This window comes from Loxodonta africana, chromosome 3 (assembly GCF_030014295.1).
Source record: "Loxodonta africana isolate mLoxAfr1 chromosome 3, mLoxAfr1.hap2, whole genome shotgun sequence".
Taxonomy (NCBI): Eukaryota; Metazoa; Chordata; class Mammalia; order Proboscidea; family Elephantidae; genus Loxodonta; species Loxodonta africana.
Window position 1 is genome coordinate 112787502 of NC_087344.1, and position 144179 is coordinate 112931680.

The 144179-nt window shown below is 37.2% G+C and overlaps 1 pseudogene; it reads right to left on the reverse strand.

Annotated features, from left to right (window-relative positions):
- Positions 1-20573: 20573 nt before the first annotated feature.
- Positions 20574-20860, reverse strand: LOC111750981 (large ribosomal subunit protein eL37-like; annotated as a pseudogene).
- Between the last annotated feature and the right edge of the window lie 123319 nt (positions 20861-144179).

A 144179-nucleotide genomic window follows, 5' to 3' on the forward strand; every position in this document is an offset into this window, starting at 1 on the left:
AAAATACCTTTAGTAGTAGTGGTGTCAACTCTTCTCTGAAAGTTTAGTAGAACATTGCAGTGAAGCCATCTGGGCCAGGACTCTTTTTGTTGGGAGTTTTTTGATTACACTTTTGACTTCTTCATTTGTTATGTGTCTATTTAGTTGTTCTACCTCTGTTTGTGTTAGTTTGGTAGGTAGTGTGTTTCTAGGAATTCATCCATTTCTTCTGGGTTTTCAAATTTGTTTCAGTACAATTTTTTGTAGTAATCTGATATGATTCTTTTAATTTCAGTTGGACCTGTTGTGATATTGCCCATCTCATTTCTTATTCAGATTATTTGCTTCCTCTCCTGTTTATCTTTTTTCAGTTTGGCCAATGGTTTATCAATTTTGTTAATTTTTTCAAAGAATGAGCTTTTGGTATTGTTAATTCTTTCAATTGTTTTTCTGTTTTCTATTTCATTTAATTTTGCTCCAATTTTTATTATTTGCTTTTTTTGAGTGCCTCAGGGTTTCTTTTGTTGCTCTCTTTCTATTTGTTCAAGTTGTAGGGATAATTCTTTGATTTTGGCCCTTTCTTCTTTTTGTATGTGTGCATTTGTTGATACAAATTGTCCTCTGAGCACTGCTTTCGCTGTGTCCCAAAAGTTCTGATAGGAAGTGTTTTCATTCTCATTGGTTTCTATGAATTTCTTTATTCCATCCTTAATGTCTTCTATAATCCAGTCTTTTTTGAGCAGTGTATTGTTCAGTTTCCAAGTGTTTGATTTCTTCTCCCTGCTTTTTCTGTTATCGATTTCCACTTTTATGGCCTTATGGTCAGAGAAGATGCTTTGTAATATTTCAATGTTTTGGATTCTGCTAAGGCTTGCTTTATGACCTAATATGTGGTCTATTCTAGAGAATGTTCTCTGTGCACTAGAAAAGAAACTATACTCAGTTGCTATTGGGTGGAGTGTTCTGTACATGTCTATGAGGTCCAGTTGATTGATTGTGGCATTTAGATCTTCCGTGTCTTTTTTGAGCTTCTTTCTGGATGTCTTGTCTTTCAGCGAAAGTGGTGTGTTGAAGTCTCCAACTGTTATTGTGGAGCTGTATATCTCACTTTTCAATGGCAATAGAGTTTCTTTTATGTATCTTGCAGCCCTGTCATTGGTTGCATAAATATTTAATATGGCTATATCCTCTTGGTGTATTATCCCTTTATTCTTTATGTAGTGTCCTTCCTTATCCTTTCTGATAGATTTAACTTTAAAGTTTATTTTGTCAGAAATTAATATTGCCACTCCGGCTCTTTTTTGACTGTTGTTTGCTTGATATATTTTTTCCATCCTTTGAGTTTTAGTTTGTTTGTTTCTCTAAGTCTAATGTGTGTCTCTTGAAGGCACCATATAGATGGATAGTGTTTTTTAATCCATTCTGCCATTGTGTGTCTCTTTATTGGTGCATTTAGTCCATTTACACTCAGTGTAATTATGGATAGGTATGATTTTTTTTTTTTTAATGAATTTAGTGCTACCCTTTTGATGTCTTTTTTTTGTGTGTTGTTGATGGTTTCTTTTTCAGACTTAATTTTTTGTGCTGAGTAGTTTATATAGTGTCTTTTGCTCATATTCATTGTTATTGATTTTGTTTCTGCTGAGTCTCTATTTTTTTCTTGAATTTTATTTTGATGTGTAGGATAGTTTGTCTCCTTTGTGGTTACTTTAATATTTACCTCTATTTTTCTAAATTTAAACCTAACTTTTATTTCTTTATATCACCTTGTCTTCCTCTCCATATGAAAGATCTGTGACTACGTTTCTTAGTCCCTCTTGATTGTATTAATGTTGTCTTCTTTTACACAATAATCGCTGTTTCCCTGTTGTGAACTTTTTTTTACCTTGATTTATTTTTGTGATTTCCTTGTCTGGGTTGACATCTGATAGTTCTGCCCAGTGTTCTTGTCTTGGATTGATACCTGATATTATTGATTTTCTAACTAAAGAACCCCTTTTAGTATTTCTTGTAGTTTTGGTTTGGTTTTTACAAATTCCCTGAATTTCTTTTTATCTGGAAATGTCCTAATTTCACCTTCATATTTGAGAGACAATTTTCCTTGATTTATGATTCTTGGCTGGCATTTTTTTTCCTTCAATACCTTATTTAAGTCATCCCATTGACTTCTTGTCTGCATGGTTTCTGCCAAATAGTCTGAGCTTATTCTTGTTGACTCTCTATCGTAGGTGACTTTTCATTTATCTCTAGTTGCTCTTAAAATTCTCTTTTTATCTTTGTTTTTGGCAAGTTTGATTATAATGTCTTGGTGACTTTCTTTTAAAATCTACCTTATGTGGGGTTTGATGAGCTTCTTGGATAGATACCTTCTCAACTTTCATGTTATCAGGGAAGTTTTCTGCCAACAAATCTTCAATGATTTTCCTTGTTATTCCTCCCTGTTCTAGTATTCCAATCACTTGTAGGTTATTTCTCTTGATAGAGTCCCACATGATTCTTAAGGTTTCTTCATTTTTAAAAATTCTTTTATCTGATTTTTCTTCAAATATATTAGTGCCAAGTGCTTTATCTCCAAGTTCACAAATTATGCCTTCCACTTGCTCAATTTCGCTCCTCTTTCTACCGAGCTAATTCTGTAATTTTATTGTTAATCTTCTGAATTTCTGTTTGCTCTCTGTCTATGGATTTTTCCAGCTTATTAAATTTTTCATTATGTTCCTGAATAATCTTTTTAATTTCTTCAACTGCTTTATCTGTGTGTTCCTTGGCTTGTTCTGCGTATTACCTGATTTCCTTCCTGATGTCTTAAAGGGTTCTGTATATTAATCTTTCGTATTCTGCATCTGGTAATTCCAGGAAAGCACTTTCATCTAGCAGATCCCTTGATTTTTTGTTTTGCGCGCTTGTTGAGGCGATCATGGTCTGTTTCTTCACATGACTTGATATTGACTATTGTCTTCGAGCCACCTCTAAGTTATTGTATTAGTTTGTTTTATGTTTGCTTACTGTATCATAGCTTCTTGCTTTGTTTTGTTTTGATATGCCCAAATGGGTTGCTTGAGTAAGCTAGCTTGATTAGTTTCCCCTTTGGATCTCTGTTTTCCTGTCCCCAGATGGCTAGAGCTTTTATCAGGTATATCAGTCTAGGAATCCATTCCCTTTTCTTGTATAAATTCAGCTCAGGTGCCCAGGTAGCTGATCATCAAGTGTGTGGTACAGGCTCTGCCCTACAGTCTTAGAGGGGCAGGGGTGTTTGGTGTAGGTACTGGTATCTGGTTGCAGCAAATGGTCACAATCTGAACAAGGTAGGGGCCTGAGAATCATCCCCTAAGTGTCTCTGAGGAAAGTGTGCCCCTCTTCCCTAAAGTGTGCAGGCAGACGGGTTCTGCAGATGGACCACGGGCACCCAATGTTTTTGTTGTAAGGACTGGGAGGTACCAGTTATCCTTGGACCCCTGTCGTGACTGGATGAGTGACCTGAGTGGATGCACTAGACCTTAGGCCCCTGATGTGGGTAGGTGAGGACCCTGTTTAATAGGCAAAGCAATGTCAAACATCAAACACCCACCTCTCCACCACACAGCTGAAACAGTTATAGTCTGCCAACAAGGGCCTAGTCTCCTGAAATAGTCCCACACAGGTCCATGCAGGAGGGGAAAGGTATTTGAAGTCCATGGACCATTTATGCCTGGACAGGAGCCACTTCTGTTCTGAGTTCCCCCAGTTAGTGGAGCTGGCGAATTATCTTTTCCCCCAATTGCAAATTTATCCTTTCCCCAAAGTTGGGAGGATGGCTCTAGGCGCTCAACGGGGCCTGTCTCGGGCCCAGGGAAATCAACAGCCACTGAGGCCAGCTTGGGGCCTGGGGGCATGGTAAAATATATGCAAGTACTTAGCTTTTGCGGATAGTGCCATTCTTCTCTGGTTCCGGAGGTATGAGTAGACTGTGTTGCTAGCTGCTTCTTCCTGAAGAATGTGTGGCTGAACACTAGTAGCAGCCTGCCGCAGCTGCTCAGGGAATGGTGCCTGAGGGTCCCCAGCAATTCAGGTCTGGTAACTCCTCTCTGCTTCTAAACCATCTCTTCCTCCTCCTGCTGCTCGGTTTGTTTTCTAACTTTGCCTTTGATGTTTAGGGCTCTGAGCTTGTCATAAATTTACTCATTTTTTTTGTTGTAAGAGGGCTCTCCAAAAGCTTTTTTCTATTCCACCATCTTAACCTCTCCTTGGAATAGAAAAATCTTATAAACACACATGTATATGTGTATAAACCTTAAACCAAAACAAATTTCCCGTAAACCTGTTCCCATCGAGTTGGTTTTGACACATTGAACTGTCCCCCATATCATTTCCAAGTCCGTAAATCTTTACAGAAGACTGCCATGTCTTTTTCCCATACAACAGCTAGTGGCTTCAAACCACTGACTTTTCTTTTAGCAGCCAAACACTTAACCACTGCACCACCAGGGCTCCTTTTCCCATAAAACAGAGTATAAATTATAAGACATCAATAACTAAACTACAATTTCCTTATTTTTTGCATCAAAGAATCTACATGCTGAAAGGCACAGATTTTGTCTTCCTTTATGTAAGAGTATATTTATTTTTTGCTGTTTCAAAGAAACAAAGAAAACAAGTTATACAGTCTTGAAAATTTTTATTTCCTCCTTTAGTGGCTATTTCTCAATTACCCAACCGCTGGCTTCCTCTTTTGTCCATTCATCAACCTAATTCATCTTCAAAGCAAAATATTCACAAGTTAAAAATATTGTTCAAACAATCAAAGCTATAGATAAACAAACCAAAAAATATAGCAACAAGTTTGTTATTTCTTCTAAGCACTCTGCTATAGGACCCTGCAGCTTACATTCTCTTGGGTGGGAAACAATGTGACATATTACTATATATATATATTTATGTATATATAGTAAGATACCTTGTGTAGAATTTAAAATAATTTTATGAATTTAGGGAAAAATTCTGTAAGATAGCTTTGTCGCTCCGTTAACATCAGATCCTTTTCTTTCCTTTTGTTGTGTTTCGTAGTCTGTTGCAATTCCACAAATACTTTTTGAAAGAAAAACCTACAATTAAAAATAATATCTGGAAAATATTTTTAAATACATTAAAACAAGACTATAAAGAAGCAACACAGTGTTTAAATGATATTTTACTGTAATTCCTTACCTTAAAATTAAATCTTTAGCAAAGGTCGTGATTAAAAAAACATCAGTGTGATTCCGAGGTGGGACATTTGTGTTTTGGTTTCAAATTTAGAATTCTTGTAGATTTGATCTATTAATAGCACTTAAAATATAAGCTTTCCTGTTTGAAGGTATTAATGCCATAGTAGAAACCTGGAGACCCTACTGAATCCTATTCTTTCTGCAACCTCGAATCCTGTAAGTGAAGTTCCTTGTTGCTCATGTTGTCTACAGATGCTGACCTAAAAAGTCACATATAATGAGAAGAAAAAGAAAAAAATTTTTTTGAGCATTGCTAAAGTAGTAACACTGTCATTTTTATAAAGTTTCAACCAATACTTTTGTGATATCAGCAATAGATACAAGAACAAGTGACTTTTCTGAAATCCTATGACCTCAATAGAGCGTGAAAGTAAATGAATGTACTCAGAACAGATGGTTTGGTAGAAGCAGCAGATATTACAATGCGTCTGGGAGCTCTCAATAAAGAGGAAGTTACTCTGATTTATACCTAAAGATAATTGTAGTCTATTTGTCAAATAGAGTAAATATAATGAGTTACGTGTTTGATACAGAGGATTCATACTCTGGTATACTGTGCTGAATCATATCAGTCACTCTAATGTCTTACCATTTTTAAGATTTCCAAATGTCATTCTAAAAAATAAAATACAGAAATGCAATATAACGTGGTGCTTAACAGAACTGACTCTGGAATCAGATTGCCTTGTCCTAAACCTAGCTCCACTCAGTACTCATAGCTCTGGATAGGTTGTTTTACCTTTCTGTGCCTCAGATTTCCCATTCGCAGAATGGGCATAATAATAGTCCTTATTTCAAAGGGTAAGTGTAAGTAATATATGATAAACAAACCAAACCCAGTGCTGTCGAGTCGATTCCGACTCATAGCGACCCTATAGGACAGAGTAGAACTGCCCCGTAGAGTTTCCAAGGAGGCCTGGAGGATGTGAACTGCCGACCCTTGGTTTAGCAGCTGTAGCACTTAATCACTACACCACCAGGGTTTCCGTAATATATGATACACGCTGTGAAATACATAATAAACAGCCTGCACTTGATAAGCATTCATAAAATGTTAGCTATTATTACTATATATAAGTTGACCTTATTGTAGATGTTTAATTTAGGAGGTAATATTCAACTTTATTCTCAAGAAAAAAGAAATCATAAGTTTTCATTTCAATTAAAAGGATTGAAAATCAAGAAAAAGTTGATTTTATGTCCTTGTTTTAAGCCAATATCAACTGTTGCCCTTAGAGTTTAAAGGAAAAAAATGAAAATAATATACTTTTGTTAATTGAGAGTCTTACCCCCAACACTAAAATAATCACCAATAAAATTTAAGATGCTGTACATTTTTATTAACCAGACATATGCCTTCTTGACTTGGAAAAATTCATTTAATCAAACTTTAACTTTCATGTTGAATTTAACTTTTGTTTTTAAAGAATAAAAATTAAAATATATGTTTGTCCACGTAAATTGACTTAGTAGTGTAGTCTGTATTTTCCTTCTGATTCCAGGCATAAATATTTTTTAACACCAAGAACTTCATGTAAGTAAAACATGAGATTCACTGAGGTTAGCTTGTAGTAGAAGTGTATGTCCTCTGCCAACTGGTCACATCGGAAGCCAAGTGTACCCCGGGTCTAGGAAGTCAGTGAAAGGAGATATCTGTAGGTAGGGATTAGACAGCCATATCTGAGCAAATTCAGCAGAATGTACTAGAAATTTTGTTCAGAAATGGGAGAAGATATCATTGTAGTAAGAATTGTTCTCAGATAGGGAGTGAATTGCTTGGATATCATCCTTGCATCCTATGCATCTCTTTCCATCTTTTTTATTACACTGTAAGTCTCACTTTCTCATCTATCATATTGATTCTTTTTTAATTAAAAAAAATTATTATCATAAAATATATGTAACAAAACATATATTGTCTTGGCAATTTCTACATGTACAGTTCAGTGACATTGATTACATTCTTCAAGTTGTACAACCATTCTCACTCTCTTAGTTATCTAGTGCTACTTTAATGGAAATACAAGAGGATGACTTTAACAAAGAGAAATTTATTCTGTCACAGTTTTTAGGAGGCTAGAAGACTGAATTTAGGGTGCCATTTCCAGGAGAAGGCTTTCTGTCTCTATTGGCTCTGGGGGAAGGTCCTTGTCATCCATCTTCCCCTGGTCTAGGAGCTTCTCAGTACAGGGACCCTGGGTCCAAAGGATGTGCTATGCTCCTGGCTTTGGTTTCTTGGTGGTATGAGGACCCTCTGTCTCTCTGCTGGATTCTCTCTTTTATATCTCAAAAGAGAAAGACTCAAGATACAACCTAATGTTGTAGATTGAGTCCTGCCTCTTTAACATAACTGCCTTGAATCCTGCCTCATTAACATCATAGAGGCAGGATTTACAGCACATAGCAAAATCACATCAGATGACAAAATGGTGGACAATAATACAATACTAAGAATTATGATCTAGTTAAATTGACACACATTTTTTGGGGGACAGAATTCAATCCATAACATTCACTATCCTTTTCTAAATCATTCCACTACGAATGCCCTGTAAGCAAAAACTCCCCTTTCCTGGTAACCACCAATAATCTTCCATTTCTATAGATTTGCTTATTTCCTATAAGTGAGATCATACAATATTTATCCTTTTCTGGCTGACTTATTTGACTCAGCATGATGTTTTTAAGGTTCTTTCACATTGTGGCACGCATCAGGTCTTCATTTCTCTTTATGGCAGAGTAGTATTCCATTGTGTGTATATAACAACATTTTGTTTATCCATTCATCCGTTGATGGAAATTTCTATTGTTTCTACCTTTGGCTATTGAAAAAGTGGTGCAGTGAACATCTGCATACAGGTTTCTGCCTTCACTTCTGGGTATATACCTAGGACTGGGATTGCAGGATCAGATGATAGTTCTAATGTTCAACTTTCTGAGGAACCACCACAATGTTTTCTACAGTAGCTATGCCATTTTACACTCCCACTAGCAATAAATAAGGGTTCCAGTTTCTCCACAACCTTGTCAACACCTGTTGTTTTCCTTTTTTTTTTTAATCATTGACATTCTAATAGGGGTGAGGTAGTATCTCATTCTAGTTTTGCTTTGCATCTTCCTAATGGCTGATGATGTTGAGTACCTTTTCATGTGCTTGTTGGCCATTTGAATATCCTCTTTGGTAAAATGTCTGTTGAAGCTGTCTGTCCATCTTTTGGCTGGGTTGCCTTTTTGTTATTAAATTGTAGAAGTTTTATATACATTTCGGATATTAGACCCTTATCAGCTATATGGTTCCTAAATATGTTCTCTCGATCTGTAGGTTGTCTTTTCATTTTGTTGCTAAAGTCCTTTGATGAGCAAAAAGTTTTTAATTTTTATGTTATTGTTGTTGTTGTTAGGTGCCTTTGAGTTGGTTCCAACTCATAGTGACCTATATACAACAGAACGAAACACTGCCTGATCTTGGGCCATCTTCATAATCCTTAATACGTATGAGCCCATTGTTGCAGCTACTGTGTTAATTCATCTCTTTGAGAGTTTTCCTCTTTTTCACTGACCTTCTATTTTACCAAGCCTGATGTCTTTCTCCAGGAACTGGTCCCTCCTGGTACCATGTCCAAAGTACGTGAGATGAAGTCACACCATCCTCACTTCTAAGGATCATTCTGGCTGTACTTCTTCCAAGACAGATTTGTTCATTCTTCTGGCAGTCCATGGTATATTCAATATCCTTCACCAACACCATAATTCAAAGGCATCAATTCTTCTCCAGTCTTCCTAATTCATTGTCCAGCTTTTGTATGCATAAGAGGCAGTTGAAAATACTGTGGCTTGGGGTCAGGTGCACCTTAGTCCTCAAAGTAACATCTTTGCTTTTTAATACTTTAAAGAGGTCTTTTGCAGCAGATTTTCCCAATGCAATACTTTATTTGATTTCTTCTTTAATTTTTCATTCAACTTTATTTTATTGTGCTTTAGGTGAAAGTTTACAGCTCAAGTTAATTTCTCATTCAAAAATTTATACACATATTGTTTTCTGACACTGGTTGCAAGATTGATTTTTCTTTTTTTGCTTAGTTTATATTTTTATCGCTCTTCTCATAATATGATGGTTCTATGAAGACAAATGTGATTAATCCTGTAGGACAAATTAGCAGACATAAAAGGAGAAAGCCATTAGACTAATGGAACGCAGTTTGTACAGGAAGCTCTGGTTTTAGCCCTTATGGTATATATGGCCTTGAATTCTGCTGAGCTCCTTAGCTCTTGGTCTCTATATAACAGGTAGCAACTGAATATGATGTTTATATGAAGAAACAAATATAAAAGAATGTTGGAGAGAAGGCGTGATAATAATTCTTTATCTTTTTTTTTTTTTTTTTTTTTTTTACCTTATTACCATTTTACAGAGTGTTACCAGTCTAAGTATCAGAGAGAAAGAAGAAATTATGGTGTTATCATGATACCTAATGGAGTAGCCTATGAGTTTCCAACATAGGTCGTAAGACCACGCATCATGTTTTTTATTAAAGCATGGTTATTCTTTCTTGTCTTCACGGAGTGCAAAATGCTGCCTTTATGTGCCATGATACGTCTTAACCTCTGAGCTGGAAGAAGAAAATATGTTCTTTGAGTTGTGTATCCTCTTGATGAAATTGTAGCTGCCAACCCAGTTTATATAGTCATTACTGGTTATTTTTAGTGACAAATTAAACTTTCTAATGGAAAATTCAACAGTGTTTTGGGTCTAACCAGCAAATGTGATTGCAAAATACTGAGACTGGAAGTACCATGTACATTATGTTGATTGTTGAAAAATCAGAGCTAGTTTAATTGCATAGTCTTAGGATGAAAATACTTTTGATGCAGAAGACTTCCCAAAAGATTTGTTTTCTGTTATGTACCTAGTACTACACTTTTAACTCATTTAAAATTTTTTTTCATGCCTAATTTTAATATCTGTCCACTGTGTCAAACTTCACCTTATCTGTAGTGATGTTTTCAGATATTAAATAGGGCTTTGCTTGACTTGTGTCAGAACATGTTCCAGAAATAATATTCTATCAATATAAAAAGAGAAGCCTGGCTCAATTTATGTTTCATGTCTCCTAGTTCTTCCAGATGCCACTTGAGTTCATTTCAGGCAAACCTAATTATCATCGGTTGTATGCAATTTTCTCAAGATGTAGATCCTCTCTTTAGCTACTTTGCTTCATTTACTCAGTTAGGCCTTCAAATATATAAGTAGCAAATATATAACAAATAACTCTTATGTTCAGTAACGTTAATTTCTTAACGTTAATGTATATATATTTTTATACATAATATTTGTTTTCATACTGTACTTTCAGCGTAAAGTTTGGTGTGTTGAATGGTTTTATTGGTTTTTTGTTTCGATACATTTTTGCCATAATCCTGTCCTATAGGGTCGCTATGAGTCGGAATTGACTCGATGGCAGTAGGTTAAGGGTGACATATAATTTATTGTCTACACCAGAACACATGAGAATGAAAGGGGCAGTATTAATGATTACGCCAGGTCAACCAATACAAACCGGGATTTTCCTGGGCAAACTGTAATGCACAGCAGATGTTGGCAAACTATATCATATGGACCACATACAGGCCATTATCTGTTTTTGTATAGCCCGCATGCTAAGAATAATTTTTACTTTTTTAAATCGTTGAAAAAATCAAAAGAATAAAACTTCATGAAATGTGAAAATTATACAAAAATCACCTTTCAGTGTCCATAAATAAAGTTTTATTGGAACACAGTCACATGCAATTACTTATCTATTCTTTATAGCAGTTTTCACACTGAGGTGCCAACATCGAGTTGTTGCCACACATGATATCACCTAAGATATTTATTGTCTACTTCTTTATGGAAAAGATTTACCAGTTCCTGATGTAGAATAATCCTAGCCATAGCCCATTTTAGACTATTAGGATCCTTTCTATCAAATCCTTTTCTTCTAATGTTATTGTTGTTGTTAATTGTTGTCCAGTCGATTCAGACTCATAAAGACCCCATGTACGCAGAGTAGAACTGCTCCATCAGGTGTTCAAGGTTGTGACCTTTAGGAAGGAGATTGCCAAGCCTATCTTCTAAGGCACCTCTGGGTGAGTTTGAACTGCCAGTCTTTCAGCTAAGAGTTGATTGCTTAACCATTTGCACCACACAGGGACTTCTTTTCTAAAAAAAAAAAATAAAAAATTGCCAATGAGTCGATTCCAACTCAGGACAGAATAGAACTACCCCATTGCGTTTCCAAGGCTGTAATATTTATGGAAGCAGACTGCCACATCTTTCTCCTGTGGAGGAGCTGAGGGGTTCAAACCACCAACCTTTTGATTAGTAGCCAAGTACTTAACCACTATGCCACCAGGGGAGATCTGTGAATAGTACTTATATGTTAGTGGCGATGGTTTTTGGTGATTATATTCATCCACTCTGTAGTCTCCTCTTGACTGGAAATTCTCCCAGGTCATGTTTTGAGTTCTGTCTTAAAGTCTGCTAGATCTTGTAGTTCTTTGACAATATTTTTTGCAAGTAATTATTCAAGTTCTTAATTCTGATTGAATTAAAAATAAGTTTTTCTGCAAGAATCATACTGTTCTAGAGTGTTTTCATTTTATCTGACAGGAAATTATTAGTAGACCTTGAAAGCAGTTTTGGATTTATTCTGAATGCTTTTAAAAGTGTGGGGTAGAGCAATGTTTTTAAGTAAACTCATTCTGTCTCTTCAGTATTGAATCAAAGGACTTATAGGAATCCTACCTCACTGTTTGTCCAGCAGGCCAGATGGATTTCTCCTTTAAAATGAATCATTTATTTGTTGGTTAATTAACAAGTCATGTGGTCTCTTAAAAATTCACACAATTGCTTTGAATCATTTACAACATTATTGTCTATTCAGTTTACCTGAACTATCCGGTTTTTGAGACCCTTCACCATCTCTCAGATTAGGTTGTATCTGTCAGCTAGCACATGTGGTAGATTTTTAAGAACTACACAGAATTGAAAAAAAAAATGTGCATATAGAAAGTAACTTAGTTGGAAGTTAAATTACCAGTAGAGTAAGAGAAATTCTATTGTTCTTGTGCCTCTTGTTTAGTGATTAGATGGCCAAAAGTTGACTTTCATTTGAAACATGTCACAGTTATCAAGTGGCAGCCATTGTGAGGTACAAGCCTGCTAGGAGTGAGGTCTGAATTAGTATTCTCCTGACACCGAAAATGTGCCATTCGCATCTTTTCATTTATAACACTAATTACATATAATAATTCTAGGTTTTAGTTTTTAAAAGAACCCTTCATTTACAGAGTAGTGTAGAACTATTCAGTTCATATGTCAACCCTAATTAAAACCTATCTCAGAATTCGTTAAATTCTGGCTCAACTTTTTAACATCTCTTAACAGCAACACACCTTTAGGTGAAAAACACGGCACTTACCATTTTTTCCCTTTTCAGTTTTTGTTGTCTAATTAATAGAAACCATTAATTTGGTGGGATGAATTAAAGATGGAATGAATAGTATAGGCTCTGTGTAATTCTCTAAGGATTTTCTATGCCATAATCAAGGGGAAGAAAAATGCTTATTGCAAATGTCCTGAACTGACAGAACTATATATTTAGAATTATTAAGTCTGAGGTAACTGGTGAAAATAAAATGTATAATGAGGATAAAATTAAATGGATAACAGAATCTGAGCCTGAATGACTCAAAAGAAAAAAAAAAAAAAAATCTGACTCCAGCATCTAAGTCCATACTAGCCAAAGGGAAATAGGACTCTTCATTGTTTTTTTTTTTTCATTTTTTTGCAAGGGAAATTACTGAATTCACATGCTTCAACATTTTATCCAATTTGTAGTATGGAGTTGGGACTTTATTGAAGTATTCTAGTAAACATTATAAATATATATGAATAAGAATACTTATTTGGTTATTCAGAGAAAATAGAAACTAAAAATTTTTGGGTGAAGAACTCATAAAATATATATATATATATATATATACTTTCCAAGAGGGCAGAAGTATGGGAAGTACTGTTTCCTCTCAATTATACTAAAATGATTTTCCTTGTATTCCAAAATAAACCTTTGAGAAGATATCCACTAACAAAAGCCTGATTACTGCCAGTGATAACCCTCAAGAAGATTTGCAATGAAGCTGTTGTCTTAGCTTAGCACAGGTCACCTATTAGAAGTTTATGTGATGGACTTCCAGCCAACATGGCACTATAGACAGAAGCACCACGCCGTCCCTGAACAGCAAAAAAAAAAAAAAAAAAAAAGACAAAGACCCAAAAAACTAAGCAAAACAGAGACAAACTTCATTTCTGGAACCTGAAGTGTCAAATGAAGAGATAAAGAACTCAGCCAAGCACTGCATGGAATAAGAAACTGGCAGGGCACAGAGAGCCAGGAGAGATACGTTCGGAAGGCCCCATCAGCTAACACAGCACAGATACGCCATCCTGGACTCCTGTTGGGGATCGGCAGACAGGGAGCATGGGAAAGCAGTTTCTCAGAACTCCCAGCAGGAGACAGAGCATCTGGTAACCAGCCATACACGCTTTCCCACCCCCCATTCTCTCCCTTCTGCTTGATCTCGGAGTTTCCTGGCTGGCTGTGGTGGCTCGGCAGGCCAGGAAGCACAGCCTCTGTGCAGCTTGGATTCACCCCACCCACGTCAGAGATCGGCAGACAAGGAGTATCGGAAAACAGCTTCACAAAGTTCCCAGCAGGAGACAGAGCACCTGGTAACAAACAATGTGGTTCCCTAACAACTCCTTCTTCTTCCTCCCCCCTTTTGGCCTCCTCTGCTTCCCACCGGCCACAGTCTCTTGGCTGGGAGGCAACTGCTTTGGCCTTAGGCTGCTTGGATTCACCCTGCCCAAACTGGCCGGGTCCCTGAGCCGGTATTGGTTCTTTCCATCTCTTTTGGTTTCTTTTGCGCCTCCTACTACCTCCCCCTCCTTTCTCTGAGCACCTGGCTCCACGTGCCATCTTTGCGTTTTCATCAAAGGTTGTGAAGCCATGCTCACCCGGGGAATCACTCCCCCGGCCCGTGACACTACAATGGTGGGATCTCTGGGGCTTTTTTTCCCCTTGTTTTGCTTTGTTCTGTTTTGTTTGTTTGTTTTCATTTTCTTTCCGCAGCTTGGGAGCCCCTTCTAGCAGGGCTGCACTGCCCAGCTTAGGAGCCACTCCCCCAATCTGTGCAGCTGCATAGGTGGGATCCCTAGGGGCATTTCTTTCTTTTCTTTTCTCTCTCTTTTCGGTGTCTTTCTTCATTTCTCAGTTCTCATCTCTCTACACTTATCATCTTTTCCTGTCTCCTGAATACCTGGTGCTGTATGATACCTATACCCCCTCTAGTCAGGCACAACCTGGGAGCCACTTCCCCAGTCTTAGCGGCCCCACCAGTGGGACTCCAGGACTCCTAAAGACTTTTCTTTTCCAAATTTTTATCTTGTTATTTTTTTCTTTATTTTTACCTTTTCTCTCTCTCTCTCTCTTTTTTTTTTTTTCCTTTTTGCTTCTCTCCATTTTCCAGTTTCTAATCACTCCAATGGCAAGCTCCTTTAGCACTCTTTTTTTTTTTCCCTTTGTTTGCTTGTTTGTTTTTGGCTCCTGTTTCTCTCTCCTCTCTTTCCTCTTTCCCATACCCCTATTAGCTCCAAACATCACAACCTCCCCCCTCTTTCCTGCTTATCTGCACCGTCCACTGAACATCACACCACCTGGTAGCACAGGCACAGCCTACTGGAACCTGCCCAGCACTGATTCCTGGCCTGCCCTGTTGGCCCTAATATGTGCCACAAACAACCCATCCCAGCCCCTCTTCTCCACCTGGACCTGCCCTGCAACACCATAGCTGATTGACTGGCCCTGCCCATTGGACAAGGAGGTGAAAAGTATCATGACTACAGACAAGCAAACAACAAAGAACTCACAACCTGTCTGCTCAGAAATAACCAAATAAAACAAAAAGCAGGATGAAACAAATTTACAATCAAGAAATGAAGAAAATAATGAATATCTCAAAGACAGCAGACAATATCAAAACATATAAAAAAACAGGGCAGGATGGTTCCAGCAGGAGTCCAAAATAAAACATGAAATGACTTTCCAGTAGAAGAAAAGGCATTAGAACTACCTGACAGGGAATTCAAATCTCTAATATTCAGTGCAATCCAAAAGTTGAAGCAAAAAGCAGACAAAAATGAGGAAAAGATAGACAAATTTGTGGAAAAGGCAGACAAATTCATGGAAAATACAGACAAAAAATAAAAAGGAACAACTCAGGAAAGTAATACAGGAACAAAAATGCCCAAATAAATTCACAACTAGAAATCATACGAAAACAGCAATTAGAAATTCAAAAGATAAACAAGATTTCAGAAATGGATGGTGTCATGGAAGGGCTGAAGAGTAGGTTTGGAATGATGGAAGACAGAATCAGTGAAATTGAAGACAAACACTGGGCTACAACTCTGAGGGAAAATTAGAAAAGAGACAAAGAAAAATGAAGAAACCCTGAGAATTATGTGGGATACAATCAAAAGCAAAAATTTGCTAGTGATTGGAGTTCCAGAACAGGGAGAGAAAATGGAAAACACAGAGATGATCATTGAAGAATTACTGACAGAAAACTTCCCTAATATCATGAATGATGAAAAGCTGACCATTAAAGAAGCTCAGTGAACCCCATATAGGGTAGACCCCAAAAGAAAAACACCAAGGCATATCATAATCACACTCACTAAAACCAAAGACAAAGAAAAAATCCTGTGAGCAGCTCGAAAAAAACAAAAAGTCACGTACAGAGGAGAAACTATATGACTGAATTCCGATTATTCAGCAGAAACCATGCAGGCAAGAAGACAATGGGATGACATATATAAAACCTTGAAAGAAAAAAATTGCCAACCACGAAGTTTGTGTGATGATCCAAATCGTTCCTTTAAAGAGCTAAGGAAACATGTTATTCATTGTTGATTTGTTCTGGAAAACCTCCATGAAGGCATTTTAGAAATATTTAGGATGGTAATATTTTAGTTCCTGGTCCTAGTTCTATATTTGACCATAAGGAATAAGCTCTTTGTATGTGGAGTCTCCCAAGAAGCTCACATTATTATTCCTATCTAAAAAAAAAAATTTTTTTTTTTTGAATCATCTTTTTTAGCCAAAATCTAAGAGCTAGAATCTGTAGGGCTTTAGTGGGAAAATCTATTTGAGAACTTGATGCACCAATACCCCATAGCCTCTGTCCTCATTCTAAGACTATTCCTGGAACTTCTGTGTCCAAAAAATTTCATACACTAGTCACTTATATACATAAATGAAAAGCGTAGTTTAACACAATGATTTTGTACTTTTCATCAAAGAAAAGCTCGAACTGTCACAGGAAACATGTTTCTTTTAATTCTTGAATATCTCATTACTGACACATAGTTGATGTCAGTGGTAGACACATAGTTGATGTACGTGATACAATGAATTATTAGCTAATTCTTTAAAATTTTTTTTCATGAGAATGTATTTATCCTCTATTCACATCATCTTCTACTTCCTTGAGGCTTGAACAATTACCAAGATGGATATCATGATAAAACAATGAAAACTGTCTTTCAAGAGCTTACAGTCCAGTGAGGAAGCAGACAAGAAGCACGTTCAAACTGCATAATTCTGAATGTATCCCAGAAAAGATAGAGCATAGTGAGTTGTTTATACTTCTAAATTATACTATTTATTTTCTTTGCCACTTTTGGAAGGTAAGCTATTAATACTAGAGTAAGAGTTCTCAGAAAAATTGGAATGCTGATTAGACACATTCCATATTTCAAAGAAGTTGTGAGACTTTCTTATCATCATCTTCTAATCTGTCATGAAACAAAATAAAACAAAAAAAAATCTATTCTCTACTTTCTATCAAACTCAATAGTTTTTGCAGAAACTGGCTGGTTGTTAATGAAATTTCTTTCCCTTTCTACTGGGTATACAGTAGTCTTCACTTCTAAGCCTTTCATGAAGCTGGGTGTAGCCACATGATTGAAATCTGCCCCACAGATTTTAGGTGAAAGTGATGAACACTACTTTCAGGCTTTGCCCAAGAAATCAAAGAGAATAAAGTAAGTACAGAAATTTGGGTCCTCAAAGGGTTGGAAAAAATTATTGCCTCTATACCCCTAACTGGAAACCCTGGTGGCGTAGTGGTTAAGTGCTACGGCTGCTAACCAAAAGCTTGGCAGTTCAAATCTGCCAGGCGCTCCTTCGAAACTCTATGGAGCAGTTCTACTCTGTCCTTTAGGGTTGCTATGAATCAGAATCGACTTGACGGCACTGGGTTTGGTTTTGGTTATACCCCTAACTGTAGGAAATAAAATTGAAATAGCTTTTAAGGGACCAATGTAGATGAAGACTCACCTCCATGACAAAGATCAGATTATGGGGCCGGTGATGCAGTGGTTAAGCTCTGGACTGCTAACCAGAAGGTTGGCAGTTCAAATCCACCAGCCACTCCCTGGAAACCCTATAGGGCAGTTCTATTCTGTCCTATAGGGTCACTATGAGTTGGAATCAACTCCATGGCAACAGGTTTTTTTTTTTTTAATTGAAGCCTGAATCAGGCTTTGAAAGAATCTACAGCCTTTAAGGAAGGCCTAATATCTGGAAGGAGCCCTGATGGTGCAGTAAGTAAGTCCTTTGGCAGTTCCAACCCACCAGCCACTCTGCAGGAGAAAGACGTGGCAGCCTGTTTCTGTAAAGACTTACAGCCTTGGAAATGCTATAGGGCATTTCTACTCTGTCTTACAGGGTCACTGTGAGTGGGAATCAACTTGATGGCAGTAAGTTTGGCTTTGGAAACTCCTTCACCAACCACAGGTGTGCCTACAAAAGATAATGATCAAGGAAGACTTTCCTATAGGGTGGGGGCAGGAATCTCAGGGAAGGATGGATAAGGGAGGAATTCCCAGAGCTTAGACCCAGGGTTGAATCAAGGAATTTCCTTCAGTTTTTTTTTTTTTTTTTTTTAATTTTCTGTCAGTTTGTCATACAGTGATGGCTTGCCTGTTACTGTGATGCTGGAAGCTATGCCACCAATATTTCAAATACCAGCAGGGTCACCCATATTGGATGAATTGCAGCAGAGCTTCCAGACTATTACAGACTAGAAAGAAAGACCTGGCAATCTACTTCGAAAAAAGTCAACCAGTGAAAACCTTATGGATAGCAGTAGAACATTGATATAGTTCTGGAAGATGGGACCTTCAGGTTGGAAGGCACCAAAAATACAACTGGGGAAGAGTTGTCACCTCAACGTAGAATCAACTTAATGATGTGGAGGGAGGTAAGCTTTTAGGACCTTCATTTGCTGATGTGGCATGACTCAAAATGAGAAGAATGAGCTGCAAACATCCATTAACAAATGAAACCTGGAATGTAGGAAGTATGAATCAAGAAAAATTATAAGTTGTCAAAAATGAAATGGAATGCTTGATCTGTATCCTACACATTGTTGTTGTTGTGTGCTGTTGAATCGATTTTAACTCATAGCAACCCTATAGGACAGAACAGAACTGCCCCATAGGGTTTCCAAGGAGCAGCTGGTGGGTTAGAACCTTTTGGTTAGGAGCCTGAGCAATTAACCACTTCACCGCCAGGGCATTAGTGAGCTGAAATGGGCTGGTATCGGCCATTTTGAATCAGACAATTACATGGTCTACTATGCTGGAAATGACAAACTGAAGAGGAACAAGGCCAGGGCCTGAATGCAGAACAGACCATCGATTGTTCATATGCAAGTTCAAGCTGAAGCTGAAGAGCCAAAGTATGCCCTTGAGCATACACACCTGAATTTAGAGACAATCTCAAGAATAGATTTGATGCATTGAACACTAATGACCAAAGACCAGACGAGTTGTGGGATGACATCAAGGATATCATACATGAAGTAAGCAAAAGGCCATTAAAAAGGCAGGAAGGAAAGAAAAGACCAAATGGATGTCAAAAAAGACTCTGAAACTTGGTCAGGGATGTAGAGTAGCTAAAGTGAATGGAAGAAATGATGAAGTAAAAGAGGTGAGCTGAAGATTTCAAAGGGCAACTCAAGAAGACAAAGTAAAGTATTATAATGAAAAGTGCAAAGACCTGGAGTTAGTAAACAAAAGGGGAAGAACATGCTTGGCATTCCTCAAGCTGTAAGAACTGAAAAAAAAAATCAAGCCTCGAGTTGCAATATTGAAGGATTCTATGGGCAAAATTTGAATGATGCAGGAAACATAAAAAGAAGATGGAAGGAATACACACAGTCACTGTACTAAAATGAATTGGTCAACAATCAACCATTTCAGGAGGTAACATATGATCGAGAACAGATGGTATTGTAGAAGAAGTCCAAGCTACACTGAAGGCGTTGGTGAAAAACAAGTCTCCAGGAATAGATGGAATACCAATGGAGATGTTTCAAAGAATGGAGGCAATGCTGGAAGTGCTCATTCATCTTTAACAAAAAATTCAGAAGACAGCTACCTGGCCAACTGACTGGAAGAAATCCATATACATTCCTATTCCAAAGAAAGGTGATCCAACAATATGAGGAAATTATTGAAGATTATCATTAATATCACATGCAAGTAAAATTTTGCTGAAAATAATTCAAAAATGGTTGCAGCAGTACATCAATAGGGAACTGGCAGAAATTCAAGCTGGAATCAGAAGAGGACATGGAAAAAGGGATATAATTTCTAATGTCAGATGGATCTTGGCTGAAAACATAGAATACCAGAAAGAGGTTTATCTTTGTTTTTGTTTTGCAGTTCTCTGTTTCTTTATATTATGATAGACATTTTGACATTTATTTCCTTTTAATCTTCCTTGTCCCCTTAGCAGTACAACTAAACTGGTCTTGTCTCATTTCAAAAAACTGTTTGGCAATAAGCCACCAGGACGGAAACCCTGGTGGTGTAGTGGTTAAGTGCTACTGCTGCTAACCAAAGAATCGGCAGTTTGAATCTGCCAGGCGCTTCTTGGAAACTCCATGGGGCGGTTCTACTCTGTCCTGTAGGGTCGCTATGAGTTGGAATCGACTCAACGGCACTAGGTTTGGTTTGTTTTTTACTGGGGAAGAGATGATAGAAAATTTCAGAACACTTCATTTAGAAAGAAGCCTTCCCTTAAGCACTGTCACAACTAAGTTCAAGTAAATTTGTTTTCTCATTCACCATGTTGATTGCAATTCGCTGATAATATAGCTTAGTTGATTAAAAATACCTTAATATGCCGGATATATTTTTAGTACAAGAACATATATTGCACAACTAAGTGTGGAACTTCTTAAGATGAGCTGGGTGCTGCCCTCTTGGATTTAGGTGTTGTCCCTTTACAGAATTCATGCTTGAATCTGTTGTAAACAATTTTTAAGTATCTCATTCTACCAGTATCGGTGGTATTTTGTCTTTTAGCCTTGGCACTTCAATTATACTTTCTCTTGCACTTGACAGGGTAGCCACATTTGCCACAGGTAGAATTTTGAAAGTGGTAGGCCTTAGAGCCAAATTATTAGCACAGTGCGTGCATCTTATTGCGTCACTTTCCAAATGATGACATTCCCTTTGTCATCTGGCTTCTGCAGCCCAGACCAAAGAGCTGTGTTTTATTGTCTATGCAAAGGCATTCAACTGCGTTGTAACAAATTATGGATAACAATACAAAGAATGGGAATTCCAGAACACTTCATTGTGTTCATTAGGAACCTGTTAAGGCTAAGAAGCAGTCGTTCGAACAGAACAAGGGGATACTGCATGGTTTGAAATCAGGAAAGGTGTGCTTTAGGGTTCTGTACTTTCACCACACTTATTGGATCTGTATGCTACACAAATAATCAGAGAATAAAAACATGGCATGAGAATTGGAGGAAGACTCAGTAGCAACCTGCAAGATGCAGATGATACAACCTTGCTTGGTGAAAGCAAAGAGGACTTGAAGCACTTATTGATGAAGATCAAAGACTTCAGCCTTCAGTATGGATTACACCTCAACATAAAGAAAGCAAAAATCTCCGTAACTGGACCAATAAGCAACATCATGATAAATGGGGAAAATATTGAAGTTGTCAAGGATTTCATTTTACTTGGATCCACAATCAATGCCCATGGAAGCAGTAGTCAAGAAATCAAAAGATGTATTGCATTGGGCAAATCTGCTGCAAAAGACCCCTTTAAAGTGTCAAAAAGCAAAGATGGCACCTTGAAGCTATGGTATTTCAATCACCTCATATGCATGTGAATGCTGAATAAGGAAGATGGAAGAAGAATTGATGCCTTTGAATCATGGTGTTGGAGAAGAACATTGAATATACCCGTGGACTGCCAGAAGAATGAACAAATCTGTCTTGGAGGAAGTACAGCCAGAATACTCCTTAGAAGCGAAGATGGCAAGACTTCCTTTCATGTATTTTGGACATGTTATTAGGAAGGACCAGTCCCTGAAGAAGGACATCATGCTTGGTAAAGTAGAAAAAAAAAAAGTAAAGTAGAAGATCAGCAAAAAAGAGGAAGACCCTCAATGAGATGGATTGATGCAGTGGCTGCAAAAATGGGCTGATACAGCAAAGATTGTGAGGATGGCGCAGGACTGGGCAGTGTTTTGTTGTATATAGGGTCACTATGAGTCCGAATTGACTCGATGGCACCTAACAAGAACAAATGCAGGAGGGATCCTTCAAAATGTCTTCACTGTAGGAGGATAGCATAAATTTCTACAGTTACTTTTTTTTTCTTTTCTGGATGGAATCTTTTATTGTAATTATTGTGTCCTTTCACTAACTTGGATATTTGTATGATTTGAGGGTAAAAGAAATATGTTGTCTGTATTCACAGAGGTTACCAATTCACGAGGAACCACATTTGGACTTCATGGAGATTTCCTGCATTACTACAAGACACTGGACTTTGAGGTGGATGCAGTGACTGAATGGGACCTTGGATGGTCTTTTTTTAATTCTGTTTGTGGGATGAAGAGCTCTGGTGGCACTTTGGTTAAGGGCTCAGCTGCTACTGAGGAGATGGACAGTTCAAATCCACCAGGTCTCTTCACAGAAGAAAGATGTGGCAGTCTGATTTCATAAAGATTACAGCCTTGGAAATTCTATGGGGTAGTTCTACTCTGTTCTTTAGGGTCACTATGAGTCAGAATTGACTCCATGGCAACAGATTTGGTTTATATATAAGATAAAAAGGGAAATGGATATTTAGTGAGCAAAAGGTTAGACTGTGGCAGAGCCTGGCTAAATTTAACAAAATTCATTTCTTCTTTCTTCTTGGCACACATTTTCCAGCCTCTCGTGATGTAGGTTGGGTCCATAAGTTCAAGTGCTGGCCAATATGATATAGACATAACATATCATGTACAGGCTTGGTTCTTACAATCGTCCCTTATGGTTTTCTACTCTTTCCCTTTGCCTTGCAGTTAAATGCTGGATATCAAAGTTGACCATAGAAGTCATGTTTTGAAGATGACAGAGGCTTTCTTCAGCTTGAGTCCTTGACTGCCTGCATGGAGGAGAGTACTCCTCACCTCAACCATACTGTTATTGACCTTTGCATAAGTAAGAAATAGATTTTAGTTGAGATAAGCCACTGAGATTTCAGCATTTATCTGTTGTATGTTAGGTGCCTGTTAGGATACACAAAAAAGTAAATTAGTCAAAACAGACAGTTGTTAAAGATCTAAATGAAAACTTTTTTTAGGATTAAGAAATCCAGCATAATTTGTTGGTTTAGTTGAGACTGTGTTTGAAATTGTAAAAATTTGGGTTGTATTATCATCTCAACAACTACCGTATTTTTTGCAAATAGTATGTCCACGTAAATAACTCATACACACACATAACAGATGGAAATAATGAAATTACGTAAAAAAATTCTGGCATAGTGCACCCACGCACACACTGCACATGTCCCCTGACATTTCCAGAAGTGAATTTCGGCCCCATTTAGCCTCGTTCCATAGTCTGAAAATGTTACTTTTGATCACATTTGTATAATAAATGTATAAGCCATGGTCAAGAAGTCATGGATCAAGTTTGGTAGTAACCCAGTAATTGAAAGATAAATAATTCAAACTGCATTTGCTCTGGGACAGTTTGAGGCCAGGGCTGAGAGTGGTGGAGTCCCTTGCAGCCCACCTGGGCCCAGGTACGGGTGCTGGAGATGGGCAGAGGGTCAGTGGAAGGCTGAGTGTGGGACTGCCACAGCTAGAGCCTGGGCTGGTCTCGGGGCTGTCCGTGGTATTGCCTTTGCCCTCCTGGGTCCCACGGTGCTGACCACTCATGAAGCCGGCTGGAAGGACCGTGCAGGTGCTGGCAGCACTGCCCTAGCCCCCAGCTGCCCCCCTGCCAGCCAGTCTGGCCAATCTTATGCCTGTCCCATGGCCAGAGTGCAGCGACCTCCAGCCTGACAGAGGGGCAGAATGTGCGTGGCTGTGGCGTCGCCCACCTGAGTGGCCTCTCTGGCCCAGGATGCACAGACCCACACACCTCCTGAGCTGGGGTTGGCTGCTCTGGGGAAGACTGTTTCTGGGGTGGAAAAAAGTGATTTCTTCCTGCTTTGGAGAAAGCAGTTTGCAGATCAGGGAAGGAATTCTGCCAGGAGAGAGGTTACTTTAGAAACTCCAGGGTAGGCTGGTGAGGGTCTGCTGCTGGGAACCAAACCTCCATGGCATCAACAGGGACCAAGATGAAGACAACATTAAATCCTTTGGGTAGAAAAAAAAAATTGAAGTCAACAACATGTAAAAAATATTGATATAGTGTGCTTATGAAAATAATGAGCAGTTTACCAAAACCTATAACGCATATGCTGTTTGCCTAAAAATGCAATATTCTGTTTTAAATAGCTTTGCTGTCATTGGCATGAAAAGCCAAAAAAGTTAATTTCTTATATTCTAATGGAAAATTTTATGTGAATTTCTGGAAGAAAATAGAACCTGAGGTTGAAGAAATCACAATATTACAACACAGGTCAATCTTTTGTATATAAGCAAGTTCTTCAATGAAGTGAATAATTGCAAGTAGAAACATAAAGACAAATAAAATGAATGTTTGAGCAGGCTTAAAACTGGGTGAGTTTTTAGGGAAAACAGAAGAGGAATTGGAAAACATTTTCCTTCATGGCAAGAATGCTGGCATCTGTTAAAGTTCAGCTTCAGAGCTGCTACCACCTCAGCTTTCCAGCTGGATTTCTGGCCTGGGCAGAAAGCATTGGCCATGTCTGGGCCAGGGATCCATGTCTTGATGTGCAATACCCTCTGCCACAGTTGAAAGGGACCTCTGATTTGGCGAAGGATATGCAGATTCACTCTATGTTTTTTAGTAAAGTCCTCAGAATCCAAATGAGTAAATACTCTTGTACTGATTTCTTTATGTTGTATAAAATTCTGAATCTTGAATCTTTATGGTATGTATTATTAATTTATTCAACAAATATTTGATGAGTGCCTATCAAGTGCCAGGCACTGTTGGAAACATAATATTGCACAAACCATAAAAGAAATCCCTGCCATTATAGAGCTTACTTTAATAGAAAAGGTAGAAAAAAAAAAAAAAAAAGATAAATAGGTAAAAATTATAGTGGTCAGTTATAAGTGCTAAAGAAAAAATAAAGCAAAGACAGGGATGCAAATTATTGGAATGGACATTGAAATTTTAGAAAGAGTAAGGTTTTATTGAAAATATGACTTTTGAGTAAAGACCTGGGGGAAGACATGAGCCTCTCCAAGTCGCCATGCACGAACCACCAGTTGCCACTGATTCCAACTCGTGGTGACCCCATGTGAGTCAGAGCAGAACTGTGCTCTGTAGCATTTTCGATGACTGATTTTCTGGAAATAGATTTCCAGACCTTCTTTCCAAGGCACCTGTGAGTAAACTCAAACCTCCACCCTTCTGTTAGCAACTGTGTTAGCAGTTTACAATACCCAGGAACTCAATATACATGGAAGTTCCTTCCAGGGGGCAGTAAAAAGCAAGTATGAATTCCTGAGGTGGGGCATGCCTGCTGTGTTTGAAGAACAGTAAGGAGGCTAGTCCAATAAACACCATCATGATAAACAGAGAAAAGATTGAAGTTGGACCAGTAAGCAACATCATGATAAAAGGAGAAAAGATATAAGTTGTCAAGGATTTCATTTTACTTGGATCCATAATCAACACCATGAAAGCAGCAGTCGAGAAATCAACTGACACATTGCATTGGGCAAATCTGCTGCAAAAGACATCTTGAAAGTGTTGAAAAGCAAAGATGTCACCTTGAAGACTGAGATGCACACGTAAGCTGGACAAAGAATAAGGAAGACTGAAGAAGAATTGACGCCTTTGAATTGTGGTATTGGTGAAGAATACTGAATATACTGTGAACTGCCAAAAGAACAAACAAATCTACCTTGGAAGAAGTACAGCAAGAATGCTTTTTAGAAGCAAGGATGGCAAGGATACTTCTCACATATTTTTGACATGTTATCAGGAGGGATCAGTCACTGGAGAAGGACATCATGCTTGGTAAAGTGAGGGTCAGTGAAAAAGAGGAAGACTCTCAACAAGGTGGATTGACACAGTGGCTGCAACAATGGGCTTAAGCATAACAATGATTGTGAGGATGGCGCAGGACTGGGCATTGTTTCATTTGGTTTGTTATGAGCTGGAACCGACCCCACAGCACCTAACGATAACAACAAGGAGCCTAGTGAGGCTGAAGTCAAATGAATACGGGGAAAAATGTTGCAGGAGATGATGACAGAAAGATAATGATATAGCTAATCACACTGAATTTTGTGGTTCATAGCAAAAATTTTGTCTTCCACTTACAGTAAACATGGGAACGTATTAGATGGTTTTTAACTAGGGGAAAAAAAAATTGGTCTGACATCCATAATAGGATTTCTATGGCTCTGATGTTGAGAATAAAGAAGACTAAGCCAGAATGAGGGTGCCCATTTAGGTTACTACATGAATCCAGGCAAGAAACGATGTTGGATCAGGCCTGGGCAGCAAAAGCAATAAGTCATCAAATTCTAAATGTATGTTGAAGCTACAGTTGACAGGATCTGCTGATGGACTGGATGTGGGATCTGAGAGAACGTCAGATGACTCCAAGTCTTTTGCCCTGAACAACTAAAAGAATGGAATTAGCAGGTGATGAGATGGGGAAAACAGCAAGCCAAGCAAGTTTAGAGGAAAATACCAGGAGCTTAGTGTTGACGTATTTAACTGTGTGATGCTTTTTATACATCCAAGTAGAGACACTGAATATGTGGTTGGGTCTTGAGTTTAGCACAGACTTTTGCACTGGTGATATAAATATGGAAAAAAAAATATAGATGCTATTTGAAGCTGCAAGATTGAATGCGATTACTTAGGAAATGAGTGTAGTTAGTAAAGAGGAGCAGTTTGAGGACTGGACTGCTGGGAACTCTAGCATCTAGAGGTTTGAAAGAAGTAATCACCCAAAGAATGATGAAAAGTTGTGAAAAGGTATGATGAGAAAGACTGAAAGAAAATTCAAGTTTTTTTTTTTTTTTTATGAATTAGGTGAAAGTTTACAGAACAAATTAGATTCCCATTCACTTGTTTGTACATAAAGTGTTTTATGGCCCTGGCTTCATTCCCTACAACGGGTCTGCACTTTTTCTACGTCTGCCCTGGGCCCCGCATTTCCTTTTGTTCCAATTTTCTACCCCGTCTTGCCTTCTCTGCTTTTGAGCAAATATTGCCTTTTTGAGCTCATATAACTGATTTTTCTAATGAGCACGTTCCTCTGGGGTGTTACTGTTTATTACATGGCTTTGTATATTGTTTGTCTGGAAGGTGGTCTCTGGGAATGGCTTCATTACAGGTCAGAAGAGTGTCTTTAGGGCCATAATCTCAGGGGTTCCTCCAGTCTCTGTCAGACCAGTAAGCCTGGTCTTTTTTGTGAATTTTATTTTTTGTTCTACATTTTTCTCCCACTCTGTTGTGATCCCAGTCAGAGCCGTGCATAGTGGTAGCTGGACACCATCTAGTTCTTCTGGTCTCAGGGTCCGGCAGGCTGTGATTCACATAGTCCTGTAGTCCTTTGGACTGATTGCTCCCTTGAGTCTTTGGGTTTTTTCATTCTCCTTTGCTCTGGACTGGAAGAGACCAATAGTTCTGTCTTAGAAGGCTGCTTGCAAGCTTTCAAGACCCCAGACGCTACTCATCAAAGTAGGATGTAGAACATTATCTTTATGAACTGTTTTGTGCCAAGCAATGTAGAAGTCCCCCAAGACTATGGTCCTTTGCTCTCGAGCCTAGGAACTTCATCCTGTGAGGTGTTTGGTCATGTCTAAGAGGTTTCCCTGACTGTGCTACTTGTGTAATCTTTTGTCTATATTAATATATGAGGAGCACCTGCAGTCTATTTATGTATTTAGAAATATCTACCACCAAACCTGTATATGCCAGTGAGTGTGCTCCCTTACATCCTCCCACACCCCTTGGCATATCTATCTGCGGTGGATTAATGACTTTTGTGTGTGGCCTTTCTAGCCATAGTCTTGTAACTTCTACCCAGGTGATTGTGTAATAGGGTAATTGTGGCCTATCAAGGGGATTGGTCAGTTTTGCCTTAAAAGAGAGCCCACCACCACCAAAGAAGGAGAGACCCTCAGGGGGCAGTGCAGTGGGCTTCCTGGCCCATGAAGCAAGAAAGCTGAGTGCCTTTGGGCAGAGACCGAGGGCCAGGGAGAAGTCTACACCTGACCCACAAATTTGGGACTTGCCAGCCTCCACAACCATATGAGCCATTTCTTTTGTGTGGTTTATGAGTTCTGTGAGACATTCCAGTAACTTAGGCAATGCAAAGACAGGAGGGAGAGTACTGAGGTAAGAGGGTGTAGTTAATGGTAGAGATGATGCAGTGGTACAGTGGCAGACACTTGGGACATCTTTAACCTCTGTCTCATACTAACCAGCTTTGTGCTGATCCTTATAAAAGAAATTATTTTTTTACTATCTATCTATGTATTCATTCATAAATTATTGTTTATTAATACTATTGTTGCAGGATGGTCTGTGCTGTAGTAGTTACAGTAGTTGCCTTTTATCCTTGCATTCCTCTTAGTGTCCTCTCTTGCCTTGGCCATGTTGTGATGACATCTCCCATATTATGTATTGCCTTTCTCCTCACCCATATCAACATGTGTGTACTATCTATTTGGTAATTTTACCTCCCTCCCTCTCCCATCCCTGGTAACCATCAAAGGTTTTTTTTTTTTTTTTCTATGTGTAAACCTTTTGTTGCTACTTTAGAATAGCAGTCTTATACAGTATTTGTCCTTTTGTGATTGACTTATTTCACTCAGCATGATGTTCTCCAAATTCATCCGTGTTGTGAGATGTTTTGCGGATTCGTCATTATTCTTTATCATTGGGTAGTGTTCCATTGTGTGTATATCCCACAGTATATTAGTCCATTCATCTGTTCATGGGCATGTAGGTTGTTTCCACGATTTTGCTATTGTGAATACTGCTGCAATGAACATGGGTGTGCATACATCCATTTGTGTCATGGCTCTTATTTCTTTAGAGTACATACCTAGGAGTGGGATTGCTGGAAGGACAAGTATAGTTTTATGAAAGCCAAGGAAAAAAAGTGTTTCAAGGAGGAGCAAGTGACTCCTCAACCATGTCAAATGCTGCTTATAGGTCAAGTAAGACAAAGACTGAGAAATTATACCTCTGGATTTAGCAATGTGAAGATCATTATGACACTGTTACTAATGTGATGGGAACAGACACCTGATTGGACTGGATTCAAGAGGGACTGGAGACAGAGAAATAGTTGGAGGCAGTATGTATCAACTTTGCATTCGATTGATAGAAGTGATAACTTTTTGGCCATAAATTAAAATTAATTTAGCTATCTTAACATACATTGCTCCAAATGAGGACTCAGGATCATTTTCTATTAAATATTTATTACAATTTACAATCAGCATGAAACTGTCATATCTTAAGATCAAGCTTCAGTGTCACTCCTCTGTGAAGTCTTTCTTGCCTTCTTTGTCCAGAGTTAATCACTATGTCTTCCGTTCTCCCCAAATACTTCATAAATGTATTTCAATACTACATTGTGTTGTAATCATTTTTATATGTGTCTGTCTCTTCCATTAAACTGTAAGCCCCTCACCCTTACAGAACAGTACAGTGCTTGGCAAAAGTGTGCATTCAGTAACTCAATAAATATTTGGTAAATGAATGAATGACTGAAATTCTAAATGAGTGAAAATCACATTTGGAGGCAGTGTAAATGATGCAGGGCAAAATGCAGAAAGGAAATTCAATGAGTTGGAATCAACTTGACAGCAACAGTTTTGGCTTTTTTTGTTTTTGTTTTTGAGGATAACAACACAAGTAAATGCAAAGTCTTTGTTCACTTTTCCCAAGATCTAAACCCTGGTAGTTAAGGGAAGCAATGGTGTTTGTTTCTCTGACTGTAGGAATTGCCCATCTTCTTAAGAAAAAAGGAACTACAGAATAAGGCATAAATGTGCCATTAGACTAATTATCATGCTTTTTTTTTTTTTTTGCCATTTTGTTTGTTTCAGATGACAAAATTTTTTTAGTTTCCATTTTTCTCACAATGATGTTATTCAGATTATTAATTTAGGACCCTCATAGATAATAACAGAGACTCTAGATCCTTTTTTTTTTTTTTTGCCTCTAATACAGAAATCTGGAATTTGGTTCACACAATTTTCAAAAATACCCATGTCCTCAGAGCTCATCAGTGCTCAAACCAACATCATTACAATTTCTATTTAAAAGAGAGACATTTATTTGATTTGGAACACCAGTCTGTTCTGTGAAGCTACTTTCTTAAGGGTGATTAGTTTTTATATTAATTTTTCATATGATTCTTTTACAGCTTGCTCATACATGTGGTTGTGTTTAAGGCACTGAATTAGAGTACAAGAAAAAGGCCTATTAAAACTAAAATATTAAATGTATATATAAAATTTTTATGATAGCCTACACTTTAAATAAATAGTTGTCATGGAAACCAAACTACTTCTAAGAAGCCTCTTATTGGAACTATGTACTAGAATAAGAGTTTAGGTTTAGATGATATGCTATGTATGATCTAAATAACATTAGGCAGTTTTTTGGCTGAGAATTGTTTGTTTTGACTGTTGTTTTTTAAAAAGGAAACTTTAAAGCGAAGAAATTGCTTTCATATTTTTCCTATACTAGGAAATGTCTCTCTTGGAGAAAGAAAAGTTATGTGTATATCATCTGTTTATTTAGTTATAAACCTACCTATTTTTTATCTGTATCTATCTATATCTGGAAACCCTGGTGGTGTAGTGGTTAAGAGCTACAGCTGCTAACCAAAAGGTCAGTGGTTCAAATCCACCAGGCCCTCCTTGGAAGCTCTATGAGGCAGTTCTACCCTGTCCTATAGGGTTGCCATGAGTCGGAATCGACTCAGTGGCAATAGGTTTGATTTTTGGTTTATTTATCATCTAGCAGCTATCTCACGAAATTGAAAATTTAATCTTTACAAAAGATAGAGTTTAGAATTGATATCAACTCCACTACACTTTTCCTGACTACATCAAATGAAATACTACATTCTGATAAATTGTTCAACATATTCATTTTAATGAGCAGTGAAAGAGCTTTAGTGTAAAAGAGTTTTAGTGTAGGAGATGATAAATATGCAGATGTAGTTAAATTTTCTTCTCAGATTATAGTTAAAATAGAAAATTCTTACTAAATTAACACTGCATCAAATGTGTAATGGCTTTCCATGTACATCTGTTGTACTCACCTGCCTACAAGCATATATGGAAGACAGTTGTCATATTTTGGCTAAATATTACTTTGACACCCCTACAATTTGTGAATATCTTCTATGAGTGGACCTTGGTAGAACAAAGGGGCCCATGTTCTACTTTTAAAACTCAAGTGGGGCAGATATTTCCTGCACCTAGCAGCATAGAGCTTGGGTATATAAACTTAAGTTTGGTCAGCTGCTCAGGACTTTGGATCTTAGGAAAGTGAAAGATGTGGGAGCAATTAAATATTACTCAGGGTAACAATAGTAGAGCTGAGGGTTCATCTGAGGTGTCAGGTTTCCATGGAAGTGTCATTACCTGCTCCTGTGGAGTGACCTCAGCTGTGTTTTTGCTTGTCTATTGGGTGTGTTTTTGGTCAGGCTTTCTATCATTTCAATAGCTACCCAATTTCCAGTCAAATTCTTTTCTGCTCAAATAGGCCAATTTGTTTCTGTCATTTGCAACCATGACTGATAGGGTATGACATATGAATATACAGATATCACAGGTTTATGAATCACCGTTGCTGTTGCTGTTGTAAGGTGCCATTGAGTCAGTTCTGACTCTTAGGGACCCTATGTACAACAGAATGAAACACTGCAAAACACAGCCCAATCCTGTACCATCCTCACAATCGTTGTTATGCTTGAGCCCATTGTTGTAGCCACTGCGTCAATCCGTCTCTTGAGGGACTTCCTCTTTTTCACTGACCCTATACTTTACCAAGCATAATGTCCTTCTCCAGGGACTGATCCCTCCTGATGACATGTCCAAAGTATGTGAGAGCCAGCCTTGCCATCCTTGCTTCTAAGGAGCACTTCTTCCAAGACAGATTGCTTCATTCTTTTGACAGTCCACGGTATATTCAATATTCTTTGCCAACACCATAAAGCAAAGGTGTCAATTCTTAAAGTCTTATTTTAATTTACCTTTGAAAAATATTTTTCATTTTTTTCCCCAGAAGCCTAAGGTTAATGGTATTAAATTCTCAAGGCTTTTTTCTTTTTTCCCCATGAGCTAAAAGCTTACACTTGACAATTACAGAAGATCTGATGCTTTATTATACTGTGTATATTTATAAAGTGGTGACCTATTTAAATTCAGATTTTTTTTTCTTATTAAGCAATTTCAGACATTGCCTAGAAGAATTTAATTGCTAACTATCAAAGTCACTGGGAAATGGAAATTTATCTTTTTTATTACATTATGTGATACACTGGAATACTCTGAGATTTACTTGAGAAAAGGGTATTATACGTCACTGTTAAAATCTAATTTTAATAATCAATAATTAAATTTTTAAAGTAAGTTTTTTTAAGAGAAATAACTTAGAAAATATAGAATGATAGCTTTTATTCACATCAATGTATTAACTAATTGTATATTAATTGTAAATGTGATAACTGAAGCCATATTGCAAAGAAAAGACATTGTTTTCATGATAGACCCAGGCAGCAGGAAGCATACACACACATACACACACACATACATACACACAAAAGAAGAGAATCCTCCTTCAGCAACATTTTTCCACTATTTTTTTCTAAGAAGAAAATATGTATCGGTAATCTTTCTCTCACAAGTAATGGCTTTTATTTAAATTCAGTTTTTTTTTAATTTCCAAAATCAACAGTTAAATTGATAAATTCTTCCTGAAATGATACTAGCCTGAGAATGAACTTAAACAAGAAAACGCAGACCATCACATTAGTTCTGCTGTCACTTGATAAGATATATATTTGTCGTATTTAGAACAATAAATGATTTATTAATATCTTGTGAAACATTGCATTATGGGGGAATAGGAGTTTCTGAACATCAATACTAGCTTGCCTATCTATGAACTGGAAATATCTATTTTCAGGAAAAAATATTTTTCCAAAAAATTTTTAAAATCTTTCTGTCAACATTTAAAGTTATTAGATAGTAAGATTTTCCAAAGCACAGACTATTTGTCTACCTATCAACAGGAAAGTTATATTTCCAGAAATAAATTTTATTCCGAATTTTTAAAACAGTCGGCTTTCCTCCATGTCAGCATTTGAAGCAAGTGTTGTCTTCTGATTAATTAAATCACAAGATGTTACTTACGCTAACATCTTAGCAAACAAAACTTAAATAGAAGCTGTTGGCTGCACTGTTGTCGTTTCTCCTTCTTTTTCTTTTTTTGTATTATCCAGAACACCACATGGTCAGCTTGCAAGCTTATTTTCCAGATCACTGATAGCAATGCCATTGTGTGTGTGTGTTTTGTTTTCAAAGACATCATCTTAAAGCAATTTCAAATCTGAAGCAGCAATTTCTCAAGGAGTGTTTAAAAATTGAACTCTTAACCACAGCTTTTCCCAGTCACTTGTCAAATGTGTGGTAGGGAGATGTCAAATTTTAGTGTGACCATAGTCCACATTTATGAAACCACTTAGAAAGAGTTCTGTAGATCCTATTAGGTGCTTTAGAACAATCAAGAAATCTTTGTTCTTTATTATTAACATAAGTCTACAAAGAATATTTTATATGTCTTTTTCTAAAATATGGTCCCCCGATTTTTTTTTCAGAACTTTCCACGTACTTGGAGTATTTCTTTAAGGACAATTCTGAACTACAGGAGGTAGAAGTCTGCTGTGGTTTAGTGTAAAGTTAACTTTTGAATGTAAAAAGGTCAAAATTAATGAAGAAACGAGCAAATTGAAAGTTTCACCAAGGAACATCCCAATGCTTTTAGCAATTCCCTTAAATGACAGAGGAAAACCACCCCCTTTCACACTTTAAAACTTTTTGAAAGCCTAATGTACCATGCTACCTCCCATGCTACCTCCTGTAAAAAAAAAAAAATACCAAATCCAAATTTCTGCAAGGACTGGGCTCATTAGCATTAAGCGGAAACAGGCCATTCAGCTCTTGCTACAGCTTCTTGCAATGTTTTCATGATTCTTATTGTGCTTGGTTGATGAAATACTGCTATCTCAATGGTTACTTCATTTTTCTTACCAATGTTAATGTAAAATTCCTGTTATGTAATGAATTAAATGCCCCTTATGGCAAAATGAGTATGTCTATTAATTCTCCTAACAAGTTTCCAAAATATATTAATTTTTCTACAAGGTAGATTCTTGGGGCAAGGTGATTCAGATGATCTGTTTTAATTATTTATTTATTTACTCTATATGTACCAAACTCTTGGGTAATGGTGCTTGGGATAAGGAAGAAAGTGAGTAATTAAGATATAAAGAATATAGACTATTAGATATATAAATAAAGTGGTCATTTTTAGTCATTAAAATAGAGATTATATTATCAAATCTCAGAATATTAGCAACTTATTTAATTCAGTTGCTATTATAATTTTCATACCTCATCATTTTGGGGAGAAATTTGTGCTGCAATAGAAAACTAGGAGTTGTTTAGAACACACCTTTCCAGGTTATCTGATTCAGATTCTATGGGGCTCTACGCCTTTCATTGCCTTCAAACTATTTTACAAGTTGTAGATAAGTGACATTAGGCAAAATACCTACTGTCTATAGACATGTAAATAAATTCTGTTAGTTATTCTATTAAATTCTCTTCCTCACAGTGGAAGAAGCAAGTTTTGCTTCCGTTAGCACATTGATTTCAGTACTCTTGGTCTATAAATGGAAACCCTAGTGGCGTAGTGGTTAAGTTCTACAGCTGCTAACCAAAGGGTCGGCAGTTCAAATCCGCCAGGCACTCCTTGGAAACTCTATGGGGGCAGTTCTACTCTGTCCTATAGGGTAGCTATGAGTTGGAATCGACTTGATGGCACTGGGTTTGGTTTTGGGTTTTTGGTCTATAAATGTGTGTGTTCTTTGGATTGTCCTTTTACCTGATTGTAACATCTTACTGAATCTCTCATTAATGAGTTAATGTGTTCATTTTATACATGAGTGAAGGTTATGTTTTTCATTTTCTCAATCTAAAGAGTAATGTCCACAAAATTTGCATTAGATTTATATTTTGACAACAAAATACAAATAGATTCCTCAGGTTGTATACAGTTTAATTTTGAGAATTAGAATCCCTCTCTCTTATTCTCCTACCTTAACACAAAGAGATGTGTATGTCATTAGTATTTTGATATATATTGGCTGAAACAACGTCACTCAAGATTAAAATAATTATTTTACTGTGAATTAAAAAAAATATGTTTGTGTGTGTTCTGATCTCCATTTCTCTAAGAATTCTGTTGATCATAGTTGCTTGAGGAAGGGTCTTAATGGATTCTCCAAAACATGACAAGTCTTTTGCAAAATACTTATTATTACTTTTGCAAAATAGATTCATGTGATTATGACAAAAGTATCCATTTGGTGTGATGGGTGAAATGCCATAGAGGTTCTGTGTCAGTAAGTGATTGCATTATATTTTTCACAGACAGAAAGTTTTAGATGGAATACACAATGTGATTTGCCTTTAAGCCCTATACCGTTTGGAGGCATTGGAAAATAAAGGGATGGCATAGGATAGTATTTTACAGTGGTGTAAGAGGAAGTAGATAACATATATACATACACATATACATGTATGTTTATACATGTTGCTTATATGTGTATAAACAAAGATATCTATGTATCTATATACCCACCCAGTGCTGTTGAATAGAGATAGAAATACATAGTGGTTTGTGATAGCTACTTTTCCTTTTCCTAGGAAGGAGAATGTAAATAGAATCAAACTGGGAGTCTTTTGCACTGCACATTTGGCTCAACTCTGCCACTTATTAGAAGTGTAATCTTCATCAAGTGACTTAACATTTCAGAACCTCATTTTCATCATCTATATGTGGCAATAATATATTTTCTGCCTTTAGTATTGTAAAGTTTTGCAAAAGTCAAAATAACAATACCTACCTGTTTGTCACTGTAAAATGCAATGTAGAGGTAGTTGTGGCCCTGTACTTGCTCCCCTGGAATAACTCTAGCTGTCACATCCATCTTTGAGGTGGAGCATGTTTCTTAGATCAAAGGCCTTGGGAGAGTTGTTCTAGCCTAAGGGTGACTGTGGGTGGTGTTTCTAGGGAGATGGATGCAAACTGCTTGTCTTTTCTTTCCAGGGAGACTAGATTTGATTTACTTGCCAATTTATTCTCCTTCCACTGAGATATCAATTCCTAAATACTTTCAACAAATTTGGAATTATTGGGGAAAAAAGTATATGTGAATGTGAAGGTGTATGCTTCTTGGGAAGTCCAGATGGGGTACAATGACTCTCAGGTGTATGGATCACATTTCACTATCTTGAATGAATTATTTTCAGAGACTTTTCTCTTAAAATTATTACTTATATATCTGCCTGTCAGGCAATTATTTTCTGAAACCCTGGATGTGGTTTTGAAGTATCTGTGTTTTAACCTATTCAGAGAAAAAACAGCTCTGCTTCACATGCTAGCTTTCAGGGTCTGAGACTTGACGCTTCTATTTCCATAACATGATTGAGAGTAGGACAGAAGTTGAAAAAGCAGGAAATACTGTATTGAGACAATGGGGTAGTCAGACATTTATTAGCATGTTTTCATTTTTGGGAAGGAAAAAGTTTGGTATATGTGGTCTTCCAGGATAGCAAAGTCACCCATATTTCAGAATAGTTTATGAAGTCAAGCATAGATCTTTTTCATAGTTTATTGCTTTGTTTTATTTACTACATTGTTTCCTTCTATTTGATTGACTATTATAGGGGCCTGATTTGAAGAAAAAGACCTAAATCATTCCTTGGGAGTGGTCCCATTTGTATATTGCAGTAGTTACAAACTAAGGACTCCCAGCCAAATCACGTATTTTGTTTGGAAAAGAAGGTGTATTTAAGGAAGTATATTTGAGTGCCTTGAGGTGGAATATATATTCCCTGTTGTTTTTATACCCAGCTGTCTTAGAAAATCATGCTATCCACCTAGCTTCTGCAGGCATTTGGGTTTTCAGTTGCTTAGGCTGTAAAACCATCAGGATTTTGTCATTAGTCTCAGATGCTAACTCTGCTGCATCCCAACAAATTAAAGTTCTAAGTAAATGATAAAAATCTCTCCAGAAAAGTCTTTTTTAGGGTAGATACAGTTCAGCATGTCAAACCTTTTGGGAGCCAGCCATACAGAGAAAGTTTACAATGTGGACCCCTGTGGAACTGTAGCATCTGAAGTTTTCTCCTTGTATTTCTTTGGAGTACCTGAAAGTTGTGATGTGGTACAGTGGGTAAGACATAAAATGAAGAGAAGAGCAGAAATATGTTTAAATTCTTATTTGTTCCCTTTTTCTCTTAAACTAATAGCATTTTAAAATGAGTCAAATACATATTTTAATTCATAAACTGACTTTATATTCACCTATTGGAAACAGTACAACATATTTTACATCAGATTATGAAATATGGATGTTTTACTAAAAGACAGGAAGATCTTTTTTTTTCCAGTCTTTAAAGTAAGTACATATTCAAAGGATCTTAAGGCATACCATTTATTCATATTCATATCTATTGAAATACTGTACATCCACATACTTCAATAAATAGTTAAAAACCTGACCTCTTTTTAAATCATTTTTGGATTTCAAAAAAAAAAAGCAATTTTTATTGAAAAAATTAAATAGGTAACTTTTGGCTGTGTCACAAAGCTAAGCACAACAGATAAATTAACAATTAGTAAATTTGATCAATATAGATTATTTGCTTTGATGATTCAGTTTCTCAGAGTTTCCTAGGTCCACACATAGGGATATTTATATATATATATTTTTGTCCTGAATTATCTGGGTTATTTTCTCAGTTCTCCAGTCTACTTTCTAGATATAGCTTAAATATTATGATGAAGCGTTAATTTTTTCAATTAAGTTATAACCCCCCAAAAGTCACTTTAAGTTTGAAATTATCTCAAATCTTTTAGTGTCACAAAAAAGTCCCTCCCCCCCCAAAATAAAGCTACAATTTGGGCAGTGCTTTTCATAATATAATTACTGCATAATAGTAGCTTAACGGTGTAACAGGACATATGTTTCCAATGGGAGAACGGGATCATTGTAAAACATAATTACATCATTTGCGGTTAAACCAAGAATGCAAATGAATAAGCTAATGGTCCTAATATTTTAGTCTTCCTTCCAACCTTCCTCCCTTCTCCTTCCCTCTCTCTGTCCTTCCTTTCCTTCTTTCCTTACTTTTTTACCTCTCTTTACCTTCTTTCTATCTCTCTCTCTCTTTTCTCTACATTGTCCTCTCAACTGCTCATTATTTTTTCTTCCTTTCTTTAAAAAAAAAAAATTGAGGGGCAACAAAAGGAGTCCTAGAAACGGAACTTGTGGAACATATAATGCTGAAATGAATGGCTAGAAAAAATAATTGTTATAGATCAAAAGATAAATCGATTTTATAAAACTGCTATTCTGAAATTGCAACCATCTTGTACAGTCAGGGCTGATAAATGGAGTAATCACACATTTCATATGTTCATAAATGTAAAATCATCTACTCGAACATTATATGCAATACATTCACACAAAAAAGCAAATACTGTAGCTTTAGTTGAACAATATTGAACTCATAAATACTCATGATTTCACTCTGTCCAGGGCCCTAAGGACTAGGAATGCTGCTGTGATACAGAAAAACATAGTGAATACCTCCTCTATTTAAAAATGTCACTCAAGAAAGTCTCTTCTAACAGAAAGGCAAATACATATAGCTACTGAGCTATGACTGTACTTCTGTCACATTCTATGGAAAAAACACCAGACTCCACAAATTCGGAATCATGACAACACTTTGAACTAATTATTTGGTTCATCCATAGTTATACCTCAATTTACCTCACATTTACCCTACAAACCTTACAAAGAGGAGGTATTTTTAACTCTAGGAAAGCGGTCACTGTATAATGTGCATTGTTGATCTGTTTCTTTCTCCCAAACAATGGTACTGATGGTGAACACTTTTGTGGTAGCACCACTATTTCTAGTAAGTAGATTGCTATGGAGTGTGCCACTTTAAAGCTGCAATACAAAAAGAATATTTTGTAGTTTACTCACCAATTCCACAAAAGTATTTTAAAAAAATCAATAAAAACCAAAGCGAAAATGTCATATTTGCTTAAAAAACCTGCTTTTAATATATCAGTCAAAATAATGTAATAAATTATTACAGTTAGTAAATTTAATAGCATTATGCCATATTATTGCCATTTTATGGAAAAAGTGTTTATTTATGCCCCTTTATTTAAGATTTATTTTTCTAATTCAAATAGATATATCGTGTACTTCAGAACTAAGTTTTACTTGAAAAAATCATAATTTTCAAGCCATCTCTTTCAGGGCAAAATATTAGATGTTTTAAATATGTACAAGCTTTGTGAAACTTCTTGTATCTAATTTTACTATTAGGGTTTTGTTGTTTTTGTTATGACTTGTAAAATGGGACTATTTGCAGAAATCTCCCCAGGAGTAATTGATAACTTTGTCAAATGTAAAATGGCTTTCAAGGCGATGGTCTTTCTTCTTACAGCAACCCTATATGACAGGACAGAACTGCCCCATAGGGTTTCCTAGGCTGTAATATTTACAGGAGCAGATCACCAGGTCTTTTCTCCCATGGAGCAGCTGGTAGATTTGAACCACTAACCTTTCAGGTAGCAGCTGAGTGCTTAACTGTTGAGCCACCAGGGTTCCTTGATCTTTTTTAGTAAAGAGTAAAACCACTGAATTATTCCTATAATGTAATACTTCTTAGAATAACAGTACTTCTCTTCAAAATGTAATTTTCATTCTTTATAACAGAAATCAATATGTCTAATGATTTAATAATATATTCTTAAGAAAGTCTTGCCACTGGCATCTTTTTTACATTTGATTGCATCTTACATATATCATGTAAGAAGAAATAAAGCACATTTTGTTTTTGTTTTTGCTTTGTTTGAGCTGAAATGGCTATAGAGAATCATTTTCTTGCAGAACTAGTTATTTCAGGGATTAATCTGCATAACAACATATAATATTTGTTGAAATATAATTTGGGACATGGTTTTGTACAACATATATCCCAGACTATCAACTGAGTGATGTTTTCAGATAGAATATATGCAAAGCCTCCTGTCCACAGGAGGACTGTCTCTGTCATACTAATATACCTGCCAGAGAGGCAAATAAATTGTGAGCACTTACCAACTCATGTGACATTAGATGATAGGATTTTGTGTCCTTTCTGACAAATCATCTTAAAGATTTTGGTTTGGACCAGAGAAAGGTAAAGGTGCTATATTGCTGGGCAATCCCTTGGATGGTCTGTGCTGTCATTTTACAGGGAATTATTTCCCAAAGTAGATGTAACATTGAGCTACAACTAAAGAAATCCTACAGTAAATTTTCATGTGCTATATTAAATTGGTTTTCATTACAAAAACTGAGTTATCCTGGGTCAAAATTCTCAAACCCCACTTGTAATGAGGGAAGAGATTTTTACAGTCCAATATCTCCTTCATTCTTTAGCGACAGGATATAGTTTCACTCTATCATTGTGGTTTATTTTTGCTTTCAAATTTTAGCACTTAGCAAACATTTTATATTCATTGGAGACGAAGAGAAAAATCTTATTTTATGAAGGCACACCCATGCTGAACTTACAGGAAAGGGAAGCAGAGCTGCACAGCCAGTTATATTACAAGGCTCATTCCTGAAACCTGAATATCATGCGAGCAGAAGAATCTAGATATGTGTTACATTTTGAAAAAAGTGATCTGAAGGCAATATCATTTGCTTTTTTTATCAAAAAAAAAAAAAACTCATCTTGGTAATGTGGATTGACTCTTATTGAAACAGGGAACTGAATGCTTGAATTGCAGCCTTAAAGAATCACATATTCACTGCAATATTCGTTTTTGTAAACTACAGCCTGCGACCTAGCAGACCATGACTGAATGCTTTTGAAAAGTTGTAGATTACAAACATGAAATCACAATTAATATCCTCTAAAAGTAATTTCAAAGCTTTCACGTCTTAAAAAAAGGACAATGTGTACTGCTTCACAAGGTAATGTAGCTAATCAAAAAAAGAGTAGAATTAAAGTATTTACATAATGAGCAATTCTACAGAAGGCGATCATCCCCATGTAAGCACTGCTGATTATATCCCACGCTGCTTTTAACAAACTGTACCAGATTGGATCCAGCCATCAGCACTTTCAGAGAATCCTTAAAAGCCTTTTATGGGTCTTTAAATTTATTGTAGAATGGCATTCTTCAGGTAGAATAGGCTGGTGAAAGAGGACAGTGTCAACACAAGGGACCAGCAGGAGAAAAGAACGTCAGCGCTTCCGGTAATTCCATACTGGGCTGTACTTGGAGCTGGAAAGAAATGGAAAAGATTAAATCAAAATCTAATTTGTGTCTTTCAGCATTTTGACAATTATCAAAAGGCAGCTGGGTATATTGGGAAGAGCACTGGCTTTAGAGTCAGGCAGACTTAGGTTCACATCTGGTTCTGCCATGTGACAATGTGTAGCCTGGTTGACTAACCTCTCTGAGGTTCAGTTTTCTCAAGGGCAAAATGGAAATAATATAATCCACCTGGCACGGCTGTGGTGAGAGGCGGAGATAAAGACTATGCAGCACGTTTCACTGGGCCAGACACATGCTAAAGACTCAATAAACAGCAGCTAACAGTATTCTCCTTTTATATGCATTACACTTATTTGTATTAGTTGATGATATTCACTCATGCATGTATGTGTAGATACTTTTTACAAATACATTTAGCCAGATACTGTATTAAATTCCTAGAAAAGGATAGAAGAAGTTCCCTCCTCCAAGATTTTTTTTTTTTGGTAACTCCTCTGCCATCAAGTCGATTCCTACTCATATCGACCCTATAGGACAGAGTAGAACTGCCCCATATAATTTCCAAGGAGTACCTGGTGGATTCAAACTGCTGACCTTTTGGTTAGCAGCCATAGCACTTAACCATTATGCCACCAGGGTTTCCTTTTTTGGGGAAACCCACTGCCATCAAGTCAATTCCGACTCAGGAAGATATTCAAGTATACTATAATCTTAGGAATATTAGAGTTGCATGTGCAAACTGCAGTGACACAGCAAATTGTGTATTTAAATCTGCCTGGGTAAGGAAGGAGTGATTTAACAGAGTTTTATCGAAGGGCATGTCATTTTGGTAAAGCAAACAACATATTTAAAGGCGTGAGAAAAGGAGAGAGCTGAGTCTTGCTGGACCATGACGTTTGAGGCCCAGTGGGGAGAGAATTGAAACTGGAACTCCAGCCAGGCAGAGTGACCTCAATTGTAAAAAAAAAAAAAAAAAAAAGTTTAGCTTTCTATATTGAAGGTGATTTTGAAGAATTTGGATGAGTGAAATTATATGATTACATTTATACATTAAAAAGAACACAGTTTTATACATGGAGAAGCTCATGTAGTACGTGGCTAACTGTCATGTTGAATTTTCACTGAATATCTACAGAGTCACCAAAATCAGAATATTGTTGGAGTTTGCTGAATGGGTAACACTTCCTTTCACCAGGAGGTAGTGAGTGGCTTCATTGAATGTGAATTATACTGTGAATTATACTGTGTTCCATTAATTGTATATCACAGGCGTGCTTGGCCTTGCTCAAGACTGATTCTTTTTTATAACAACAACAACAAAAAAGAAGAAAAACCCACTGACATGTTTTTAACTATCTTTTCTTAATAAAATATTGATTTCAAGAACTGTTTCCTAGTAGAAAAAGGAATAAAGTGATAAAGAAATGTACTGTTTCCCCCTCAAATCCATAACCAAATCCAGGAGCAGTTTTAGTTACACGGAGCTTGGATTACCAGCAGTTCGTTTTTAATGGAACTTTCACAAATGACTGTATATCCATGTAACAAGCAGAATACATTTTGTTGTTTACACCTCTAGTAAATTAAAGGGATGAAAGATGCATTGGCCCTGCCAGTGGGAAGTTTCCTTGACATTACAAGTTCAATTGTTGATTGTGGGATTCAAGTGCTGGGCTGCTAATCTTTAGTAAACAGAGAGCAAAATCAACTATTTAATCTTTCTTTTTGCATCACAAATGAGTTTTAAAAAATGGTGAAGAAAACAAGTCTGATATAAACGAATTCTAACTTAAGATCATGAAACTCTTTTAATTATTTTGTCTTGTTCGAGACCTAGAAATATATTTTATTTTTAGAAATATAAATCAATCTTCAATTGGTGTATGAGGTTCTCAGTGACTGGTGTTCCAGAATTGCTGTTGTTGTTTCTTAAGAATCCTAAGTGTAATATAACCAATGTAACATTTAAGAACCAATAATAAGAAAAGCAGATAAAATTATTTTATGGATAAAAAAATAGATTTTAAAAGCTAAGCATACAATGGAAAGGTAAATTATTTTGATTATTCTGACAAATTAAATAGTGCATTGAGTGCTGAGGACTCTGAAAACTCCTTATTTAACCTTTAAAACCCATTTTCTTGGAGTTTCTTTCCTAAATCCCCTTCCCTTTGCCACAAACTGCTTTAATTACCCCTTTTGTGTCATTAGGTGCCATATACACTTCCTCTATTAAACAATTATCAAACTGCAGTGCAAATATTTGTTTAGGTATCTATTTCCCCCACCAGTAAGCTCTCCTAGACCATACCTCATTTATCTTTGTGTTTCCAGAATCTGGCAAAGTCTCGTACATAGCAGATACTCAATGAATAATTCTATTAAATAAATAAATAGTTCAGAATTAAAATGAGTGTTTCTATCCTACGAAATAGAGTCTCTTCTGAACCAAGCCACTTGTCTGTAGGCTAGAAAATCTACTAATATTCCTTCATTCATTCAGCAAATATTTATTGAACTAGGTGACAAACACTGGGAATATATATACTGGGAATACAGTTGCTAATAAGATAGGTATGGTCCTTTTGTTACTTAATTCCCTATGTTACTGGATATACTCCTTCATGTCATCTACCTTCAGTGCCATCTTTTTCCCCAATGTGCCTGTCCCTTCTTCCACTCAGCTTTCTGTAATCTTAAATATGAACAAGGTATATCTATATCATCTATATCTATCTATATATACACACATTACAATTAAACAGCACACTTTTTTACTGATGTCTCAAATTGCTGCGCTTTTTAATTTTCATTAGTGTTATACTTCTATATTGGTTATACTTCTATTAGTCCTAAAATAAATCAGGCACTGGCTGCCTCATTGTCAGCCTTCAATTATTATAGGCAATGGACTGCGGAAGAACTACTGTCAATCAATAGACCAGAAACAAAGGGTAAAACTAGTCAAGGAAATGTGGGGTCAGATACCTAATGTCAGGTTATAGTACATCAAACTCCATATGGAGAGCCTTTTATCAGCCAGGGACTGAACTAAGCATCACATAGGCAAAGACGAATAAAACCCAACCCTCTCTCTTAGGAAGGTTTCCTTCTAGTTGGGGGTACAAATAAACAGTCAAATACAGAACATTAGGACGTATGCAGCAATAAGCATAAATGTTCCATGCATAAACATTGGAGGGCTTCCTAAGGATTCATAGGCCGGAGTTTATGCAGAAGACTGAGTGTGAAGCAAGGCAGGTAAACAATCCAGGAAACAGATAGAAATAAATTATTATTATTATTTTACCAAAAAATAGACACGTCAGTACATTTATGTCTCTTTTTTAAAAATGGCTGCAAAGTAGTCCATTGTTGGGTATGCCATTATTATATAAACTTATTCCCATTGATTGACATTTATTATGTGTTGTGTGTGTGTGTGTGACTGGTTAACTAAGTTGATTTAGAGAATAGGGCTTATGGTTGTAAAGTTAGGGGTCTCAGTACTATTTGTGTACGTCAGATTGTCTGGCAAATGAAATCCCAACCAGCTATTTGATGTTAAGAAATTATAAAAAATAATTTATAGCTATTATCATTAATTAGCTTCATGATTCAGCTCAAGTATCATCTCTGTTAAAAAGAAAAAAGCTTTATTAAATTCTCCATGCCAAAATAGCCATTCCTCATATTACTCAGTAACTGATAACATCAGGTTTGTATACTTATCTGACTAGAAGAAGGTTTCAAAGCAAAGGTTTATTGTATGTATCTTTTATAATTGACACTAAATACAGAGCCTGGTACTTAGTGGATGTTCAATAAACGGTTGCTGAATGATTAAATGATCACATCCATTTCCCACATTGTCACTGCAAGCACATAAGGAAACACAATACCTTATTTTCCCAGAAGAATATTGTCTTTCCTCACCCATATTTTGCTGAGTCTTTCTTCTTTCCTTAATTTTAGACTCATTATTACCATTTTATGACAGAATTGGACTACCTCCCTTCAACATTTTAAGAAGAGAGATGATTAGGTAGATTATATAGGGGAAAAACAAGAGGGAACTTTGTGATATCATTCTCTCACTGCAAAAGACAGTGAGCATAGATGAATATAGCCCCAAAGTATAGTCCTGAATTTCTTAGCAGTCACCCAGCTGTGCCTCTGGGATGATTGGATCTGTTGTAGCTTTTCTGTCATGTTTGTAGTTGTCTATGAATATCATACTGCTATTTTTCCTAAGTAAATTTAGGAAGATGAGATTTGTATCAGAGGGGAAGTTGGACTCTAGTGCAGTCTTTGAGTTTATTTTGAGTAATAAGTGACATCATTAAAAAAAAAAAAAAAACCCACTGCTATCGAGTCAATTCTGACTCATAGTAAACCTAGAGGACAGAGTAGAACTGCCCTGTAGGGTTTCCAAGGAGCGGCTGGTGGATTCAAACTGCTGACCTTTTTGTTAGCAGCTGTAGCTCTTAATCACTACGCCACCAGGGTTTCCAAGAGACACCATAGGAGTGTTGTTTTTAGCAGAGGAGGGCTAGCCAACACTTTAAAAAGATCACTTGGTTGTGATATGGACTGTAGATTGTGGGAGAGGCAAGAGTAGAAGCATATGTTAACTAAAAACCATCAGGGGTTCCCAATTTACTATTGAGTAAAGGCAAAAGTCTTTAGCTCAGCATTCAGAGTCCTTCATTCTAGTCAACTTACCTACACTCATACATAATCTTAGCCACAGTCACACAAATTGTTTTCTGAACATATGAGATGCTTTCATTACTCCATGCCATTTACACATGCTATATTCTTAAGCTTTTTTGGCTTTTCTTCTTAGTCCCTTCTCCAGCTATCTAAGTCCTACTTATTCTTGAAGATCTAAAATACCACCTGTTCCATGAAACCCTCCACAATCTTTCTAATAAGAATCATCCATCTTCTGCTTATACCTGATTTCATAAACAGTACCTTTTAAACTTATGATCAATTTCATCCAAATCTTTCTTCTCCCCTGGACCATAAGCATCTTGAAGTTACGGAGCTTTCTGCCTACAATGTGTGCATCTGTATCTCATATTACAGGCGTTCAGTAGATGCTTGTTGAATGGCATGTGCGAAAATATTCCTAAATATGTGTGTGTCTAATTCAAATCCTTGTCTTGAATAAGACATACTATTTCAATGATTGTTCCTGTGATTTCTCGCCCTTAAGGCAGAATGTGTGAGGGGGGAAACTGCTTTGTTTCTTCCCTACTACCTATCCAGTTTTTTTTTTTTTTGAGAAAAATGAAAAAAGGAGAAGAAAAATTTAAACTGAGGACAAAAGAAAGAAAAGGGAAGAGAAAGGAAGAAGAGGACAAAAGGGTGAAGATTTCAAAAAAGAGAAAATATCTAGCTCTTGATCACTGTATTAGATGCTTTGATTGTTGTCATTTTATTTAAGAAAGAGAAGGAAGGAATGAAATAGGGTGTTGTCAGGGAAACGGCTTTGGTGTGCTTTGCAGATCAGAATTTAAAGCGAACAATAGAATAGGCTGTTTGTTATTCTTCTTAGTTTCTTAGTAAAGCTAAAGGCAGTCCAGTTTTTTAATATAATGTTGTATGTAATATATGAACTGTGGAGCCAGATGTCGTTAGTTCAAATTCCAGCTCTATCCCTTTTAAATTGGGTCAACCTGGATAAGTTTCTTAACTTCACTATAGTTCACTATCTTCATCTACCAACAAGGATTAGTAGTATCTCAAAAGTTTTCATGAAGATTAAACGTATCACTCCATGTAAAGCAGCCAGTACTGTGTCTAAGGCAGGATAAGCACTCTCTCAACTCTTATCTTAGCACTCCTCATCCACTCATTCATTTAACTAATTCAGTGTGTACATTATGCCAGGCACTCTCTGAGTTACCGAACAAGACAGAAATATTCCTGTCCCCAAACAACTTGCTGTTTATCTGAGACATTCTCCAGGGAATACACATATTTCACTTCATCCTTAATCTACGCTTGGTTAAATCAATGTTGCTCTGGTCTTAAAAATGCATCCTACATTTTATTTTACAAAAATATTAACCCTTTGCATCTTCCTGGCTCTTATGGGGGATTCATATTTAATGTCATTTACTGCTGCGTATTTTTTTTTTTTAATTGGTCAATCTCTACTGCTTTGTGGGCTCTTTGAAGGCAAGGACTATGACTTCTTCCTTTTCTTCTTTTTCTCACACTTTTCCCAAGAAAAACCGGCATGATCCATAACATTTAGAGAGAGGTTTTAGCTGACCTAAAAAAAAAAAAAATTTTTTTTTTTTTTTAATGCCAAGTTTGGTTTCGGATGGGCTCTCAGGCACAGAGCAGGAATACGGAGGCTAGGTGTGGAATCCAGGCCTTTGGGATGGCTCCCAGTTGTCAACAGGAAGATCCAATCTGGGCTCTAACACATATTTTACATCTTGTCTAATTATGATTATCACTCCCAATTACTTACAGCTGTTGCATATTATTTTCAGTCTTGGCAGTTTTCCCTTGTATTGCTCCAGTTATTATTTTTAGGCAAGAGCAAATGTAACTGTGAAACATTTAGTTTTGGTATAATACCAATTACTTGCCTAGGCAATTTTCTTAAGTTACTTAAGATTAACTAAATTTTTAAAATTCCTGTTGCAATCTTAGGTAGAGTTACTTCAGCTACGTTAACTCTGCTCCCATGAAAGAAAGATGGTCCTGACTTAGATTTTCCCAAGGAAGCTTATAGTTGAATAGGAAGTGAATAATTTACACCCAAATTAGGTTTCGTGTAAAAGAGAGTGATTAAAGTGGATTCAAAATAGAGAGTGCATTAGTTGACTGAAATCACACACCATTGATTAGATCCAATTGACAGTGCAACCCTGTTTCATTATATACTGTGGGAGGGGTTTGTTTGAAAGATAATTTAATCCTCCCATTTGCAATATCCACACTCTAACTCCTCCAGCAGGTACAGGGGATGTCCTGAGGCTAGTATCACACCTAGCTTTTTAAATCTCACTCAGTTCTACCTAGACACTGGGTGGAAATTAGGGAAGGAGAAGAGTACTGGGATGGGATATACTTTGTATTTAGATGTACAACTTTTGATTGTAGTGACTGGAGTCAGCCCTCAGCACATGTGACATAATCTTATTATACTGTTCTGTGTTACTTCTGGTGCGATCAATGGTCCAGGTCTTAAAAGGGGATGCACAGAGCAACCATGTCTTCTCATACACTGTGAGACAGGGGATACAATGCTTTCTAGGGGGGTTTTGTTTGTATGGATATTGCATGTCCTTGTGTTGAAAAGTCTCCAGGATAGGCTTTGGGGTTGAGGAATGCCTGAGTAGCATTGTTGTTATGTGGTGGGGCTACCAATGCATAGTTTTTCATTTCCTTTTGCTCAACACACTTTTTTTTTTTTTTTTGTACCATTCACTGTCTCCTGGGAATACAGAGAGAGACACATGTGGTGGTCCAGTTCTCAAGCAGCTCTCAGTCTGCTTAAGTCTGCTTAAGGTATGAGCCTGTATCACAGCCAGCTCCACTCACATTCAGGGAAAAAAAGTAAGAATTGAATGAATGGCTTCAAATTCCTGCTAGTCTGCTTCCCTGTTTGTCTTTTTAAAAAGGAATCAGGCTAACAAGTGCACAGGGGTACAATTTTATCAAATTAGAGGAACTCTGTATTTAGATAGTTACCCTAATATCACAAAAATATTTCTATCTTTTTTGTTTGCTCAAAACCTGAATACCTATCTTCAGGAAGTTCCAACATCTTTTACAGACCGAGCATTTGAAAGTATAAAAATGTAAACTAATTATTTTCACAGAAAGTCTCTGTATTTTGCATTATGAACAACCAGGAGAATGACTAGAAAAAAACATGTCATTCTTTCTATTTCCACGCCGGCTTGTTCTTAGCAACTACTAAGCTTTTTCTTTGTCAGATCACCATCCTGGATCCCTTTGTGCTTACTGAATAGCCATTTGGCAAAGTTCATGATGTACCATCTTATTTACTCAGCATCTACTACCTTAGGGACTTTAAACATATGTTTGCCTCTGTTATTACCCATATTCAGAAATCTGCCTATTTGTAGATAAATACTTTTTACTTCTATCTGCAAATAGCTAAGATGAAACTCTTCAAGACTATTACCTCTAATATGAACTAAAGAAAATAAGTAGTAATCACCCAAATGGAAACAAATTCTGCTCTCTTTCAGCCATTCATACTCACTGAAATAAACTCTCTAAGCCTGAATTAGATCAAGAAGCAGTTGTTTGGACAGAACAAGGGGATACTGATTGGCTTAAAGTCAGGAAAGGTGTGCATCAGGGTTGTATTCTTTTACCATACCTATTCAATCTGTATGCTGAGCAAATAATATGAGAAGCTGGACTGTATGAAGAAGAGCAGGGCATCAGGATTGGAGGAAGACTCATTAACAATCTGTGTTATGCAGATGACACAACCTTGCTTGCTGAAAGCGAAGAGGACTTGAAGCACTTACTAATGAAGATCAAAGACCACAGCCTTCAGTATGGATCGCACCTCAACATAAACAAAACAAAAATCCTCATAACTGGACCAATGAGCAACATCATGATAAATAGAGAAAAGATTGAGGTTGTCAAGGATTTCATTTTACTTGGATCCACAATCAACAGCCATGGAAGCAGCAGTCAAGAAATCAAAAGATGCATTGCATTGGGTAAGTCTGCTGCAAAGGACCTCTTTAAAGTGTTGAAGAGCAAAGATGTCACCTTGAAGACTAAGGTGCACCTAATCCGAGCCATGGTATTTCCAGTCTCATCATATGCATGTGAAAGCTGGACAATGAATAAGGAAGACTGAAGAAGAATTGATGCCTTTGAATTGTGGTGTTGGTGAAGAATATTGACTATACCATGGACTGCCAGAAGAATGAACAAATCTGTCTTGGAAAAAGTACAACCAGAATGCTCCTTAGAAGCAAGGTTGGGGAGACTGAGTCTTACATATTTTGGACATGTTGTCAGGAGGGATCAGTCCCTGGAGAAGAACATCATGCTTGGCAGAGTGCAGGGTCAGCAGAAAAGAGGAAGACTCTCAATGAGGTGGATTGACACAGTGGTTGTGACAATGAGCTCAAGCATAACAACGATTGTAAGGATGGCTCAGGACAGGGCAGTGTTTCATTCTGTTGTGCATAGGTTCGCTATGAGTCGGAACCAACTCTACGGCACCTAACAACAACAATAACAAAGCCTGAATCATTTATCACTATTTTCAAAGGCAAAGCAAAAATGTCACTTTGAAGACTAAGGTGCACCTGACTCAAGCCATGATGTTTTCAATCACCTCATATGTGTGTGAAACCTGGACAAAGAGTAAGGAAGACTGAAGAAGAGTTGATGCCTTTGAATTAGGGTGTTGGTGAATAATGTTGAATATACCATGGACTGTCAGAAGAAAAAATGAATCTGTCTTGGAAGAAGGACAGCCAGAATTCTCCTTATAAGTTAGGATGGTGATACTTCTTCTCACATGGTTTGGACATGTTGTCAGGAGGGACCAGTCCCTGGAGAAGAACATCATGCTTGGTACAGTAGAGGGTCACTGAAAAAGAGGAAGACCCTCAATGAGATGGATTGTCACAGTGGTTGCAACAATGGGCTCAAACACAGCAATGATTGTTAGGACAGTGCAGAACTGGGCAGTGTTGTGATCAGTTATACAAAGGGTCGCTGTGAGTGGGAACTGGCTCAACAGCACCTAACAACAACAACAACCATCAACATCTTCTATATGTATTGAATTTTTTGTTTTTTCTATTCCTAGCAAACCAGAGGTAATTTACATATATATAGTGGCTCTGTTTGAAAGTGTGTTGTTAATACAGGTAGTTTCGTGTGACTCTAAATGGCTCTTTGAACTTGGGCCAGGTCCAGTTATTCACTCCAAGTTGATTTGCAAAGAGGTTTCTGTATGAGCCATTATATTTGTACTGTGTGTGTACGTATGTGTGTGTGTGTTAAAGGCTGACTATGGTGTGTGAAATATATACACAAACATACAATACAAATTGCCTCGACTACTTAGATTTTTTGTGTGGGCCTTTAAGATATCTGTAAAAGAAGGTTTTACAGAAATAAAAATAGAAACCCAGCTGTGTTCTTAAGGTCACTAATAGTCACTGTATCAGCTGTATCATCACTGTGACACTGCTAGTGTGGTGAAAAAAAAAAAAAAAAAGGGAGAAACTGCAAACCAGTAAACATTTTTCAAGTTGACAGAGTTTTCAAGGTATATATATATATATATATATATATATATATATGACTATGTAGGTGTGAAATTGTTTAAGTTTTTATATAGGGTATCTGCATGTCTGAACTTGGTGCTTTGGTGATCAAAGAGTCTTGTTTATTAAACTCTATTCTTTGCATCTTTTGTGTTAGGACAGTTACCCTAGAGTTTTGTGTGTGCTGTTCTGGCGCTTTGTTCTCTCAGCATTAAGAATCAAAAATTTCATAAGGTTTGATTATCTTTCACCTTTTTTTTTTGAGTATTCCATTTACCTTAAACTTTTTTTCTTAGCCTTTCAAATGCAATAAAGACTCTTTATCCGGCCCTGTAGTTCTGATTTACTTAAATTGCTCCATTTTTTATGCTGCAGATTGATTTTTCAGTTATTTTCAATGACTCTGTAATACTTACTGTTATATTTTAGCTATTTAAAAAACCTTAATATAACCCAAATGAGTTTGTGTAGAATTCAAGACCTATAAACTTTCCCCAAGCTACCTTTCCAGCCCCCTCACTGACTATTCTCTGCCACCATGTTCTGTGCCTGAGTTGCACTAGTCAGAAAGGCTCTTTCTTAGACATGCCCAGTCCTTTGCTGCATTTGTGTACTTGCTCACACTTTTCCCTTCAACTGGATGGGCTTCTGAATCTCTATGGGTTGGAACAGTACCCATCTTTCAATATAATGCACATCTCAAATGCAACCCACTCACAAGTTCAAACCCGTCAGGACTCTTAGGGGGTGTTGGAGGTCATCTAATGCAACTCTTCAATTTTATAGACGAGGAGGTGAGGACCGTGGAGGTTGAGTGATGTGCTTAATTGAGTTAAAGCCACAGTTAAGGCTAGAACTCAGTTATACTGATTCTCTATGCTTCCATTCTACGTAACCTCTTTGAATTACTGCCTAAGTCTAATTGGAATTAATCTCTCAGTTCCTCTTTTCTTCCATAGCCTTTCATTTTTACCTATACTTTATAATTTATCACTCTCATGTTTATCTCCTTGAGTAGTCTAAGTTCCTTAAAAGCAAGAGTTATATTTAGTTTATTTTTATGCTACTTATAGCCCTTGATGAAGTAGCTGGCACTGTCCAAATGTTTATTACAGGGAACTAAAGTATAGATGTATTCTTTTAGTTTCTGCTTTTTAATGAGGTTTTACTCTGATGCTCAAAAGAAGAAGCACTATAAAGAAGGTAATATCATCATTCAAGAACACTGAGTGCCATGTCAGAGCCACACCGATTCCATTTTATTTCAAAAGGGAAAGAGAGCTTGCATTCTTGGGTGTTTCTGAGGATATCACACCCATAAACACACAAGAGTTACACACTCATTCACACATACATGCATGCAAGAAAAAAGAATCACTTTTGTCTGTGCCTTTATTTGAATGAGTTAGTTACCTCTGGAGACCTTATTTTGTAGCAATCAAGTACACCACCTACTAGCTATGCAATCTGTGCAAGTTATTAGTGCTTCTGTGACTCAATTTCCTCAGCTGGACTAAGGGGATAGAAGTCCTTATAGTGTTGTTGTGATATGTAAATAAAATACTTAAATTGCTTAGCGCAGTACTTAGCAACTTTTAAATGCTCACGAAATAGTAGCTTTTAAAGTGTATTAGTATTTATACAAGAAGTAGCAATATACTTTGGCCCAGGTAGAAATATCTAGATTATTGGGATGAGGCCATGTGTACCTCAAAGTCCTATAAATCTGAAACAATAACAACCATGCCGACAATACGCTTCTTCTAAAGCATAACTCTAAAGATGCAGAGTAGGAATTTCATTCATTAAACTAATATAATTGGAAATATTTTTGAGTGCCTACTACGCATGATGTTCTGTTCTGTGTGGCTCTAGTACAGCCTTTGGATTTAATTCCTCTAAGTAGATCTCAGTACTCTGAGAAAAACATTTCCTTGAGCCCTGTGGGTTTGCAGTCCATGTTTTTTCGACTTGGAATCACCTTCATCTGCTTCCTCTCAATTCTCGGTCCTTTACTTGACGTCCTTTTATTTTTCCTTAAGGACCTAGTACCAAAGTGGCCTCAGTGATGGCTTACTTGACTCTTTCACCATCACTTGTCTCCTCCTTTGAGACCCCATTGCAGTTCAAACCTCACCTAGATTGTGGGTTCCTGAACAGCAGGGACCATGATTTGTTCATCTTTACTTCTCTCTTCCTTTTTCCCAGTGGCTAGCAAGCACAGTGACTGTACATTACAAATGCTTAATACACAACTGGTCTTTTTATCTCCACATGAGATAAATTTGCAAAGTATATGTGTTTCACATATTTTTGTGTCTTGCTTTATATCCTCTCCTTCCTTTAGTACTGCAGCCTCTGCTATGGCAACTGGCTGTGTGCAAGGCAAACCATTCTGAGGCACATTCCAGATGGCTCCTCAGAAGAAGGGTGAAGCCCAGCTACCCATGGCAGAAACCAGCTTGATATCACATTCTTGGCCTGGCTTTCCCTTCTTCCTTGTTTTACTTGTCCCAGTCACTCCTCTCCCCTAGTGCTCCTTGAAATTCCTTTCCAAAATAATCACCTGCAAGCAAATTGCTTATTTTAGAGGATCCCTAACAAAGACAACACTCTTCTACGATGAAGAGAAAAACAATAGATTGTACATACCAAGTCTAGTGCAACTTCATATCCTCATGGTGTGTCTTAGTTATCTAGTGCTGCTATAACAGAAATACCACAGGTGGGTGGCTTTAACAAAGAGAAATTTATTTTCTCACAGTTTAGGAAACTAGACATCTGAATTCAGAATGCTGGCTCTAGGGGAAGGCTTTCTCTCTCTTTCGGGTCTAGAGGAATATCCTCGTCTCTTCAGCTTCTGCTTGGAGATCTCCATGTGTCTTGGCCTCTAACCCAATCTCTGCTCTCCTTGCTTGTTTAATGTCTTTCTTTTTATATCTCAAAAGAGTTTGACTCAAAACCCACCCTACACTAATCCTGCCTCATTAACATAACAAAGACAACCTATTCCCAAATAGGATTATAGGCACAGACATAGAGGTTAGGATTTACAACACATATTTTTGAGGGACATAATTCAATCCACGGAGCCCTGGTGGCACAGTGGTTAAGAGCTTGGCTGCTAACCAAAAGGTTGGCAGTTCAAATTCACCAGTTGCTCCTTGGAAACCCTATAGGGCTGTTCTACTCTATCCTATAGGGTCACTATGAGTCAAAATCGACTCAGTGGTAATGGGTTTTTGGTTTTAATTCAATCCATAACAGTGTGCAACAAATTAATTTTTGATAAATAAGTAAATTGTAAGTAGAAAAATACTGTTACAGATAAAAAAAGATAACTTACTATTATTTTGCCTCCACTCTTTTCCACTCATGGTAGTTGCATCATTTTTATAAGGTCTACGTTAATTATTTTATTAGTGGACGCATATCCTTAATAATGAAAAAGGGGATCTTAAAATCTTAATTAAGCCTGGCAGTTTTTTTCTTCATAGATTTTATCTTAGGACTATCACCCACTGTTTTATGCTATCGTCATTTTGGTTTCTGCTATACCAGCAGTATTGCCTAATGAAAGTGCTGTGTTCTATTGTATTTCTTAAATATTTAAAGGCACTCGTGGTTCTTATATTTTTATTATAATTTCAACTATAAAATACCCTGCTTCTCTACAACCTTGAAATGCTCTTTTCTCAAGGCTCCAGCCTGCCTTGCATTTTCTGCCTAAGGTGATTATAAAATGGGAAATGCAACTACTGTGGGAGAAACTTTGGGACATGCAGAGGAAAATCACATGTCATAGAATCCTCGTCTAAAGGAGAGTCAACCTAAAAATGCAAAGCATAAAAATTAATAGATTTGCATAGTGACTCCAGCACAGAACACATTCTGCAATCTGGTCTCACTTTGATTTTTCGCAAAAGTTGCAAAGAATAAAATGGAATACATTCTGCAATCGGGAATAAAGATTTTCTTCCCAGAAACTTTCTTCCTAAAAGCTAGAGACAGTATGCTGATTATAAATTTCTTTGGATACTAATCGAGATATTAAAAAAAGGGGGGGGAGTTTTTAAACTATTATATTGGAATGTCTTACCTCTGACTCATTTTTATGAATATTACAAATCTGGTCATTTGTGTTACTGTTTGAAAATTTTTTATTGTGACTGAAATAATGCTTCTGGGAACTGCAAATAGTGTTTCAGTTACATCTACTGAAAATTTACAACCAGAATTACTTTGATCGCAAAACACTAGGAGAAGACTTTTTGGTGATTTCATAAGAAAAACTTTTTAGTTCGTTGAGGCCTCGCTAAAGCAGCCAATTATCCTTAACCTAAAAAGCATATACTTTTAAATCTGCAACTGGAAAGTAGGTATTTTAGACTCAGCTAAGTCAGAAAATAAATAACTTGGGAGTAACTGATTTTTATGGCAGTAATCACATTTTTTTTTTAAATCACATTATTTATACAAGAAAGGCTTATTGAGCACCAACTATGTGTTAGACCTTGTGCTCACTGTTGAATACACAAAGATGAGCAAAGCCTAATCTTTGGCTTTAAAGAATTTACAATTAAGTAGAAAGAGAACATTCTACTCTAGAAGAATAAGGATGATTCCCACCAAATCATACATTATTAGAATTCCAGGGTTAAAGAAACTTTGAGACAATCTATTCTCCTTTGTCACAGTACAAGCAAATCAAAAACAATTGACTACCAGTATGCAGTTAGAGAAAGACATTCTCGGGTTATGACATTTTAAAGGCAGAAGAGATTAAAGACTGAAGAGAGAAGAGCTACACAAAGAGGTAATGCAAGTCTCTACACTTTGAATCTAGTGTCCTTTCCAGAACACTGTGCTGCCCATATTAATTTATTTAGTATCTTGTTCCAGGTTTTTATAACTCTCACTGCTTATTAATATTGAATGAAGCAAGTACAATCTTAAAATGTTTCCAAATCTAATATGATCAAAATAATTTTATAGCTTAGTAAATTATCCAACAGTTAGAAGTCACTTTAATTAGGCATTTTAACCAATAAAATACAAAATGAGTTTGTTCTATGATTTGTTTTATGGCTGGAAGTGATACAATTATTTTTTGAACTACCAAATGTTGGAAGTAATTTCCAGAATCTGTAGTAAATGTGTTTTTTTGCATTGCTCATAATATATACAACTTGGATATTTTTAGTACTTAAGCATTTAAAACTCATAATAAACATTTCTTGATCAAATAATTGTTATATTTGTTTTGAGTGGTTAATTGACTTCCATAAAAGAGAATTTTGCCTAGAATCCAAAGAATAGGCATCTAAAAAATTCTACATATATGTCTAGACTATGTCTTGATTTATCAGTTTCTCAAAGGTACAAAATGAAATAAAAAAATTAGTATTCAGAACATCTGTGTATAAAATACAGTTTTGTTTTGTTTTCAAGTGAAGGAACAGCTTCAGTTTATTATTCATGTGTGTAGTCAAGACTGGAAAACTTGAAAAATGGAAAAGGGATTAAGGGAACCATAGAGTCCTAGAAAGCAAGGCTATAGTTTAAAGGCAATAAATGTGTCAATTTTGTTTTATTGCAGTAACATTTCTCTTAGTACACCAACGTAAGAGTAATTACTAATGAATTCAGAGAACGAAATTTAAATACATATGTTCTAATATACATTTTCCGTTTCACACTAAATTTAATTATAATCACAATTATAAATTTGAGAAGTATCATTCTAACGTTCAAAAATAATTTCTAAAATTCTTTGTATGTTTATGTGTAAGGCTTAAGGAAAGCAACCATAAAATCATTTATTTTAAAAATGTTTGGGCTACCTTATTGCACTAGACTACACTTTTTTTAATCTCAGAATTAGAAATGACAGATGACTATTTCCTCCCTTCACCAAAAAGGGAAAAGATATTAAATGTTAGTATCTCATTGTTATGCATTTTTATTTCCTGAAGATAAAGGACTATAAAAAAGGATGCAATAAGCCCTGTGCATATTCCTGCCAACCTTACAGGAATCTCCTCCTATATTAAAGTGTTTCTTGTCTATCCTATTTAAAATTTTTTTCTGATACTTTTCACATAAGAATGAGATGATCCTTTGCAAAGTTTAAGCATTATGGCAGCTACCAGTTTACCAAGGGTAATAACAGAGCAGCCTTATCCTCATGTCTGAGTTAGAAACAAGAAAGTCACCAATAATACAAATAAAGGTTTTCATTAAGCAGTACTCCTGTTTATTACCAAGCAACAATATTTTTTTTTTTATTTCTATTTAACATTGAAAACAAATCCCAGTTTACCCATCTCCTTGCTGCAGCTGGCTGCACCATGGCTGACATACAATGGCAGCATCTATTGTTACAGAACTGGCTTATTTGTGTAATGAAAGCTTCATTCACATTTGTATGGTTCAGAATGTTCAACGAAATGCCCAGATTGACTAGTTCAATATTCCTCAATTTGTCATAATAGTTTTTGTGTGAATGTTTTTCTCATTTAAGCCAGCCATAATGCCATTCTTATTTTTTAAGGAATAAGGTGACGATTCCTGTGAAATCTCACAGTCGAATTCTAAAGGCAGGGTCTTAGGTCAGCCCCGAAAGTCATTTATAGAAAAATTGCTTTAGACTAAATCTGGGCTTAGCAAATGCAGGAAAATAACTCATGGAAGGTCTTGTTTCATTGTTTTACTGCTTGCTGACAATGAAATGAAATATGATGTGAAGATCTTATGAAAAGGATTTTGGAAGTGAAAGGAAATAGCTGAGATAAAGCAGAATGAGTGTTAGAAAAGATATTGAGCTTGAACAATGTTGGGAAAGGAATGGTCTAGGGAGACTATGATTGAAAGCACCATCAGAAACACAAACATGCTCATTTTGGAGTCCTGCAAATCTCTCTTTTCATATCAGTCATTTTGAGGCCTTTTTCTATTTCTAAGTATGTTTCCTAAAATACATGAGTCTAATAATTTCAAATATTTAAATATGCATCCCAAAATACATTTTACAACATTGAATTGTATTTGGGTTTGTGCTTTTGTTTTGTTTTGGTTTAAGTTCCCAAAAAGGAATCTTGAGTCAGTAAAGATGGTATACTCTCCAGATGCCCAAATCATGAATAGATTCAAAAGCTATTTTAAAGTAACACAAAACTGCAAAACTCTGAAGCAAAAAAATTAATGTCACTAATTTTTAGGTGCCACTTAGAGACATATTTAGTTGCATGTTGTTCATTTGGAGATATCCCCTTTTCATCACTTCATTAGTAGGTAGAGATCAGAGGACCTTTTCCAGCTGGCTAGCCATAATGCTGGGAGAACTAGATTCTGCTACTTGAAACAGATAACTTGTTGTTTTAAATTCCGAGAAGATATATTTCCAGTGTTAAATACAAGGAATAACAATCACATAATTATGGAACATTTGGTCAGGGCATGTAAAGGGCTGCCCAGAGGGTTTTTTTTTTTTTTTTCTTAATTTCTTCACTTCATTTGATTCTTTGATTATGATCCTTTTTCTTTTGCAAAGTTAATTGCTTTTAGAAATTTTCAAGTATAAAGAATTAAGACCTTCAGCAAGATACTTAAGTACTCTGAGCCTCAATTTCCCCAGTCCAGTTGCCATGAGTAGATTCCAAATCATGGTGACCCCAAGGATGTCAGAGTAGAAATCTGCCCCATAGGGTTTCAATGGCTGATTTTTCAAAACTAGGCCAGGTCTTTCTTCCAAAGTGCCCTGGGTAGACTCAAACCTCCACCCTTTCAGTTAGAAGCTTAGTGCATTAACCCAGGGATTCTGGGGTTATTAATACCCAAAAGGTATTGTGGGTTATTATGAGTGTTAAAGGGCATAATATTTGTGATTGTGGTTTGTAATATGTAAATCAGTTTACAAAAGCAATTTGGCCCCAGGAACATATCTCTACAGATACTTGAGACTTTAAAAATAAATTCATCTCAAATTTGTTGTCAATTATTAAATTCTCACCAGTGACTAGTAACTCTTTACATGATTAATCAGCTCAATTATGGCCATAAGGTGAAATGTTTTATGAGAATATTAAACCACCACACTAATGACCAAAAACTAATTTACTTATGTTAAGTAAATTTCTATTCTTCCAGAGGGTCAATTTGTGTATGTGTGTGTGTTTTGTTTTTCCTCTAGGCATATTTAATTTATTTATTTTTAATTTTTAAAATTGTACTTTAGACGAAGGTTTACTGAACAAACTAGTTTCTCATTAAACAGTACACATATTGTTTTACGACATTGGTTAACAACCCCACGACATGTCAACATTCTCCCTTCTCAAACTTGGGTTCCCTATTACCAGCTTTCCTGTCCCCTCCTGCCTTCTAGTCTTTGCCCATGGGCTGTTGTGCCCCTTTAGTCTCATTTTGTTTTATGGGCCTGTCTAATTTTTGGCAGAGGGGTAAACCTAGGGAGTGACTTCATTACTGAGCTAAAAGGGTGTCTGGGGCCACACTGTCGGGGTGGGGTTTCTCCAGTCTGTCAGGCCAGTAAGTCTAGTCTTTTTCTGTGAGTTAGAATTTTGTTCTCTGTTTTTCTCCAGCTTTGTCTGGGGCTCTCTTGTGATCCTTGTCAGAGCAGTCAATCCTTTGGACTAATCTTTCCCTTGTATGTTTAGTTTTCTTCATTCTTCCTTGCTCCTGATAGGGCGAAAACAGTGTAGAGGGTCAACTTTATCTATTAATAATTTCTGTGGTGAAATACCTATCTGACTTCTAAAAGTTTCTCTTTTATCACTCATTCATTCATGCATTTGTGGATCAAATTAAGAAATATTTATTTAGTATCTATGTTGTGCACAGAGTTGCCCTGAGTGTCACAGAGTATACAAAGCAGAATAAACCATGATCACTATGGTAGGGAAAATTCTAAAGATGTTCCCAACCCATGATTCCTATTCCCTGACTAAACAATCGAACAGTAACCTAGGTACTGTTGTGGAAGGATTTTGTAGATGTAATTAAGGTCAAAACCAAAAACCAAACCTATTGCCATCGAGTCAATTATGACTCATATAGTGACCCTATAGGACAAAGTAGAACTGCCCCATAGGGTTTTCAAGGCTGAAATCTTTATTGAAGCAGATTGCCATCTTTCTCCTTCAGGGCAGCTGGTGACTTTGAACTGCAGACCTTTTAATCGGCAGCCCAGCACTTAACCACTGTGCCACCAGGGCTCCTGTTGTAATTAAGGCAGTTGACCTTAAAATATGGAGATTATCTGGGTGGATCTAAACTAATCACATGACCTCCTTTAAAATGAGGGTCCTGGCAAAAGAGGAAGTCAGAGAGTAGGAGCAAGAGAGAATTCCACTTGTCATCACTAGCTTGAGGACTGTGTTAAGGAATGCTGGCAACCTTAAGAAAAGGAGAACAGCTCCTGGTTGACAGCCAGCAAGGAAAAGAGATCTCAGTCCTACAACCAACAAGGAACTAGATTCTGCCTACAACTTGGATGAGTTCAAAACTGGATTCTGCCCCAGAGCATGTAGGTAAGAGCTCAGCTCAGCTAATACCTCAGTTTCAGCATTGTGAGACCATTAGCAGAGAACTCAAGTATAAGCCATGCTGTTCATGCTACAGAACTGTGAACTAATGAATATGGGTTGTTTGAAGCCTCTACATTTGTGGTGATTTGTTTCATAACAGTAGAAAACGAATACAATCAACAATCTCTTTTCATAGTAGGTCACATGATATAAACTGTCCGAAGGTAATGCCAGGGCTAAACAAAACAAAGGTTAGAAATGGAAAACCAAAAGACATGTCAAAGTTGAAAATAGTTGAATGTCAAATGAACGGCACACATAATAAGTCCTTTCAGTTTCAGGAAGGGTGTTTCCCAGTGGGCTGCACTGTTCTGGGATATTCTTCCTGGAGCCCATAAAAACCAAACAAAACTTTTGCTGTCGAGTTAATTTCATATCACAGTGACCCTATAGGACAGAATAGAATTGCCCCATAGAATTTCCAAGGCTGTATATAATCTTTGGTGGCATAGTGGTCATGAGCTATGGCTGCTAACCAAAAGGTCAGCAGTTTGAATCTACCAGCTGCTCCTTAGAAACCTTATGGGGCGGTTCTACTCTGTCCTATAGGGTTGCTACGAATCGGAATCCACCCGACCACAATGGTTAGGTAGGTAGATGTAATCTTTATGGAAGCAGACTGCCACATCTTTCTCCTGCTGAGCAGCTTGGTGGTTTCAAACCGACCTTTTGTTTAGTAGCTGAGTGCTTAACCACTGCACCTTCCCTTTGTGGAGCCAAACCAAAAAAACCAAACCCACTGCCATAGAGTCGATTTCGGCTTATAGAAACCCTATAGGACAGAAAAGAACTGCTCCATAGAGTTTCCAAGGAGCCCCTGGTGGATTTGAACAACTGACCTTTTGGTTAACAGCCATAGCACTTCACCACTACGTCACCAGGGTTTGTCTTCCTGGAGCAGGGGGGTCTGAAAGCATGGAAAAGTTTAGCAGGGCAGACTTCATCTTGTAAATTCAGGTAAGTCTACCTTAGAATCGTTGTCTAACTTTGATTCAAATTTTTTGTTTAGATGACATTTTATAATCCTATGCTATATTTGTTCTTCCTGTTTTCTACAAACATTTCCCACCTTTTCAAATAATAAAAACAAAGCCTTTAATCAGAGACTCCAGGGGGTTGGTGCTATTGTTCTATTGAGATGAAAGGAAATAATCATCATTTGTTTATAAATCCAAGATTACTCAAATTCCATGCTGAGCCATGAATGGGATAATACATACACATACCTAATCTCTTTCAAGACTGCAAGACAGCTTGACTAGAAGTCCTGTGTGCCTTCCCCTGCCCCACCCCGCCCCCACTTTTTCAAGGTAAAATGCCTAAAAATAAACACTTATCAATGAATAACTAATCCTAGTAAGCACATAACCTTGTTTGTGTTTTCTTTTGTGGTCAAATAATGAATACAGATGATACAGAAAATAGGCAGCATAGCAAATTTGGACAAATAGAATTTAGAGATAGTGACAGAAAGCTTGGTCAAGTGTAATGCTCACAAAACATAAAGCAAAACTCGGGACAAATAGCACCAAACATCCCCCAGAGGCTTGTGATTACTTAAGAGGGTCTGTCTCTTAGGTCCTTTGGTTTAGGGCTACCTCCATTTTATTAACAATCACATTCCTACAGATAAAAGATATCTGGATTATAACACTCATTATTTACAGCAGCTATTGAAGCTGCAAGAATATCTAAATAAATAACCTAAAAAAAATGAATAAACAAGATGTGTAGGAGATAGAGTAAAGCTCTGGGCTCATCTTATTTATTTCCCCAAGATTGCAATCCAATTGACTTTGCAGTAGGAAAAAAACGTACACGCACACACACCCCTAAAAAACAATTTTTTTCTTTACAAAAAATAAGCTTGACATACTTCTTTGCTTATGCCTTTTCTCCACTTGAACCGCTATTTGCTACTTATCATGCATGAAGAGGAGAATGGATAAAAGAACAAAGCATGGATTTTTGTTGTTCCTGCCATGTAAAGTTACAGCAAAGAAATTGTAGGGAGAAAAGAATAAATGTAGAAATAACCCAAATCTTTTTATGTAGATGAGGTGAAAAAGCAGTCTCCTTTAGAATTGCTTCCTTAGATTACAATAGCAATTTATGTTAAAAGTCACTATGACAAATCAGCCCGTAATTTATTTTAAGAAGTCAAACTAGCAAGATCAAGCGTACTGTAGGTGGTATTTCATCTTATCATATTAAAACAGTCTTCCCAAATGTAAAAGATAATCTCAACTGCTGTGTTCTGTAAGCAAGCAGAAAATTATGTAAATCTGATTTCCTTACTATGCGCTTGCTATCTCTTTAAAGCTTACAAAATCATGCTCAGATTTGTAAACACAAAAGCACTGGATCCAAGATACATTTGTTTTTCAAACACTCAGGATGAGAAAAGGTATTTTGGAGGGTATAATTGAAAAATTCCTATCTGTTTTCAAAAGCTAACAAATCAAAGGTTCTGGTGAGATTAAAAAAAAATACAAAACATTACCCCTTAACTCATTATGGGCTTAATTGCTTCCTCATAATGGAGTGTGAAAATGTGATTGCAGCAAGAATAGCACCTACTTTGGAAAATCAAAGAAATGTCAGTGAGTGAGAAGAAAGCCTACACTGCAGCCATGTTCAAAGATTTTATTTCCTTCTCTTGTGTTCATTCGTTTGCACTGGTTCTCACTCATTCTCCTTTAGGCCTATTTTGGGTCCTGTGTGAATAACTGGTGGTTACTTTGTTAGCTCACCTAAAAACATTTGCTCACCTAAAAACATCAGCGCTTGCATGCTCATCTTCAAGACTTCATAGACAAAGGGGTACATGCAAGCAGCTGGGCATTTATCTGATTGCTTTGCAGAGACAGAACCACCCTGTGTGGCCCAGAGTGTAATATGCTCCACCCTTGTAGAGAAGACAACCCTTCTGAGCCAGATTATACAAGTATCTCAAGTCAATAACCGTACAGACGGGATGCACTGTCCTCATGCTTCATCTGATCCAAAGAAGAAAATTCTTGGGATGTTAAGGTTAATTAATTGAAATCACCACTATTGTGAATAGGGTCGCTGTGAGTTGGAATTGATTCGATGGCAATGAGTTTTATTTGTTGTTGTTTGTTTTTGGCTTGTGGATTTGCATTTACAGAGTTAACATAGCTTCATCTATTTACAACTATATATCTAATCTCGTATATTCTTTCGCTACTAACTTCTTATTTTGTGTTTAGAGCAAGGGAGGAAATTCTTTATTTTTTTTAATGAAAGTCCAACCAAATGTAACTAATCAACAGGTCAAAAGATGTTTAAATTACTAGATATGTTTTAGTTAATAGAACTGTATACTATTTCAAATGACTTTAAAAAATGAGAATAAGGGGAACTATATTTCTAGTGCTTGGCATAGAGTACATAGCTAAAAATTTGTTAAATAAATGAACTTTATTCAATAAATACGGTAAGCAATAAAATATAAATTTTGAGGAGTAAGGTGTCCCCAATCCAAGCCACGGTATTTTCAATCACCTCATATGCATGCAAAAGCTGGACAATGAATAAGGAATGCCAAAGAAAAATTGATACCTTTGAATTATGGTACCGGAGAAGAATACTGGCTGCCAGAAGAATGAACAAATCTATCTTGGAAGAGGTACAACCAGAGTATTCCTTCAAAGCAAAGATGGAGCGATTTCATGTCACGTATTTTGGACATATTATCAGGAGGGACCAGTCCCTGGAGAAGGACATCATGCTTGGTAAAGTACAGGATCAATGAAAAAGAGGAAAACCCTCAGCAAGATGGATTGACACAGTGGCTGCAACTACGGGCTCAAGCATAACAACAATTGTGAAGATGGTATAGGACTAGGCAGTGTTTCCTTCTGTTGTATGTAGGGTTGCCATGAGTCGGAAGTGACTGGATGGCACCTAACAACAACAAATGGTTCAATATTACATACTGTTAAGGAAAGAGAGAAAGACAAAGAGAAAAGGAATTTTGCCTGCTGTAAAATAAGACAATACTCCGTTGTAATTCTAAGATTCTAATATTTTCGGTGATAGACTGAGACAATGACGTGAGAAGAGTGAAGATGGTGATTGTTGCATTTAGATATGATAGGAGCCACAAAGAGAGGAAGACCAAAAAAGACAGTAGGACAAATAATAAGATATACATGAATGGAAATATGTACACATGCACGTAAGAACACACAGAGATACAGCACACACACACACACACACACCCCTCATATGTACCAACAAATCAGACACACAGTTATTGAAAGGGCAAAGGGAGACTGAGAATTATGGGAGGAAAACAGCCCTAGTTTGTGTGTTTATCGGATAATGCTCCAAAAGACTGCAAATGCCCTCTTATATTTTCACAGCTGAAAGTACGAATGGCCATGCCAGCTCTTGGTGCTTGCCCTTCTGGCTAGATAATATTAAACTGAGGCGCTTATTTGGCCTTCAGCCTAAAGGTTTTCACACCTGCCATAAAGGAAGTCTGTTAAATTGCATCCTAAATAGTACACATGTAATAGCAGTGTTCAGATCAATGCTTCAGACAAATAGAAACAACTTGTCTTTATTAATTATAAAACCGTTGTAATATTAAGGCATTGAGTACGAGCCCTAATAATTGCAAATGCCAGGGGCATAACATCAATGTGCTATTAGTAAATTCCATAGCTAATGGAGAAGGAAAAGGAATAATCACATTTGGGGTTTTCTGGAACTCAAAATACGATAATAACACCAGCTAACTCTTACGTAGACTTACGATGTAAGCATTATATTAAGGACTGTTTGAAGAGCTTTGCATATATAAGTTTATTTAATTTTCCCTGCAGCCTTTGTTATTTTCCCCATTTTATAGGTGGAGGAAGTGGAAATGCACAAGTATTGGAGCTCAGATTTAAGCCAGTGTATTTACTTTTTTTTTATTTAGTTTCAAGATCTTTGCTTTTAACCATTTTACTATACTATCCCTCAGACATATGCCAAACATTTAAAGGTTAAAAAAAATGTTAGAATAAGATCGTCCATTTAAAAAACAGAAAAGTCTGCCTTTGGGTTTTCTATAATAAAGAGAGAGGAAAAAAAAATTCATATACTAAGGGAAGAGTACTTTAAAAATCTTTTATCACCTCGAGGTGATAAAGCCTTCTTAAAGCTTCCCTTTCACAAACAAGCTGGTATGAAGGGGAAACCTTGACATGATCAATACATAATTTTTTGGTTCTGTGATTAAGAGGTAACATCTGGGTCGTTTTAGAAATTTTTTTCGTAAGCCACATTGACTGGAATTGCTGGTACTGGCAAGCATTGTTATGTTTATTTCCAATGAACTCAAACTCGGTGAGGAAGCTTTTTCTAAAGAAAGAGCACACTACCTCCCAGGATTTAGGTGAATTACATAACAAGTCAGGGGTCTGAATCTCTATGTACCGTAAGCAATTTGTACTATTTTACAAAGGTAAAATTAAAACAAACAAAAAAGTCTAAAAGGTTAAGCAAAGTCTAAATTGCATTTCCTTTTTAATTCAAATGCTCAGTGGATTGCACAATAAAATCCTTATTGATGAAAAGGCTTGCAGAGTAAAATCTCTTTGTGTTAATAGCCTGAGCTAAGTCACCCGGAGCCAGAGACCTCTGAGGAAGCCTGTCCATAGAACCATCTACCGGAGGCTTTCTCCATCTGTTTGGTTCACTGGATGGTGCATCCTATTTTGTTTTCACCCTGGGAACTCTCCAGCCAGTCCTAGACCCATCCATACTTCATTGTTTTGCAGCCAGACAAATGGCAGTAATTGTAGCATCATGGTTGGGATGACATATTATGGTTATGGTTGAGAAGGCACTTCCGTTTTAAAAAGTGATGCTTTGTGATACTTAAAACTTTCTCAAAATCTTACTTCATCCTATGGTGACTTTGTGTTTGCTTTGAGTTCAAAGTGATTCTGTAACAGAGATATTTATGAGGTTAAATTTTGTTTTAAAATGAAAATATTACCTTCTGAGTTACTCGTACTTTATTTATGAAGAATTCACTGAAAAAAAAATGATAATTTACATTTATTATTCAACAAGACTGGGGCCCTGGTGGCACAGTGGTTAAAAGCCATCGTATGCTACAGCTGCAAACCAAAAAGGTTGGCAGTTCAAATCCACCAGTGGCTCCTTGGAAACCCAATGGAGCAGTTCTACTCTGTCCTATAGAGTCGCTGTGAGTTGGAATCGACTCAACGGTAACAGTTTTTTATTCAACAAGTTGTGCTGAGTGACTACAAAGTTCAAGACCCTTTGCTAGCTCCAGTCTCTCTTTTCGGAATGCTAACTGACCAGTAGTTGTGCATAAAACATATGCACAAGTGGATGTTAGACAAGTGCCAAGTCCTACTTCTCCCACCACTCTTCATGGCCTGTTACTGCAGTATCAAAAGGAGACAATGTTCTCCTAAAACTCTGGGAAAACTCATCTCAACTTTTGTCTATTTTTATCATCTTTTGGCAAATTTCCACTACCTGTCTGTATGTCCTACTGTGGTGGCTTGTGTGTTGCTGTGGTGCTGGAAGCTATGCCACTAGTATTGTAAATACCAGCAGGGTGAGCCATGGTAAACAGGTTTCAATGGAGCTTCTAGACTAAGACAAAGTGGGAAGAAAGGCATGGTGATCTATTTCCAAAAATTAACCAATAAAAATCTTATGGATCATAATAGAATATTTTCTGATATAGCGCTAGAAGATGATCCACCTAGGTTGGAAGACACTACACAGTACCTACGACAATGGACTCAAACACACCAAGAATGTGAAGATGTCATAGGACTGGGAAATGTTCCATTCTGTTACACATAATATCAGCATAAGTTGGAGCCAACTCAAAGGCAAATAACAACAACAACCGGAAAAGTTTAGCCATTGTAGCTCCTGACTCCTGGTTTGAAGAAGCTTCGTCTGTCAGCTTTTGGCTCTATGGTCTCATTTTGACCTCAGCTCCTTTTCTGTGTTGCTTCTGTAAACATCAGTCTCACCTGGTTCTCTCTCCTGGGTTTTGCCCTAACATACCCTTTCTCTGCAATTCTCTGCTCTTTTGTTTTGTGGCTCAACTAGGCGAGCAGGGAGATAGAGTATGCCTTTCCTTCTTGTTGAAAATTAAAATTCATGCTTAGATTTTTAAAAATGGCATTGATTTTTTTTTTTTTGTAGCTAGAGTATTCATACTGTTTTTTACTCTAAAACTCTTAGATTATCCACTTGCCAAAGTCTTTGTAGCATAGAGTTGCTTATAAAACACTCCAGTCTTTTGCTGGACGATACAGTGTATAGTTCACACATGTTACTACATTTTTGTTAAGTGATATGTCTTGTAGTTTTTTTACAGTTGTGACTCTCCTTATAAGAATAAAAAGAGGAACTTAACTTTCTGTGATTAAACAATAAGTATACATTTCTGGCATTGCTTAGATGTATTCAAAACCCACAAGTACTTATTGGACAGCAAATAAAAATGTATTGGAAAATATGATGCAGATATAAATCATGATTCAGTTTATTTAATGGTAAAATATACAAAAGGTACAGCTTTGGATAAAGTAAAAAAATGGCTAAACCTTATAATTTTTCTAGTAAAACAGACCTAACGGAAAAAATGAAGAAGAGATGAAGGATGCCTGTGTAGGAATCTACTGCAGAACGTTGGTGATCAAGCCTCCTTTTTTCTTCTGATATTTCATTCAACTCTAAACCAGATTTCTGTTAGTTTGCCTGATTAGAAAACTCACTGGTCTTTTTAATCTTTTCAAAGTCTTTGTTTCAAAATCAAATAACTCACTCTTTTTACCTAATTCAGATAATCTCAGACTGCACTCATGTTATTAGATACCAGGAATAATTTTAGAAAAAAAGACTAATTTGTAGCCCTAAAACCAGAGTTAAACATTTTGACATAAAAAAGTCTATAGAGAATCAACATCTCTATTTTGGAGATATTTTAAGTGAAGGATTGCTTTTCTTTTACTTGTTCACCCAGTTATTCAATCATCCATCCATCCATCCATCCACCCAACCATCCATCCATCCATCCATCCATCCATCCATCCATCCATCCATCCATCCATCCATCCATCCATCCATCCAACCAATAGACATTTATCAGAATACCTATTATCCAAGTACTTCTTAGACACTAGTCATATAAAAGCAAACATGTTTTTTGCTCTCTCAGCAATTTTGGATTTAGGCAGGGAGAGGAAGAAAACAAATAAATGACTGAACCAATCAATATATAAACTGTCAGGTAAATGGTAAGTGCTAAGATGATAAATACAGTAGGATAAGGGGATAGAAAGTGAGTGAGAAGGAAGGGTGCTTTTTTTTATGTATGATCAAAAATATGGAGACTTATGACTAGAGATTTGAATAAATTAATGACATTGAGCCATGAAAATAAGAGGTGTGAGTTTGCTGTGTGTGCTCAAAGAACAGCAATAAAACCGGAATGGGCTGGAGTAGAGTAGGAGAGTCTAGTGAGACAGTGATGGTAGGAAATGAGGTTATAGAGCTGGGGGTAAGATCACGGAGGCAGTGGTGTGGACTTTGGATTTGGAGTGAAATGGGAAGCTATTGGATGGTTTTGAGCAGAGGAGTGACATATTTTAAATTTATTAGGCTATTTGTGATAGAGAACAGGTTGAAACAGGGCAATGTGGGAGGCTGGGGAGACAGATTGGGAGATCATAGCAATAACTGTTCAAGCAAGAAATAACAATGCTTATACATTAGCAGTTGCTTTCAAGGACTCTTCAAAGTGGAGACCAGTCACTGTGATCCAGATTGCCCAAAAACTTCCTTGGGCAATAAAGAAGCATGACTCCTGGAGCCTCGTGCATTTGAGAGGGAGAGATCATCTTTTTTTTTTTTTTTTTCTGTAAGCTTAAAGATTTATTGCTACTGTTAATAAACATAGTGGTTCTCTATATCCCCCAAAAACTTCATAAGCAAACAGCAAGAATTGCAAATCTATTTCACCAAAACACATTTTTTTTTTTTTTAATTGAAGCCACATTGAAGATGTTGAACCAGTGATTAGCTAATAAGCTAAAAATCAATCTTATTTCAATAGCTGGTCAAAGTGCATTTAGATATATCCCTAACTGTATATGCATTCATAGAGCTTTAAATATAAGCTGTAATAGTAGTCCTACAAACATCGTAGGTAACCAAAAAAACAATTTTTTAAAGAATATGAAATACATTTACTTGGATAAATTTAATCAGTAAAAATAATTATAAAGCTGCATGTCATAAGAGTCTATCTTATATGAAGTGTACAGAATAGGCAAATACTTAGAGCCAGAGAGCAGATTCATGGTTTCTTAGGGCTGGGCAGCACGGGGAGATTTGGGAGTGATACCTAAAAGCTATGGGTTGGTTTCTTTTTTAGATGATAAAAATGATCAAAAGTTTATTGTAGTGATGGTTATACAATTCTGTGCATATACTAAAAAACATCACATTGCACATGTTAAATGGGTGAATTTTATAATATGTAAATGATATCTCAATAAAACTGTTACCAAAAGTGATTTTAAAAATGATGGAAGAGGTCTTATCAATATAAAGGAATGATCACATTGTAAATTCATGTGAGTCAAGAAATTAAGGTGCTTCTGTGCTAAATTTCTTCTCAGAATGTCTACAGATTGTCTGCTCACTTTGCATTTATGAGTGGTTATGTTAATCTGTGTATTTACATTTACTACTTGGGAAAATTTGGATTGGTGAGAGTCAGGTTAAGCATGAGTTCTTTGTAAAGAAGAAAGTATCATCAACTGAATGCTGCATGGAAATTAAATACCTGAGCTTGAGTTTGTTGGAGCCCTGGTGGCAAAGTGGTTAAGAGCTTGGCTGCTAACCAAAATGTTAGTGGTTTGAATCCACCAGCCGCTCCTTGGAAACCCTGTGGAGCAGTTCTGCTCTATTCTAAAGGGTCTCTGTGAGTCAAAATCGACTTGATTGCAATGAGTTTTTGGTTTAAGATATGTTTGGAAGGTTTTTTATGTTTTGTTTTTTTTAAGTATTCTTAATTTTTTTTTAACGCTTATAGTAAATTTCAGGCAAAGAGAGCTCTCCAGATCAGACACGGAGAGAGAAATAGTGTCTGATTCTCTCTGTCAAAGGAAGGAGAGGTATGTTGAACATGCTCTTAATGAAGCAACTCTGCCTTTCAGAGATCTCTTAAGAATTCTCAGTATTAGTAGTCTTTTACCTGGAGAGACTTATATGATCTGCTGGACATGGTTCTTGGATCTATTTCAATGACAACAGCAATAGCTGTTAATCTGTGGTTCAACCAATCAGCTACAAATTATTTTTGCGTCTCTTCAAATCTGTCTAAACAGTTTACATGCAAAAATATTCTGTATGAGCCCTTAGACAAAGATTGCCGAGGTTGGGATACACAAATGACAAAATTACAGATGTTCTGATATCTTGAGCTGTGGTTAAGTTTGGTACCCAAAAAAATGGATCTTGTGCAGAGGTGCTGCAAATTGTTTCTTGTGAAAGCATACATCTGTATTTATATCCAAACTCCTAGGTTTTTTCCCTTTGAAAAGCATTTCTATCAAATTATAATGATACTTCAAGTGTGATGAATCCCAGCACCTTCATTTTTTTGTGGTGCTGAAAGATTGCTTTGCATAATAATAAACTCTCTAAACAAACATAATTGGTTTCACATTCCACTGAGAAGGGTGAAGAACCACTTTCAGGGAAATAAAGGCTTTTTGTTTTTTAATGTTGAAAAAGTCCCTAGACATAGTAGAATTTTGTACTGGCTTGGAGCACCAAAGATAGAAGATGGCACTGTGGTAGGGTGCTGTGACGAACTGGTCTCTATCCAAACTCACAGTTCTGGTTGTCAAGGGTGCTTGGAGCACCAAAGATAGAAGATGGCACTGTGGTAGGGTGCTGTGACGAACTGGTCTCTATCCAAACTCACAATTCTGGTTGTCAAGGGTGCCAAGAAATTTCATACAGATGATCAGGCATGGATTGGGGCCAGGCATTCTTGAGAGAGCATCTGGCCCCATTTGGTACTATTATGGCCAGAACCTGAGTATGCTGATCTGAAAAGTTGGCAAGTGTCCTTGGCCATTGACAGAGGAGCAGAAACCTGGCCTGCTCTTGGTATACTCCAGGAGGAGTCAGCTGCAGGGGCCAGAAGCACATGTGGACAGGTGCTTATTTATTCGTCTGACTGAAGAGTATTTCTTTTTGCCCTGCCCTGATTATCAAATAGTAGTTTACTATCCTTAGTCTGGAGCACTGGCGGTACAGTGGTTAAAAGCTTGGCTGCTAGCCAAAAGGTAGGCAGTTCAAATCCACCAGCCACTCCTTGGGAGCCCTATGGGGTAGTTCTACTCTGTCCTGTAGGCTCACTATGAGTCGGATCTGAGTGGACAGCACGCAACAACAACAACATCCTTAGTCTAACATTAACAATAAACTCAAAGTTCCCTTACACTCTTCTCCAAGTCAGCAAATATCATTTTCTCTAACCTTCATTCCTGATTCCATATTCTATCCTGTTTCTATTCTTCTCTAAACTACTCGAATTAATTACATCTTTAAGCATGTATAGGGCTGTAATCAATTCTGAATAGGGTATCAGAAAGCTATTAGAAGATGAATTTATTTTATAGCTGCAAAAAAGTGAGAAAGGTGGGTGGAAAATGTAAATGTTCAAGTAGAAGTAAAAATGTAAGGTATGACTACAATTTATTGGTTGGGTTTCCAAGGTTTGAATGGAATTTCACCTTATTATACTTGCTTCGATAATTTTAAAATAATGAATACTCCTGCCCAAGACAAATGACTGATATACTTATCTTACCATGCTTTACAAAGCATGTTTTAATCATTTTATTGCATTCTACTGGTCCTCACATCTCTCTCATTCTGTGTCTTTGTCTCTCTCTTCCTCTCTATATCCAAACACACACACACTTATGAAAAATGCAAACTATTATAGACCAAAATTAGTTAAAAAAATTGGTAATCCACTCTACTAATTATGTAAGCAATAGTCCTATTTTACCAAACACAGTCAGTTTAGCCAGATAACTTGTTTACTTTTCTTTTTATTTTATTTACATTTCAACAGGGCTGATTACACTATTGATTCTCAATCAGACGTTCGTTCTTTTTTTCTTATTTTGGTCTTTTCTTGCTTTTCTTCAGGTACTTTTTCTTCTATAGACTTCCTGAGCACTTCTGTTCATTTCTTAAGAAACATAACACTCCCTACATTGTTTCATTGCTATCTGATTATACATTTCCATTTCCTGGTTTGTAAGCCCCTTGGGCATAGGCATCACGTGTTCTATGTTACTTGACATACACTACCTACCACCATGTCATATCCTAGTATGTAGTCATTTCATATTTTTTGAATGAATAAAAGAATAAGCATCTACACCCAAATGATACCACACCTCATTCTATAAGTAAAGCAATCCTTTTTGTTGGTTAATGAACAGAACAATTGATGATTTACTATGAAGTGAGAAATGCTGAATTACTAGTAAATTCACATGAGCATTGATCTAATTTACTGGTCCAGGTGTAATTTTGCATTCATTACCAACAACCAGAGCCTGGGGTACACCAATAAAGTAGTTATTTGATGAATATAATTTTATTTTGATTGCAGCTCCATGTCCAAGATACAGATTCTATTCACTTTTTGCCACATAAAATTATAGGTGGCCTCTAATTCATGAAGAAAAATCCCACAATAATATACATGTGGAGGTAACTTCTCATTGCTTTTCTTAAATGCAGTTATTGCATGACTCATGGGTAAGTCTTCTGTTCAGGAAGAGATACTCTGAATCCTTTAGACCCTTGTCATTCACTGTGGTTCATGTACCAACAGCATTAACATCGCTAGCAGCTTGTTAGAATATCAAGCCTCACCCCAGACACCAAATCAGAATCTGCATTTCAACAAGACCCCCAGGTGATTTGAATGCACATTAAAGTTTGAGAGGCACTGCCATAAGTCTTTATTTGTATCATTGAAATTAGAAATATATTTATAGAGTTGAAAGAATAAAGTCTTGTTGTGTCTGGTTTTTGATTGGCCTTACAACCTCAATCAGCTTACTTGATGCAGGTGAGCAGCTTAGTAAGGCTTTGAATATTAATGGTTCTAAATGATTAAAACCATGGAACTATATTGGCTACCCATATTTTGAAACAGGATACAGCAGTCAGTTAAAAGATAACATTTATAGGGACCTCCCTGTACACAGAAATGCACATGAGGCTCCTTGGCTCATTACAAATGAAACGGAAGACATGTTTCAAGGTACCTGAGTGGCACAAACAGTTAAGCTTGTAGCTATTATCTGAAAGGTTGGATGTTCAAACTAACCCAGAGGTACCTCAGAAGAAAGGACTGGCAATCTACTTCTTAAAGTTCATAGCCATGAAAACCCTACTGAGTGCAGTTCTACTCTGTGGCACAGGAGGCTTCAATGAGTTGATATTGACTTAACAGCAACTTTTTTTTTTTTTTTTTTACAGCTGAATATACAAGCCATATGTCCAAAATCATTATCAGTATAAATGAGGACAAAATATATTTCTCTCAGGTAAAACATATGGTCATGTCTGGGAATGCGGTCAACCACATGACCAATGTGCTTTGAGGTCAGCAATCACTCAGAAATAAAGAGGATATCAACTCGCCTGAAGTCAGTGTGTCTGGGAAAAGAAAAGAATCAAGAATTACAAGAACACAAAATCAAATAAATCTGTGAATAATCTGATTTGGCAGACTGTGTTATTGGCCTTAATTCTTTAGCCCTCGCTATATCCACATCCTTCACCACATACTTTTTGGAGCACTCACATATGAGCACTGATCTTGTCCAGGCGTAGTTGCGTTCTGGGCAGTGCAACTTCCCTGCCTCATGACTTTGGATCCAGCTATGGATTTTAGCTCGAACAGTGAAATGAGACGGAAGTGACATTTACCGCTTCTGACCCTAGGCCTCCAAAGAACATGGTGAACCATGATGAGCAGCAGAGTATGCAGTGAAGTTAGGGAGCTGAGTAGGGGTCAGACGATAACAATGGTATTGGGTTTTCTTTTTCGTGTAATGGGAGGGCAGTGTGGGTCTTTAAGGTATTCATTCTGCTCTGTAGCATAGCTATCGCAAAAGCGTTATCACGTATACCAGCTATTTTAGCTCCTTCAGGATGGGAATTTATATTAGTTATCATTGAACACTTCTGTGCTAAACACAAGGTGGGTGTTTGGTAATATGTCAAGTGGTTACTTAAATGGTTACACATGTTGTTGTGTTACCAAGAATACTACATGGACAAGCATTTATGTAAAAGTTAATCCAACCAGGAGGGGAAAACCCTGTAAAAATACAATGGTTGGTTTGTTCTGCTTGTATTTTTGTACTTTGTGTTCCTTGAAGATGGGAATTTGTATTATTCAGGATTCAATTCTTTCCATGCTTCCCAGGAGGTTGATATTTGATAAATATGTCAAGTGTTAGCTGAAATGGGTACATGTAATTTGTAAGTCAATATTAAAGAAAAACAAAAATAAAAGATTCTGAATCATAGAAAGTATAGGTGTTCATTTATGATGCTAGGGAACAAATCTCCATGATTTACTCTGAAAGAATTACGTCTCTATATAAATGTATTTGCAAATAGTAACTGTACATGTTACACGAACTTGCAAATATGAAACATTTTAAAATATAACGGTAAAATTGGAGCCCTGGTGGTGTAGTGGTTAAGTGCTATGGCTGCTAACAAAAAGGTTGGCAGTTTGAATCCACCAGCTGCTCGTTGGAAACCCTGTGGGGCAGCTCTACTGTATCCTATAGTGTTGCTATGAGTCAGAATCGACTCAACAGCAATGGGTTTTAATGGAAAAGTTAGTGCAGTTCTACTCTGCTGCACACGGGACCTCCATGAGTTGGAACTGACTTTTTATTGGCTTTTGTATGTTTTTTCTTTATCTTCAATAAACAGTGAGGGAAAATTTTGCCATTCTTAAATTGACATTTCACCTTCACATGGGACAATGCTAGTGGCCTTTTAAGATTACAGTGGCAGAAGGCCAGGTAATAGGAATCAGTTATGGTTAGAAGAGCTTCAAAGGAAAAGGTGAGGGCAGTTGTGAGGCGATGCTAGGAGTTCCTCTATCAGGCGTTGTTTTGATGGGAGTTTATGCACAGTTGGCAACGTTTTGTCAGAAACAGCTGAGGGTGATTTTAAAGGGTCTGAGTTTTCAGGAAAAATTCCATGCTCATCTTTCCCCATCTGATCTAGACCTTTCTGTGTCCAGGTTAATCTTTAGACCTGCACATTCAAAGGAACAGCCAGACATGGAGGATTGGGAGAGCAGGCAGAACTGATGTCTGCTGGGGCTGAAAGGATAATTGCTCATACCACACCTCCCGATGGATCTAGCAGCAGAGCTGAGAAAGCTGGCAATTTTGCCTATTTGTCTCCTCCTTTCTCTTCAGCTATCTCTTAGATTTATTTATCCATTCATCAAATATTTACTGAGTACTTTTCCCCCACAACTGCCCTAGCCTTTATTTTCTGTATTAATTATTTGGCACTTAAAAAACTATTGTCTTTCAATGTCTTTTATTTTAAATTTATCTTAAAACCTTTCATTATGTTAACTTTTTAAAAAACAATTAAATTTTTGCTGAGGGGGCTAAAACAGTTTCTTACATACCTTTGTGTTCCCACAGCACTTAGTGCAGAATAATCATCAACATGCAAATTTGCTGGCCAAGTGCCTAAATGAATGAATGAATAGCTTTGTGAATGCCATTCATCAATTGTTTCATTAAGCACTGAGGATACAAAAGTGATGAAGATACAGTTCCTGTCCTCAGGAAGCTCACATTCTAATTGGAAACATCTCACATCCTTGTATTTTTATCAGTTGGATAAATGCTAATGCTGCTTTTTTTTTTTTATAACTTGTAAGAAACATATTAATTTACTTTATCTACTGAACATATATAGTACTCATTTGATGTTTACAGTTTATAGAGGCCAGTAATCTACAGCAAACTCTTGATTAACTGATGAACAGGTTTCCCAGGTTTTCCATTAGCATCTCCAAGTGAGTCAGAGGATAAACATGAGAAGTTAATTTCAGTTTTGTTGGAAAGGATTGTTGTAAAGGTGATAGAGGGGTGAGAGGCTTAACCCTATTGATTTATGTGACTCTTCAGTATCACCTATGGACATCATTTATGCATTTGATTCTTGAATCAATAATTATAGTTAGGTGAGAATTGTGTTCTAAAGTTACAGATTCTCAAAAACACATTTGGAATAACATTATAATCTTTCTTTGGTACCATTACCAAAAAACCAAACCCATTGCTGTTGAGTCAATTCCGACTCATAGCGACCCTATAGAACAGAGTAGAACTGCCCCATAGGGTTTCCAAGGAGTGGCTGGTAGATTTGAATTGCCAAACTTTCGGTTAGCAACGGAGCTCTTAACCACTGTACCACCAGGGCTCTTTGGTATCATTAGCAAGTTCTAATAGGGCATAGTCTCTGGCCTCATGGAATTTGCATCTTTATATGGGGGTCACATAAAAAACACATAAACACGCACAAGAACAACATATAAATGCATGGTATCACCAAAACAAGTCCCAATATGGCTAAATATTCAAAATTGAAAACGACAGAAGCAGTGCCAACAATCCAACAAGCCAACAATCCAAGCTAGGTGCTACCAGGCTGTCCATTTAAACTCCAGTTGGGGTTGATAACACATCATGAGTAAAACCTTAAACCTCGTCTTCTCAGAAACTACAATAAATCAAGGAGAAAATATAAGCTCAAGGTCAAGATACAGGATCAGTGCTTTTTTTGTTTCCTTTTTAAAAATAGTTTAGGCTGCTAAAGCCGTCTTTAAGCAAAGATTGTTGATAAAGGTTGAATATCATTAGAGGAATTTGGAATTCTCTATGGAGCCCTAGGAATCTCTGAGTGGTACAAACAATCAAGTGCTCAACTACTAACCAAAAAATTGGCGGTTTTAATTCACCCAGAGGCTCCTTGGAAGGAAGTCCTGGGGATCTACTCCCAGATGGTCACATTCACTGAAAATCCTATGGAGTAGGGTTCGAGTCTGCAACACTGCAATGGAATCAACTCAATGGCAACTGGTTATGGACCCTAGAGGTAAAATTTTCTAAATATTGTTAGACTTGAAATTAGTTGAGGATTTATGGCTTTAGAGGAACTGGCCGATGGGCAAGTAAAAAACTGAATAAGAGATGAAGGCTGTAGATGGGGTAAATGATCTGTTTGGAGTCTGACACAACTAACTCCTGAGTGTTCTGACTCCAGTAAAGTTCTCAAAACAAGAAACTTCAATCCAAACTGTGGACACCTGGGAGGAATTTGATTTATAATGTTGAGTGAATAAGACATAGGAAATATACAGGACTTTAAATAAAAATAGAAAACCCTAATACGCTTATTCTTCTGTTTCATCAAGTAGTTGTTTTCCTGATGGGAACCTGCATGGGAGAAGTCCAATAGTCAAGTACGCACTGCAATCGCATTTTTGTGACCTACATGAACGTGCCCAAGGTCACTTAGTAAATGCTGCATCCAGTGTGATTCTGCGTGCTAAACCACTGTTGGTGGATTTCCTAGCTTTCTGTTATAAAAACTAAAAAAAGGAAAAAAAAAAAAAAGACTATGTTATATCTTTATTTCCAAATTCTCCATAGCATTGTTTTATTACTTATTAGATTATCTTTTCATAAGAAATTGCCAAAATAGCACTAAAATGAAAACGATTATTGTTTTTAAAACAGTCCAGATGACTCAGAATGTAAAATTTCAATCATATTGCTGCAAAGACTTATAAGTACGGAGGTCTTTATGTGGCCCTTAGAGCATCTATGACCACATTAGAAGATATTTTTCCTTTTACCAGAAGCCATGCTGCCTCATTTGAGATGAACTCATTGGAAATCATTTCACAGAAAACCATGAAGAAGAGGAAATAGAAGGCATTTCAAATCAGTTGTGTACCAAACAGATTTCTGTTTAGTTTGTTCTGAGACAACTGCATCAGAAAACAAAGCAAGGGAGGTTTCATGTTGTATTAGCAGGGGAAAAAAGCTGCATTTTGTTCAACGTCGTAAAACAGTGAATTGTTTCCTAGAGTCAGGGGACAAGCCTCTACAATGTACTTATTATTATGAGGAGGTATGATGAGTTATTTTTGACAAGACTGATTTTAAGAACTGTGCACAATACTATTGAAAGGGGTAAATAATTCAAAACTGGCATGTTTTACAAGGATTATGTCCCTATGACCAATTTAAGTGACTACAAATTTAGTTGGCAAGTTAGATTTTAATTAAAGATGAAAATATTAGGCTGTTGTATGTTCATAATAGAAGCTGGCTACTCACATTCTTCAATTTTTCTTTTTAATAGAAACTCTTAATTGAAATATAACAGAAATGTCCAATAATTGTACTGTACAGGTTGATACATTTTCACAAAGGAAATGTATCCATGTAACTATCACTCAGATCAAGAAAAAGGTTACCAGAGGCCCTGAAGCTACCTCTTCTAGTTACTATCCCCACTCCTAAGAGAAGCTGCTACCTTGACTACTAATTGTGCCTCTGTTTTAGCTTTAAATAATGGGATCTTTTTTTTTTTATACTACTTACTCTTTTGGTCTGGCTTATTTTCATTCAACTTTGTGATATTAATTCATGTTGTGTATATCTGATTCATCTCATTGGCGTCTGAAATTCCATTGTATAAAAATATCGCAACTTATTTACCTATTCACCTGCTGACGGACATTCGAGTTGTTTTAAGATTTGGGCTATTACAAATATGCTACTCCGAACATTCTTGTGCATGACTTTGGGTGAATGTATGCCCTCATTTCTGTGAGTATACAGAACAGTGCAATTGCTAAGCCATAGGCTAGGAATAAGTTCAGTTTAAGTCAATACTGTCAAACAATTCTTCTAAAGGGCTGTACCAATTTATGCTGCTATTTGCACTTGTGAGAGTACCATCTGATCCTAACCAACCTTGGTATTTTCCATCTTTTTCATCTTAGCTGTTCTGATGGGTGTGGAAAGGTTTCACTTTGTGCTTTCAATTTGCCTTTGCCTGATGACTTATGACATTGAGTGCCTTTTCATATGTATATTAACCATTTGGATATGTTCTTTTGTGAAGTGTCTATTCACATTTTTGCCCATATATTTATTAGATAGTCTGCTTTATCTCATTGTTTGGAGGAAATTTTTATGTATTTGAGATACAAGTCCTTTGTTGGGTATATGAATTACATACATATATCCTCTCCAAAACCATAGTTTTCATTTTCACTCTTAATGCTGTCTTTTGTAATATTATTGAATAGAGGCATTATCAATTTTTAATATTATCTTTAGTTTTTATTTTTCTTTTACTCATCCATCGTAGTAAAATACATTGTGTCTCTGAATCTTATGAAGCCCAAAATAGGAGGGTGTATCAAGTCGGAATCCTCAATCTTGGCCCAAATGCCAAAATTTCATTTAGGAATTTTGCCCCAAAGGAATGATTAAAGAATCAGGGTATATAATATTTGTTCTATCTTTTTAATCATCAAATTAATTTGATCCTAGTGTTTAAGTTGTTTAAATTTGTGAACTTAAGATACAACCTTTCTGAATTTTAGATATAAATAAATGCCCAAAAGACTTGAAGATCATTGAAAATAGGAAAGATGATATATTACTAGCTTTATGAGTATATGTGTTCCATATTCAATATTCTATTCCACAGTCTCTTCATTCATTGTCCTCCTAACTAATATCCCTGCTATAGTGTCTTCTTTACCTTCCTCTACTCCACTCTCTTCACTGCTGCCAGAAATATCTTTAAAACTACATATTGAGATAAGTCACTTTCCTGATCAAAATATTCCAGTGTCTTAGAGTAAAAGTTAAAGCTCCTTACTCTAGTTTATCAGGCCCTGAACAATATGGTTGCTCCTTCTCCTCCTGTCACTTGGCTTTATTTGCTGTTCCTTGAATAGCCCAGGAGCATCACCTGTACCTGGAATTAATACACGCCCATCTCTTCTGCCTACTTAACCCTTCCCGTTGCCTTCATGTTGATTCCGACTCATAGCAACCCTGGAGGATGGAGTAGAACTATCCTGCATGGTTTCTAAGGGTGGCCAGTGAATTCGTACTGCTGACATTTTAGTTAACAGCTGAGCTCTTAACCACTGCACCACTGGGGCTACACTTAACTCTTAGACCTCCTTTAAATCTCTGTTCATACTTAATCACCTTTGAAAAGCTTTCACTGGCCTTCTTAAACACAGTTAACTCCATCTGCACTCCCCAAAAAGCTTTAACATAACTTGTACTTATTTCACTGTTTATACACTTTTCTTTCTAGAAACCAAAACCAAACCTGTTGCCGTCGGGTCGGGACTGTGAAATTTCAGGGAGAGACTATGCCTTATTCATCTTGGTATTCACAATGCCTAGAGTGTACTTAAGAACGTGCCTGGTACATGATTACTGAGTGAGTGAATGAATGAATCATTCTTTTCTATAAGTTTGTGTTTTTTCAAAGTGCTTAGAAGAATATCAGTAAAATTTTATCATAGAAATTATGTTCCCTACAACAAGCAATAATTAAAAGAAAAAAAAAAAGACATGTATTTACTATAAGTACTGGAAGAAGAAACACTTCAATAGATCTGCATTGTTGATACTTTCACAGAGCTTAACAGTAACCCTATGGGGGAAAAACAAACAAACAAACAAAAAATGATCCAACTAGAAGGAAATAAAAACTTTTTTCCTTTTGTCCACTGGGCCAAGAGAAGCTCTTTCCACCAGTCATTGAAAGGTTATTTAGAAATTTTAGTGCTTGGTAACTTTGATCGGTGTTGAAATAAAGGGATACAAGTGTGACTTACAGAGCTTAGAAAAAGAGATGGCTTGCAGTGCCTGCTGAAAGAAAAAAAAAAAAAGCCATTATTCCTTGTGCCCTGTCAGATAAGAGAAGTTCTTGGTAAGAAGAGACTGAGAGAGATTAGAGATGATGTAGCATTCCAGAGGCAGAAAGCTTTGAAAGCAGGTGGTAGGGCAAAGTCTCCCAATGGATGCAGGGCAGGCTTACAACAAACATAGTCTGCCAAAACACAAAGAAGGTTAAGGCGCTCCCCAACTTAGATGTAATTTGTACAATTGGATCCAACCGTACAGTAGTAAACATTGTAAGTTATATCATGAAGAGCTTTCTGAAATCCTTGATCCCAGTGACAACTGCACCATAAAATGGCATAGGATAAAAATCTCACTACTTTTCTTTTTCCCCTCTTCAAGAGCCTTATAATAAGGTTTGACGCTATGTCTTTGTCAAATTTATTTCAGTTGTCAGAGAGTAGCCTGAGCCAGTCTTTGTGATAGCCTAAAAGCATAATTCTCTTACACTCAGTCTGCGTTCTACTCATATAGAGGTGCGATGCCATAATTTGCACTACCCACAGAAGGAATAGACACTTTGTGTAGTCAGTGGCTCCTCTCAATTCAATCTAACTTGGTCAGGATTCGTATTTACTACTGCACTATTCCGGGTGGGAGAGGTACAAGAAAGAGTTAATGTAAAAATTCAGTCATTCATACGAAGTTTTATTGGTTCACAGTTTAAGCTAGCCCAATTAGAAATTGCTGACATCACTTAATTTGAAACCATTTACATTGACTGAAACTATATTTGGTGGTGTCTACATTTAAAGTTTTACAAATTTTGAACAACCATTTTTCTGGGAGAAATAAAACAAAATTAAAAAACAAACAAACAAAAGCCCAATACTGCACTTGGACAGAAAGGGTCATCTTAGTGACGTCCAGATCTGAGTATACTGGTCACCTCTGAATTTTTTAACTTTGAAGATAGGCCTTGTTGTTGTTGTTGTTAGGTGCTGTGGAGTCGGTTCCAACTCATAGCGACCCCATGCACAACAGAACGAAACACTGCCCAGTCCTGAACCATCCCTACAATAGTTGTTATGCTTAAGCTCATTGTTGCAGCCACTGTGTCAATCCACCTTGTTGAGGGTCTTCCTCTTTTCCACTGACCCAGTACTCTGCCAAGCATGATGTCCTTCTCCAAAGAATGATCTCTCCTGACGATATGTCCAAAGTATGTAAGACTCAGTCTCGCCATCCTTGCTTCTAAGGAGCATTCTGGTTGTACTTCTTCTAAGACAGATTTGTTCGTTCTTTTGGCAGTCCACGGTATAGTCAACATTCTTCGCCAACACCACAATTCAAAGGCGTCAACTCTTCTTCGTTCTTCCTCATTCATTGTCCAGCTTTCACATGCATATGATGTGATTGAAAATACCATGGCTTGGGTCAGGCACACCTTAGTCTTCAAGGTGACATCTTTGGTCTTCAACACTTTGAAGAGGTCCTTTGCAGCAGATTCACCCAGTGCAATGGGTCTTTTGATTCCTTGACTGCAGCTTCCATGGCTGTTGACTGTGGATCCAAGTAAAATGAAATCCTTGACAACTTCAATCTTTTCTCTGTTTATCATGATGTTGCTCATTGGTCCAGTTATGAGGGTTTTTGTTTTCTTTATGTTGAGGTGCAATCTATACTGAAGGCTGTGGTCTTTGATCTTCATTAGTAAGTGCTTCAAGTCCTCTTCACTTTCAGCAAGCAAAGTTGTGTCATCTGTATAACACAGATTGTTAATGAGTACTCCTCCAATCCTGATGCCCTGTTCTTCATATAGTCCAGCTTCTCATATTATTTGCTCAGCATACAGTTTGAATAGGTATGGTCAAAGAATACAATCCTGACGCACACCTTTTCTGAATTTAAACCAGTCAGTATCCCCTTGTTCTGTCCAAACAACTGCCTCTTGATCTATGTAAAGGTTCCTCACGAGCACAATTAAGTATTCTGGAATTCCAATTCATTGCAATGTTATCCATAATTTGTTATGATCGAATGCCTTTGCATAGTCAATAAAACACAGGTAAACATCCTTCTGGTATTCTCTGCTTTCAGCCAGGATCCATCTGACATCAGCAATGATATCCCTGGTTCCATGTCCTCTTCTGAAACCGGCCTGAATTTCTGGCAGTTCCCTGTCGATATACTGCTGCAGCCGTTTTTGAATGATCTTCAGTAAAGTTTTGCTCGCCTGTGATTTTAACGATATTGTTCTATAATTTCCACATTGGGTTGGATCACCTTTCTTGGGAATAGGCATAAATATGGATTTCTTCCAGTCAGTTGGCCACGAAGCTATCCTTCATATTTCTTGGCATAGATAAGTGAGTATCTCCAGCACTGCATCTCCTTGTTTAAACATCTCAACTGATATTCCATCAATGCCTGAAGCCTTGTTTTTTGCCAATGCCTTCAGAGCAGCTTGTACTTCTTCCTTCAGTACCACTGGTTCCTAATCATATGCCACCTCTTGAAATTGTTGAACATCGACTAATTCTTATGAATAGCAGCAGAATATTGTCTGATATCGTGCTGGAAGATGAGCCCCCCAGGTTGAAAGGCACTCAAAAGATGACTGGGAAAGAGCTGCCTCCTCAAAGTAGAGTTGACCTTAATGACATGGATGGAGTAAGCTTTTGGGACCTTCATTTGCTGATGTGGCATGACTCAAAATAAGAAGAAACAGCTGCAAACATCCATTAATAATCAGAACCTAGAATGTACAAATATGAATCTAGGAAAATTGGAAATCATCAAAAATGAAATGGAACACATAAACATAGATATCCTAGGCATTAGTGAGCTGAAATGGGCTGTTATTGGCCATTTTAATCAGACAATCATATAGTCTACTCTGCTGGGAATGACAACTTGAAGAGGAATGGCGTTGCGTTCATCATCAAAAAGAACATTTCAAGATCTATCCTGAAGTACAACACGGTCAGTGATAGGATAATATCCATACGCCTACAAGGAAGACCAGTTAATATGACTATTATTCAAATTTATGCACCAACCACTGGGCCAAAGATGAAGAAATAGAAGATTTTTATCAGCTGCTACAGTCTGAAATTGATCGAACATGCAATCAAGATGCATTGATAATTACTGACAATTGGAATGCAAAAGTTGGAAACAAAGAAGAAGAATCAGTAGTTGGAAAACATGGCCTTGGTGATAGAAACAATGCCAGAGATTGAATGATAGAATTTTGCAAGGCCAATGACTTCTTCATTGCAAATACCTTCTTTCACCAACATAAAGGGCGACTACGCACATGGACATCACCAGATGGAACACACAGAAATCAAATTGACTACATCTGTGGAAAGAGACCATGGAAAAGCTGAATGTCATCAGTCAGAACAAGGCCAGGTGCCGACTGTGGAACAGACCATCAATTGCTCATATGTAAGTTCAAGCTAAGCTGAAGAAAATCAGAGCAAGTCCACGAGAGCCAAAATACGACCTTGAGTATATCCCACCTGAATTTAGAGGCCATCTGAAGAATAGATTTGACACATTGAACACTAGTGACCAAAGAAAGACCAGATGAGTTGTGGAATGACATCAAGGACATCATCTGTGAAGAAAGCAAGAGGCCACTGAAAAGACAGGAAAGAAAGGAAAGACCAAGATGGATGTCAGAGGAGACTCTGAAACTTGCTCTGGAATGTCCAGCAGCTAAAGCAAAAGGAAGAATTCATGAAGTAAAAGAACTGAACAGAAGATTTCAAAGGGTGTCTCAGGAAGACAAAGTAAAGTATTATAATGATATATGCAAAGAGCTGGAGATGGAAAACCAAAAAGGAAGAACACGCTCAGCGTTTCTCAAGCTGAAAGAACTGAGGAAATAATTCAAACTTCGAGTTGCAATAGTGAAGGACTCTATGGGGGAAATATTAAACAATGCAGGAAGCATCAAAAGAAGATGGAAGGAATACAGAGTCAAAAGGCCTTGTTGGGAGTATTAATTTATGTTAGGTTCTGTGAACCAGTACACAATGACAGATAAAGATTACATTTCAGTTTAAAAAATGTTAAGTTCCAATTTTTAAATTGTGTGCTGGTGTCATTTGAGTAGCACTTCAAAATTTATAACGTATTTCCATATATATTATGTCACTTATTTCTCACAACAAGTTTTTAGGTCAAGCTTTATTATTTCCCCCATTTTATAGGGAACCTTGGTGGCAGAGTGGTTAAAAGCTACGGCTCCTAACAAAAAGGTTGACAGTTCGAATCTACTCGGTGCTCCTTGGAAACCATATGGGGCAGTTCTACTCTGTCCTGTGGGGTCGCTAGATGGTGGAACTGAAGCTCAGGGAGTTTCATCAATATGCTTAGGATTAACTGGGCACGGGACTCAAATCTATGTCTCAGAGCTCCAAATAATGGGTTATATTGTTGAATACAGGTTTCTCTACCTGGACTCTCTTTTATTTATCTTTTCATTTCCAGCAATTAATACAAGTCTAGAATATAATTTTTAAGAAAATGAATAAATTTTTTATATTTGCCTTTCGCTTTAAAAAAATTTTAGAAACTTATTAGAATTTCATATACAGTGCTATTATTTACAAGAAAGACACCCCTCTGTCATTAATTCAGTGCATAGCAAAATATGTGTCCTATCAAGGTTTGATATAATGCATCACTTTAAATTATAAATATTTTACATAAGCAAAATGCAGGAAACATTTTTTCAGGAGAAATTATTCATGTAAAATACTAAAAGTGAATTTAATGTCAATAACTGCTGTCTCTGAGTGTTGAAAATGTAAGAAATTTCTCTTTTATGTTTCTATACTTTTTAATGGCTGTATATAAAAAAATTTTTTTTTTTTTTTTTATAGAGCCCTGGTGGCATAGTGGTTAAGTGTTTGGCTGCTAACAAAAAGGTTGGTAGTTCAAATCCAAGAGCTGCTCTTTGGAAACCCTATGGGGCAGTCCCACTCTGTCGTACAGGGTCACTATAAGTTGCAACTGACTCAACAGCAAAAAGTATGGAGCCTTGGTGGTGCAAGGATTAAGAGCTCCTCTGCTAACCAAAAGGTCACAGTTTGAATCCACCAGTCGCTCCTTGGAAACTTATGGGGCAGTTCTACTCTGTTCTATAGGGTTGCTATAAGTTGGAATCGACTCAATCGCAGTGGGATAATACTCACAGCATGGGAAAATACATATTTTAAAAGAAATTGAGCTCGACTCTATGTAGTAAGTATGTGTGGCCCCTGAAGGCCTATATGTGTTTAGAATCTTTTACCTGAGTGCATTGGGATTCAGAGTGTGGCTCAGTTCTAACCTCCTCCATGATCTTCTCCAGACCAGAAATCAACTTCTGTTTGTTAATCAATAACACAGCTTGGGCACTTGGAAGATATCCGTCTATGGTACTTCAGATACTCTCTCTGGTAGTTCAGTCAGCTTACTCAGGATAGGAACTTTAATATCTGAAGTTCTTAAACTGTTCTAGAATGCTGTCCATAGAGTTTTGTTCAAATGAAAGTCTGAATTTCTTTACCTTAGCCAACTTTATAGTGAAAAATCATCCAGGAAAGATTCAGTAGAACCATGAGGCACTAGTAGGCACTACAGATTTCCTAGCAAGTGGTTTTGCTACTCATTCCACGCACTGATTGCTAACTTTGAGACCAACACAATCCACACAAAAATGAAAAAAGCTCTGTTATTGTCCTTGAGGAGATTGTGTGAAAATTATGCAACTAGGTTTATAAACAGAAGTATTTAAATTTCCTTTAAAAAGGGTATTTTAAATCTGACTATACTCATTAAAAATATTCATTAATCCTATTCTACATTCTACTACGTAAATCTGAAAAATGAGTCCCAAATGAGACTTTACTTTTTTAACATGTTATCTTCCCTAGGCTGAACTCTTTTAGGGCAGGGATCATATCTTACACAAATTTGCACCACTATTCCACACCCCAGCACCAGTAGGGACTCAAAGTAATCAGCTGAATTCAGTGAATAAAATCCATCCAAACATCTGATAAAGTCTTCCCCGTTATACTGGAAGCTTGTAATTTTATTATGGGGAAAACAGTAGCTACTGATACCTTGTAGTTTTTGTCAATTTGTAATCCCTGCCACACATACACATTCATACACATACGTGCACAGGTACGATAAATCTCCTTTTATTTTAACTTATTTTATTTCATTCTTTTAAGTGCCTAATTGGATGGCTAATTTTTATGCCCTAAATTTCCTAGTACAAAGATGCAAAGATAGTCTTTAATGATATCTCTATGCATAAAACCTCACAAAATATTATAATTAAAAAAAAGAATAACTATTCACCCTTCAGCCAAAGACTAAACAGGCCCATAAAATAATCAATAATACACGTAACTCAACCAGGTATACGAGACTAAATGGGCACATCAGCCCAGGGGCGAAGATGAGAAGGCTGTAGAGGACAGGAAAGCTGGACTAATGGAAATGGGGAACCCAAGGTTGAGAAGGGGAGAGTGTTGACATGTTGCGGAATTGGCAACCAATGTCACAAAACAATATGTGTATTAATTGTTTAATGAGGAACTAATTAGCTCTGTACACCATCTAAAGCACAACAAACAAAAAATTTTAACAAATTTTCTTGTTAAAGTAGCAACTAACATTGTTATAAGTTTCGAAAAATAATTTCTGACTTTTATAGCTAAAGTGTTGAAATTTTTCATATATTGTTCCAGGTACAGTAGAAGCTTTAAGAAGGCAGATAAAAGGATTGTTTTTAGCAGGCTCAGAGTAGGAGAAAGACAAAGTATATGAAGGCAGGATTCACCGGGAAAAACAGAAACTTGAGAAGTCATTAAATTCATGTCCCTGTCTCAAAGTCAAATAGGGTTTATCCTGTCTCTTTCACTGGTGATTTTGAAGCCCACCTCGGTGGATATCACCATCATGCCTTTTTCTAGCCACCTGCTCATGTTAGACCTCTCCACCATCTATCAAATTATGAGGTTTTGGGAAAATGAAGTAGTTTTTAATAAGGAAAAATTGGAGCCTCTTCACTTAAAACAGCAAAGAAAAATGCATAAAAAGTAATTGCAAATTTCATAGAGACAGAAAGTAGATTAGAGCTTGCCAGGAATTAAGGAAAAAGGGCAATAGGGAGTTTATTGTTTAAAAGATTAAAGAATTTCTGTTTGGGGTGATGGAAAAATTTTGGAAAGAGATACATTGTGAGTGTAATTGTTGTTGTTGTTAGGTGCCATCGAGTCAGTTCTGACTCATAGCAACCCTAAATGAATGTAATTAACATCACATAACTGTACATTTAAAATGGTTAAAATTACAAATTTTATGTTATATATACTTTATCACAATTAAAATATATAGAAATAAAGCCACTGCAAGAAAAATACCACAGTTAAAAATGTTAGCAATGGCAAAGTCACTTGTACTAACAACCTTTATAAAAATAACAATAGCAGATTTGTTTCAGCTGCATAAACACTGGAATTGTCCTTTGACTTTCAAGAATATGAAATAATACATAGGTCATGAATATATAAGTTTTATTTCTATAACCGAAAGTATTTCAACACTTCAAGAAGTATTTATGAGGCAAATTACTGGAATAGTATGGAATTAAATTTGGTTTTATATAGCATCTTTCATACCCTAAGTATCTGAATAGCTTTTTGAAAGTACAGAAATGCAGTGACAATTGGAAACAGAAGGAGCTATTATACATTTAAGGGCAGATGATATAGGCTTGGTTTCAGAGATGTGCTTTATGGATTCAGGGAACAGGCTATTCTCCAACTCATTCTTTACAAGTTCTGTGTCATCTTTATGTTTCTACCTGAGCTACAACCAAGGACATGCAGTGGGGCCTTAGGGCAATAACTCCTTTAGTAATATGATAACTTGCCTCTAGGTTGCAGGGACAGGGTTGTCATATTAGTTAAGCTTTGCTTATAGAATTTAAAACCCTCAAATCTCTGGCCCTGTGATGAGTGAACTATTATACTAACCCATTGCCAACAAGTTAAATCCTACTCATAGTGACCCTATAGGACAGAGTAGAACTGCCCCATAGTGTTTACAAGGAGTGCCTGGTGGATTCTAACTGCTGACCTTTTGGTAACACTAGGCATAGTATGGAAATCCTGATGGCTTAATGGTTAAGAGCTACAGCTGCAAACCAAAAGGTCTGCAGTTCAAATCACTAGATGCTTCTTGGAAACACTATGGGGCAGTTCTACTCTGTTCTATAGGGTCGCTATGAGTTGGAATTGGTCTGATGGCAACGAGTTCATTGTGTTTTTTTTTTTTTTTTTTTACACATAGTGTATTTAGTATAAAATGCCATTCAGTGTACAGGATACTGTATAAGTAAACTTGAATTTAATTTCATGGGAAGGCAACATGGACCGAACCAAGATTTTATGCCAAGATGGGCAAGATATGGAAAAAGTGGAGATGAATCAGCTTCTCATGTGCTGGAATTACCACACTGGAGAAAGATCTGAAATAACACCAGCAGCTTTTTCAATAAGAGGTGAGGAAAGACATACAAACAAGTGCTATTGCCCTTCATGGTATTTTATGCCACAGAACTGTTTGTAACTGGAAAGTATTGTTCATGTCAGAGAGAAACTCCAAGGGAAATGAAAAGCTAATAAGGATCAGCATGAAATCTGGAATGGTTCTGAGCAGATTGTTCACTGACAGGGAACAGCACTAAATGGAGAAAGCCCCACACTCAGGAAGAGAAAGGTTAGAAATAAGAATTGTACACAAAAGAAACAACCTCTGACCTTTTCCTTTACTCTAAACGGAGCCACAATTATGCTGCAAATGTTAGTCTTGCGTTTACTCACAAACACTGGGGGCTGACTGCCCCACTGTTTTCACTTTTTTTTTTTTCTTGTCTTCAGCCTTATGTCTTATTGTGGACTTGATTTCTATTTTTCTCAAGAATATCCATATTCGTAATTTTTTCTCCAAGTCTCTCAACTGAAACTTTCTGTCCATCAACATCAAATGACAATTTAAATTACTCCTATTCTTTACCAAAGGGGCCCTGGTGGCACAGTGGTTAAGAGTTCGGCTGCCAACCAAAAGGTTGGCGGTTTGAACCCACCAGCTGCTTCTAGGGGGAAAGATATGGCAGTCAGCTTCCTTGAAGATTTACAGCCTTGGAAACCCTATGGGACAGTTCTATCCTGTCCTATAGGGCCTCTGTGAGTCACAATTGACTTGAAGGCAACGGGTTTGTATTCTTTACCAGTTTTAATTATTTCCTATGCATTTTCATTTTGAAGAAATTCTTACTAGAGTAGAATTTCTACTTTTCTTCAAATCTTATTACGAATGTGTCTATTGTTATAAATCCTAGATCCAGAGTTTTTCAATTTGATACAGCTTCTCATCAAATTGCTTGATGGAAAGATTCTTAAACATTCACAATAACCTCCACATAGATACTTTACAAAGCCATTATCACTACTTTCTAAAATTTTTTTGTCTTTTGACATTGAAACGTATTACTTCTTTACAATGCTTTTAAATTTATTTTTGGGACACAGGTCCTTTCTGTTTTATTCAAAAATTCAGCTTTCCTTGCTTTTACCCACCCTCTCCTCTTTTTTTTTTTCTCCTCTTACAATGTGGTTTCAAAAGCCCTGAGATAGGTAGAAAACTCTCAAGGGAAGCATGGGAAAAAGGAGAGAGCGTAACATTTGTGACCAGAAGATCCAGGTTCAGTTTTTGGCTCTGTTGCTTACTGATTGTCTAAGTTTGGACAAATCACTCTCTTCTACTGACTTCTCTAAAAGACGAAGATACTTACAAGGTCTGTCCTACCTTCACCAGAGTGGATTAGGGGATCCAATATGATAAGAAATGCAAAAAGGCTTTGTAAACCACTTTAGTTTACAAAGACTGTTTTATCTTGCCCAGCATCCTGCCTCAGGACACCATACCTTCCCACTCACACCTTGTGGCTTGGGTGGGGATGGCTCTATCCTCTTCCAGCCCCCGCTTAAGGGTAGGCACACTTTTCAAGCTTAGCCAATTAGAGACCAAACAATTGCTTTAGGGATGAGCACGGATGAAAGTGAGGCAATAAGACTGTCTGCCAGGTACTTAAATATTGAACAGAATAGCTCAAAACAGAACATAGTTGGGGGTAATATTATTGAGTCCAATAATGGCATTCTGAAGAGGCTATCCAAAATTTTCTACTACTTAGATTTTAAGAACCAATTCCTGGTCTTTTGCAAAGACAGCTTTTCCAATGTATCCTGTAATTCTAGGTGAAACCTGTTTTTTAAAATAATTTTTGTCCCACTGCCTCATTTTTTTGTTGTTTATTCACCAGAATTATTTTCTCTTGTTTTCAAACCAAGAATCTTGTTAAAGAAAGTAAGAACTACTATTAGGCACCCGCTACATACCAGGTGGAGACCCTTGTGGCTTAGTGCTTAAGAGCTACATCTGCGAACCTAAAGGCAGGCAGTTCGAATCCACCAGGCGCTCCTGAGAAACCCTATGGGGCAGTTCTACTCTGTCCTATAGGATTGATATGAGTCAGAATCGACTTGATGGCAATGGGTTTGGTTTGACATATCAGGCATTATTCAAAGTGTTTTTTATGTATTTACCCAATTAATCCTAAAATAATTCTATGAGGTAGATATTATTATTACTATTTAAAGATGAGGAAACTGAGGCACTTGCCCAAGATTTTAGGGCAGACAATTATCAGAGGTTGGACTTGAACCTAGGTAGTCTATCCTCAGAGTCTGCTTTTATCTACTAGGCTGTAGTGGTACCTGTAAAAGCAGAATGTAAAAGCATCAGGATTGCACACCACCAGGAGGAGCCATTCACATGGTAGTCTAGGGTTAGAATTAGCATTAAGGTTAGAATTAGCTGTGCAGTGCACAACATGTGAAGCTGACCCTAAATTATGATGTGATTAAATCCAGATAAGGTATGGATCCATGAGCAATCCCCCCATTTCCAACTAGGACATTAGCAAATCTTATTATAATGACAAAGCAAATGGCTTAACCATCGGTTGATGCATCCTGGGACTGCATTTTACATGTAGCCATGAAAGTCAACTGACAAGGGAAATCCTCCCAGCGAGAAAAATGGGTCATATGCTGTGTTATTTCTTCTTCTTTTTTCCTGGTAAGAATTTGTTTCTCTAGTTTACCCTGTTCTCCATTCCCTGCTTATGCCATTGCCTGCATTATATTGGGTATTTTGGGCGTGTGGAAAGGAGAGTTAACTTTATAATTTAGCTATAGGTTTCCAGATCTTAAGAGTAACAGCTAGACATGTAAGACCAAGAAGCATGTGTATTAATTTGATATACATAGCTCAGAGGTGGATGCAGTAACTAGATTAGGTATTCAGTTGTCTCCCTTTGAGGAAAGAGTGAGTGCATTATTTCAGGTGAGAATATTTTGAGGGGCAAAATAAGTGAATGTATGTGAGTAGAATCCGTTTTGAAAGATACACATCAACCATTCTCAATCAATATGTTTCAGGTGGTGTCTAACTGCACCACCCTCCCACGACTTCCCCCAACACAACTCTAAAAATATGTGGCCAATCAGAGTCCATAGTGATTGATTGGTTCCAGAATGGGTATGTGAACAAAACTAGTACACATAAAGTCACTGCTGGGACTTTTACTACAACTGTTAGTAGATGCTTTATTTTTGCTCAGTGTAAGTTGTAAAGATGGTGTAAGCTGCTGCGTGGGTCTTTGCAACCTTGTAGAGAGAAGACACTAAAAAAGAAATCATCAGAGAAGGAAGCAGAGATGAGAGATGAAGAAAAGAGATAGAATCTTGATGGCACTGGTTGTACACCTTGATCAATTTTATTCCTGAAGCCCTGCTTTCATTTAAACTTTCAAGCAAGTTCCTTGTTTAGCTTACGGTGTCTACTTCTGTAAAATTTCAGCCTAGGAAACCCTGGGGCAGTTCTACTCTATCCTGTAGAGTCTCTGTGAGTCAGAATCAACTTGACGGCAATACTTGTTCAAGTACACACAGAGAGAAAAAACCAACCCAAGGCAGACAGTGGAGGGTTTGACTGTTGGGGCCTTCTTTGCTCATGCTACAGGCAGACAGCTCCTGGTCCACTGCAATGTGGTAGGCACAGATCTGCTCAGACTGTGAGGGCCTTGTCCATTTTGAAAGGCAGGAAACGTGTCTTAATCATTTTTCTTCCCCACGATAGCTAGCTTATGGGAAGTCTTTGTAACATATTTGTGGAATAGTTCCCAGGCAGCTACTTCAAAACACTGTGGAAAATTGGGAGGCAAAGGGAATTCAGAAAATCTCAGTTTTTTTTTTTTTTTAGTAAAACACATAAATTACTAGAACCAGCATTATGAACATGTTAAGACAATTTTAACATATACCTCTCTACCCATAAAACCCACTGCCATTGAGTCGACTCTGACTCATAGAGACCCTATAGGACAGAGAAGAACTGCCCCACAGAGTTTCCAAGGAGTGCCTGGTGGACTCAAACTGCCAACCTTTTGGTTAGCAGCCGTAACTCTTAACCACTACACCACCAGGTTCCCATACCTCTCTACAGATAAGACTTATTCCTTTCTTCCCTGCCTACATTTCTTCTGTGTCCTACGTCTACTTTTCCCATTTTTTTTTAAATTCTTGTCCTTTTTCCTGTACTACATTGCTACCTGAGGAGCATGTTCATTCATTCCAAGATCATATGAATCTCTTGGCTGGACTGGATAGAAATACAACTGATTCATTAAGGTGCAGCCTAAGACCTGACTGCTCTATAAACTCTTCTCTTATTGTGACCATGTACCCTAAATGCTATAAACTCCACAAACTCTTTTTAACTGTATTATTCTTTTGTCATTAAAGATTGCCTTGTTTAACCTACATGTGCTTGCAAACTCAGATAGGTCATGGGCTCTTTGATGACTGGAACTGAGTTGTGTATTTTACAATAACCTGCAATAATGCCCCCATAGTAGCACTTTGCAGACAGTAGTTTGTCATTAAGTGTTTATTTTTGATTGTCACATTGCATTGTTATATTCTGTATAATTTCATTCAGAGTGCATCTTTGCTGCCCAACTTTTTTCAACATACCAGTAAGCCATATGTATCTTAAAAGTAGGGACTATGTCTTTATTAACTTTTGTAAGCCCAGCTCCTATCACAGTGTCTGGCGCACATGGCACAGAGTGCATATTTATTAAATGGACTGGATTGGGGGCTCCAACTTTGTCACAAGCGACACAATTTCTAGGTCCTTCTCCAAATCTTAATCAAGTACGTCTTTTGAGATGGAGTTATATTGGATCAAGAACTTGGTCATTTGTTACTTAAATGACTTTAACTTTTTCTTTAAAGGCTCTCATGCCTCAGTATCTCCCAGTTTCCATCAATCCCATATGTCCCTGACAAAGTTATCTCCCCTCTGCCTCTTGGATCATGTCATCCCATTCCTTAAAACCCTCCGCTGACACACAAAATCAAACCAAGTTACTGACTGCAAGCTCAAGTTCTTTATCAGCCTGGGCCATTTTTTCTTGTCTCATTTATCTCTTTCCATTGCTTTAAGCATCTTCTTTCTTTAGTAAAAGTTAAATTCTCTCGCTTCCATCTTTTAGTCAATATTTTGGAAAATACTGTTATATTTGGGGACAACTTCTTTTCCAGTTATAGCAATTTTAACTTCAAAAGGTCAGTTCTGAAGCTCTGAGATTTTCTCTTCCATGAAGTTTTCTCTGATCCTGTACTGAGAAAAAAGAAAAAAATCTCCCTGTAGATACTAATCTCTCAAATAGTTCACTAATCTAACATTAGAGTGACCTCATGCCTCAATTTTCTTTTTCTTTTTAATTTGGAGCTACTGTATTAAATTTTATAGTTCTAATTCTGTCAATTCCCTCACTCAATAGCCTTCAAAGACTTTCTACTGCCAATCACATTGGGCTGACATTTGATGCTTCTAATGTTCTAATCCACAATTACTCTTTATTGCTTACCTGCCATGCAAACTTTTCTTTATACACAAGTTAAGCTTTCTTACATCTATTCCTTTGCTTTTACTGATCCCTCTGCTGGGACTCACCCCTTACTTCATATCTGAAGTCTATGTCCTATTCATCCACCACTCAGGCTAAACTCAAAGTTTTCCATGGAAATTCTCTAAAAGAATCACCCCATAAAGTTCCCTCCTGGAGTTTCCAGCCTGAACTCCCAGCCTGAGTACTCCTAATGATTTCTTGCACAATTTATTACTTTCTAATTTGTATACGAATTATTTGTGTATATGTCTTTCCCTACCAACCCCCACACCCACCCCTGGAATTCTCTACTCCTCTCTTCATAGACTGATTTCCTCATCCTTCAATCATCATTTCCTCAGAATCCTTCCAAGAATAGCCTGATAACCTGAATGGGACAAATATCAGTGTTATTGGCATTCACAGAACCATGTACTTCTCTTTTATGACCCTTGACTCATTTGCAATTTACTTTCATTTGTATGATTATTTCCTTAACATCTGTCTCTCCCTCTAGAACTTTAGCTCAGAAAAGCAAGTACTATGTACATATTCCTAACCAGGCACAGTATTTGGGTCATCCCAGAAAAAACAAACCCATTGCCGTGGAGTTGATTCTGAATCATAGCAACCATATAGGACAGAGTAGAACTGCCCCATAGGGTTTCCAAGGAGCTGCTGGTGGATTCGAACTGCTGAGCTTCAGGATGGCAGCCAAGCTCTTTAACCACTGTGCTACCAGAGATCCATTTGGATCATAAAAAAAAAAAAGAAAGAAAAAACAAACTTGTTGCCATCAAGTCAATTCTGACTCATACTGACCCTGTATGACAAAGTAGAACTGCCCCATAGGGTTTCCAAGGAGCACCTGGTGGATTCGAGCTGCTGACCTTTTGATTAGCAGCCTTAGCTCTTAACCACTGCACCACCAGGGTTTCCTTTGGATCAAGGTAGGTAATTAACACTGGTTGAATAAATGAATGAGTGACATACACTTTTCTATATCAGCCTGAGGATGAAGTTACCTAGAAAGAATAACATACTAATTTGATTAACCAATTGACTCAATACCAGACAATATTCCTGTGGTAGAGCAGTGTCACTGAAGTAGGGCTACCCACAAGGTCTGAAGTCAGACTGCTTCAGTTCTTTCAAATACTATTTGTGGGACCATGAGCAAGAGGGCCCAAACTAGGGTGGGGCAAACAAGGCACCTAGGACTAGGACACAAAATTTAAAGAGGCTTTCATTCACAGCCCTGAAAGTGGGACCCACCTTAAAGTTTGCACCCTTGGCACCTAGCTCCCCTCAACCTATTCCAAGCTCTCGTGGGCAATTTCCGTATTAAACTAGATTTCTCAATTATAAAATGAGGATTTAAGAAAATGCATCTACCTTATAAGGTTGTCTTGACTATTAAGTGAGATGATAAGATATTTAGCAGAGTACTGGTGTATAGAACATGCTCAGTGAATATTGGCAATCAGCATAAATACTCACTGTCTCCAAGCCTAGAGTAGAGTCTTTAGGCAATGGCCCTGGGTAGGTTTGCATAGTATCACAAAGCAGGAAAAATTGTGAAGGTATTTGGAGAAAGAAGCCAGGAAGCACTCCAGAGAGTTGGTAAAAAATACAAAGACACAAGTTGTAAGGGGAAGAGAAGTAGAAAAATCTTAGAAACAAAGTCCTTTGCTTACTTTAAAATTTGTATAGGCCTAAATCATTTATAGCAGTGAAAATAAGCAGTTGGGGTTTTTGGTTTGCTGTTTTATATTTGTGTTTGGGCCTAATTCCAACCCTATAGCTGTTTTTGTTTCTCTCTTTTTTTTTTTTTTTTAACTTATTCCACATCATTGCCAAATAAAGATTTTTTGAGGCTGGCTGGTGTCTGAATCTCAAGTAAACCTATCTTGCCTTTCTGATGAATGGTGAGCCTTCACACAGAGGTTACTTGTTTTCTTTACAATTGAAACATTGCCGGGTTTTTTTTCTGCTAATGAGCATTCATCCAATGTTACCTATTTATCAAGGGTAAAATTCTTAATCTATAATAAGCACAATTGTCCATTCAAAACCAGTTGATGTCAAGTCGATTCCAACTCATGGTAACCCTATAGGACAGGGTAGAAATGCCTCAGAAGGTTTCCAAGGAGGGCTGGTGGATTTGAACTGCTGACCTTTTGGTTAGCAGCCTGAGCTTTTAACCCCTGTACCATAAGGGCTCTAACTGTCTATTGCCGGTCTCAAAAAAAGGGTAGCTGCTCCAACTCTTTGGCTAAATTAACAAAAATATCATAAAAAACCTTTAGCCAACCTATCATGTCACAATGTCTTTTTTCTTTTTCAAAAATAATATATCATCCTAATGCATACCTTTTTAAAAAGATAGACCACTTGTAAATGATTGCCCTGAAGGTTTGTATAATTAAACTAAATTATCATCCTATACTTGGTCACGATAGTCAAATTTGAAGGTCTTCCATTTTTGTTGAAGAAGTTTGAGCTAATTTATTCTCTTCTAGAGCTTGAATGCATAATCAGTTTCTAATTTGAATAAGCAAATTGGCCCACAAAATTTTGCAAATTACCCTAAGTTCTACGAGTATTTCCCACAGAAGACTGCACAAATGTTGATAGAGGAACACACTGTTTGCTTACGTCTAATCTTCCCATCTGACTTATACAAATGTCACAAATGAATCTCAGACACGTATGCAACATCAAATATCCATAGGACAGCCCTGGGAAGAGGCAATCTACATTTAGGACTGACCAGAGAAGATGATTTTTAGCTTGAAAGAAACTGATTATTCAAGGGGATGGAGGGCTAAAAAGTATGGAAAGAGCTTTGAAGGAGGTGTACAATCAGAAGCATATGAAGTGAAGTCATTGTTGAGGAAGTAGAGGCAATGTCACCTTCTCTCTGAATACTATGCTAGGCATTGTTATAAAGGCCTTACCTAAGTTCTCTTATTCAGTCTTCACAAACCCCTTCCCCCATGAGGAGATGGGATCTTACAGATGCCAAGTAGCAGCCCAAGCTTCCACAGTGGCAGGACAAACAACAGAATGCAATTCGAACCTTGGTCTGTCTGATTCCTGAATTTATGATCTTATCCACGTATGTGTGTTAGGTATTATAGAACAGGTTGCACTATTAAGGTAGTAGATAATTGCATATAAAACCTTTAAAAAAATGATTTTTAAGTAAAATCAATGATGTAATCTAATGCACTGGGGGGAAACTTAGGAAAAAAAAAAAAAACCTCAGAATCATTAATCTGAAACCTGTAATTGTTCTCTATGTAGAAATGGCATAAGTTTGTTAGGGATGGCTTTTTTCTTTCTCTGTTGATACAACAACTCAGTTGACATCAAGTAAGGATTTAATAGCTGGTCCTTGAGAAATCCAACAGGCTCCTTTAGAAGAGCCCTTTCATGATAGTGTGCCAGTTAGAGAGCAATGGGGGCCCAAAGAGGAAAATCTAGCACTAATAGGTTCCCTCAAGGTAGTTAACTTTTGTAGTGCAAAGCATTACATTCATGTAAAAAGGTGACAAAAGCTTAATTCAGAGCAAAATTAAGCAGTGTAAAATATGGTGATGTTTTAGTCATTAGAGAGATTCACTGTCTTCTTATTGCTTTCTCTCCGAATACATAATAGGATTGCACTTCCCTGTTGTCTGGAATTTTGGCATGGTCACATCATTTACTCTGTCCAATGGAATGTAAACAGATACAATGTTGTGTCACTTCTGAACAGAAGTTTTTAAGAGAAGCTCATGATTCTCCAAGTTCTCTTTCTCCTGTGTGGTACTCACTGACTAGATGGTAGAGGTTTTAACAGCCTGAATCCTGTGCTAAGAAGGCAGGAAACAATACCCTCTGTTGACTCTGATGGTCATGTGTATGAGCAAGAAACAAGCAAATGAGCTTGATAACTGTTTGTTACTACACTATTACCACCTATCCCAAATAGATTGTTGTTGTTGTTGTTATTTGCCATTGAGTCAGTTCCGACTCATGATGACCCCATGTGTGCAGAGTAGAATTGGACCTCCAACCTTCGGATAGTTAGTCAAGGGCTTAACTATTTGCACACCTTGGGACTCCTCCCAAACAGATAGAGTCAGTTTTAAATAGTTGCTAAAACCAGGTTGCTGATTTGTTTCTTAGGTTCCAGGCAGACAATGTTAAAGAATGATATCCATTATAGTCAAACCCAAACCAGTTGCCCTTGAGTAGATTCCAATTTACAGTTACCACATATGACAAAGTAGAACTGCGCCATAGGGTTTCCAAGGCTGTAATCTTTACAGACGCAGACTGTCACATCTTTCTCCCATGGAGTGACTGTTGGGTTCAAACTCCTGATCTTTCAGTGAGCACCCAAGCCTTTGACCACTGAGCCACCATGGCTCTTTTCCTTTATAGCAGAGATGGGTAAACTATGTGCCTATGACCCAAATCTAACATGGCACCTATTTTTTGTATGGTCTGGAAGTTAAGAATGGTTTTTACATTTTTAAATGGTTTAAAAAATTCAAAAGATGAATACTATTTTGTGATCCACGAAAATTATATGGAATTTAAATTTCAGTGTTCAGAAATAAAGTTTTGTTGGAACACAGTCTAGCTCATTCATAATGTATTGTTTGTGGCAGCTTTCTTGCTACAATGGCAGAGTTGAGTAGTTGTGACAGTGATTGCAAAGCTTAAATATTTACTATCTGGCCCTTTGTAGAAAAAGTTTTCTGATCCCTGTTTTATACCAGTCACATGGTTCATATCACTGCTCAGAAAAAATTATATTAATTTTTCCTGGGTACGAGACCCATACTGAGATTTCTCCATATACCCTCTAAAAGAAGACTGTGGGGTAATGGAAGAAAAAAAAAATTACTAGGTCAGTTTCCCATCATGCATTTCTTATTGTGGTATATTGGATGTAAATGCATCGTTCAATAAAAGTAATTCTACATGGGAATAAAATGGTGCAACTGAATATTTTATACAGGGGCCTGTGCTAGCCTCTTGTTTTAACCCTCAAGCAATTTGTAATCTGATCAGAGAAACAAGGTGCAAAAGAATACTAAGAGTAAATAGATGGTGAGATTATGCTAGATTTGTTGGCTAGGCAGGAATTCAAGGGGAGAATTAATCACTCAGAATTGGAGAATGTCTTCATGGACAAGATTAGAGTTAGGCTCATTTCTTTCCAGAGCTTCTGGTGTTGTTTTTAAATCCCAATTGGATTTTAAGATATACACAAAGGCTCCATGTAGTTAATAAATGTAGCTTAGAGTCAAGTTTAAAGTAGAGGGTCGGTAAAAAAGAGGGAGACCCTTAATGAGAGGAATTGACACAATGGCTGCAACAATGGGCCCAAGCACACCAATGATCATAAGCATGGCTCAGGACCAGACAACGTTTCATTCTATTATACATAAGATCACTGTGAGTTGGAGCCAACTCAATGGCAACGAACAACAACAACAATTAACAATAGTTTGCTTATTTTGTCTCTTAATTAAAGAAACAAAAACAAAAAACCCAAAACAGAATCTGAGGTCAAAGTCAACCCAGTGTTGTATTACCCAGTTAGGGGTGCAAAACTGCCACCTGTTACTAGCATATTTAAGTGTGCCTATTGGTAATTAATGGAATTTGGAAAATCTGTTAAGTTGAGAAAGATTGAGATGACTTTTATTCATTATTAGCAAAAAGGTAAATTTAAAAGGGAAAGAAAAATGAACAAAAACTAAAAGATAACCAGATAATAAGTATCTGTGTAAAGGATTAAGGAAAAGACAAAGCAAAAGCAGAGAATGACATTTATTACATGTTGAATCGTAGCCCCTAAAATGATATGTTGAATTCCTAATTAATTCTCTGTGCCTGTGAGTGTGACCTTGTTTGGAAATAGGGTCATTGAAGATGTCATCAGATAACTTGAGGTGTCCTTGTAAAAGAGAGGAGACACAGGCAGACAGAAAGAGGAAAGACAGTTACTTGAAGCTATATCTACAAAACCAAGGAATGACCAGGGTTACCAAAGCTGGGAGGTACAAGAAAAAAATCTTTCCCGAGAAACTTTAGATAGGAGCATGGCTGGATCAACACATTCATTTGGACTTCTAGCCGCCAGGCCTGTGAAACAATACATTTCTCTCATTAGCATCCAGTTTGTGTCACTTTGTTATAGCAACCCTAGAAAATGAATGCAGCATCTAATCAAAGTATATTTTTGTCTGCATTAGTTCCTTCCTCATTTTGGCTTAACTTTTCTAAATTAACTAAGCCAATATTTTAAAAGCATCTATCAAAAGTAGAAAATAAAAGGTTGAACTTACAGAGTACCATATCACACACAAGTAAAATTTTGCTGAAGATCATTTAAAAACAGTTGCAGCAGTACATCAACAAGAAACTGCCAGAAATTCAAGCCACATTTAGAAGAGGACTTGGAACAAGGGATCTCATTGCCGATGTCACATGGATCTTGGGTGAAAGCAGAGAATACTAGAAATACATTTACTTATCTTTTATTGACTATGCAAAGGCATTCGACTGTGTGGATCATAACGAATTATGGATAACATTGTGAAAAATGGGGACTCCAGAACACTTAATTGTGCTTATGTGTACATAGACCAAGAGGCAGAACAACAGAAGACTTCATGGTTTAAAATCAGGAAAGGTGTTCATTAGGATTGTATTCTTTCACCATATTTATTCAATTTGTGTGCTGAGTAAATAATCCAAAAAGCTGGACTACATGAAGAAGAGTAGGGCATCAGGATTGGAGGAAGACTTATTAACAGCCTGTGATATGGAGATGAAACAACATTGCTTGCTGAAAGTGAGGAGGACTTAAGCACCTAACAATGAAGATCAAAGACCACAGCCTTCAGTATGGATTATACCTTAACATAAAGAAAACAAAAATCCTTTCAACTGGACCAATAAGTAACATCATGATAAACAGAGAAAAGCTTGAAGTTATCAAGCACTTCATTGTACTTGGATCCACAACCAACACCCGTGGAAGCAGCAGTCAAGAAATCAAAGGACACGTTGCGCTGGGCAAATCTATTGCAAAAGATTTCTTTAAAGTGTTTAAAAGCAAAGATGTCACTTTAAGGACTAAGGTGTACCTGACCCAAGCCATGGTGTTTTCAATAGCCTCAAATGTGTGTGAAAGTTGGACAACGAAAAAAGAAGGCTGAAGAAGAATTGGTGCCCTTGAATTGTAGTGTTGGTGAAGAATACTGAATATACCGTGGACTGCCAGAAGATCAAACAAATCTGTCTTGGAAAAAGTACAGCCAGAATGCTCCTTAGAAGTGAGGATGGCAAGACTTTGTCTCACATATTTTGGACATGTTATTAGGAGGGACCAGTCCCTGAACAAGGACATCATGCTTGGTGTCTTAGTCATCTAGGGCTGCTATAGCAGAAATGCCAAAAGTGGATGGGCTTAACATAGAGAGATTTATTTTCTCATAGTCTAGTTGGCTAGAAGTCCAAATTCAGGGCATCAGCTCCAGGAGAAGGCTTTCTCCCTCTGTGGGCTCTGGAGGAAGGTTCTTGTCATCAATCTTCCTGGACTAGGAGTTTCTTCGCTCAGGAAACCTGGGTCCAAAGGATGCGCTCTGCTCCTGGCACTGCTTTCTTGGTATGAGGTCCCTCCTCTCTGCTCACTTCCTTTCTTTTTTGTCTCTCGAGAGATAAAAGGTGGTGCAGACCATACCCCAGGGAAACTCCTTTTACATTGAATCAGGGATGTGACCTGGGTAAGGGTGTTATATTTCCACACTAATCCTCTTTAACATAAAATTACAATCAGAAACTGGAGGACAACCACACAATACTGGAAATCATGACCTAACCAAGTTGACACATATTTTGGGGGGACACAGTTCAATCCATGACACGTGGTAAAGTTGAGGATCAGTGAAAGAGAGATGGCCCTCATTGAGATGGATTGACACAGTGGTTGGAACTATAGGCTCAAGCACAGCAACGATTGTGAGAATGGCGCAGGACCGGGCAGAGTTTCCTTCTTTTGTACATAGGGTCATTATGAGTTGGAACCAACTCGATGGCAGCTAACAGCTACAACAACAACATATCCTTCTAAGGATGCAGTTGTGTTATAGACTTAAATTCATATCAAACCTGGATGTATATTAACTAAAGAGTTTTCTCCACAGTACGGCAAAGAAAATGACAATCACCTGTGGGCCAATTGGTCTGGGAAAATGTGTTTTGCATAATTAAATAAAAATTTGCACCCTCAGACCCTTGTATGTTGTTGACTAGACAGCACAGTTCACATCGTGAACGGCAGGTGGCTTGGTGCTGAGGAAATCTACACGATGGAGTCTGATATAATCACAAACTGAGACCTTATTCTAAATTGTGAAAGCCCTAACAAAGGCAACAAGTAGTACAAGCTTATGCAGGACAGAATGGAGTCTGACTTTCATTTACTCTTAAGAATATCAGAACCAGTTATTTTCAGAAGAATATTAGGGACTCAAGACAGAGAACAGTACTTTAGACCTTTCCTTTAGAGAGGACCACTCTGGGAATGCTTAGGTGTTACTTCAGAACTTAGAATATGTACCAATTATTTCAGGAAAAAATAAATGCTTGCATCTCTTACAGTGTTATTGCATTTATAGTACACAGGATGGAGACCAGGAATTTTAAATTAGAGCCTCAATTAGAACAATAATGATAACAATAAAACAAGTAAACAAAAAAAACCCAAACCCATTGCCATAGAGTCGATTCTGACTCATAGTGACCCGATAGGGCTGAGTAGAGCTGCCCCATATGGTTTCCAAGGAGTGGCTGGTAGATTTGAACTGCCAACCTTTTAGTTAGCAGCTGAGTTCTTGACCACTGTGCCACCCAGGGTCGACAGTCTATTCGAAAGAGCTGTAAACTCCATGAGGGCAGACTGTTTTATTTACTGCTGTATCCTCAGCATCTATTGCCGCAGCTGGCACACAGTAAAATTCAATAAATTCTGATCCCTAAATAAAATCTACACTGAAAGCTTAAGCACTGCGCTAGCAGGACTCCATTTAGTTAACGAAGCATCCCAAAATACCTGCCCTCTTGGAGTTCACACTCCAGAGAGAGGGGGTAGATTATAAACCACACACATAATAATTAGGTAAATTGTATGGTATGCTAGGATAGGATAAGTACTGTAAAAAAAAAATAGAGCAGGGTAAGGGAAATGGAGAGTGCTGGAGAATTACTGTTAATGTATATGTGTGGTCAGAGTAATTTGGAAGAAAAGAGGCAGAGAGTCATGTGATACATGGAGGGGGGGTGGGATGCTGCAATCAGAGAAATTGTAACAGCCTGAGGTGAAGCATGTCTGGTGTGTACCCAGGACAAGAGGCCAATGTACGTGGGGTAGAGTGAGCAAGGGGAAAAAAAGGCCAGGAGATGAAAGCTATGGAGGTAACAGAATGGATGGGAACCCATAAAGGTCCAGCACCACACATAGAGAACTGCTGATCTACCTTAATAAAACTGGAGGCAGGGAGAGCCTAGAAGCAGCTCTGTGGAGTGGTCTAAAGGTTCAGACAGGTTTTTACAAAAGATTGTCAACCTGGTAGTCAAAACTGTGGGCTGCCCTTGAGCAGCCTTTTAAATAAATCTGGTAAACTATAGTTTCGTAACTTCAATGGATTTTTGTTTTCATGTCAAGGTGGGAGGATTTCATTCCTGTCTATTGTCAACGTTTATGTAGTAATGCTAAAAGTGTATATTTATAAAATTATCTTGTAAAATTAATAACGAAAAGTAAGATGAAACTGGCTAGTGTCTTCTCAAACAGAAGTCATGCATTTTGGCACAAAGCAAGAGGCGGGGTGATTGTATTAAGTTAGTCACTAGGTTAAATTTAGTACTGGAATTATGTGAATGAATCCTAAGGCTGTGTTGGAAGTGTTTAAGTTGTAACAGAATATGCCCAAAGTGTGTTAGTTTGCTAAAGTAGGTGTCATGGTGTAAGAATGGAAAACAGGGTAATAAAAAAAAATGTTCAGAAAATGATATCGTCGGTATAGTATTTTTCTATCATTTGTGCTTGTATTCCAGAGTCAAATTTCACTGCTTTGGTAGCAGTATGCTAAAGAGTTCCTTCATTTCTCAGTGTCATACTTTAGAAAAGAAGAAGTTTTCAATATGAGAGACAAAGTCTACTGGTGAACTAATTATTCTAATTTGATAGAAGTTTTCTTGTTTGCATCTTTGACAATTATTTATGACTATTAAATATAATTAGAGGCTGTGTGTTTTTCAGCATATTGTAAACAGCATTACAGACATTAGCTGAAGCATTAATTTCCATAGAGGATGAAACGCTTTATACTTTGACCTTTTGTAAAATATTCCTCTATTTGAAAAAATTGCCTGTCACATTCATAGGTATCTGTCCAATTGGTATCTGGCATTACAAACAAGCTCTTGGCTTATGTGTAGCACATTAATTCCAAGTATTTGGTGGTAACCATTGATAATTGTTCTCATAAATCAAGCAGAATTCATCAGCTTTGTATATTTTAAATGGAGTCACATAGCACGTTGTAAATAATAAATTGTTATTACATTCTAATGAAAATACTCTGCTTCTCAGCATGTTTAATTATCATTTCTCTTAACATATCTAATGGAGAAAAAGTTAAGTTTCTTGCTCAAAGAAAACAAAATAGTCTCTATATATACAAATATACCAATGTAAAATGATCTAGCGGTAACATTTGCCTTTCCCTTATAATCGAATGTAATGATTTTGGGGAAAGAAATTATATATGTATAAACTTTTAAATGATGTCTTTGTCATCTAGTCATGCCGTAAGAGAAAAACCACAAGTGGATGAATTTAAAAAACAGAAATTTATTTTCTCACACTTCAGGAGGTTAGAAGTCCAAATTCAGGGTGTGGTTCTAAGGTAAGGTCCTTCTTTGTCTATTTTAATTTTTAGTACCACCAGGAATCCTTGACCTTTCTTTACCTGTAGATGAATTCTCACATGGCATCTGTAGCCCTCCTGTGTGTGTGTCTCTATGTCTGTTCTGTTCTTCTTATTACGCAGAAGTGATTCAGTTTGGGACCTACCCTACTTGTGTCTGACCTAATTAATGTAACAAAGAAAAACACTATTTCCAAACAGGATCACATTGGCAGGCACAGGGGCCAGGACTCCATACATATTTTGGGGAGACATGATTAAATCTGTAACATAGTCTTTCTTTGACGTTGCATTGTTCATTTCTATTTATTACATTAGCTTAGACAGTGGTACAATGGGCTATTCCTAATCCTATTAATGAATTTCCTTGTACATAGGTGAGTCTTCCACATCTGACAAACCCATCAACGTTAGAAGTCTTCCTACCAAAATCAAGCAAACACATTTCTTAAGACCTTATCAGCCTTGGCATGGAACAGATGAACAAGAAGTTGAGGTGAACTGATGAAAAGAATCTCAAGTCATTAACTACTAATGATGGAGCTTGTAAAGTACAGCGTGTCACCTGAGAAAGGAACCAGCTAGCTTTATATGCATTATATTTTTATCTGCATTTCAATACTGCTTAAATATGTACTTCATTACAGGACACAATGAAAATAGAAGGGCACCTGCTATGTCAGAGCCATAAAACAGATCTACAGCCTGCTGGCATGTGAAATTTTTCTAATTTATATATTTTTATTAAACTACCCTCACATTATGTGGTTGGCAGCATAAATAATAAAGCATGTTACTTCGGCAATTTTACATTTACTGTATTAGTAAGTAAATGCAACGGCCACTCTTACTCTCAAATAATAAAAACTACCCAGCCTTTTCATGAAAGATGATTGCAATTTCCATTGGCCTGTATATGCAATAAAAAACCATAACTCATCAAAATTTTAGCTCTTTTCTCTTAAGATAGAAGAGCATTTTCTTTGAACACTGAACGTGATATGAAATATTCATGAAGCTGAATAGAGTTTAAGTACTAAGTAAAACTCTTAAATTCCTTTCAACTAGATTGAAATTCTTTCTGAACCTGGCAAAACTGCCACGGCCCTACAGAGATGTTCACAAACACCGTAAGGAGATTGTACAATATGTTCAAAGTGCTATGGTTATTTGGGATTGATTTTTCTGAAAAGCCTGTTCCTCCTCTGAAATTGATTCATGATAACAGCCTCCATTTGGGTCAAACAGTATTTAACCGCTTGTAAATTTTAATTAAATGATTTGTCACTTTGAACACATAGTTTGTCATTTTGCAACTAAACGATGTGTCTTTATCAGAAAATGACTCAGGGGGAAGGCATTCATCTAATTTGTCACTTGGACACCCATTAAGATAATTTGGTTGTTGCACAAAGATAAAGTTGAAGATTCGTAAAAGAAAGTGCATCATTTTTAGTAAGTAAGATCATATTGTAAACTATTAAAAAAAAAACATAATTTGCTCTGTAATTAAATTCTAATAAGTGCTTTACTTCTGGTCATTTTTGATTAACAGATGTTAAACTTTCTGAGAGAAGAAAATCCTCCAGCTGAATTAAGTGTCTACAGGAAAATGTGGGGCTGCAAACGAAAAGCAATAAGCTGAATTGGAATTATCTGGGGGGAAAAATGCTCTCAGCAGAAGCGTTGACATCACCATAGACCCAGCTGATACCTTGTCTGCAACCTAGTTAATACAGTAGGAGATAGGCCAGGACAGAGGGAAAGAGACAACCGGTGAACTATTAAGGAAATAGCGGAGATCATAAAACCTTTCTCTAAAGAAGGATATATCGAAGGAGGAACACACATTTTTAATGTCCAAAAATGTTAAAAACTTAGTGTATGTGTGTTTATTTGAGAGTGTTCCAGTGGAGCAGGTGAAATTCAGTAATCACTGCATTACTGCACGGTTGGTCCTTTCTTTCTACAGATACAGTGATGACCACACTTTGCTAATATTACTCAACAAAAAACAGATCTATAAGCCAATATTTAAAAAATATTGTCAATTGTAAATTTATTTTGAAAATGAAAAAATAAAGTCTTTTTAGTCCTTATTACTCAAGAAGTCCTAAAGAACTTGACAATGTCACAAGTATGTGTGAAATGAAGGTATTATGGACTTTCTCTGTTTTATCATTTATACAAGTTAAAATCTAAGTCCCCCAAAGTGAAGGACTAAGCATTAGATATTAGTAGCACTTTTCAGGGTCTATAACCTTATTATACATCAAAATCACCTGGCAAATTTTTACAAAATTCTGAAGTCCAGACTCTACTTCCATAAATGAAGTTTCCATTGTTCTGGAGTAGGCCCCAGACATTGGCATTTTCAGCTTCTAATTTGCAGCCAGAGTTAAGAAGCACTTGGCTGACATAGGCAGTGCTCAAATGATGAGAAATGAATGGGGCAAACCTCATAAAAGATGTGAGAAAGACCTGTTTCTGTTAATAAAACTAACTATCCTACAGTCATTCAGACTTAGAGTTTAGCATTATCTTGGGTTTCTCTTCCTCACATCCCCAATCTTGGATCCTAACCCAATCCAAATCAAGCCTTCACATTGGAAGGTTTGTCTTAAAATACCAACTTTTCAATAAAATTTCACCTTTTCTTGCCCCTCCATGATACTACCAAAGCTCTGTTGAGGTCATGTTGTCAGTTACGTAGAAAAGAAACATATACAGCTCTGTCATTTCAACAGGTTGTGTTAGTGACATTTGGGGAGCCAGCATTTTACAGTTTTCCAATCCAAACAGAACAATATCCCAGCCTTCCTTCTCAGGTTTGCATTCCAGATCCACCAGCTGCTGAACCCCAGGAGTCTTTCTTAACTTAACACTTACTGTTCTCTTTCATTATGCTATATTCTGGACTTTCTGGGCAAATTTCTATTCTCTGCAGACATCTTAATCCTACTTATCACAGGCTATTCCTTCACACTGAAATCCCCCTTTCAAATTTGTTTTCAGTGGAATCAAAACTTATGGGAAATTTATAAACAATTGAGTTTAGATTAGCTATAAGATCCTCTTGACTCTTTTTACTTAGAGACCTATCCTTGGGTCTAGTTGTTGCTATTGTTAGGTGCAGTGGAGTTGCTTCAGACTCATAGTGACCCAGGTACAACAGAACAAAACACTGTCTGGTCCTGTGCCATCTTCACAATCATTGTTATGTTTGAGCCTATTGTTGTAGCCACTGTGTCAACCCACCTCATTGAGGATCTACCTCCCTCCACCCACCCTTTACTCCACCAAGCACAAAGTCCCCCTCTAGGGACTGGTCACCACCCCCAGCACCTCCAAAGTCAAAGCCCTGCCCCTCTGCCCCCAAGGAGCCCAGCTGCACTTCACACAAGACGGATGAACTCATTCCTCTGGCAGTCCATGGCATACTCAACATTCCTCACCAACACCACAATTCAAAGGCATCAATCCCTCCTGGATCCTCCAGTCTTTGCATGCATACAAGGCAACAGAAAACACCATGGCCTCAGTTAGGCACACCCCTAAGGCCTAGTAACAGCAGTGTTGTAAGGAGTGAGAAGGAAGTATCAGAAGAAGAGATGATATTGATTAATGATATAAGTGTGTCTACTACAAAATCACCTGACCAGATATTATTTTTTCTTTAATCTAGAGATATTTATAAACTTGGGTTTTTATTTATACCTTTTGCTCCATTGTTTCTCGGTAAGTCTGTCTAAGCATAAAAAAAATAGCCTTACTGAAATCTCAGCATATGACCTTTTGGATTCTTCACCCTCCAGGATCATGATTCTGGTGTGAAAGATGAAATCTGATTGGCCTGGTGAGATTTGTGCCTCATAAAGACATGTTGATTCCTTCATAGTACTCCAAGATGTTTTAGGCCCTTGAAAATTGGAAGTGACTTGATTTATCTGCAGCTCCATTATGTTCCCTGGCTCAAACCAAGCTGACTGATCTGTACAAGTCCCCTTGGTTTCTCTTTGTTTAAAAACAATGGCATGTTGGAAGCCTTTCCTTAGACTTTATGCTTTGCCTTTTGCTTCACTCTAATGCACAAAAAGGAGAGTATATTTATATTCTCTCAGTGAGAATTCATACACACATATCATTTAGACATTTATTAAAAATAATACAAAATTAAAAACAGAAATAAAAGAAAAAGTATAAATATAAAAACAATTATATATTTTAAAAATTAAAATAAAAGACTAAAGGCATGGTAAACTTTACCTCTGGACTATGGAACAGAGAATATGTGAATCATAAGAGAAATTCACAGCCAGAATGATAGTTTTAAAAGTGTGTATACATTAATCTATGTGCAGTTAAGAAAAATAGAAGGTATATTGAAAGGCTCCAACAATTGTCTGAAAAGATTTTCAGCAGAGGAAAACAGGGACTAATAGAAAGCAATATTTGTTAAGAAAACAGATGAGATTTCTATATAATTAAATAAACACGTGAATATTACGATTGAAAATGTACATCGAATATCAAACAGGATAAATGAAGTTAAGTGCGTACTCAGACACATTATAAAATTATAATGAATCTGCTGCAAAGGACAACAATATCTTAAAAGCTAACAGAAATGGAGGATTGATTATCTACAAAGGAGCAACCATTAGACTGACAGCAAATTTCTCATTAACAACAAGCAAATGTCAAGAGATAATGAAATGATTACTTCAAAGTGCTGAGGGGAGGGATGAAGCTGTCAACCCACAATTCTACATCCTATACAATGATTTGGAGGGAAAGGGTTAATATCAGGCCTGTAATTCACTCACTCTCTGTTGGAGATACCTAGGGGAAATGAGTGATTTCAGCCTACTTCTCTAAAACAAGCTATGACCTTGAACAGACTTCTCCGTAGTATGATAATGGTATTTACCATAGATAGGGAGTCTTTATCTAGAAAATGTTTTTAGCAGAATATAACTGGTGTAGCTAGATTGCTTATTGTAAGCAAACCTAGATCTTATGGATTAATGGGGCATGGCTTACCGGAGAATGAATGGGGGGTAGTCATCCAGGCATTCCTCTATCTCTGTAATTAATGAGAGCATAGAAAGAAAGAACTCCAAATCCCTAAAGGCTACCCTTGTACCCCTTGTTTGTGCATATATTGCTGAACACTATTTTGTTTATTTGAAACTAAAACACATCCTAAAGCAGAGAAAAGAACATCTTTGGAAGTTGCATCTGATATGTCGGTTTTGAGTTTGTACAGGAAATGAATGCTTTGCCTGAGTGGTACTTGCCTGTATTCCTTGAATCGTTAATCCAAGTTGGTGCTGGATAAGATCTATGATGTGCAGCAGTGTTCTTTGGCAATTCTACCCTTTGGGTAAAAACAACTATCTTTCAAAAGTCCTAACCACTTTTACAGACATACCTAGGGTAAAAAGTTTGCCACCCACAGAGTCACCAAAAGAACAACAAAAAAAGTACTTTAATGAAAAGAAAAGAACCCAGAGGGAAGATGCATGAAAAAAACAAGGGTGAACACAGGAAATAATGTATTTTGGTAATGTTAATTAACTGTTGAATAAAAAGAAGCTATAATAAAACTAATGTGTGTATGTGTGTGTGTGTGAGATTAGACCGCAAAATAAAAATTCACAACAGAATAAGGAAGGCTGTGTGTATATGTGGGCGTGGGCCTAGAAGTTGTTCAGCGAATACATAAACCATACTAAGTTTCTGGCTTTCTTGGGAAGAGGTTACTGAATGTATTTAAACTTTGTTAGACAGATTTGTAGTTAACTATGCATATTAAAAGACGTAAGAGAAATCACTAAAAAAATGGAAGTGTAGGTACAGTGTACCCGTTGCTATCAAGTCGATTCCAACTCATAGTGACCCTATAGGACAGAGTAGAACCACCCTGTAGGGTTTCCAAGGAGTGGCTGGTGGATTCCAACTGCCAGCCTTTTGTTTAGCAGCCATAGCTCTTAACCACTGCACCACCAGGGACCCTGTTATAACGTATAGCAAAAAAGAAAAAGAAACATCAATTCAATAGAGATCAGGTAAGAAGGAGAAAAAAGAAAAAGAATATGTAAAATTTTAAAACACAAAATCTCAAACTATATGTTCTTTATGAGCACATATAAACATGGATGGGAAACATACATCCTAAATTTAGGATGAGGGAGGGCAGAGAAGGGGAATAGGACAAAGGGGATTTCAACTGTACCACAAAAAGAGGTCTGAAACAAATTGTAGTAAACATTAACCTTTGTTAAGCCTGATTGGTGCTTACGTGAATTTTAGTATATTATCCTCTGTACTTTCCTGGAACTTTAAATAATTTATGATTTAAAAAATGGAAGTATATTACTTTCTATAGATGACTAGTAAGTATTTCATTAATGTGTTTTGAAACCCATTGATTGATAGTCTCTTCCTCAAAGAGGTTAAAAAGAAGTTTGAAAAATAGTCCAAGTCAGTGTTGTTAAACAAACTTCTACCAAATAAAAAGGAAGTAATGAGAACAAAACAAAATTATAAAAGTTAAAGCAGCAATAACAAAAACTAAAACCTAACTCTAGTATGTCTGAGTACAATGCTCATTTAAAAAAATTTAGAAGCAGCGTAAGAGATTTCACATTATTTGCTTAAGTAAGAATAAAACACTCCTAACATCGTTTTTTTAACATTGTTTTTTTTAACATCGTTTTTGTTATGCTTCATTGGGTTAGGAAAAAAATCCTGCTCTTAAACTTAAAAAAGAAGGTGTTCTCACTGAGCTCAATCAACCATTTATATCCCCATCTGTTAAGAATTTGATACTATCTAATTTATTCGGTGCATAGTCTGATAATTTAGTATTGTATTTTATTTCTATAGTGTTTTTCTTTACAGAATGTAATAGCTTCAATTATTCTTTATTTCATTCATAGTCACTTGTTGAAGTGTTTGGGCTTTACTTTACAAGACTTCCCTTAAAATTAGATCATAGTAATACGCTTTTGGTGTTTATAAACTTCACTTCTCCTTTGAGAGTTCTGCCTCGAAGATTGTAGTAAGAGGATTTTCTGGTCTTTCCCAATCCTTTTGAAATACATTTTTTTAAAAAAAGAATATCGAAACAACCTTGTTGTGTCTCATGTTTTGTGTAGAAGTAGTCTCTTAGGAATTCTTAAATCAACCTGGTTTATCTAGAGAAAATAAGAGTTGCTTGATTGGTTTATAACTGAATGACAAAAAAGAAATAAAAAAAAAGACTACCATACTGGGTTATAAAAGACTGTAGAGTCAGTTCTTTATTCACATTTTTCATTTCTACCATTCATTTGTTATCATTTCTAAGTAGGGAAAAAACAAAAAACAGACCCTGGTGCTGCTAGCTAACCAAAAGTTTGGCAGTTTGAATCCACCAGCAGCTCCTCGGAAACACTATAAGGCAATTCTACTCTGTCCTGTAGGCTAGCTATGTATTGGAATAGATTTGATGGCAACTTTTTTTTTTTTTAAATTTCTTTCATGGCTGTTTATAATATAATCAGGTATGTAGTAAATTATGTAAACTTGCCCTGTGATAGGCCTGGCCTTTACCCTCTAAACCTTTGGAATTTCACATCTGATAAGAGTGTTTTTGTTTGCCTGGGGCCTTGGGGTAGCCAGCCAGTAACACTGTGATTTAGGGTGAGAGTTCTGAGCCCCACCAACAGTGTGATTTGGGGCCCTGATGGCACCATGGTTACGTGTTTGAGTTCGAATCCATCAAGTGTTTCTTTGAAACCCTATGGGGCAATTCTACTCTGTCCCGTAGGATTGCTATGAGTCAAATTTGACTCGATGGCAATGGGTTTGGTTTTTGGTTTTAACAATGTGGTTTAGGGTGGGGCGTTCTGAATCATAAAGTATGATCTGGACCTCCTGAGGGGCTAGAAACTGAGATCAGCCACCATGGGCAGTCAACCATGCCAACATGATGGAGCCCCAACAAAGACTTCGGACACCAAGGTTCAGGTGAGCTTCCCTGGTTGCAAATACTCTATTCCTGTTGTAATACATCGATACTGGAACTACCACTCTCCATGACTGCATGAGGAGCAGACAACTGAAGCTCTGTTATTTGCAACTTTTCCTGGACTCCGCCCTACGTGCTTCTTCCCTTGGCTAATTTTAACATGTATCTTTAGCTGTAATAAGCCATAACTGTGAGTATAACAGCTTTCAATGAGTTCTATGAGCGCTTTCAATAAATTATCAAACCTGAGAGCGATTTTGGGAACCTTCTGAATTTGCACCAGGCATAAGAATACTTTATGTTCATGCATGCATTTACAAGCATGTTCCCCTTGCCCTGACTTTTCTATAGCGGCCAAGTATTACTGAGTATTATCTTGATACACACACGGGAGATAACAGTTTCTGAATCACTTTTAATTCTAAGTAAATCTGTTGGTGAACTTTCCATATATCTGTACTTAACCTGTCCAGTTTTAAAGTGCTAAAAAAAAAAAAAAGGCAATTTTATTTAATATTGGTAATATTAGGTAATTGGCAGATATTTCAAAGGTGTTTTTATATGTGTTTTAGCTGCAAATTTTGTTGGCTTTCACTGGAAACCCATCTTTACAGCAGAAAATTTGGCAGATTCTTCTGCAGGTTTCTTGACAACTGTATATGAAAAGCTATTTTTCGCCTTTCACAGGGACTGGTCAAAGGCTGAAGTTTGCTTTTGGTGACATTGTGTTAATTATCTCCCTTGAGACTGCTAGAGTGCTGAAGGCAAGTTAGCTTTTCCTGACTCTCTCCTCCTCTGAGTCCATGCCTCTTGCCTTTTAATAGTACTGTTTATGCCTGCAGCATGGCTGGCTGCCACTCTCCCTGCTTTGCTGGAACTTCCTCCTTCACTTTTTACTTAGGCTTGTCTACTAAATTGGAGCCCTGGTGGCACAGTGGGTAAGTCCTCAGCTGCTAACTGGAAGGTCAAAAGTTCAAATCCACCAGCCTCCTCCGGAGAAAGATGTGGCAGTCTGCTTCTGTAAAGACTACAGCTGTGAAAACCCTGTGGGGCAGTTCTACTCTGTCCTACAGGGTTGCTATGAGTCGAAACCAACTCAGTGGCAGTGAGTTTGGGTTTGGTTGGGTCTAGTGAATTGATGGGAGAAAGTATCCAGTTACTTTAGTTAGCTGCAGTTGATGCTAGACAGGCAGGGGCTGGTTTTAAGGAGGAACACGGTTAGTAGGTGAAGACTTGGCTTCAAACTCCACAGCCCTTCTGCTTGAGGCATTTTGTTACTTTAGTAGATATTTAGTGTTTCGTTTTATTTATTTTCAGTATACATTTTGTCATTTAATCTCAGACATCTCACAGAGACTGAGGAGATATCCTGATAGGAGATGATATTTCACTCTGGGAAATATAATTTTCACACACAAGGTTAACGATCAACACTTGTAGACAGCCTAGAGGCATGAGGAATAATAAAAATCTTTTTTTCAATGGTCTTGTTCTTGTATAATTTTATGTGTTTTCCTTTAATTTTTCTCTCCAAATGAGCCAAGGATTGTCTCTGTTGAACTGAGGTTTTTTTTTTTTTTTTTTCAACAGTTACCTCAAAAAACAAATGAATGCCTTTGTCATTCGTTCCATTTTTCTTTGTTCTCTAGGAACTGACCCTCTCTCATATTATTGATTTCTTTTGCTATTAAGACACAATTACTGTGGCAAAATCAAAGTAAGTGTGTATACAGTATAAAAACACTGTGACCGTTTTAAAGAAGATAAAGGCTGAACATGTAATTATCCTGATTAAATCCTTAAAAAGAAAAAAATAATTTTAAGAGGAAAACCTCAAACTCCGCAGCATGACAGTTAAAGCAATTCATGGTCTGGCCTATGGACTCACTTTTTCAGGTTTATTAAAAATTATCCACAGATCATTCACGAGTATACCAACTCTCACCACTATCATTCAAAATAACATTTTTAGTGGTTTATGGGATTAGCCCTTGAAGAGAATTATGTTGTTGTTGTTACCCTCCCAGTATCTATCGCCTTCTTTTTTTCCCACAGTTATTTGGTATTTATTTGGAAACTGCACTGTTCTTCCATTCTCACTTTGCATAGGATTGATCCTCCACCTGACTTCACATCCACCTATCATATTCCTCTGGACATAGTAATTAGTTAATAGACCAATTTAGGCCATGAAGTGAGAGCAAATTCCAGAATATTGTGGAAACTACTAGAAAAAATACCCCCCCCCAGCACCCTGGTTGATACTGAGAATGGGTGTATCACTCTGTAACTGGTGTATCATTATGCTACTACAGAAAAAGAATTATAGTAGTTGGGTGCTAGTGGAGGGTGTTAGTGGTAGCACCCGAGGATGAACCTGATATCATGGAAGGTAAATGGAGAGACAGAGGGGAAAAATAATTTTTCAGTGACACTCTATGAGCAGCTAGATCAATCTTCACCTGAAACCAGTGCCTCTTGTTTCTTCAGTTACACAAACCAATATATTCCTTTTATTAAGCCATTTTATGTTTTTTGTCTGACACATAAAAATATAACCAACACAATCCTACAAATCACTGTCTATAACATACACATGTGGTATAGAGGTTTAAAAGTTAATTTATTAATAAAATATTTTCCCATATGAACTAGATAGAAACAGTTATTTCACTTTACTATTATAAAATAGCATAGATCAAGGAACCTGGCCTGTCTTTATGAATTTTCAAATCTTAACTCTACTTCTCTTAGGTGTTGATAAGCTGTGTTGATCAGTTGAATCTGCTGTAATGATTTTCAATGAGCTTCTTTAGTGGCCTGGATTAGTTGCCTACTGTCTTATTCTTGCTGGCTCCTCTCGTCACCTGCTGTATTTCTCTAACTCACTTATACCCTACAGCAATGCTGTGACATAGGATTGAAAAACCAATCAGAAAACCAGCATCCCATTTTAGTTGTTTGGATATAATCCAGATAAATTCACCACTCAGTGGAATCAATCAGTAGAAAAAAGTCATTATAAAAGTACATCTCACTTGCTTATTTTCTCTTCTGGACAGGCTTAATATTTAATAGGAATCCAGGTGTTATTTATTCTTTTTTATTAGGTCTTTCTGACACCCAATCCTACATTGTGATGGGCATTTGAGGTAAATATACACTTAAGGGAGAAAGCTTTGCTTTGGGGAAACAGTTTTCATGCTTATCCTGGTCCAATTGAGTTATGACTTAAGTATCCCTTGTGTAAAATCTTTATTTATAGGTATTAGATACACTTTAAACTATTTGTATTCTCTCATTGGTGAAAAAATCAGAGACTAGTTAGAGAATCTTTTCTCCCTGCCAATATGCAATTAATTTTGTCATTGATTTTGTTATCTACAGTGGTGTTTTGATTATTAAAATTTCTTAGTTGTTCCACAATTGTTCACATGTAAATAAATAACTACACAGTGGATTAGTATGATTCTTGATATTTACTAAATACTGTACTTCTTTATATGGTTTATGTAAATTATAATTAGTTATAAAATTTTTAAGAATGCTCACTTGTAAGCATTTTCAGGCTTTTTATACAGTGGAAATTGGATAATTAGAGCAGCCTGAAGACAATGAAGTTGACAGATGACATTTCAGTCAAACCATATAATTACAGTGTTCACATTTCCCTAACTCCTATTAATAATAATAACAAAATAATAATAATAAGATGATAATAATTATATCTACTGAGTGTTTACTATGTGCTAGGCTTTGTTCTGAGTTCTTTATATGGAGAAATTCATTTAAGCATCAAAGCAATACTATGAAGTTGGTGATGTTATTTTCCTATTTTACAAATGAAGATACTGAAGGAAGAGAGGTTAAGTAACTTGCCTCAGTTTTTAGGATAATGAGTAACTAATAAGTAAAATTGCAGACCCACCTGCCCTTTTCTCTTCTCTCGGTCTCTGTTTCTATCTTGCATAGCATTTATCCAATACACTGTACAATTAATTTATTTATTATGTTTATTGTTTGTCTTCCCCTATTAGAAGGAAGCTCTGTGAAGGCACAGATCTGTGTGAGTTTTATTTAGTGTTGTACCTCAGGCTTGGAATAGTGATGGCACACAGTAGAGAGGCATGCATACGTGATAAATGAATGAATGAAGTTATAGTACAAGCATTAAAACACAGAGTGTCTGGCATCAGAGTCATTGTTTTCAAACACAAGACTATGCTGTCTCAGAACCCACAGGCAGACAAGTCAAAGTATGCCCTATGGAAAAAAACGAGAAAAGGTATTTAAAATAATACTTTATAAATCCTGGCCACATCAGGTACTGTGCTTAGCATCTTACATATCTAATCTCTAGTTCTCTCAAAGAACTCTGAAAGGTAGAAATAATTATTCCTATTTTAGAATTAATGAAATAGGGGCTCAGAGAGGTTAAGAAACTTACCTAAAATCATATAACTCGTGAAGATTGGTGCCTAAATCTGATTTGCTATTTTCACATACAAATCTTAGGCTCCTTCTATTAAACCCTAATTCCTTTACTTTATATGATAAAAATGGCTAAAGCTTATTAAAAGATAAGCATTATTATAAGTGTTTTGCATGCTTTATTTCATGGAATATATTTAATTTCATAACTCCATAAGGTAGGCATTATTATCAAGCCTTTGCCAGTCAAGGAAACAGAGGTAGCACTTGCCCGAGGTCACATTGCTGGTAAGTGGGAATGGCTTGTCAGAAAGTTGGAGCCCAGGCTTTCATGTGCCTTCCTCTGGAAGCCCACCCAGAGCCCAGCACAGGGGGTGCTCAATCAGTGCTCATCTACTGACAGGATGGATGATGGAAGGAATCAGATATATATATATATATGCACAAAATTTTGAAAAGTCTAATCCCTTCTCCTCACTATAACCATTCTTCTGCTTCCTTCAACAGTTTTTCAGGCCCTAAATTATTTGGTTCACTGAAACGTTTTTCTGGTTTTGTCTACATACATTCCGTATATGTAGATGAATAACTTTGTCATCTCATGTTTTCCCATCAAAAATGGTAAAAAAAAAAAAAAAAAGAATGGCATCTATTAAGTATCAAAATATAAGCTTTGATCCTATAGCAGTTCCTTGGCACATAGTTTATATGAATAGTCATTAGATATTTCTATCAATAAACACTTCAGTAACCATTGCAATTATTTATTGTATGTTCCTTTAAAATAAATGACTTTATTGGTAAAATCTGACATGGGACCTTAGGCTCTGACTTTCTTGCCCCCCCCCCCTTTTTTGCCTTTTAATCATTTATTTGAGAAGTTCTTTTTGAAAGTATGAACTTTTATTTAAATTCTTTGCCTACTTTATTTCAATAATTTGCCTGGGGAAGAAATGCTTCTTAGTCACTATGCATGTAAAAGCCACATGCATACCTTTGGCTTAAAATTTATTAATTTTCCTTTTGTTCCTCTTCTTTTAATCTTCAGCTTTCTTTTATTTCCCTCACCATCTCTGTGTATTTATTTTCTGGGTGTTAGCCTAATCTGAAGACCAGAAGCTCAGTTCCTGTAGTGAATCACAAACCATTGAACTTCAGGAGTAATGTACCCTTTCATTTCCAGCACTAAGTCTTTTGAGATTGATGAAACCTGGAAGCAGGAGCAACGAAGATTAAACCTTTTTTTTTTTTTTTTTTTTAAAGCATCATTAACTCTTCATACTGATACCTCTATGCCCGAAATAGCCAAAAGATGGGGAAACAAAATCCACACCATAAATAGCTGCTCATCTTCCTTGTTCTAAAGCAGAACCACATTAATATTAAAGGACTAGTCTTGGAGACAGTAAAAAAAAAAAAAAAAAAAAAGGTATTTTGGGCTGAGTTGCTGAGAAACATCTTGCATATATAGAATTTTTTTTTTTTTTTTTTATCATGGGAGGAAAGAAACACGTGCCATAGCTCAACTTTCTAAACAAAACAGAACAAACTGTTGGGTGGTGAAAAACAGTGGAAAAAATATGTTTAGCTAATTTACAAAATTATTTCTGATTAAAAAGTAATTATAATTTTACTTATCATAAAAGCAATCGTTATTTTAAACAAACTCCAGGGTTCAATGATATGACTAAGAAATTTTTATATTTCACCTGTCCATTTTAATTTGCATTTACTTAGTTTTTTTTTTTAATTAGAATTTAAGACATGAGAGAATTCCGAGGTTGTATATTATAAAATGAAAACATTCGGGTATCTATTGTTTTTAAGCATAATTAATTCATTGGTTCATGTATGCATCAATTCATCAGATAATTGACTGCTATCTAATAGATGACTGGGGAAGAGATACTGCCTCAAGGTAGAGTCAACATTAATGACTTGGACAGAGTCAAGCTTCCATGACCTTTATTTGCTGATGTGGCACAGCTCAAAATGAGAGGAAAAAAAAAAAAAAAAAAAAAAAACAGCTACTAACATCCATTAATAATCAGAACATGAGAGGGGAGGCCAAGATGGCTGACTAGGTAGACGCTACCTCGGATCCCTCTTGCAACAAAGACTCGGAAAAACAAGTGAATCGATCACATACGTGACAATCTATGAACCCTGAACAACAAACACAGATTTAAAGAGTTGACCTGAGTGACAGAGATGGAGAACGAACAACTACGGGGAAGCAGAGACTGTTTTCGGAATCTGGAGCCAGTGTCCCAGTCAGGTAACCTTGGCGTCGGGCTTAGGTCTGGGCACAGAGGGGCTGAACACAACAACTTGTGATGGCACAAACACGGGGTGCAGCCCTACCCCCCTGAACTGACGCCAGGAGGGGGCCCAGCTGGTCCGTGCGGGCCGTGTGGTGACGCAGCTGGAGGGAGGAGAAGTCCCCAGGAGGCAGTGACTGGTTTTCGAGCCGGGAGTGCAGCGTCCCAGCCGGGGAACCTTGGCGCCGGGCTTTGGACTGGGCACAGGGGAGCTGAACACAGCATCCCGCCACGGCACAAACACGGGGCGCAGCCCTACCCCCCTGAACTGACCCTGGGAGGGGGCCCAGCCGGTCCGCGTGGGCGGTGCAGCGACGTGGCTGGCGGGAGAAGTCCCCGGGAGGCAGCGATTGATTTTGGAGCCGGGAGGGCAGCGTCCCAGCAGGGGAACCTTGACGCTGGGCTTTGGACTGGCAGCAGAAGATCTGACTGCGGCTTCAGCAGGCCAGACACTCGGGGGCAATCTCTACACAGCCAGCACACGTAGGCGACATGCCCCTCGGGAATCTCAGATAAAATAGTCATCCCAAGCAAGATAAGCAACTTTGGCTATATTCCGGGGTGCTACTCTCTCCTGTTTTTCTGAACCCTCCCCTCCCCTTCCCAGGCGGCTTCATTAACATTGGAATTTCCTGAGCCAGAGGGAGAACGGCTCCAGCTCTGCAGCTTTGCTTCCCCCCCCCCGCTTTTTTTTTTTGGTCTTTTCCTAACCCATTCTTCCGGCCTGAGAGAAGCAACCACAAAAAACCCAGGGACCAAAAATCCTTCCCTATTTGGACTAAAAACACAGAACCAGCTTCAGCCAAGCATGTATGATCCATATCTTGGGCTTTCATCCCTACAGGGAACAAGGTGGCTGTTATAATGCAAAGGCAGTTCTGATAGGGATCTGACTGCGTTTTTTTTTTAGCAGATTTACTGGAAAAACAAGTTTCCCACGTCTGATATCTCTGCTTGTTCAACAGAGACCTAACTGACCCACAACAGGGAACTGAGGGCTGAAGCTCCCCCCAGACCACCTAGCCTCTTGCCTTAGGGGTCTAAGGAGGGTGACACCTACCAATCTGTAGAGGTGCTTGCACTGGGGGCCTAAGGTACAGATGCAGAGCCCTCCCACCAAGATGCTTTAGGAATAGAGACACACCTACCACACTGACACTTGGGGGAAGCCTGTCAGCATCCTGCCCCCCCTGGAGTGTGAACCACAGCTGCTAACAGAATCTGGTGCACACAACTATCACCACTACTTCTCTAGGTGGATAGGTGTTAGGGTGCAGCACACACTTGATGACCCAAAATCAGATTCTACTCAAGAATAGTGAATAGACTCAGGCATATATACCTGGCAACAGCCCAAACCAGCTGGTAGTAGGTCATAAGTAAGTCAAGGGCTACAACAAACAAGACAGCACAATCTAGTAGCCCAACCACGTATATTGAAAGAAAACAAAACAAGATAAGACTCAGTGAGCAAATATAGAATAAATCTCTACAATATCTTAGTGATGGCTCGGAGACAGCAGTCGATATCAAACCACATAAAGAAGCAGACCATGACAGCTTCTACAACCCCCCAAACAAAAGAATCAAAATCTTTTCCAAATGAAGATACAATCCTGGAATTATCAGATACAGAATATAAAAAACTAATTTACAGAATGCTTCAAGACATCAGGGATGACCTCAGAAATGAAATAAGGCAAACTGCAGAAAAAGCCAAGGAACACACTGATAAAACAGTTGAAGAACTCAAAAAGATTATTCAAGAACATAGTGGAAAAATTAATAAGTTGCAAGAATCCATAGAGAGACAGCATGGAGAAATCCAAAAGATTAACAATAAAATTACAGAACAACTCAGTAGGAAGTCAGAGGAGCAGACTCAAGCAATTAGAATGCAGAGTGGGAAATCTGGAGGACCAGGGAATTAACACCAACATAAAAAAAAAAAAAACATAGCTGAAAAAAAATCAGATAAAAGAATTTAAAAAAATGAAGAAACCCTAAGAATCATGTGGGACTCTAGCAAGAAGGATAACTTGCGTGTGATTGGAGTCCCAGAACAGGGAGAGAGGACAGAAAACACAGAGAAAATAGTTGAAGATCTGCTGACAGAAAACTTCCCTGACATCATGAAAGACGAAAGGATATCTATCCAAGATGCTCATCGAACCCCATTTAAGATTGATCCAAAAAGAAAAACATCAAGACATATTATCATCAAACTTGCCAAAACCAAAGGCAAACAGAAAATTTTAAAAGCAGCCAGGGATAAAAGAAGGGTCTCCTTCAAGGGAGAATCAATAAGAATTAGTTCAGACTACTCAGCAGAAACCATGCAGGCAAGAAGGCAATGGGATGACATATACAGAGCACTGAAGGAAAAAAACTGCCAGCCGAGGATCATATATCCAGCAAAACTCTCTCTGAAATATGAAGGCGAAATTAAGATATTTACAGATAAACACAAGTTTAGAGAATTTGCAAAAACCAAACCAAAGCTACAAGAAATACTAAAGGAAATTGTTTGGTCAGAAAACCAGTAATATCAGACACCAGCACAACACAAGGTCACAGAACAGAACATCCTGATATCAACTCAAATAGGGAAATCACAAAAACAAATTAAGATTAATTAAAAAAAAAAAATGCTCAAAACGGAATCATTGAAGTCAATATGTAAAAGATCACAATAATCAAAAAGAGGGACTAAATACAGGTGGCACAGAATTGCCATATGGAGAGGGATACAAGGCAATATAGAACAATACAAGTTAGGTTTTTACTTAGAAAAATAGGGGTAAATATTAAGGTAACCACAAAGAGGTATAACAACTCCATAATTCAAAATAAAAACCAACAAAAACGTAACGACTCAACAAACATAAAGTCAAATACTATGAAAATGAGGATCTCACAATTTACTAAGAAATACTTCTCAACACAAAAAAGTAAGTTGAAAAATGAAATTGTCAACAACACACATAAAAAGGCATCAAAATGACAACACTAAAAACACATACTTATCTATAATCACGCTGAATGTAAATGGACTAAATGCACCAATAAAGAGACAGAGAGTCACGGACTGGATAAAGAAACATGATCCGTCTATATGCTGCCTACAAGAGACACACCTTAGACTTAGAGACACAAACAAACTAAAACTCAAAGGATGGAAAAAAATATATCAAGCAAACAATAAGCAAAAAAGAAGAGGAGTAGCAATATTAATTTCTGACAAAATAGATTTTAAACTTAAATCCACCACAAAGGATAAAGAAGGACACTACATAATGATAAAAGGGACAATTGATCAGGAAGACATAACCATATTAAATATTTATGCACCCAATGACAGGGCTGCAAGATACATAAAACAAATTTTAACACAACTGAAAAGTGAGATAGACACCTCCACAATTATAGTAGGAGACTTCAACACAACACTTTCGGAGAAGGACAGGACATCCAGTAAGAAGCTCAATAGAGACACGGAAGACCTACTTACAACAATCAACCAACTTGACCTCATTGACTTATACAGAACTCTCCACCCAACTGCTGCAAAATATACTTTTTTTTCTAGTGCACATGGAGCATTCTCTAGAATAGACCACATATTAAGTCATAAAACAAACCTTTGCGGAATCCAAAACATCGAAACATTACGAAGCATCTTCTCAGACCACAAGGCCATAAAAGTGGAAATCAATAACAGAAATATTAGGGAAAAGAAATCAAATATTTGGAAACTGAACAATACCCTCCTGAAAAAAGACTGGGTTATAGAAGACATTAAGGAGGGAATAAGGAAATTCATAGAATGCAACGAGAATGAAAATACTTCCTATCAAAACTTCTGGGACACAGCAAAAGCAGTGCTCAGAGACCAATTTATATCGATAAACGCACACATACAAAAAGAAGAAAGAGCCAAAAGCAGAGAACTGTCCCCACAACTTGAACAAATACAAAGTGAGCAACAAAAGAACCCATCAGACACCAGAAGAAAACAAATCATAAAAATTAGAGCTGAACTAAATGAATTAGAGAACAGAAAAACAATTGAAAGAATTAACAAAGCCAAAAGCTGGTTCTTTGAAAAAATTAACAAAATTGATAAACCATTGGCTAGACTGACTAAAGAAATACAGGAAAGGAAACAAATAACCCGAATAAGAAACGAGAAGAGCCACATCACAACAGACCCAACTGAAATTAAGAGAATCATATCAGATTATTGCGAAAAATTATACTCTAACAAATTTGTAAACCTAGAAGAAATGGATGAATTCCTGGAAAAACGCTACCTACCTCAACTAACACAATCAGAAGTAGAACAACTAAATAGACCCATAACAAAAAAAGAGATTGAAATGGTAATCAAAAAACTCCCAACAAAAAAAAGCCCTGGCCCGGATGGCTATACTGCAGAGTTCTACCAAACTTTCAGAGAAGAGTTAACGCCACTACTACTAAAGGTATTTCAAAGCATAGAAAACGACAGAATACTACCTAACTCATTCTATGAAGTCACCATCTCCCTGATACCAAAACCAGGTAAAGACATTACCAAAAAAGAAAATTACAGACCTATATCCCTCATGAACATAGATGCAAAAATCCTCAACAAAATTCTAGCCAATTCAACAACATATCAAAAAAATAATTCACCACGACCAAGTGCGATTTATATCAGGTATGCAAGGCTGGTTTAAAATTAGAAAAACCGTTAATGTAATCCACCATATAAATAAAACAAAAGACAAAAACCACATGATCTTATCAATTGATGCAGAAAAGGCATTTGACAAAGTCCAACACCCATTTATGATAAAAACTCTCACCAAAATAGGAATTGAAGGAAAATTCCTCAACATAAAAAAAGGGCATCTATGCAAAGCCAACAGCCAACATCACTCTAAATGGAGAGAGCCTGAAAGCATTTCCCTTGAGAACGGGAACCAGACAAGCATGCCCTTTATCACTGCTCTTATTCAACATTGTGCTAGAGGTCCTAGCCAGAGCAACTAGACTAGACAAAGAAATAAAGGGCATCCGGATTGGCAAAGAGGAAGTAAAATTATCTCTATTTGCAGATGACATGATCTTATACACAGAAAACCCTAAGGAATCCTCCAGAAAACTACTGAAACTAATAGAAGAGTTTGGCAGAGTCTCAGCTTATAAGATAAACATACAAAAATCACTTGGATTCCTCTACATCAACAAAAAGAACACCGAAGAGGAAATAACCAAATCAATAGCATTCACAGTAGCCCCAGGAAGATAAAATACTTAGGAATAAATCTTACCAAGGATGTAAAAGACCTATACAAAGAAAACTACAAAGCTCTACTACAAGAAATTAAAAAGGACATACTTAAGTGGAAAAACATACCTTGCTCATGGATAGGAAGACTTAACATAGTAAAAATGTCTATTCTACCGAAAGCCATCCATACATACAATGCACTTCCCATCCAAATTCCAATGTAATTTTTTAAGGGGATAGAGAAACAAATCACCAACTTCATATGCAAGGGAAAGAAGCCTCGGATAAGCAAAGCATTACTGAAAAAGAAGAAAGTGGGAGACCTCACTCTACTTGATTTCAGAACCTATTATACAGCCACAGTAGTCAAAACAGCCTGGTACTGGTACAACAACAGACACATAGACCAGTGGAACAGAATTGAGAACCCAGATATAAATCCATCCATGTATGAGCAGCTGATATTTGACACAGGCCCAGTGTCAGTTAATTGGGGAAAAGATAGTCTTTTTACAAACGGTGCTGGCATAACTGGATATTGATTTGCAAAAAAATGAAACAGGACCCATACCTCACACCATGCACAAAAACTAACTCCAAGTGGATCAAAGACCTAAACATAAAGACTAAAACGATAAAGATCATGGAAGAAAAAATAGGGACAACCTTAGGAGCCCTAATACAAGGCATAAACAGAATACAAAACATTACCAAAAATGACGAAGAGAAACCAGATAACTGGGAGCTCCTAAAAATCAAACACCTATGCTCATCTAAAGACTTCACCAAAAAAGTAAAAAGACCACCTACAGACTGGGAAAGAATTTTCAGCTATAACATCTCCGACCAGCGCCTGATCTCTAAAATCTACATGATTCTGTCAAAACTCAACCACGAAAAGACAAACAAGCCAATCAAGAAGTGTGCAAAGGATATGAACACACACTTCACTAAAGAAGATATTCAGGCAGCCAACAGATACATGAGAAAATGCTCTCGATCATTAATTAGCCATTAGAGAAATGCAAATTAAAACTACGATGAGATTCCATCTCACTGCAACAAGGCTGGCATTAATCCAAAAAACACAAAATAATAAATGTTGGAGAGGCTGCAGAGAGATTGGAACTCTTATACACTGCTGGTGGGAATGTAAAATGGTACAACCACTTTGGAAATCTATCTGGTGTTATCTTAAACAGTTAGAAATAGAACTACCATACAACCCAGAAATCCCACTTCTCGGAATATACCCTAGAGAAACAAGAGCCTTCACACAAACAGATATATGCACACCCATGTTTATTGCAGCTCTGTTTACAATAGCAAAAAGCTGGAAGCAACCACGGTGTCCATCAATGGATGAATGGGTAAATAAATTATGGTATATTCACACAATGGAATACTACGCATCGATAAAGAACAGTGACGAATCTGTCAAACATTTCATAACATGGAGGAACCTGGAAGGCATTATGCTGAGCGAAATTAGTCAGAGGCAAAAGGACAAATATTGTATAAGACCACTATTATAAGATCTTGAGAAATAGTATAAACTGGGAAGAACACATACTTTTGTGGTTACGAGGGGGGGAAGGAGGGAGGGTGGGAGAGGGTTTCTTACTGATTAGTTAGTAGATAAGAACTGCTTTAGGTGAAGGGAAGGTCAATACTCAATACATGGAAGGTCAGCTCAACTGGACTGGACCAAAAGCAAAGAAGTTTCCAGGACAAACCAAATGCTTCAAAGGTCAGCGGAGCAAGGGCGGGGGTTTGGGGACCATGGTTTAAGGGGACTTCTAAGTCAATTGGCAAAATAATTCTAGTATGAAAACATTCTGCATCCCACTTTGAAATGTGGCGTCCGGGGTCTTAAATGCTAACAAGCGGCCATCTAAGATGCATCAATTGGTCTCAACCCACCTGGATCAAAGGAGAATGAAGAACACCAAGGTCACACGATAACTATGAGCCCAAGAGACAGAAAGGGCCACATGAACCAGAGACCTACATCATCCTGAGACCAGAAGAACTAGTTGGTGCCCGGCCACAATCAATGACTGCCCTGACAGGGAGCACAACAGAGAACCCCTGAGGGAGCAGGAGATCAGTGGGATGCAGACCCCAAATTCTCACAAAAAGACCAAACTTAATGGTCTGACTGAGACTAGAGGAATCCCGGTGGTCATGGTCCTCAAACCTTCTGCTGGCCCAAGACAGGAACCATTCCGGAAGACAACTCATCAGTCATGAAATGGACTGGACAGTGGGTAGGAGAGAGATGCTGATGAAGAGTGAGCTAATTATATCAGATGGACACTTCAGACTGTGTTGACATCTCCTGTCTGGAGGGGGGATGGGAGGATAGAAAGAGTCAGAAGCTGGCAAATTGTTACGAAAGGAGAGACTGGAAGGGCTGACTCATTACAGCGAGAGCAAGTGGGAGTACGGAGTAAGGTGTATATAAACTTATATGTGACAGTCTCACTTGATTTGTAAACATTCACTTGAAGTACTAATAAAAAAAAATCATCAGAACATGAAATGTACAAAGTATGAAAAAAAATTTTTTTTATGAATCTAGGAAAATTGGAAATCATCAAAAATGAATTGGAATGCATAAACATCAATATCCTAGGCATTAGGGAGCTGAAATGGACTATTATGGTCTACTATGGTCTACATATGGCCTACTGTGCCATGAATGACAGCTGGAAGAAGAAAGGCGTTGCATTCATCATCAAAAAGAACATTTCAAGATCTATTCTGAAGCACAACGCTGTCAGTGATAGGATATCATCCATATGTCTACAAGGAAGGCCAGTCAATATGACTATTATTCAAATTTATGCACCAACCACCAAAGCCAAAGATGAAGAAATTGAAGATTTTTACCAGCTTCTGCAGTCAGATACTGATTGAACACACAATCAAATGCATTGACAATTACTGGCGATTGGAATGCAAAAGTTGGAAACAAAGAAGAAGGATTAGTAGTTGGAGACTATGACCTTGGTGATAGAAACAATGCTGGAGATTGCATGATAGAATTTTTCAAAACCTATGACTTCTTCAATGCAAATACCCTTTTTCGCCAATATAAACGATGACTATACATATGGACCTACCCAGATGGAATACACAGGGATCAAATTGACTACATCTGTGGAAAGAGATGATAGAAAAGCTCAATATCATTAGTTAAAACATGGCCAGGGGCTAATTGCAGGACAGACCATCAATTGCTCGTATGCAAGATCAAGTTGAAACTGAAGAAATTTAGAACAAGCCCATGAGAACCAAAGTATGACACTGAGTATATCCCACCTGAATTTAGAGACCATCTCAAGAATAGATTTGAGGGCATTGAACACTAATGATCAAAACCAGGTGAGTTGTGGAATGACATCAAGGACATCATATATGAAGAAAGCAACAGGTCATTAAAAAGATAAGAAAGAAAAGACCAAAATGAATGTCAGAAGAGACTCTGAAACTTCTGTTGAATGTTGAGTAGCTAAAGCAAAAGGAAGAAATGAAATAAAAGTACTGAACAGAAGATTTCAAAGGGCAGCTTAAGAAGACAAAGTAAAGTATTATAACGACATGGGGAAAGAGGTGGAGATAGAAAACCAAAAGGGAAGAACACGCTGGGCATTTCCCAAGCTGAAAGAACTGAAGAAACAATTCAAGTCTTGAGTTGCAATAATGAAGGATTCTATGGGGAAAATATGAAACAACACAGGAAGCATCAAAAGAAGGTGGAAGGAATACACAGAGTCATTATACCAAAAAGTATTGGTCTACGTTCAACCATTTCTAGAGGTAGCATATGATCAGCAACCGTCAGTACTGAGGAAGAAGTCCAAGCTGCACTGAAGGCGTTGGCAAAAACAAGACTCCAGGAATTGATGGAATTTCAATTCAGATGTTTCAACAAACTAATGCAGCACTCCTCTATGCCAAGAAATTTGGAGGACAGGTACTTGGCCAAGTGACTGGAAGAGAACCATATTTATGCCTATTCCCAAGAAAGGTGATCCAACCAAATGTGGAAATTATCAAATAATATCATCAATATCATACGCAAGTAAAATTTTGCTGAAGATCATTCAACAGTGGCTGCAGCAGTATATCGACAGGGAATTGCCAGAACTTCAGGCCAGATGTAGAAGAGGACGTGCAACCAGGGATATTACTGCTGATGTCAGATGGATTCTGGCTGAAAAGCAGAGAATACCAGAAAGATGTTTACTGACTATGCAAATGTATTCAACTGTGTGGATAATAACAAATTATGGGTAACATTGTGAAGAATGTGACTTCCGGACACTAAATTGTGCTCATGAAGAACCTGTACATAGAGAGGCAATTTTTCGGACAGAACAAGGGGACACTGAGTGGTTTAAAGTCAGGAAAGGTGTGTGTCAGGGTTGTATCTTTCACCACACCTGTTCAATCTGTATGCTGAGCAAATAATATGAGAAGCTGGACTGTATGAAGAAGAATGGGGCATCAGGATTGGAGGAAGACTCATTAACAACATGCAGATGACACAACCTTGCTTATTGAAAGTGAAGAGGATTTAAAGCACTTACTGATAAAGATCAAAGACCACAGCCTTCAGTATAGGTTACACCGCAACATAAAGAAAACAAAAATCCTCGCAACCGGACTAACAAACAACATCATGATAAATTGAGAAAAGATTGAAGTTGTCAACGGTTTCATTTTGCCTGGATCCATAACCAACACCCACGGAAGCAGCAGTCAAAAAATCCAAAGACACATTGCATTGGGCAAATCTGCTGCAAAAGACCTTTTTAAAGTGTTGAAAAGCAAAGATGTCACCTTGAAGACTAAGGTGTGCCTGACCCAAGCCATGGTATTTTCAATGGCATCATATGCATGAGGAAACTGGACAATGAATAAGGAAGCCTGAAGAAAAATTGATGCCTTTGAATTGTGGCATTGGCAAAGAATATTCAATACACCGGGAACTGCCAAAAGAACAAACAAATCTGTCTTGGAAGAAGTACAACCAGAATGTTCCTTGGAAGCAAGAATGGTGAGACTATGTCTTACATAGTTTGGATATGGTTGTCAGGAGAGATCGGTCCCTGGAGAAGGACATCATGCTTGGTAAAGTACAGGGTCAGTGAAAAAGAGAAACACCCTGATGGAGATGTATTGACACGGTGGCTGCAACAATGGGCTCAAGTATAACAATGATTGTGAACATGGCACAGGATCAGGAAGTGATTCATTCTGTGGTACATAGGGTCATTATGAGTCAGAACTGACTTGATCATACCTAACAACAACAACAACATATGCCAAGTACTGTAAAAGGTGCTGGAGATAAAGTAGTGAGTAAAGCATTGCCCTCATAAAATTTACATTCTAGTTGAAGAGGCAGACAACAAGAAAATAGAAAAACAATTAGCATGAGATAAAGAAATAAATCAGGAAAGAGAAATAGAAAGTTGTGGAATGGGGTGCAATTAGAAAGGGGTGGGGTAGGATGCAGCAAGAAAGGACATTTGAACAAAGATTTGAAGAAGTCATGGAGGCCATGTGGGAATCTAGAGGAAGCAAGCTCCCCAGGCAAGAGAACAGCCAATATAAAGGTCACGAAAGGAGTCTGTCTGCATATTTTGGAATAGAACAGAGGCCAGTTTGGTTGAAGCAGTGATTAAAGAAGAGAGAGTTAAGAAATGATGTCACAGAGATAGCAGGGTACCATTTAGGAGATATTTCAATAATCCATGATGGTGTCAGTAGTATGTCTTAACCTCCAACTATAATTGGACTCCAATGATGTACGTGTGTGTGTGTGTGTATCTTAAACATGTATGGTAGGCATGGCTCATAGGTTTTATATTAAGTGCCAAGTCCCATCCACTGATCCGTTGGTCATGGCTGCTAGGATCCTGTGTTGAGAAAAAAAAATCTAAGACCATGTTCAGGTTCACAGGGAAAGAGTCCCATAATTGTGTGAGGCAGCGTGTCAGTATGATGTCAGATATTTTCTAGCTCTGTCGAAGGAAACTGCCAGTAGTAGATTTTAAACAGCTAAGATGTCCTTTCTATTGGCTTAAAATACATGAAATAAAGGAAAGTGCCTAGCATTTAATAGAAATTTTCACAATAACAAGTATCTAAAAAGGTTTTAAAAATGGGTCTTTCATGTAGGATTTCCTTCACCTGGATTTCTATTCCTTAGGAATAAAGAGCAAAAGATGTATAGGTTATTTCTATTCTGTCTGGAAAATAACTGGTATGCTCCTGGGGAGTTTAAACTTGAAAGCTTCGTGGATTTTTTAGGTAAACGGATAAGCTATTGCCATATTTGCCTTAGTATGACTCCGGAATCTGAGTCTTGACTGAGAATTAGCTTTGGCGATAGCAGCTTTTCCATTCTGTTTCAGCTTCTTGAGTTGGCTTTGTGTACACCAATTTTCATGGTGACTGGAACATTCTTTAAGTGATTCCATTTGGACACATGGATAAAAATACTAGCTGGAGATTACCCTCTAATACTACTGGGGTATTACTTCCCGTTACACATCGTTGTATTTTTCATTCCTGGGGACAACTACCTTTATTTATTGTACTGCCTGTAACCCTTAAATATATCAGAATTTGCACATACATCTGTATAAAATAAAGCCTTGAAATTATTTTTTTCCAAAATGGTGATCATTTGCATTTAGCAGGCACTGCAAATTTATCTTTCTGTATAATGCTGCTACATCTTAAAAAGGCAATATCATAAATGAGATTATCCCTTCAGAAAGCAATCCCAGACTAGAATAAATCAAGATATGGAAACCTTACAAATGGCCTTTAATATATTGGATATTACCAGAACTTGTGTACAACTGAAATATTATAAGACAATTTATCGCTGAATTTTCGAAGTAGGTTTTCCTTCTAAAAATATGTTATCAGCCTCTATCCACCAAAATTAATAACTCCCCATCCTTTTGTAGCTGGGCAAATAAACACAGGATCATAGAAATGGAAATATCCAAGTCCAACTCTCTCTTTTTTACAGAGTTGGAGAAACTGAGGCCTAGAAAGGATGAGGGATTTCCCCAACACAGCACTGTTAGTGAAGAACCAAGGCAAGAACCCACTTTTCCTAACTCCCCATTAAGAACTCTTTTCATGATACTACATTGTTTTGGTCCTAATTTTCCCTTATATAGAGCTTTATCTCCAACTTCCAACAGAACATGGTAAATTTTTAATATTTAGAGGCTGATAACTTGGCTATAATATGTTTTGGTTAATGAAAGGAGCCCTGGTGGCACAATGGTTAAAAGTACTCAGCTGCTAACCTAAAGGTCAGCAGTTGGAACCCACCAGCCACCCTGTGGGGGAAAGATGTGGCAGTTTGTTTCTGTAAAGATTACAGCCTTGGAAACCCTAAGGATCAGTTCTACTCTGTCCTATAGGGTCGCCATGAGTCGGAATTGATTTGGTGGGAGTGGGTTTGGTTTTTTAGTTAATGGAAATATTATACAGAGGGTTTGTTTTGTTTTGTTAACAGCAGACACAAAAACTACCAATTAAATAATTGTCCTCAAGATTGAGGTTATTCTAGTGAGATGAGTGACAGGATTCTGACCTTGGTAACTTCAATCTTTGTTTAATCAGTAGGCAATTGTGTGTTGGAGTAGAAGGAGAAAATAAAAACGGGAAGTGGGGTGATCCCTCTCTGCCTGTATCCTTTACCAAATAACTTTTATGATAAAGGAAAAGAAGGCACTTAAACAATTCTTCAAGCTTAAGAAGAATATTAAGGGACTGGAAGGGATAGCTTTTCTAATAACCCTGCTGATGCTTCAATTATTTTTAGCACATTCCCAAACAAGGTGACATTCAGGCTCACACATAGCCTACTAGGCACAAAGCAGGAGGTCTTGTCCTTTTTGTCCCTGGAACTCTTTGATCACTTCTACTGCTGGAAAGTTGGTTCTTAATTGAAGATTTTTCTGAGTATCTGTTATATGAGTCACAAAAGACATTTCATCATTCTTTTTTTGTTTTGTTTTGTTTTTCCTGAATGCAAGCCATGCAGATATAAATGCATATGCCAATAAATAATTTTTGGCACAGTGCTGGCAATAGTAAATGTGTCCATAATAGTAACAATATTTTAAATATTAATTAACAACGCTACTGAGCCCTGGTGGCCCATTGCTTAAGAGCTCAGATTGCTAACCAAAAGGTTGGCAGTTCGAATTCGCCAGCTGCTCCTTGGAAACCCTATGGAGAAGTTCTACTCTGTCCTATAAGGTCACCACAAGTTGGAACCGACTCGACCGCAACAGGTTTGGGTTTTTACTGCTCTTATTATTATTGTATAAAATCATACAGTCTCTAAAATCTTCAATTAGTATTTTCCCCACAGTGTTCCATACAGTAGTCTTGAGACATTGCTTAGGAGGATGACTATGTTTATGTGATTTTTCCCAAAACGACAAGGTGATATAACAGTTGGAAGGGTCTATTTCAGTTCTACTCCATATAGATACAGAAAAACTAAGAGGAAGAGGCAACATACATAGAAGTTTCTTGCACCTCTTAAGTTGTTTGAAAATGATAGATGATACATCCTAAAAAGAGTCAGTCTTTGCTCTAGAAGACCGCACCACATTTTGAAGTAATCCCTAGTAATCTTTGTGAGAGCCCAACAGAGCAGAATCAGGGATGTTCTCGTGTGTCCTACATATGAATGCTTTGTCTAATGTCACAATAACATCTGAAGATTCACTCTCCTCTGTCCACTGAGGGCCTGCTTTCCTTCCGCTTTTCCTCACTGCTGACTCCCAGGCAGATGATTGCAGTGTAATGTCTGTAATTACCCGTGAGCTCTCTCCTGATGTGCGCTTTGTGCTGTGAACCCTTTTAAGTTGTAGCCCCTATGATTATTTTGGTCCCAGAGTTTCAGACCTTTTACACATTGTTATTCTAAATTCCATGAGTCACTTATTCACTCATTATCCTGGTCTTTCAAATTCCTTTGGGCCTGGACAATCCGTTGCACACAATTTGCCCCTATTTTTGTAACATTAGCCAAATAGACTAATATGAAACATGCTCAGAGTGGTTCAAATGAAAATAATGAGGTAACTGGTGAGTAAATGATACTGATTTATGAATAACAAAGTTTTTCTCAGAAGCTTTGCTTAAGGAGTATGTACCTTGTTGTGGTGCATATACACTCTAACATGCATTTGAAAATTTTTTTTGTTAAACGTGAACAAAGCGTTCCTATTTATCAGCAAAAAAATGTACATTTTCTTGAAATGTATGTCTTCATATTTGCCTATTCATTTTCTATGTAATGCAGTTAATTTGCAGCATCCAATCATATGTTATTTCCTTTTGAAATATACATTTTGTAAAATCCTGTTCATATTGTGATAGATCGAACAGATTAGCTTGCTTGGCATTTTGTCTAACTTCTTCTTGATATGTTTACTTCCACTGCAGAAGCTGGAAAGTTAAAAATGACATCCCCCAACTCTTTCGGAGTGAGGATTTCAGACGTGATTTATGTCTCACAAATCAGATGTACATGTTTGAAACTTGAATCCAGAATTTAGTTTAATGGATTGGGAGGCAGTGGTATGTGGGGCCCTTTTGATGATGGAATCTTCCAGGAACAGTGTGGCCCTGGTACTAGTCACTGTTTGTTTTTTTCCACAGGCATAGTTGTTGAGATGGTGACTTAGTTATCTATTGCTGTGTCACAAATACCACAAGTAGACAGATTTAAACAACAGAAATTAATTTTCTCGCTGTCAGGAGGCTAGAAGTCTGAATTCAGGGTGTGGCTCTAGGGGACTGGACCTTCCTTGTATATTTGAGGTTCTAGGAGCTGCCAGAAATCTTTGGTGTTCTTGTGCTTCTGTCTATCTCCATTGTCTGTCTTCGTCTTTGCCTTGTGTGTGTCTCTGTAACTGTTTTTCTCGATTTGTAACTCAGAATTGATTAGGTTGACGACCCACCTTACTCTGGTATGATCTCATTAACATAACAAAAGAAAAGCCCCTATTTCCAAAAGGGGTCATATTTACAGGTATAGTGGTTAGGATTTTACCACATTTTTAGGAGGACACAATTCAATCCATAATAAATAAACTTCATGAATTCCCCAGCTTCTCTATGATGGCCAAGGTAATAGTTCCCCAGGTGTGAGGGTATTCAATGTTATTCCGGTAGTGAATCCTAGAGGCTTACCTACCACCTATTACTGCAGCCCGCTCAATAATTTTGTCAGCTCTTATTTCCTGTAAGAAGTTACTTTCTGCTTATGAGAATTAGAGTGGTTACTGTTTTCTGCAACTGAACTCACTGATACAACATTTGTTTCTAGAAGTCTGTGTTATTAAAATAGACTTTGAGATAATAAAAATTTTTAAATCTTCTGCAAAGTTACCAATCCATTTTTCAGAGTCCACTCTTTCCCAAACAGTGCTGTAAATTTCTACCTCTGTTGCCATATAGTAACTCACAGAATCAGATTCTTCATCTAATTTTCACTAAATTAACCAAGTATCTAGAAGAGATAAGACTCTGGGATAATTTTTAGGGTAGTCGGAAGATTTGCTTTCCATGCCTAGAGCTCAGAATTTAAAGCTCTTAGCGGGTCACTTTCTTTCCTGATTTCCTGTGCAGTCATGAAGAGCCAGCCCAGTTCACAGTCCTTGTGTTCCTCTGACTGCTCACTCAGCGGCAACTGCGCTCAGTGGCAGCGCCACTCATTTTGTGAAAGTCATATATTCAGTAGTGATCACATATGGAAATATAAGTAACTTTTGTCACTGTGTACCATGAACTACTTACATCCCACCTTCTAAAATAAACAGATCTTCCTTGACTTCTCACAAACTATTCAGATAACCAATCCCACACTCCTTTCTTCAAGTATCTGTTGCCTGCAACCACAAATATTATATCATTCAAGACTCAATAAAATTAGAGATTACCTTCCCATAAAGATGACATGGTATAATAAAAAGACTATTAAAATCTGTAAACAAATGGATCTAGACCTGAAAATTGGACTTTATTTACTATTGGTGTGACTTTGAATATGGGCACAGCATGTAGTCTGAGTGGGAATATTAAAGACAAACGTATTCAAGATATAAGCCAAACAAGGCAAATATCTTTTCCCTGTCTCAGGCCAAACAGGGGACAGACAGGAAAAATGACCTACATTCAGTGAATTGTGAGCTCTTTCCTGAAACTTTAAATCTTCCAGGCAGATGGGAGGTTATTCATTAAAGAGATTAACACAGTAACAGAGGAGACCTGCCCAGACAGTTCCACGCTGAGTTTCCAGTTTTCTACTTCCTGGCTCTCCAGCGTTCCCGTAGCCCCTGTCCATTCTCAGGCCTTGTTCCTCAGCCTCTTGTTAATGTGTTAACTCCTTATATATCTTTCCAGTAAGATCCATTTTGTTTAAGTTTTTCAGAGTTGGTTTCTGTTGTTTTCCACAGAGAACATTGTTTGAGGGAATATTATGTTTTCTACCTTATTAAATAGAAACCCGAGCCACAGAAAAGTTGTGTTACTAATCCAAGGTCACCTAGCAAATAAGTAGTAGAGCCGTAATTTCAAGCTAGGTCTCCCACATGGCAAAACCCCAGTAAAAGCTGTCATTCTGTTTAAACAGAGCTGGCTCACTAAACCCAAGTTTGTCTAACTGGCCTGATTGCCTGGAGCATACCCAGGCAGCTTCCATTCAAGCCAATCTGAGTTACTTTAAAATAGGAAGGGCAGAAACCAAAAGTCCAAACAGCGGTGAAGGAGGAGGAGTTGCTATATTGTTATGAATTCATAACATTTTTGGCACCAAAACCAAATAAAGTCAAAATGATCACATTTGCTGGAGAGGAAAAAGAAAAAAAAAAAAAAATCATGCCTCTAAAGTAAAGCAATAACCTGTATTAAACCATGAAGTGAATCGAATTGCATTATCACTGCGTCACTTAACGGTCCAGATACTGTCTGTGAAATAGGATGTTATGTGATTTGGATGTTGTGTGAACACTGTATCGTAGTCTGATTCTGCCTTTTCTTTAAAGACCTTCAACAAGCTTTGTGCCTTAGCAGTAATCGTCAACGTGCTGAGGGGGATTCGCCTTTGTGTTTAGTCCTCATTAGGAATTTAATCCGTACCTGATATAGGTCCCTCTCACATTTTTGTTAGCCTTATAGCTTTCAGGGAACTGATCCTTTAACAGCTGGGAGAATTTTTCCTTTGTTTTTGAGGATCGTCGTGATTGTCGAGTGTCACTTGCCTAAATCATGAGCAATAGCATCCACTGATTTTTCCATCTTTGTGTTGTTTAACGACCTTTTATTTCACCTCTAAATCGATACTTCTCCTTTGCCACCTGCTGCTGCTATCACTAGCACTGGTTTTGTTGCATTTGGGTAATATTTTCGGAAGAAAATTACACAAAGAGATAATGTTGCAACACTCGAGAGACCCACAATACAAGGGATTTCCTGCTGCTGCCTGCGAGTCAAAGTATACACTGTTATAAGGTAAACTTTTTAGATAGAAAGTTCAGTACAGTACATACCTAAGCCAGTAACACAAGCATTTATTATGATTATCGAGATATATGTATTATAGGTTATATATGTACTGTACCATTATACTCCTGGTAGCACAATCACTTTGTATAAAAGAGATGTGAAATATACCTGTTGCATGAGTGAAGCTGCTGTGCTCTCTACATCCCATTCTCCAATCTGGATTTCTGAACTCTGTTATAATTTTATGGGACCATGGATATATATGAGGTTGGATGTTGCCTGAATGGACATCATGTGGAGTATAACTATATATAACCAACTTAAAATTTAATTATGTGGCTCGTTATTTGCATAGATAATGCCATATATTGTTCTTTACTTTGCGTTATAAAATAATCTTGGAATTGTCAATGTGATGTCCATAGTAGACACTTGTTCTTAAATAAGGAAGTATTATTTTCTAAATTATTCTTTTGTACGGCTATGTTCTTCTTGTTCATACCAACATTGCATAAAATCCAGCCAAGGTAACAATAATTATTATATACTTGTCTAAATTTTTAGACAAAAATTTAGACCTAGTGTATGACTCAGCTTGGTGGCAACAACTTTTATACATTTGATAAGAAGACCTGGTGTTGTAATGGTTAAGTGCTCACCTAGCACTTAACCAAAGCTTGACGGTTGAAACCCACCAGCCATTCCATGGGAGAAAAGACCTGGAGATCTTCTCCCATAAAGACTGCAGCCTAGGAAACCCTATGGGGCAGTTCTACTCTGTCCTATAGGTCCACTATGAGTCAGAATTGACTTGATGGCACACAACAACATACATTTGATACCCACCTAACTGAAAGTAAGTAAATATGAAATGCCATTATTCTGATCCAAAGAGTACCTATGACAATAGAATACAATGTGCATGGTCAATGACATTCTTAAAAAAAAAAAAAAAAAAGATATGCAATGTGACCTAAGTGAATATTGTTCCTCAAACTTTTCATTGATTTGTTTTATCGGCTAAAACAACATTTATAGATACAGAATCCATCAGGTATGTTCTTCCTTAATGCAGAGTCCAGTGATTTAGAGGGTTTTCTCCATTAGTCTAAATCATTCTTGGTAATGCCATTCATTCCCCTTGTCTGTGATTGGCTTACAGAGGGCAAAAGGCTCAATCTTGGCAATGCTTGAATCACATCTTGGCAATAAGATGTAAAGGGAACACTGCTGGTTGAGGGATTCTGGGGGAATATCTCCTCACTGAATAAGAAATAGCTCATTTTATTCCATTGGACATTAATGCACCTGTATGGAGAGCTTGGAATTGCATCAGTCAACTTGGGATTTTAAGGGCTGAAATAAAGAACTGGATCCTTGAGTCACTCAGTTAACCAACTCTGGAACTGATTTCTTGTTTTGTGATATAATAACGTTTCCTGGTTATGTAAACAACTTTGACTTGGAGTTTTCTGTTATGTGCAGCCCAAAGCATCTTATATAGCAAGCATTTCACAGATTTCAGCACAATGACATACATAGTGAGTATTTATTAAATAAATAATAAATGCAAGGAGAGTAATGACATCTGTGACTTACAATCTTTGAGGAAGCATAGAGGAACTCATATTTATTTGTGCTGAAGGTGAAAATAATGGAGGATGACTACAAGTAAATATGGATATAAAGTAAGTGGTATAATGGTGGAGAAGGCAGGAAAAGGCATATTTTGGAAACTTCAGTGACCACTTCAGGGCTTGACCCATTTTTCTTTAAGTGAAAGCAGTAACTCAGAGCAGAGTGTTTTTTGTTTTTTTGTTTTTAAATCCTTCATCCTAGCGTGAATGTCAATTAGCCCTGCCATGGCAAAGGCTACCCCCTCCACTTGTCTAGCTTGTAGGCACCACACTGGCAAACATTCTCTCATTCTCCCAAAGGGCTATAGTTTCAAGATGAAAAAATAGGACACCCATCAAATGTGTAAAATTTAAAACAAAAGAGAAGAAGGTGTTTATTGGCTTTTCCTTCTTTCAGTATCTCAGGAGAGAGAAGTTTGTCTTTTGAAGACTCATTTAATGGAGCAAGAAGAAAATACACACTAAAATGCAGGAAAATTTTCAGATGAGGGAGAGAAATAGAGACACCACTTGAGTGGACATCAGGCATAGAGAGGGTACCTCTGTAAGCATCCCTTGGACACAGAATAGATTTTCTTTATAATTGCAAGTTCGAAACCATTTACAATAATAGTGTTAGCATCTCTTGAGCTTGCTGCTAACCAAAAAGTTGACAGTTCAAATCCACCAGCCACTCCTTCGAAACCCTATGGGGCAGTTCTATTCTGCCCTATAGGGGCGCTATGAATAGGAATCGACTCAACAGCAACAGGTTTAGTTTTTTTGATGTTGGTTTAGTGCCTCTTGAGAGTCATCAATTAAACTTTTATATGAAAAAATAATTTTTCCATCCTTATTATTGAGACCTCTCAGTTAGCCAGGCCCTTGATCGTAAAGCTCTTACCTTCAAGAATTCACAATATACATGAACCTGTTCCTTCTCCCATTTCTTTCACTTCCATGGCTCCTGACTCTGCTCTAGTTCCCTTTCTTTTCCAAGGAGTCAAGAGCTTCCTGCTATTTTATCCCTCTCTATATTATTTTAGGAAGCCTGGTGGCACAGTGGTTAAGAGCTCGGCTGCTGATCAAAAGGTCAACAGTTTGAATCCACCAGCTGCTCCTTCGAAACCTTATTGGGCAACTCTACTCTGTCCTGTAGGGTTGCTGTGAGTCATAATCCACTCAACAGTAACCGGTTTTTGGATATTATGTTAATTTTATATTTATGGGTTTATCTCAGATTTTCATTTCTAAATATTTACTAAATATGTACAAGCTACAAAATGGTTTTGATGAAATAAAAGGATGCATAAAACTTTGACCCTGCTCTTAAGGATCTCAGAATCCGGTTTGCGAGACAGAGACTTCAGTAGTTTTAAGATAAGTCATACTGTGATAAGCGCCATCACAAAGATCTTTAAGCAATGATAAGAGAAGTATCTTGCCTCTCACTGAGGTCTAAATGTAAACTGTCCCCTGCCAACTCTCTATTGGGTTTCTCCCTTTGTTCTGATCACGCTATGTCAAAGATAGAATTCACCATCTTTCCTCTAAAAATTGTTCTCCATTGTGCTGACTCTGTTTCTACTAGCAGTTTCACAGTTAGCCTAGTCACTCATGCTTGAAAGATGTATATTCTTTGCATTTTCCTCAGATTCATACTCCCCATCTAGTCATTCACCAACTTCTGTTCATTTTTCTTTTGAAATGTCTCTTTTTATCCTTCTGTTGTATGCCCATTACCACCCCCTAGTCCAAAATTGGATCACTTTATACCTATATCCCTGCAATTTCCCAGCAGATGTCTATGAATCCAGGCCCTTCCTCACCTAAATCATCCTGTGTACCACAGAAATCTTATTTTAGAAGAGACATTGCCTTCCAATGCAAAAATCTCTACAAAGCAACTTTGAAATATAGGTGAATAGCCAACCACTGCTTATTGATGGGAAACACAATTTCTCAAAAACTTCCTCATATCGTCTATAGATTATCGAAACTGATAGAAAATTTTCCTTATATTGATAAGTTTGTACCTTTTTGCTCTTATTTTTTTCCCCTCCATTGAATCCTAGTTTTGCTTCTGGAAATATGAAAGTCCATCAAGCCTTGAAAGAAAGCTATTTGTCTCTTTAAGTCCTATTAAAAACAAAACAAATTAGCTAAACATGCACGGGTTCCTTAGTTGTGCCTGATATAATATTTGGATCTCACCGTTGCTACACTTGTTGGTGTTATTTAAAACGTGGTACCCTGAAATAAAGAGAATACTTCAGAATTTCTTTACATAGTATTTTTATCATTTTAATCACTCCCCAATTCTAATAATCTTAAATAATACCAATTTTTATTGCTCTAAAGCAAAACACCTCTGCCTGAGCTCTTCCTGGCTTTTAGGGCCCTCGAGAATCTAAGTCCTCTGTTAGAGCTCAA